The sequence below is a fragment of the Medicago sativa genome, chromosome 2 (assembly GCF_051527215.1).
Source record: "Medicago sativa cultivar Bolivia chromosome 2, Bolivia_mono, whole genome shotgun sequence".
In the NCBI taxonomy this organism is placed as follows: Eukaryota; Viridiplantae; Streptophyta; class Magnoliopsida; order Fabales; family Fabaceae; genus Medicago; species Medicago sativa.
The window spans coordinates 7773437-7895239 of NC_140750.1; the positions used below are offsets into that span (position 1 = coordinate 7773437).

The 121803-nt window shown below is 32.7% G+C and overlaps 9 protein-coding genes, 1 long non-coding RNA gene, 3 other non-coding genes and 3 pseudogenes across 34 annotated transcripts; 7 read left to right on the forward strand and 9 right to left on the reverse strand.

The window, feature by feature from the left end:
* Positions 1 to 1742: 1742 nt before the first annotated feature.
* On the reverse strand, positions 1743 to 4787 carry LOC146944142 (WAT1-related protein At3g30340-like). Its single transcript, XM_085742514.1, has 6 exons — positions 4539 to 4787; positions 4072 to 4134; positions 3833 to 3949; positions 3283 to 3676; positions 2811 to 2962; positions 1743 to 2122 (listed from the first exon to the last, which is right to left on the reverse strand). The coding sequence occupies exons 1-6, from the start codon at positions 4778 to 4780 to the stop codon at positions 1939 to 1941; spliced, it is 1152 nt and encodes a 383-aa protein (XP_085598640.1). The 5' UTR covers positions 4781 to 4787; the 3' UTR covers positions 1743 to 1938.
* A 5806-nt stretch (positions 4788 to 10593) lies between these two features.
* LOC146944143 (uncharacterized) lies at positions 10594 to 12822 on the reverse strand. Its single transcript, XM_085747914.1, has 2 exons — positions 11404 to 12822; positions 10594 to 11301 (listed from the first exon to the last, which is right to left on the reverse strand). Exons 1-2 carry the CDS (start codon positions 12820 to 12822, stop codon positions 10594 to 10596), a joined length of 2127 nt encoding a protein of 708 aa, XP_085604040.1.
* Positions 12823 to 21475: 8653 nt separating this feature from the next.
* LOC146944144 (uncharacterized) lies at positions 21476 to 23056 on the reverse strand. The gene has a single exon (XM_085742515.1). The coding sequence runs from the start codon at positions 22675 to 22677 to the stop codon at positions 21667 to 21669; it is 1011 nt and encodes a 336-aa protein (XP_085598641.1). The 5' UTR covers positions 22678 to 23056; the 3' UTR covers positions 21476 to 21666.
* A 5204-nt stretch (positions 23057 to 28260) lies between these two features.
* LOC146944145 (uncharacterized) lies at positions 28261 to 33402 on the forward strand. 18 transcript variants are annotated; one of them, XM_085742535.1, is made up of 17 exons: positions 28308 to 28688; positions 29357 to 29536; positions 29630 to 29758; positions 29847 to 29937; positions 30033 to 30195; positions 30533 to 30663; positions 30777 to 30817; positions 31056 to 31226; positions 31323 to 31347; positions 31445 to 31501; positions 31597 to 31681; positions 31881 to 31958; positions 32052 to 32142; positions 32269 to 32359; positions 32455 to 32617; positions 32955 to 33085; positions 33199 to 33402. In XM_085742535.1, the coding sequence occupies exons 2-8, from the start codon at positions 29527 to 29529 to the stop codon at positions 31103 to 31105; spliced, it is 615 nt and encodes a 204-aa protein (XP_085598661.1). In that variant the 5' UTR covers positions 28308 to 28688; positions 29357 to 29526; the 3' UTR covers positions 31106 to 31226; positions 31323 to 31347; positions 31445 to 31501; positions 31597 to 31681; positions 31881 to 31958; positions 32052 to 32142; positions 32269 to 32359; positions 32455 to 32617; positions 32955 to 33085; positions 33199 to 33402. The 18 variants fall into 18 exon arrangements, with proteins under 18 accessions (XP_085598653.1, XP_085598647.1, XP_085598645.1 ...); XM_085742527.1 differs by having other exon boundaries at positions 28261 to 28688; positions 31597 to 31958; positions 32052 to 32180; XM_085742521.1 differs by having other exon boundaries at positions 28261 to 28688; positions 29370 to 29536; positions 30533 to 30690; ... (1 more) ...; positions 31597 to 31958; positions 32052 to 32180.
* An 8859-nt stretch (positions 33403 to 42261) lies between these two features.
* Positions 42262 to 44413, forward strand: LOC146944146 (pentatricopeptide repeat-containing protein At3g62470, mitochondrial-like). Its single transcript, XM_085742536.1, has one exon. The coding sequence runs from the start codon at positions 42288 to 42290 to the stop codon at positions 44175 to 44177; it is 1890 nt and encodes a 629-aa protein (XP_085598662.1). The 5' UTR covers positions 42262 to 42287; the 3' UTR covers positions 44178 to 44413.
* A 68-nt stretch (positions 44414 to 44481) lies between these two features.
* Positions 44482 to 46168, reverse strand: LOC146944147 (fasciclin-like arabinogalactan protein 12). Its single transcript, XM_085747916.1, has 2 exons — positions 46163 to 46168; positions 44482 to 45018 (listed from the first exon to the last, which is right to left on the reverse strand). The coding sequence occupies exons 1-2, from the start codon at positions 46166 to 46168 to the stop codon at positions 44482 to 44484; spliced, it is 543 nt and encodes a 180-aa protein (XP_085604042.1).
* On the forward strand, positions 44834 to 47409 carry LOC146944148 (fasciclin-like arabinogalactan protein 11 pseudogene; annotated as a pseudogene).
* A 1797-nt stretch (positions 47410 to 49206) lies between these two features.
* On the reverse strand, positions 49207 to 50283 carry LOC146944149 (uncharacterized). Its single transcript, XM_085742537.1, has one exon. The coding sequence runs from the start codon at positions 50102 to 50104 to the stop codon at positions 49409 to 49411; it is 696 nt and encodes a 231-aa protein (XP_085598663.1). The 5' UTR covers positions 50105 to 50283; the 3' UTR covers positions 49207 to 49408.
* An 8870-nt stretch (positions 50284 to 59153) lies between these two features.
* LOC146944150 (putative WRKY transcription factor 65) lies at positions 59154 to 60942 on the forward strand. The gene is made up of 3 exons (XM_085742560.1): positions 59154 to 59486; positions 59704 to 59832; positions 60140 to 60942. The coding sequence occupies exons 1-3, from the start codon at positions 59452 to 59454 to the stop codon at positions 60633 to 60635; spliced, it is 660 nt and encodes a 219-aa protein (XP_085598686.1). The 5' UTR covers positions 59154 to 59451; the 3' UTR covers positions 60636 to 60942.
* Positions 60943 to 64618: 3676 nt separating this feature from the next.
* Positions 64619 to 68655, reverse strand: LOC146944151 (pentatricopeptide repeat-containing protein At5g59600 pseudogene; annotated as a pseudogene). Of its 3 annotated transcripts, XR_015025863.1 has the most exons (3): positions 66849 to 68607; positions 65670 to 65821; positions 64619 to 65124 (listed from the first exon to the last, which is right to left on the reverse strand). The product of XR_015025863.1 is annotated as a pentatricopeptide repeat-containing protein At5g59600 pseudogene, transcript variant X3 (transcript). The 3 variants fall into 3 exon arrangements; XR_015025862.1 differs by lacking the exon at positions 65670 to 65821 and having other exon boundaries at positions 66849 to 68655; XR_015025861.1 differs by lacking the exon at positions 64619 to 65124 and having other exon boundaries at positions 66849 to 68616.
* A 60-nt stretch (positions 68656 to 68715) lies between these two features.
* TRNAG-UCC (transfer RNA glycine (anticodon UCC)) lies at positions 68716 to 68787 on the reverse strand. Its single transcript has one exon. It is a non-coding gene; the product is annotated as a tRNA-Gly (tRNA).
* A 9264-nt stretch (positions 68788 to 78051) lies between these two features.
* LOC146944153 (uncharacterized) lies at positions 78052 to 79461 on the reverse strand (annotated as a pseudogene). The gene is made up of 5 exons (XR_015025853.1): positions 79250 to 79461; positions 78675 to 78974; positions 78382 to 78454; positions 78225 to 78271; positions 78052 to 78193 (listed from the first exon to the last, which is right to left on the reverse strand). The product of XR_015025853.1 is annotated as an uncharacterized LOC146944153 (transcript).
* Positions 79462 to 83081: 3620 nt separating this feature from the next.
* Positions 83082 to 83900, forward strand: LOC146944154 (precursor of CEP14-like). Its single transcript, XM_085742561.1, has one exon. The coding sequence runs from the start codon at positions 83246 to 83248 to the stop codon at positions 83552 to 83554; it is 309 nt and encodes a 102-aa protein (XP_085598687.1). The 5' UTR covers positions 83082 to 83245; the 3' UTR covers positions 83555 to 83900.
* Positions 83901 to 103190: 19290 nt separating this feature from the next.
* LOC146944155 (uncharacterized) lies at positions 103191 to 105236 on the reverse strand. Its single transcript, XR_015028126.1, has 3 exons — positions 104947 to 105236; positions 103568 to 103713; positions 103191 to 103259 (listed from the first exon to the last, which is right to left on the reverse strand). It is a non-coding gene; the product is annotated as an uncharacterized LOC146944155 (long non-coding RNA).
* A 6971-nt stretch (positions 105237 to 112207) lies between these two features.
* On the forward strand, positions 112208 to 112281 carry TRNAI-AAU (transfer RNA isoleucine (anticodon AAU)). The gene has a single exon. It is a non-coding gene; the product is annotated as a tRNA-Ile (tRNA).
* Positions 112282 to 112370: 89 nt separating this feature from the next.
* Positions 112371 to 112476, forward strand: TRNAK-CUU (transfer RNA lysine (anticodon CUU)). The gene is made up of 2 exons: positions 112371 to 112407; positions 112441 to 112476. It is a non-coding gene; the product is annotated as a tRNA-Lys (tRNA).
* The last annotated feature ends 9327 nt before the right edge of the window (positions 112477 to 121803 follow it).

Here is a 121803-nt window from a genome sequence, read left to right on the forward strand (position 1 = left end):
TTTTGAGAATAGGGTATGGGGATGGGGAAGGTGATACCCGTCCCCACCCGTACCCATTGCCATGCCTAGTGAAGACCCTCTTGCAAAATATGTAGAGTCAAATTAGTCCTCCATAAATAAAAAGATTATATTTAATCCTTTACAAAATTAAATTGAGACAATTTAATCCATGAGTTTGTTTCGATTATTGTATCTATCTATAAAGTGTTACATATTTAGTGTAATGTTAAATATTTAGTCTTATCCTAACATGATTATCATATCTCAAACCAAAAAGTGATCAAGTGACCAAAACACAATGTTTTTAGACAAATGGTATTTGTATAATCACTTTATTATAACTTTTTGACAATTTTATCTTTCATATTTGTTAGATTATGTGGCTTTAATTCTTCACTTTTACCTATTATGTTTGACTTATTTATGAGGTAGGTTACTTTTGGATTTAATGTGCCTACAATCTTTGATTAAGAGAAATCAGAATTTCCTTCTAATATGTGCCTACAATCTTTGACCAAGAGAAATCATGATTTTCTTCCAAGCTCCTGCTCTAGGTGGATGTTCCAACTTTGATTCCTTCACTCTTAAGTATGAGATTAAGGCATATATATATATATATATGGAAGCAACGTGAAAGGCTTGAGACAATGAGTTATCACAAAACAATTGGAACACACTTTGTATACACTTGAGTGTATTTTTGGTGAGAATTCTTGTTCCATTTTAGAGAGTATTTTAGGAGATATTGAGAGAAAATATTGTCTTTTGTCCTCATCACTATAAGAGGATTTGTTGTACTCTTTTCTTTTACATAGTGGAACTTTGTTCGTGATCGCCCGTGGTTTTTTACTTCTCATATTGAGGAGTTTTCCACGTAAATCTTGTGTGTTATTTATTTCTCTTGTTATTTTACTTAATTCTCTTTAATTCCCAATTGCATCGATCCTGTGCTTCCGCATTGCGCTGATATCCCTAACAAGTGGTATCAGAGTACAATCACTAACCAATGCGTATGAAAATATAAATTTGTTGAGAGATGTCAATCTCTTAAATAAATCTCAGCTATCTTGAGATGGTTATTCTCAGTAGTTGCGCACAGAAGATAACTTGGTTAACAACAAAAATAAAAAATTGAAGAAGGGGTGATATTTATCGCACTATGACTAAATTGAAGGAACTTCACTTTGGTCCTGTGGGAATCTTCTTGATGATGACCCTTTCTTACTACTTTAAATTGGAAAATAGTATCTTTAGCAAACGACATTGGGCTTGATACTGACCTAATAAGATCAGGATTATGAAATCTACTTTATATCATGATTCATGAACTCAGTATTATTTTTTTAAAATCATTATGAAAGTCTGGAGATATATTTAAGAATGATATCATGCTTTTTCTACGTATCATTCTTATAATTAACATCCCACACTTTTTTATTTTCGTCCTTTTCTCTTCTTTTTTCCCCTCATTCCTAACCACTCTGATGGGAATGGAATGTGGGAGAATTATTTATTCATCTTTATCTTAATTTAACTACATAAAAGTAGGGTGTACGAGTGATAATGATGGTTTGCCAATTATTTTAAAATTATTTCTCATTCAAAAAAAAATTATTTTAAAATTCAATAAAAAAAAAATTATAATGAATCAATTCATTGTTTCACTTTTACGTATGCCACCATCTTCTGGCTTCATAATTCTTCCATTTTTTTCCATTACATTTAACATAGAAAATACAACATTTTATTTGGACAATACTTATAGTACTAACTTATTTCACTTATTCTCTTTGATTTGTTTAAAAATACAAAAAAGTATACCAGCTTTTTTCTGGTGTATCCTTAAGTAAACACAAACTCAATTGAGATTTTCACGAGAATAAAGTTACGTTGTTTAGCAACTCCTTAATTAACAGTTAACATAAACAAATACATATGCTACTTGATGTCAATGTTATGAAACCGTGATTCACAAGACACTGTTAAGTGTTGTATTTGAGGTTCTTGTTCCTTTGTTTCTTCAGCTTTCTCCGCTAACTTAATCAAACGATTCTTCATCTCCTTGCTCTTACCCCATAGAAGAATGTATAATCCAAGCATCACCAATATTGACCCCAACACACTAAACATTGAGAAATACTTACATTAACATATGTATAATACATCACAACATGGTTTTTTTTAGGCAATATCATAACATTGTTAAAACTTAGCTATATTTTCTTGTACATAATTATAACTATATCATTCTTCAATTTTCCTTTATATTGACACATATTTTCTAATACAACTCAAATGGCTAGATCAAACTTCAAAATTTAGAGAGAAACTTAGAACTAAAAGAGATAAAATTGGTTATATTTTTCCATTGATTCTAATGAGACACTACAATGCTTGTATAAGTTGGTGCATACTCGTAGTAAAATAACAACAATTACATAATGACACATAACTAACTAATATATTATGTCTAAGATTCTAGAATAAACTAGTTTGAGTCATTATTCTTTTATCTTTGAGATCTTATCACTTTCCATTATTTTTCTCCTCTTACATTACTCCCCAAAAATTATTGCAATAATATTTTCAATACACTTTTCTTTATCATATATTTATTTTTATTTTTTAAATTAAGACACTTGATTTGAAAATCTATAAAAAATGTGTGGAAGAGTTTAAAAGAGTGATTAGCATCATTCCAATAACTCTGTCTCTAACACACTTTATATAGAATCCTAGAATTATATAATTTATATTAAATATCATATCTAAAAGGGTGGAAGAGTAACAAGAAAATAAATGGAACTCACCTTCCAAGATATAACTGCTCATGTAGGACAGGGATATCAATCAAGGCTGCCATTATTTGAACAAAGGGGCTAAATGCTGCTGTAAAGACTGGACCCCTCTTCTTAACACACCATGACATTCCCACAAAACACAAACCTGATCCAATTATTCCCTGTAAATACAATGTTTCAATTATTGTTCTAATTATATTCACCCTTCCATGATCAATTTTCATTATTATATGCTTTTCTCTTCCATGATCAATTTTCATTATTAGATACTCATGTCGTCAATTTTCATTATTCCTTGCAAATACAATAACTCAAATCATAAAAAAATTATTATTAGACACATATGTCTATCGAGTTCGGTCGAACACATATCGAGGCCTAACAGAAACCCTGGCTTGAAACCTTTTCTTAACCTAATAATAATATTTTAATAAAATTATTATATTTTTATTTTAATGAGTGAAATAAAAAGTGAACTTACAGCATACAAAATAGCGATTATTTGTATCTTTCCTCTGAGAACCCATATAGACAAGTTATGGTCAATGCACAAGCAAATGACAGCTGATTGAATAGCTCCAAAGAAGCTCATGATTGCTGTGCTAGAATACTGGCATGGATATCTTTTGCTTATTTTAGATTGTAAAATGAACCAAGAAGACCAAAAGAGAGTTCCCAAAATCAATGCTATCACACCAATAGTCCATTTCTCTGGTGTCCTTGTAGCTGCTAGCTTCACTGATGACTCATGATGAGAAAAATTAAATAGACCCTTTCCTTTGTAAAGTGTCAACATCAATGCACCAACTATACACACCAATGTACCAAAAATCTTGGCTCTACCACTGTTGCATTTGATGTTCACAGTCTCTATTCTGTAGTAGAAACAAGAGCATACATCAATCCATGGTGACTTGGTACATGTGAATCACTGATACAGACACAAACACTGGACACGATACTGACACTGGTAATAATAGTAATGATAATATATAGGAGTACATGAATAGCACAGCTTTGATGATTCTTACCCAAATGGCAATGCCAATAGGAAAGTGACCACAGGCACCATGTTGACAAAAGCACAAGCAAATGTAGCAGAAGTGTATTGAATCCCCAGGAGGAAGAAGTATTGTGTGACTGAAGCTCTATAAAGAAAGTATTCAATAAGTCTTGACTACAAATAAGACAAATAATTGGGAAGTAAATAGGATGAAAAAGTGGCTAGGGAGAAAGATGGAACATAATGAAATGTGTTTTTCTGACTAACCCAACAATTGCACTGAAGAAGAGGTAGCATAAAATTCGGAATGTTAACGGCGGTCTGCTATTTCTGCAATAAAAATATGATCAAAAAGAAAATATCTATGATTTTCTTCAAGTATATAGTATACAAACAGGATCATAAGTGCTATTTGAGTAAAAATATTTGTTAAGTTTCATGTGAAGTTGATATTGTTTTCAAACTTCAGTTTGACTATAAGTGGAAAAAAGTAGCATTTTATTTGAGTTGAACATTTTTACACTAAATTCAACATCAAATTTGCTTTTCTATTTTCATAATAAGAACATCCTAACATAAATCACTAACATCAAACGTTTACTTATTCTAGCATACATCTTCAAGATCAAAAGTAGCTGATTATTATCTGCATGCTAACAAGATCATGATTTGTAAAATAAAAAAGGAAGAAGAAGAAGAAGAATACTATTCAATGATGGACTGAAGGTACATACCTTTCCCTAAAGTATCCAATTGAGCCTACAAAAATGGTAGCAATAGAGAGACGGTATGTGATAAAAACCAAATGGTTCATTCCTTCATCAAGGACTTTCTTGAGAAGAATATTCACAACAGCAAAAGAAATATCAATTGCTATCATTATCATAAAAGGTTTCCATTCTTCACAACTCTTCATTTCACCAATGCAATTGTATTCAACAAGGCAACAACAATGCAAATTCAATTCTACTTGCATATGTATGCAATTTAGATTAGACCTTACTGTTGATTTATATAAAATAATATTCCAGAATAAGTGGTAACAAAGCAAGATTAAATTCTGAAGTCACATCAAATACTTTACTCTACTATTTATGCTCTAAGCTCTTCCTTTTGCTTTATTTTGACTGATCCTCTTCTATAAAAATATATTTATTCCAGAATCATTTTAATGGCTAGTACAAAATATTATAGGTTGATTCAAAATCTATGGCTATGGTATTGTTAGCCTAATATAGGCCATGAGTTTTTCATTTACATATTTCATTTAGGCCATGTTTGGATACCAAGCTTAATTTGCAGCATATAGTATAAGCGCTTATACTATATGTACTTATTATAAGCAACTTTCATAGCAAAAGATAAAATGAAGTTGTTTTCACAAGTTGAACATGGCTTATATAGATGTCACAAGTTGTTTTCTTAAGTTCTTCCAAACAGTCTCACAAGTGCTTACGTCAGTTGATAAACTCAAATAAGTCAATCAAAACATGCCCTTAAGTAAGAAGTAGCTTATGTTCTTTATGTTTTATCCTTCTTTTATTTCTCTTGGTGGACAATTGAACCTTCAATTCTATGAACATTGAAAGGCATCTTTTTGGTGGGAATGTAGTAGAAGAAATGGTGCCTCTCCCTCTCATATGTACATGGCATCTAATACTTTTTATCTTTTTGAAATTGAATTAGCAACAAAGCCACCTTAAAAAATGGAAAGTAAGAACAAGTTGTCAAATCTTAAAGCAATTAAATCACTTTAAAAAAACAAAGGAAAATAGTGGTGCACAAAGCAGGGGAAATTTGTAAGACATGGACATTATGGATCAATGAAAATGAAGTTTCAAGTGGTTGTGGCATACCTTAGGATTAAGAATTAGATAATTTGATTTATATTTTATAGATGAAATCTCAAATATTGAATTATTTTGAAAATAGTTTCAGTTTAAACTTTTCTATAAGAAATAACGGCTTTCAAAATTTGTTGTGAGGTCTTTAGTATATAAAAAAACAAAATGATTTTCGGATCATGGCATCATGCTAGTGTTCTAAGAGCATAGTTTAAGGAATTTAAAAGAAAATTTTGTCTTAAAAATACAAACACTAATTAAAATAATGAATACATCATTTTTTATGCAAAAATTCAGTCTATTAATTCAAGAATGAAGAGAAAAGTTACTTCACTATGTAACACCCCTATCATCTATGAATACCAAAACTTCGTATCATAATATAGTTTCATAATCTATTCAAAATTAGTTGGGACACATGTTATAGCTATCAGATCAGGTCATTTTACTGACTCTCTAAATGTTCGATTCTAAGCATGAAGCATTTAATGAGATGTGACTTAAAAATATGTTTATAAATATTCTTCATCATACAAACATTTTTTATAATGATTGAGTTAGACTCTACTCAAATTCTAAGAAAATTCTTGTATAAGAAAATTTAAATAATTTAAAAAACTGAATCAAAATACATTGAACTATTTTTTGAACTGAACCAGATTTTAAAAACAATTTAAAAAACAAACCAAATGGTGAGAGAGGGAATGGGAGATGGGGTAAGGAGAGGGAGAAAGAAAGAGGCAGCGAGAGAGAGATAGAGAGAAGAAGGGGAGAGAGGGAGATAATATTAAACCAATTTCAAAATAGATCGATTAAAAATTGGATCATAGCATAAACCAGTTTACAAAATTGAATTGGTTCTAAATTAAGTATAAAGTGAATTAAAAGCAGTTAAAGAGTTGACTGATTTTTACTAAAGTGACTTTTAGGAATCGAAACAATTCATTAATGTCGTCCAATTCAACTTAGTTTAAGATCCATGAAGACAACCAATTATACATTATGATATATGGTATGATATGAATTAGGCAAAACTTAATCCATTTTTACCAAATTAATATTAAGGTTAAATATGTTTTTGTTTCTTTTTTTTTTTAACAAACTAAAATGATATGTATTACGAACTGAATTGATTCACCTTGCACAAGGCATGCAAAGAGAGAACCAACCACAAATATGTACAATCTTTACAGAGATTTGGTGGAATAAAAGACACCCACCAGAGTTCAATACCACTTACATGTGGACACCCATACAATGAAGAGGATGTCGCCACCAATCATGATAGCTAAAGCAAAAATTAGCCTTATTAGATTTCATCCATAGGAAAGATGTCAATTTAACCTTTTCAGCTAAAACAGAAGGATCAGACACCGTATGTTGAAATGCACGATTATTCCTTTCCTTCCAGATAGCCCAAACAGTAGCGAACCAAATAATTCTGAAATATAAATAAGTCCCTCTAGGCAAACCCGACATGCTTATAAACTGATTAAAATGATGTCGAAGATCACCTGAGCACACTGTAGAAATTCCTAGCCATTGCCAAATGTGGTACCAAAGAGAACCAAGAATGTGACATCCTAAGAACAGATGAGAAGCTGTTTCTGTTACCCCACACCCGGACACACAAGCCGATTCAGAAATTTGAAGAACTCGCCGACGAACTAAGTTATCTTTTGTAGGAAGTCTGCTTCTAAGTAAGCGCCACACAAAAAGAGATACCTTTGATGGAATGAGCTTATGCCATACATCATCTACCGTACTCCTATCGACGTGAACACCATTACTTGTAATGTAGCGGTAAGCCTCTCGCACCGTGTATCCATGGACTGGATCCAGCAACCACCTCCAAGTATCAGAAACATTTTCCTGCAAAACAACATTGTGAACCAGCAAAGAACACTCCATCACAGTATCCTCCTCCCATGCCAACAGACGACGACGCCACACCCAACCTCTCCCATTCTCCATCCATCCTAACCTAGACATTTCCGCTACTGAACAATCCTTATTCACTGCCAAATCAAAAAGGCGGGGAAATTTTAACCTCAACGGTATTCCCCCAACCCAATTATCATACCAAAATAAAGTATTCGTTCCATCTCCCAGCACCCTACGACTGTTCTCATCAAACCACCTCCCAACACCCTCACCCACCCCTTCACGCAACCTCCCTACCACACGCCACCAAGAAGAACAATGGCTACCCCCTTCCTGTAACCGCCCCCCCACCTCACCGTAGCGAGCTTTCAAAACTCGGTACTACAACCCCTCCTTGTCAATCAACAACCTCCAACACCATTTTCCTAACAACGAAAGATTAAAAGCTCCCACCTTCCTAACCCCCAGCCCTCCATCCACCTTTGGAGTACAAATCGGCTCCCAATCTATCCATGAAATTTTCCTAAACTCCTCACCCCCGCCCCAAATTTTTTTTTTTAAAAATAGATTCGATAGAAGAAATTATACCTGCAGGGGCTTTGAAAAAGGAAAGAAAGTAAACTGGAATGGAGGACAGAACGGACTTCAGAAGAACCAAACGGCCGCCGAAAGATAGAAACTTATTGTTCCACAACGACAGACGAGAGACAATGCGATCCGCCACAGGTTTCCAAAAACAAAGTTTCCGAGGATCACCCCCAATAGGCAGCCCCAAATAGACAAAAGGGATTGTTCCCCTACGACAGTTCATCACCAGAGCAGCTTCCGATAACCAAGATTCTGATATATTTACACCAGTCAACATACTTTTATTAAAATTAACCTTTAGGCCTGAAATTTCCTCAAACAAAAGCAGGACCGCTCGCATAGTACGGACATTCAACCAACTCTTTTCGCCCAAAATTAGAGTGTCGTCCGCAAACTGAAGATGAGTCAACCTAACCTCACTCATGCGTCCTACTCCATACCCATGATACAAGTTTGCATCTACAACTGCATTCATTAAAACATTTAGCCCTTCTGCTGCCAACAAGAATAAAAAAGGTGACAAAGGATCTCCTTGACGAAGACCTCTCTCAATGGGAAACTCTTCAGTTGGACACCCGTTCATTAACACTGATGCCGTTGCCGTTCCAACACATTCAAAGATCCACTTCCGCCATAATCTGGGAAAATTCATAGCTGCCATCACCGAATCCAAATACTTTAAATCAATGGAATCATATGCCTTTTCGAAGTCTACTTTGAACATAAGTAACTCCATCTTTAACCGTTTTGCTTCATCAACTGCTTCTTTTGCTATCAAGATACCATCTAATATCTGCTTGCCTTTAACAAATGTCGTTTGGGACTCTGACACCACACTCCCCACCACCTCCCGAAGCCGATTAGCAAGAACTTTGGCAAGGACCTTATACAAACACCCAACCAAAGATATTGGCCTGAAATCATTAAGGCCTTGCGGACTATCCAGCTTTGGAATTAAAGCTATAAAAGTTGAATTTAAACCTTTTGTGAGTTTCCCATTTCGATGAAATTCCACAAAGAATCTCATAAAATCTTCATGAACTGAATCCCAAAAATCTTTAATGAAGCCTAAATTGATTCCATCAGGTCCGGGGCTTTTAAAACTATCGCAATCCCAGACTGCCTGCTTCACCTCCGCAAGAGAAAACGGTTTTGATAAGTTACCTGCCTGAACACTGGATAATTTGCGAAACTGAAGGTTTTCCACTCCCGGTCGATCAGCCCCCAAGGCTTTAAAATGATTAGCAAAATGATTAAAGACAGCAGCCTGAATGTTATGCACCCCAGTCACACTAACTCCATTGACAGAAAGCGAATGTTATGCACCCCAGTCACTTAGAGTTTGCATCGCCTTCCTGGAGCCAATTCATGCGAGATTTTTGCCAATTAACACTATTCTGAACACGAGCCATGGAATGTAATTTAACTGATAACTCATGCAGCTCGTGCACTTCTTCTTCTGAAAATGCAGTCAACTCCGCTTTTGAGTCTAAAATAGAAATATTATTTTTAACCTCCAACATTTTACCATCAAGATTTTGGCAATGTTGAAAATGCCACTCTTTAAGACTTGATTTCATCATTTTCAACTTTTGTTGTAAAACAAAACCACCCCAGCCATGGCACACAAAAGACCCCCATTTTTCACGAACAAAATCTTTGTAACCAGTATAATCCGACCAACATTTGAGCATTCTCAAAGGACGAGGTCCCCAATTAGCATCATCGACATGTAACATGACAGGAACGTGATCTGATAGACCCCGCTGATAAGCTACCTGAATACTGTTTGGCCACTTTTCACACCATTTGTTTGACAACAAAAATCTATCCAACCTACTCATTGATACACCATCACCTTTAAACCAAGTAAACAAACGTCCGCAAATAGGCAGATAAATTAGAAAACTATCATGAATAAATTTATTGAACGAATCCGCGTCACCTTGCCTAAACAAAGCGCCCCTGCCTTTCCTCTCTACAGCGCTACGGACCGAATTAAAGTCCCCACACACACACACAGACAAGTAGCAAGATTATTAAGAACAAGTAAGTTCAATTGATCCCATAAATCCTTCTTAGCCGCCAAATCACAGGGTGCATAAACATTAACGATAATAAATTCTTCGGCAGAATGAATGACCGTACCTTTAATAACCAAAACATTACCAAAGCCCATTGATGACCAAACATTGACTTGAGAAGCATCCCAAACTGATAATAAACCACCAGAAGCCCCCTCAGACTTTTGAAATGAATAACCGCACGGAGTGTCACCCCACACTGATTTAATCACCATATCATTCACCACCTGTAACTTTGACTCCTGAATACATAACACCATTGGATTCTTCTCGCGAACTAACCTTCGAACCTCCACCCTCTTCTCACCACCACCTAACCCCCTCACATTATAAGATAACACCTTCATATCTACCACCCTCCCGCCCTACACCCACCCGCACAACCACCCTCAACGCTCCCCACCCTCACCATCACACCCCTTAACTCCGCTCCCCACCAACTCACTACCCACCGCCACCCTCAATTCTCTCCTCCCCTCCCTCGTTAACAAATCAAAACTATTCATTGTTTCACATTGATACTTCACTCCTACCACCTTACCTATATTCCTAACATCCGCTGCTAACCCATCCTTATTACCATGTAGCACCACCCAACTCTCACAGTCCTTATTAACGGAAAATGATGAATTTTTTGACGAATCCGATGATGTAGTAACTGCTGCCTGCACCTTATGTTTCGCCCCACCAATCGTACGTTTCTGTTTTTGTTTCTTCAATATGTGTAAAATTTGTTTTCTGTCTTTAGCCGGCATACGTGCAATTCTTTTCATGAAACCCATTGTATGTTTTTGAGTACCACTTTTCATGCATTTGGGCTGCACAATATGTTGAGATGAATTACTGTGTGCTGTGTCTAACTTGCCATCCTTATTTGTCTCTACTTCGCAAGTAGCAGAAAAAACATCTCCACCTTCTTGAATAGTCCGCCGCTTTGAAAGATAATCAAAACTCCACGGTCCATGTGAATTATTTTCCTTCGGTGCAACTGAAGATGATAAAATATTAAGCTTAGGCAGCCCATTAACTTCATCCCTTGGTGACTTCAGCAAAGGCTTAACTACCGGTGATAAATTGACCTCAAAGAAATTAGTTTTCTGCTCATTTACATCAATAATGGGTGAACCAAGAATAGGGGATGAACATCTACCACTCTTGTTCTCATCATGCTGACTTCATTCCTTTTGCAAATCATCAACCAAGGCATCCAATTCCCACTCCCCTTGCACTTCATCTAAACCATCAACGTCATTTGAATGCATTAACTCTTCCGCTCTCGTATCAGAGTCAACCTCCGTCAAAAAAGCATCCTCCCCCAAATTACAACCCCATTCCTCCACCAACTTAATATCAATCTTGGTCCCATCAATAATGAAATCCTCCAATTTATTCACAATTTCAATATGCGGTGTCGAAACTAGAATACGTGCAAAATCCAACCTGGCTTTATCGACTGTGCATTCATCAGCATGAATGAATTTCCCAACTCCCGATACACACAGTCTGAAAAAAGACTCATTCCATGCGTGAGCCGGAATACCGTACACACGTAACCAAGCACCACGTTCGTATCGAACCTCCTTCGACGACCACTTCTGAAAGTTAGAAAAAAGCATTCGAAAAAAATCACTTGCCCCGTTGAGCACTTGCCAAATATCATCGCCTCCGTTACAATTAATGAAAGCTCTATCACCCCCCATAGGAGTAACAACCACATTTTGAAAACCGGCATCCTCGACCTTTTGTTGAATAGACAACACCGAATCCCCCCCAATCACAGAAGCTACCATACCGGAGTTAGCCCACTTTCTATCCGCAGCCTTTGATAGATACACAGGAGCACAATGAAAAATATCATTTTCTTTTGTAACAGATGCCTTGACCACCGCTGTTATCTTCTTTCCTCCCTCCTCACTCACGTTGCAATTACCTCCTTCAACTCCCTCAGACCTCCTCTTCTCCTCATCCTTCCCTCCTCCCTCCACCATCGTGACTTTCTCCTTCCCACTCACACCCTGCGTCACCGTCCGTACCTTCTTATTCTTCATGAAGCCCCCCACCGAACCACCATTAACCTTCCTGAAACCCACTCTCCGTTCCTGAATAGCTCCCTCACCCATATTCAACTCCACCTTATCCATGACCCTCTTCTCTCTCTCACAAACCTTCAACTTCCCCAACTTAACATCCCCACCATCCTTCCTCACACCAGACACCACAACAGCAGGTGCAATGTCATTGTGCGCAAACCGGTCATATCTAGCCTCTCGAGCTAAAACACGACAATTCCCAATCCAAACATTGTTTAAAGCCTGTAATAGTTTATCAGAATTTTTCACGTTCGCATACCTGACAAAGCCGTATTCCAGACCTCGAGCATTCTTGTTACGTGCAATATAGACATCTGTTAGAATACCACACACCTCAAAAGCTTGACGCAATTTGAACAGAGGCATGTTGTCGGGAAAGTTGGAGACATAAAATGACACCTTATAGCCAGAGAAACCTGACGCAGCTACACCAGACCCATGCCACTCAGCTGAAGCCACTTTGCCTCCCATCTTGTTGGAACTGTAAACCCTAGTCTCATGCAACTGCCTGTCTCGAATGTGATCCATGGAAACCCTATTGAAAACCTGAAGCCGATTCTGTCTAAACCCTGCCGCCGCTCCTCTTTGTCCGTCTGATCCTCTTGAAAAGTCATGTCCTCGTTGATCCGATTCCGTCGCTTTCCTCTTTCTCGACCTCACCACAGACCAATTCCCCCTATCCCCCCCAATTTCTGCCACCCAGGCTGGACCCCGATCCCCCCTTGATATCTCTCTGCCGGAGAAAGATTCCGACGCGGTTGCCCTCGGAGTGGCCTTGGGTCACCGCCGCTCATTCTACCTCTCGCGCTCATCTCACTTTGATCCAATTAACTTTTATTTTTTTAATCCCTTTTTTGTTTCTTATGAATATCTCAATTTTTCTTTTAGTCTCTTTAAAAAAATTCATCAAGTTTCGGACCCTAAAATAATTTCCGACGCGACTTTTAGTCTTTGCTTAAGTAAACTACAGTTCAAATTTTTTAAATTATTTTCTACAGTCTTGTTTAGTACATTATTGAAATATCTTTTGCAAAAGTTTTAAAAAATTTATGATGGATGAATTAAATATGAATTTTTAAGTTTTTAACGTTTAAAAAATTACATTTAATTCATATTTTGTTAAAATATTCTAAATTTATGTGGCGAGGTTGTTATTATATTCCTAAGCATCTTTGTTAAAATTCAATTAAAAATATGAATGGCACACATAAATTGACATAAGAACATGAACCAAAATTCATGACAGAAAATATTTTGGGAACAAAAAATTGCTGAAATTTTTTATAGAGATTAAAAATAAAATTGGTGATACTTATTAGGTTCAATAACTTATTTAACCTTTAATATTATCTCTTCTACATATTGTATGGATAATATGAAGGAAGTCCATGATTCAACTCATGGTACCAACAAATCTTTGTTCGTTGCTAACAAACTAACGACTAACATTTGCTTTAAAAAAAATAGAATCATGCATGTATGCGACAATCTCTTAAAATTTCTAGAAGGTTTTTCACCCTTTAACTAAAAGTGGTTTATCTATATTAAAGAAAAGAAATCTCAATATTTATTTAAAGGGTATTTCGCATCCACAAACTTCTAAAGAACCAATTCGAAAATGCCTTATGAATTACTTCATGTAATATTTTAGTTGAATTATCTGTAAAAAGTAGTTCCAACTAGATTGTCTTCAAGACAATATCTTTAAAGTTTTCATTAACAAATATAAAACATTCAATTTATAGAACATCACATTGTCCCAATTAATTCTTTGCCTATGATTTAAGTCTTCAGATGGAATTTTTAAATTTGAAGGATAAAAGATGTTGGAGATGTAACCTTTTTGCCTAACATGTTTACAATAAGTGATGATATATTCTTTGACTCTGCAAATATTTTTAAATGTAATGTTGTGAACTTGCCATTGCCATGAATATTGTGCCTTTGGTTGCTTGGATGCAACATATTATGGATTGACAGGTAACTAATTAATGGCACAAATTCTATTATGTAGCATATTATATTTTAGAACTGAAGCATAGGATAACATGAATAATATGTCAACTCTCTAGGTCCTTGGCTTTTTTTAGTAAAGTTCCTTCCTCAAGCTTTTTTGCAGCTCTATATTAATGTATATACATTTGATAACGAGGACCGTTCTTTTTCAAGATCAAAGCATTTACACTTGCTCTTCTTTTATGATAGGGTCAGGGTGCATGGAATTTGGACTCTCGTGACAAAAAAGATTAATAAAAACAGGAATGTTCGCACGTGAAAACCCTCTTGTTTCATTTGCCATAGGTTGTGCCTGTAATAGAGAATTTGTTTTCTTAATGTTAAATAATAGTAGTAGAATAGAATTTCCAAAAGAGGAGCTGGTGGAATCAAATAATTGTTGGACTAGAAAAATTTACTATATTTGGGATGTACTACTGCATTGGAATTTTGATATCATACTTATTATAAAAGCCAGTTAGGTCAAGCAAATGCTTAACCCTAATTGCTTTTGTGTTTTCCCTCCCAAACACATCTCCTAGGTGTGTTATGCAAGCTTTGGTACCATCATTTAATGATGCATTTAATGTTGATTTCAAGTTTTCAAATTTGAATTTCCCTCCCAAGTGTGGACATGTCATCATTAATGTCTCCTTGGTGTGTTATGCAAGCGTTGGTACCATCATTTAATGTTGATTTCAAGTAAATATTTTTTCGTAAAAAAGTTTCGGTAAAATATTTTTTTACTTTAAAAAAAAATATTCCCGGTAAAAAAAAATTTCATATTTTTTTCAAAAAAATCCCGGTAATTTTTTCCCATATTTTTTTCCAATAATTTTTTTTTAAAAAATAGTTTTTTTTCGGTAAAAAAATTTATTTATAGAAATTTTCGGGCTTAGGGCCTTTTAGATTGATTCACATATGAAGGTCATATGCTAATGCTCTCCATTAGTTTCTGTGGTGTTTTTTTTTATTGATGCACTTCCTTTACATTGCTCTTTTTTGCCGTTGTTTAGAAAAGTTTAATTGACGTGTTTTTTTTAAGTAATAAATTTATTTAGATCGATTCACAAACTAAGGTCATAAGATATTGTTGTTAGTTTCTGTGCTTTTATTGTTTATTGATGCACTTTGTTTACAATGCTCTTTTTGCCGCTATTTAGAGAAGTTTAATTGACATTGCATTTTTTTGTTATGCAATATGTGTCGCATGATTATATGTTTTTGGGTACACACCATACAAAAGACATTGGTTATGAGTTGTACCGTTATGTAACTTTGGTGGATCCAAAATGAAATCATGCATAAAACGAAGAGTTGTTATTGTATTCAGATACACAAAGCACGTATATATCAGCAAGCATGAACTGGTTTTTTCCATATTTTTTTCCAATATTTTTTTTTAAAAAAAATAGTTTTTTTTTGGTAAAAAAATTTATTTGTAGAAATTTTGGGGCTTAGGGCCTTTTAGATTGATTCACATATGAAGGTCATATGCTAATGCTCTCCATTAGTTTATGTGGTGTTTTTGTTTATTGATGCACTTCCTTTACATTGCTCTTTTTTGCCGTTGTTTAGAAAAGTTTAATTGACGTGTTTTTTTTAAGTAATAAATTTATTTAGATCGATTCACAAACTAAGGTCATAAGATATTGTTGTTAGTTTCTGTGCTTTTATTGTTTATTGATGCACTTTGTTTACAATGCTCTTTTTGCCGCTATTTAGAGAAGTTTAATTGACATTGATTTTTTTGTTATGCAATATGTGTCGCATGATTATATGTTTTTGGGTACACACCATACAAAAGACATTGGTTATGAGTTGTACCGTTATGTAACTTTGGTGGATCCAAAATGCAATCATGCATAAAACGAAGAGTTGTTATTGTATTAAGATACACAAAGCACGTATATATCAGCAAGCATGAACTGGTTTTTTCCATATTTTTTTCCAATATTTTTTTTTAAAAAAATAGTTTTTTTTCGGTAAAAAAAATTATTTGTAGAAATTTTGGGGCTTAGGGCCTTTTAGATTGATTCACATATGAAGGTCATATGCTAATGCTCTCCATTAGTTTCTGTGGTGTTTTTGTTTATTGATGCACTTCCTTTACATTGCTCTTTTTTGCCGTTGTTTAGAAAAGTTTAATTGACGTGTTTTTTTTAAGTAATAAATTTATTTAGATCGATTCACAAACTAAGGTCATAAGATATTGTTGTTAGTTTCTGTGCTTTTATTGTTTATTGATGCACTTTGTTTACAATGCTCTTTTTGCCGCTATTTAGAGAAGTTTAATTGACATTGCATTTTTTTTGTTATGCAATATGTGTCGCATGATTATATGTTTTTGGGTACACACCATACAAAAGACATTGGTTATGAGTTGTACCGTTATGTAACTTTGGTGGATCCAAAATGCAATCATGCATAAAACGAAGAGTTGTTATTGTATTGAGATACACAAAGCACGTATATATCAGCAAGCATGCACTGGTTTTACATCTATAATTGTGCAGTACTTATGATATGAGCCGCATGTGTATGGGAGGACTCCACACGTGTGTGTGTGTGTGTATACCTAACTGATGGACAACTAATCGGCATTGCAAAAAATGAACCATTGACTTTGTTATCTAAAGCATAGAAGGAAAAAAAAAAAACCAAACTGAGCATGAAATGGGCAACAAGTTTCACAAGAATCCTCTAAAGAGAATCATTGTATTCATATGAGGTAAAAAAGTCGTAATATAAGTTCGCGCACTCCTTTTGCCGATATCACTAATGGAAAGCAATAATAATACTATAAGTTATAATGAACACAAAGAATTCTATTGCGACTATTGTCAAGATCACCTATCCAAATATATTAGATAGCATGACTGATATAGCTTATTTTCAAGACAAGTCCATATTAACTCCAAAGCATTCAATTGTCAAACAAATAAACGATTATATATTGGATTTGATTCCAGGCGAAGCACAAATGTATCTGAGTTAAGATTCGCCGTTAGCAACAAACCCGAATGGCGATGCAATTGATGTTGTCCACACTCCTGAATTTCTCAACACAATTAATACACCTGGTCTTCCAAATCACAAACTCAAGTTAAAGGTTGGTGTTCCAGTGATGTTGTTAAGGAATACAGATCAAAGATCAGGATTATGCAATGGCACAAGACTAATCATAACTAGAATGGGTAAATTTGTGCCTGAAGGAAAGGTCATATTTCGAAGCAATATATGCAAGAAAATTTTTTATACCAAGATTATCTCTTACTCCTTCTGATGTCATGATACCTTTCAAATTTCAACGGAGACAGTTTCCGATAGTTGTTTCTTTCGCAATGACTATTAACAAAAGTCAAGAACAATCTCTGAAGAAAGTTGAGATATATTTGCCAAGTCATGTGTTTTCACATGGTCAGTTATATGTTGCAATATCAAGAGTTACCTCCAGAGATGGATTGAAGATGCTTACAATGGATGAAAATGTTCAAGATGCCAATGTGACTTCAAATGTAGTATATCCAAAAGTATTTCGTAATGTAAGATAAGTTGTGCTAAAAATCAATGATTTTTGTACGATATTTTGATTTATTGCATTCCAATGGTAGCAACAAATTATATTACTAAAGTCACCATTATGCGACTAATATTTATCGTAATTGGAATTTTATAAAATATTAATTACATATTGATTCAGTTATAACCAATTAATATAGGAAGAGACTAATAATCGTAACTTCAAACGCGCATGTGTAAGCTGGTAGGACCCGTGCGGAGCACGGGTCGATGGTCTAGTAAATAGTAATGCATGGCATCATGGCATCTGCTGCAGGACACACAATGTGACCTCCATTAATTTAAATGATATGATTTGAAACCTAACATTAAAATTCTAAAAGCATGAGAATTTTATGATAATTAGGACAGTTGATTCCCTGTGTGGTAGTATTGTTTCTAAAAAAAACTATACATTATGATGTATAATCACGCACTTAATATTGTTATAAACATTTTGTCAAAAAAAAAATATTGTTATGAACATTAACTTTGTTCTTAACAATTTTTTGGAGAAGTACATACATAAGAAGTTTAGCTTCACCACAAGAGAATAATTCAACGTTTGATCAAATTCTTTTTAGCTTCATCCAAAATAAATAAATAATACTCCACAAGAGTATGTTTTATTCATTTTTAGGATACTAAAAATATTACTACCATTTAACGAGTAAATAGGCAATTTCCCCCCCCCCCCCCCCCCCCCCCCCCCCCCCCCCCCCCGAAATTGCAAGGTTTGTCAAATACCCCCTGTAGTTAACGAAACATCAATTACCCCCCTGAAATTGCATAACGTTAATCAATTTACCCCCTCCGTCAATTTTTCTGTTAACTGTTTACGGTTACGATCAATTACCCCCCTGAAATTTTACACTTATGTGCAAAATGCCCCATGAACTTGAAAAATTAAAAAAAATTCTGGAAACATATTAAAAAAAAATTAAAAAATTCTGGAAAAATGAAAAATCAATAAAAAAAATTGGAAAAAAATATTAAAAAATTCTGGAAAATTGAAAAATTAATAAAAATCTGGAAAAATTAATAAAAATAAAAAAATCTGAAAAAATTTAAAAATTTTAGAAAAATTAAAAAAAAAATCTGAAAAAATTTAAAAATTCTGAAAAAATTAATAAAAATAAAAAATGATTAAAAAAATAAAATAATCTAATAAAATGAAAAATAATGAAAAAATTCTGGAAAATAAAAAATATTCTGATTAGTATATATGTCGAAATTTCGAAATTCTGGAAAAAATGTATTTTTCGAAATTCCAAAATTTTGATTAGTATATATGTCGAGCTTAGGTTTTTTCAGTGTATTTTTTCCCTTATTCTCGGTTTATAAATACACAAAAATTCCCGGAAAAAATACTAATGAAAATTTCGAAATTTCGAAAAATACATAAAAAACCTAAGCTCGGTTTATAAATACACATATTTTTTCCCTTATTCTCGGTTTATAAATACACAAAAATTCCCGGAAATTTTTTGAGAAATACTAATGAAAATTTCAAAAAATTTCAAAAATTTCGAAAATTTTTCATTAAAATTTATTTTCCAGAATTTTTATTTTCGAGAATTTTCAGAATTTCATTAAAATTTCGAAAATTTCATTTTTCCAGAATTCTAATTTTTTTAGAAATTTAGAAATTTTATTTTTTTCCAGAATTTTTTAATCTTTTTTATTTTTTTCAGAATTTTTTCATTATTTTTCATTTTATTAGATTATTTTATTTTTATTAATTTTTTCAGATTTTTTTATTTTTATTAATTTTTCCAGATTTTTTTCATTTTTATTAATTTTTCAATTTTCCAGAATTTTTTAATTTTTTTTTCAATTTTTTTTATTGATTTTCATTTTCCCAGAATTTTTTAATTTTTTTTTAATATTTTTCAATTTTTTTTAATTTTTCAAGTTCAGGGGGCATTTTGCACATAAGTGTAAAATTTCAGGGGGGTAATTGATCATAACTGTAAACAGTTAACAGAAAAATTGACGGAGGGGGTAAATTGATTAACGTTATGCAATTTCAGGGGGGTAATTGATGTTTCGTTAACTACAGGGGGGTATTTGACAAACCTTGCAATTTCGGGGGGGAAATTGCCTATTTACTCACTATTTAACCAAGCTCAAGTCGGAAAACATCACGCAGGTGGTAATCAATTTTGTGTGGGGGGCCTAAGGACACATCCTTAAAGTCTCAATTATACTACTAATTGGTAATAATTTTTTAATGGAAAATGCTAACTTGTGCCCTTATGACACATGTTAAGAATTTCACTAATAGAAATTATGTATTGAAAATTGTGTTAATTTATTGCTCAAAATGTTTGATATTAACGTTTTTTCAATAAATTCTTACCATTAATATAATGACCTTAATGCTTAACATGTATCCTAAAGACACAAGTTAACATGACCATTTTTTAATACAGAACTTCCACTATTTTTCAATTTACAGACGCCAAAGTCTTAAAACTTGGTGTATACCCTTAAATTTCCCACCAAATCCAGCTAAGGTTCCAACATAAACAGCATGAAGTTTGAAACCTATCATTAAAATTGTAAAATCATGATAACTTTATAATAATTAGGACAATTGAGGGTCTTGTGTGGTAGTATTGTTTATAAAAAAATATATATATAATCACTCACTTAATCTTGTTATGAACATTAGCTTTGTTCTTAACATGTGAAAAGGACCCTATTGTCTCTCTTTGTCACCATTTTTATTCTTATTCTTATATCTACCGAAAATTGGTGATTTATGGTTAACTTTCATATGAAATCATTCATTGTTTTTTTTCTCTCTCTCTCTCTTTGTCAAGGGTCATGTTAACTAAGGTCAATGAGGCACTTGTTAAGAAAAAAAAAAGTAAATTTTATATTGAAAATAACATTTTTTATGCATTTAAGATGTTGACTTCATATGTTCCAAAATAATTTTACTATGTATGGTTTCTTAATATTTTTAGTCATTGTGGTTGTTAGCAATTTTAGTTTTCTTTCATATGTTTTTGTGATTTCGTCATCTTAACACGACATTGTTTGTTTTGATTACCCGTCTTTGTGGGGTGTGTTTTTTATTTTTCGTTTTATTATGGTGTTTATTTTATCAAGGTTCAAAATTAGCTTTGATCAAATGCAAATTCATTCAGACTTTGGCGTCATCAATGTTACAAATCCGGATGCATGAAAATTATGGACACTTGAATATTGTCATAAATATAGACTTATGTACATTGTTTTTTTTTATGTCATTAACATGGATGTTTTGAGATTGCTCGTAAACTCATCCTTTTTATTTTAGTGACTTTGAATTTGTATTGTATCGATATACCTTATCAACTTGAATAAATTAATATCATTTTTTTCAAAAGAAAAAAAAAACATTAACTTTGTTCTTGACAATTTTTTGGAGAAGTACCTTAACAAGCTTAGCTTCACCCCAAAAGAATAATTCAAACTTTGATCAAATTCTTTTCCCCAGTAAACTGATGAATGAAATTATTAGAGACTCAAAGATGAGCATTGTTCTCTAGCATACTTGCAATTCATTATAGATAAATAAAATAATACTTTACATGTTATAAACCGATGAAAATTATTGTTACATGTTATAAGGTAAAGAACAAACACAACATTCTTCTAGTTTAATACCCTCATAGAAGAAATTCAGTCAATCTTTATGCATGCTAAGATTTCTTTGAAGATTAAAATTGACAAGGTAAAAGAATGATTTGTAGATAGATCTAGATTAAAATTGACAAATTAAGATTTCTTTCGTTGACATTACATATTATTAACCTAATCAAGCTAGCCTAGCTCAGATGGCACATAAAGAAGAGGATCCCATGATCCACCACCAGAACCAAACCAACTATTATTATTCTCACATTGCACAAACTGTTGCTGCTGATCCAATGTCCAAAACCCATCACTACTTCCTCCACCAATTAGAGGTGGTAACTGCATGTTCATCATATTCATTTGATCACTTCTGTTACTATTTAGTATCCCTTGGTCCATACATGTCATGTCAATATTGGACTCTATTAGTGGCCATGCAAAATTTGATGTACTTCCAGATGCAAGCATACTAGTACTATTTTCATGATTCTCATGAACATCATGACTCATCTGAATAGGCCAAGGAAATTCATTTTCCATTTCATTGGACCATAACATGTTTGTCATAGATGGTGTTTGACCAATTTCATGATCATGATTTGGGATAGCCACACTCTTAGCAAAAGTGTTTGACGAAATACTCAAAGAACTAGGTAAAATATTTGCATGAGCTTCATTCATTTGAGAGAGGCAATAAGTAGCTGATAATGATGAGTCTTTCTTTCCAGAACAATTTTGAGTTGATTTTGAAACCATGCTACCAGAAGGAAATGAAAATGAAAATTTCCCTTCTTTTCCGTCGAAGAGTTTGGCCTTGAGTGCACCAAGAAGACCTTGTTCTGAACCTGAACCTGAGTCACTGACATCTTCAAAAGAAAAAGGTTCTGTATTCTCTGGCATGAATTTGGAACCAGCACCGCGCTTCGAACCTCCACCACCATTTGTTTCAGATTCTGGAAATTCAAAGTTGGTTCTAGCATTAGCACCTCTCAAAGCTCTAGCAGCAGTGTCATAAGCACGAGCTGCCTCTTCGGCTGTGTCGAATGTTCCAAGCCAAAGCCTAACTTTCTGTAGTGAGTCTTTGATCTCTGCTACCCATCTTCCGGATGGCCTTTGACGAACTCCTACAAACCTGTGGTGACCTCTTGATGATTTCTTTCGGCTACGGATTCCATTATCAGTTGCATGTGCTACCATATTTGTAAATTTCGGGTTTTTTAGCTCGATTTCTAATGATAAAAATAGATTTGATGTCTCAAGTTGTGTCACTAAATTTGGATGACGAACCTTTTGAACTTCAATTGTAGATCATTTATAAACTTAAATTTGAAAGCGGCATTTTTAGCTATAGGATAATGACAAGTAACAACATGTCAAAAGCCTATGCACATAATTATTTTTTGTTGTTAATCGGATATCCTTCATGTGAACCTATATAGACTAATCCCTTGAGTTAGATAGAGTCACGAGGGTGGCACAACTCTCCCTTAAGAGTTTTAACGTTGTTACATTCTCAGGACTGGATTGAACCCTAGGACCACTGTTATGTTGTAAGAGACCTGAGTCATTTCATTCACGCATTTTTGGAGTGTATGCACATAATTTATTTTTGTGTGTATGTATATATATATATATATATGTTGTGAATTCGGACTCAAAATCACACCAATACAAACTATGATGTGTGGAGCAAGTATCAATGGCAACCAATAACCAAAATTAACCACAAGCAACAACAACAATATAAACCTAGTCTATAAACCAAGTGCATAGCAAAATCACAATCCAACCAAGGAATAAACAAGATAAAGAGAGTAAAGAAAAATAACAACACCAAGAAATGTTCACCCAGTTCGGTCCAACTTGACCTACTCTGGGGGAGAGATTGATCTCTCCAATCCACTATCAATGAGTTCTTACAAAGAGATACAAATGGGTTACAAGAAATTAGCTTCAACAAGCTCACAAAGAACAACCCTAATTTCTACCCATTTTCCCAATCTCACCAATGAACAAGACACTCATGAATTTTCACTCTCCCAAGGTGTTTACAATTGTTTCCCAACACTAAAATCTAACCCCCAAAAGAGAACCAACCCTTAGCCTTTGATTTCACTAAGGATCTTCTCTTTTGGTTTCACAAGACTCACCCATGTTGCTTACAAAAGACTCTTCACTCATGTGTTTCCCAACCCCATGAATCTTCCCCAAAAGGCACCAACCCTTTTCCCAAGAGCCCCCTCTTTTGGTTCTCCAAGATTCACATCTTGAAGCTTTGAACCTCACCCAAAGACCCTCAACCTTTAGTATCTAAAACCCTAAAAGTTCCATCCTTTGGTTTCCATGAGATTCACCAAGCTTACCCAACAAAATGGGTCAAAGAATGCTTATAACGTGTTTCAGATCTGTCAAAATCGTGTCACGTTTGTCCAAATCGTGCCACGATTGATACGTACGACCCAAGGTACGACCAACCTTATCCTGAAAACGTGCCCAGCAAGCCGAAAATCGTGTCACGTTTTCCCAAAATCGTGTCACGTTTTTCCTCCAAGACAAACATGCATTCGGCCCTCAGAAATCGTGACACGGTTGCCAAATCGTGTCACGTTTTTTCACTTTTCCAAATCTTCAATTTTTGAGTCATAACACAACAATATATATATATATATATATATATATATATATAGATATATATATATATATATATGTCACTATTGCAGGCCGTATAGTTGATATCGACACAAAGTTAAAGGTTTTACAAAGGAGACAAGCTGTATCGTTATGAAATTAATTCATGTTGTGTAGTGTTTTGGACAACTAATTATGTTATATTATCATCGCATAGCAGTTATGAAAAGGTGACAAACTGATAATCTTATGCAAAAGTTGTCCTGTTTTGATTGTTTGTTACATTAAAATATGGTTATAGTCCCCAATTTAGAACTTTAATTATAAAATAAATGAATGCAAATAATGACATATGAATAAGTCTACAATAATTCTTGGCTCTCACGTTACCACCTTTAAGAACGAGGATGCAGATCCTAGGATAATTTATGTTTTAATGTAACCATGAGACAACTACGTAGGTATTAGTAACAGTTGTAGTTTTTGTCATATTTGATACTTGTCATTTTCAACCCCTTTCCCTTCCTATATACTATATAGGTCTTTTTAGTTTGGAAGGGATGGAAAAGACAAAAGAATCTTTACACATGTATATGTAAATACATCAAAATGCAATAAAAAAAATAAGAATTATGCATAAGTGTACAATAATATTAAGATATGTTGCTGTTAATAATTGGAGCAAGTTATGTAATACCATAGGGCTACCCACCGGGAAAAATATCTGGAGCAAGTAGACAATAATACACTCTTAAACAAAATGATGAAATCTCAAATTTCTTCCACATATAACAAGTAGTACATTGGTATTTTTGTAATGGCCAAATATATATATGTAAAATGAACATTTATCTAACTCATGTTGCGTATGAGAAAAAACACTTGTATCATTAGTACAGTCTCAATTCCAATATTCTCTGGTTTCTCAGAATCTTTGTTTCTTATGTTAAAAAACACAATCATAATCTGCATGAATCCGGCAGAGCAGGCCAACTCCACCACTTTTACTTAAAGATTTTTAGGAGTGATAGTGTGTTTTGATGGTAGGATAAACATAGGAGTTGAAAATATCTACTTAAATCCCTCCCCTTGTCTAATTGTTTTATTCATTTTAACTAAACATTACCTTAGCAACACAGTAATCATCACTATTATTGACAATAAAAATGGCAATAATAATGAGTTAAAAACAAAAGGATAATTGATGTAGTCACTAGCAATTAGTAAATTACAAGTCCAAGCAAAATAATGACCTTAGACAGATTAAAATTTCCATTTGGGTTAGATCCAAAACAAATAGATTATAAATCCAAGGCTAATCATCAACATTATCAACATGGTAATCCAAAAACACGCTGATATCATATCATATCATATCATCTTCATTTTGCTGATCCATCCAATTTTAATACTCTCTCCGTTTCAAAATGAGTGTCGCTTTAGGCTTTGGCACACATATTAAGAAATGAAATGAAATAATCATTGGATATAACGCTTTTACTAAACTGCCCTTACTTTATAAGAAAAAAACAAAATTAAAGTTGCATTGAAAATTGTGTGAGAGAAAAGTTGGAGAGGGTAAAGTTGGAAGAAAAAAATTAAAGTTGTATTGGAAATGTAAAGTGACATTCATTTTGAAACAAATTTTTTTGCCTAAAGTGACACTCATTTTGAAACGGATAGATTACTAGTTTTTATCTTTTTCAACATGGTTCTTTAAATTTGGCTGTTTGTGATGTAACTACTACTACACTTTTAACATAGATCTCACTTACAATCCATGTCAATAATAATCTAATTTATGTGCTTACCTGTTGCGTTGCTGACAAGTAACAAGAGATCAATAGCTTCAGCTGATGCAATCAACAATAAATTTTGTGAAACTCATTTTGATACAATCAAATTTCTTTGGGTTTAGATTGCGTAAGAAATCTGTAATTTTTCTGTGAAATGCGAACCAACCCAAACTAGCAATGCGTTGATTGGTTCGGATCAGGTCATAATGCAACTTCTGAAACATACTCCTATATGCAACTTCTGAAACACCTTTTTCATCATCATTCATCTTATAATTTCAACCGAGGCATGTGTGTGAACCATGTGTATTCGGATTATATAATTTGAAATATAAGAGGAATGTATTCGAATTATATAATTTACATCATCTTAGGATGTGGATTGTGGTGTTACATTTAGGTTTAGACGGTTTTTGATGTGTGAATTGAGTTTTAAACATTAAACTTGTTTTATGGATTTAAATAGTCTTGCGTTATTCAAAAATTTATTCATTCTTCACTTTTCTTTCTTAGTTTTTAGCCGATAGTGGTTCAAGGTATCATGGTCACCATTAACCATTAATACCATCATTTTTTTTGAAACAGCAATTATTATTTTTTTGTCAATGAAACATCAAATTTTATTACGCATAACTTGCACAAGATACGCAAAGGTCAGAAAAACAACAATACAAAAATAAACTGGGTGTCGTACATAGGCGGAACACCCCAACCACAAAACCACCAAAAACCAGAAAAATAGGGGGGGACAAACAAAAGACCATAAAAAACTAACAGGCCTCACAAAAACAGCAAAGAATTATGCTCTTTACCCAAAAGTTTTTGCTCATTCCCAAATGAAATGACCAAAATGCCCCTGCGTGAGTTAACTCCCGCAACATGAGTTAACTCACGCTAGTGCAAATCTCAGCATGAGTTAACTCACGTTAGTGTAAATCTCAGCGTGAGTTAACATGCGTAGGGGTATTTTGGCCAATTCAGTTGAGAATGAGCAAAAACTTTTGGGTAAAGAGCAGAATTCAACAGCAAAGACTACCCCTCCCAGGCCAGATAGCAGAAAAGGCCCAGGCAGAAAAATACTCTCAGCACCCCTTAAGACAGCAGCACCACTAAGAAGTAGAACAGCCGCCTATAGGACAAAATAGCACAACTGCTGTGAAACCAGAGAGCACAACACAGTTCAAAACAGTCCCTCCCCCCTTTAAACTACGTCCTTAAGCAAATCTCCAAGATCCCACTTCCACTCGTAAAATAGGCAAAGGCGAAACATTCAATCTTGTCAACACTCATCTCCAAGACAACACCTTAATCTCTTCGACCATCTCCTCCACATCTTTTATATGGTTTTCAAAAATCCTCGCATTTCTAGCTTTCCATATTACCCGGATAATTCCGTGCCAAACTAACCAAAACCCTTTCCGCATCTTTTTTCCCATCGCTTCCCCACTCCAACATTCTAGGTGAACAAACAAATTATAAGGGATTAAAAAGTTAAGCCGAAGCCAGTCCATGATTTTCCTCCAAATCCTAGAAATTACACTACAATGCAAGAAAATGCGCGTTGAAGATTCTACCGAAGCATTACAAAAGACACAATTGGTCGAACTTTCCAGATCCAATAAATTCCGAATGGCAAGATTCCTCCTAGTAGGAATCCGATCACGAAGAAGTTTCCAAGAAAAAGCAAGCAACAACCTTTGACGGGGCCGGACATTTCCAAAGGTAGCCAAACACTTTTTCCTCCATCGGATTCAAACCATCTTCTAAAATAAGCAACCCCTCCAACACCTTGTACATTGAGCTTACCGAAAAAACTCTATCATCATCCAATCTCCACTTCCACCCATCCTTCTCATGAGACACTCTTCAATCCCCAATCATAACCATAAGGTTGGTAACTAACTCCTCCTCCCAAAACGAAAAGGTTTCAACAAGTAAGGTTCCAATTCCAATTCAAACACACACTCACCCCATTCCCATTAATACGATCCATGAAATTATTTTATAGTTTTTGTTCGTATCAATATGAATTATGAAGTGTAAAATATTTTAGATTGTATAATCCAAAATTCTCTATAAAATAATTTGGATTATATAATTTAGACAAATAATATCATTTTAGAGAGAAAAAAATAGTATGCGAGAAACATATCGTGTGAAAAAAATTAAAAGACTAAAAAAACTTATTTAACTCTCTTCTTTTTCTTCTGTCAAAAAAAAAAAACTCTCTTCTTTTTCAAGAAGAGAAATGATATTTTGACAACCACTTTTGACAACTTTTGGACAATTTTCTCTCTCATACTCACATGATGTTGTTATCCTCTCTCTTCCTTTTTCTCTCTCCATTGTTTTTGACCAATCTCTTATAATATAAGAAAGGAGTGCACGCTGCACCACAGGCCGACATTTGGCAGCTGCTTTGTGTGACAAGTGGTGTAATTCGTGTGCTGACAAGTGGCAAAACTTTTTTCTTTTCAAAAGCTTTTCCCACACTTTCTTCCCTCTTCTAAATTTGAATTTCAAACCTACAATCAAAGTTTTGTTTAATATTATTGTTTCACTCTTCCCAACTATGTTAAATCAGTAGAAACATCTTTCTCTCATTTCATTTTCCCATTGCAAGCTTCTATCTCTTCTATACTCAAATAAGCTTCATTATTCTTTCATTCTTCCATTTTTTTTATTTATTCCTCTACATTTTTGCTGATTCTTATCCAATTAATCTTTGGTTTTGTTTGATTTTTTTTTTCTGTTGCAGGTTACTATTATCAACTCATCTTCGTGGTATGTTTTTAGAGCTTTTTTTCGGTTTTTGTTAAATGGGTTGGTGCTGGCTTTGTTTTCCAGTTTTGTTTTTTATCTTCTTTGCTTGCATAAATAGATTTTACATCAAAGATCATATTTTATAACATGGGTTAGTGCTGATTTTGTTTTTCAGTTTTGATTTTAATCATCTATACTTTAATGAATAGATTTATCTTCAAAGTTCATGTTTTTATAATGTGTTTTAGTGTTGGGTTCTTTTTGATTTTTCCTTCTCATTGGTTATGCTTCCATGAATATATTTATCATCAAAGTTCATATTTTTATAACGTGAAAAAAAAATAATGTGTTTTAGTGTTGGGTTATGTTGATTTTTCGTTTTCATTATTTTTGCTTCCATAAATATATTTATCATCAAAGTTCATAATTTTATAATGTGTCTTAGTGTTGGGTTATGTTTGATTTTTCATTTTTATTATTTTTGCTTCAATGAATATATTTATCATCAAAGTTCATAATTTTATAATGGAGTTTATTGTTTGGGTTCTTTAGCATCAATAATCATGTTTAAAGTGTTGGGTTGTTTTATGAATCACTTTCTTAATAATGGAAAAATTCAAATTTGTAATTGGTTATTTTTTGTATTTTGTTTGTCTTCAATATCATCTTCATAATATGTTTCTGATTAGTTATTTGAAGCAGAGAAAAATGAGATGACCATCAAAGCCACTGATCATAAGTTTAGGTTAGTGTTTATTGGTGGAACAATCATCATAATGTTAACAAACATGAAATACCAAAACCATCCTTCAATTTCAAAGACTTTGATGAGATCAAACAGAGAGGTGTAAGGCCAGATATGCTTATAGGTTAGTTTAAATAATTTATGTGATATGTTTTTGTTGATGTGTTAATCAATTAATTTATTGTTATGTCATTAACAATTTTCATGTGTTGCATAGATGTCATTGGAGCTTTTCATGAGTTAGGTTACACTGAAACTGTGCCTGGGAGTAGGAAAATTCAGATTAACTTCTGGATGAAAGATCTGAAGTACAATTTCATACTCTATTTCAATTTAATGCTAAAATGTCAGTATTTACAAAATCTTATTCATTTTATATTCATTCACTATTTTTTTATATATTTAATCTGCTTTATTATAAATGCATTTTATAGATAAGCATGAACTTGGTGTCTCTAATGCATGGAATGCTACAAAACTCTTCATAAATCCTGAAATTCCAGAAGTGCTTGAATTCTCAAAAGGGTACTTACTACTTACTATGTCAAAACCAATATAGCAATTCTATATGTCATTAACTCCAGATGAGTTATGGTAGTTATTGCGTTGAATGTGTTCAGGTTACCTTTAGACAATGCAACTTTGTCACAGAGTCAACAGTTGAGTTTTCAATCACAACTCTTAACTCAATCTTCATCATCTCTGTCTCAATCAACCTCTACTGAAAGATTCATTGGCATTGCTGTTGTTCAACCACTAAGTGACATTTTGCAACTTCGGGAGGTATGATTAAGAAATATTGCTCTATACTATATCCATTGAAATGATTAATCTCAACTTTATATATTCATCGACACTATATGTGATACGATGTTTAGCATTATATTATATGGTAGTAACTGGTAGTAGTGGATGATATTATATTACTTTAAATCCATGGAATGTATTGACTATTTGTATTTATCATAGACAACTTTGTGTGTAACTGTTGTGAAAATCAATCAAGTGAAACCCTCCAAGAATGGTTGGCATTATATTATACGGTAGTAACTGATAGTAGTGGATGATATTATATTACTTTAAATCCATGGAATGTATTGACTATTTTTATTTATCATAGACAAATGTGTGTGTAACTGTTGTGAAAATCAATCAAGTGAAACCCTCCAAGAATGGTTGGTACTACAAAGCATGCAGTAAATGTTCAAGGGCTGCCAAGGGTGATACTTTACCTCTTTTGTGTTCTAAAAGGTATGAGACAAATGCTATCAATCTGAGGTATGCCTTTAAAAATACAAAATATAGATTGACGTATTCCTTTTAAACAAGATTTTGTTTATCCATATAGTATTAAATTTTTTCAGGTTTAAGTTGGAGGTGGAATTTGAATATAATGATGTCGCAAGTAAGCTTTTTTTTCTTCTTGGCTCGTGAGTGCAATGAATTGCTTGAAACTATGGTTGCTGACCTCAGAGGGTCATGACTGATGTATTTCTATATTCCTTAGTATTCATCATCATCTTCTTAATTTTGAAATCACCTAATTAATACAATATTGACAGCTATCAAAACACTTAATATGAAACATATTTTATCAGTTTATTCTTATATATTATCTGTTATAACTTCATTATTTCATTTAGGCTGGCGTCACGAATCCTTTGGAATATCCAATACTGCTGGACCAACTTGAAAAGAGAGTAGTTGTTTGTAAAGTTAAGTGGCAGCCAACATGGGATAATTGTTCGGTTCAAGCAGTCAAGGAGGATGATGGGGTGATTGAAAAGATCAAAAATTTATTTCCAAAAGATCATGTACGATGTTAATATGAATATAAATCATGAGCTTTTAAATAAACGTACATATCAATTAGTATTCTAATAAGAACATACTTATATCATATTATGTAGGTGGAAGAACTTTTGCAGATTTAAGGTGTTGGAACTGAAGAGCTATTGTTTCCGCCCACTTAATATTTCTGTCACTTGCTATTTTATAATACATAATACATAGCGTGTTCTTTCCATGCCAGATTAATCACATACCCAATGACTCTGAAAGTATTGATGGTCTTGAAACTCTCCCAACTGTGAGTTTATTCACTTTCATTCCTAATATATTAGATACATCTCATAATCATCATATTGTCATATATAATAATATCATAACTTATTGTTGTTGCAGCCAACACTATTTGGATTCTGTGAGAACGAGCTTGATGGCCAGTCTTCCCGTACACCAGGGAAAAGAAGTGCATATTCTCATCTTGGTAAAGACGTCGAAAGCCAAGATACATGCTCAACCAAACAATCTTCAACAAAGTTTAGGAGAAACATCAAGAGTGAAAAGAAAGATTAATATCTGCTCAGTAGTTGATCTTTTGATATATAACATATTTTTAAACACTCAATTGCCATATGTGGCGTTACCTCATATGCTAATTTTGGTTCAGTTAATATCATATGTAGCAATACCAAAACCATCCTTCAATTTCAAAGACTTTGATGAGATCAAACAGAGAGGTGTAAGGCCAGATATGCTTATAGGTTAGTTTAAATAATTTATGTGATATCCTTTTGTTGATGTGTTCATCAATTAATTTATAGTTATGTCATTAACAATTTTCATGTGTTGCATAGATGTCATTGGAGCTTTTCATGAGTTAGGTTACACTGAAACTGTGCCTGGGAGTAGGAAAATTTAGATTAACTTCTGGATGAAAGATCTGAAGTACAATTTCATATTCTATTTCAATTTAATGCTAAAATGTCAGTATTTACAAAATCTTATTCATTTTATATTCATGCACTATTTCTTTATATATTTAATCTGCTTTATTATAAATGCATTTTATAGATAAGCATGAACTTGGTGTCTCTAATGCATGGAATGCTACAAAACTCTTCATAAATACTGAAATTACAGAAGTGCTTGAATTCTCAAAAGGGTACTTACTACTTACTATGTCAAAACCAATATAACAATTCTATATGTCATTAACTCCAGATGAGTTATGGTAGTTATTGCGTTGAATGTGTTCAGGTTACCTTTAGACGATGCAACTTTGTCACAGAGTCAACAGTTGAGTTTTCAATCACAACTCTTAACTCAATCTTCATCATCTCTGTCTCAATCATCCTTTATTGAAAGATTCATTGGCATTGGTGTTGTTCTGCCACTAAGTGACATTTTGCAACTTCGGGAGGTATGATTAAGAAATATTGCTCTATACTATATCCATTGAAATGATTAATCTCAACTTTATATATTCATCGACACTATATGTGATACGATGTTTAGCATTATATTATATGGTAGTAACTGGTAGTAGTGGATGATATTATATTACTTTAAATCCATGGAATGTATTGACTATTTTTATTTATCATAGACAACTTTGTGTGTAACTGTTGTGAAAATCAATCAAGTGAAACCCTCCAAGAATGGTTGGCATTATATTATATGGTAGTAACTGATAGTAGTGGATGATATTATATTACTTTAAATCCATGGAATGTATTGACTATTTTTATTTATCATAGACAAATGTGTGTGTAACTGTTGTGAAAATCAATCAAGTGAAACCCTCCAAGAATGGTTGGTAGTACAAAGCATCCAGTAAATGTTCGAGGGCTGCCAAGGGTGATACTTTACCTCTTTTGTGTTCTAAAAGGTATGAGACAAATGTTATCAATCTGAGGTATGCCTTTAAAAATACAAAATATAGATTGACGTATTCCTTTTAAACAAGATTTTGTTTATCCATATAGTATTAAATTTTTCCAGGTTTAAGTTGGAGGTGGAAGTTGAATATAATGATGTCGCAAGTAACCTGATTAGAGATTAATATCTGCTTAGTAGTTGATCTTTTGCTATGTAACATATGTTTAAACACTCAATTGCCATATGTGGCGTTACCTCATATGCTAATTTTGGTTCAGTTAATATCATATGTAGCAATTCTAAACAATGTTGCTATTTTTGTTAAAATTACTCCCAGCAACTTATATATAACTTCTATGTTAATATTTTTATATCTACCTTTTATATCATTTATTGCTTCTTCTATTAACGATTTTACAACATTGATACTTATCAGGATATATATATGATTTATCATGAATTACTTCCATATATTCAAGTTCAAATAATAAATTATTACAAATGTCTTACTTCCAACTTGCCACACATTTGTATACATATATTTCAGAAAATTCTCTATATATATGTACATTATCACAAAACAATAACTGATGGTTTTTAAAGCATTGATTTATATGTTGATCACATAAATCATATCAAATAAAAAGTTATACTATAACTATGAAATTTATTTTCAGATTGATTAATTCAAATTGTTCTTTTAATTGTTTTTGTATAATATCGAAATACAGTCGATAAACATAAATATTCTTAATATCATATCCATAGTTCACATAATCATAGACCATTAACATATATATATATATATATATATATATATATATATATATATTTCAATTTCCATTTCGAATTAACCAACTGTGTATATATTTTCGATTTCAATAACGGGAGAATAATACATAACTTAATCTTTGTCCCAACCAATCCAATTATGTCAATTGTTAATTAACAATACTTAACAGAGGTCACCATCTCTTTTAGATGTGCAATGACATTGGAAAGAGTAATGAGACACACTTCCAACATATCAAATCAGCCTATAATGTTTATTTTTATATACAAGAAATAGCTCATAGGCTGATCACACTACAAACTTTAATAGTTGTGTCTAATCCAATTTTCTCCTATACGACCTAATCTTATTATAGCAATGAGTACTTTTCCTAATAGTATATTTTAATCAATAATTATAGTACAATTTTATGGGGGAAATATCAAACTATATACTGTCAATTTTGAAATTTCAAAATTGGAAAAGTCAATTTTATGTGGGAAAGATTCATATGTGCAAGTAGCCAAGTACAACACACCTATTGGTTAGAAAATACAAACACTCCACTTTATTTCATTATCTCTTCAACACACATATGGATTAACAAATTCCACATTAGCGATGATCTTAAATTAAGTCAAGACCAAAATGGTACAACATCAAGGGAAATAAGGAAACAAGTGTTAGAAGGGAAAAAATATGCTCATCATTTAATATTACTAGAGATACTTCAACCAAGAATAGAAGATCCAAAATACGTTGTAGAAGGTGTCACATATAGAATCTTTGAAATAACTCAAATGCACGGGATAAGTTCTCACAAATTATATTAACTCCAATAAAAAAGACAAGCTGTCATTGATAAAATAATTTTTGTTAAGTGGTCATTCATAAAATAATATTTTTCATCGATACGTTATATAATATTCAATGAAGAGTATCTTATTTTATATATATGTAAAAAACATAATATAACTATAACGAATTCCTATTATTTATATCATGACTTTTATTATATAAGGATATTAAACTTTCTTTGACTAAAATGCATTAAAAAAAGTGATAAGTTGTCATTAAAAAAGTTAAATGTCATACATAAGACAAGTTTTTTCAGGTGCAAATATGCTAAACAAGTTGTCACTTATAAAATCTTAAAAATAAATCAAATGCACGAGATAAATTCTCACAAATGAAATTAACTCTGATAAAAGAGACAAGCTGTCACGGATAAAATAATTTTGAAAACCAATTTCAAAATAAAAGTTAATATTTACATATACTCCAAAGCAGAGAAATTTCTAGCATTATATATTTAAATAAAAGAGACAAGCTGTCACAAATGAAAAATAATTTTTATTGAGTGGTCATTGATATATTAATATTTTTCATCGATACATTAAATAGGATTCAACGTAGAGTATTTTTTTCACTAATATATAAAAAACATGATATCACTATCACCATGTTCTTATTATTTAGACCATAACTTTTATATACAATGATGTAAAACTCTCTTTATAATTTATGCATGAAAAAAGTGTTATATATGTTGTCACTAATACAAGTTATCACTTATAAAATCTTAGAAATAACTCAAATGCACGGGATAAGTTGTCACAAATAGAATTAATTCCGATAAAAGACACAAGATGTCGCGGATAAAATCTTTTTGTTGAGTGGTCATTGATATAATAATATTTTTCATCGATATATTATATAATATTCAATGGAAAGTATCTTCTTTTATTGATATATAAAAAAATATGATATCACTATAATGAAGTTCCAATTATTTATACCATAACTTTTATTATACAACGATAATAAACTGTCATTAACTAAAATTCATTAAAAAAGTGATAAATTGTCACTAACAAAGTTAAATTTCATACATAAGACAAGTTTTTTTTATGAGCAAATACGCTCGCGAATCTTTGAAATAACTCAAATACACGGGATAAGTTCTCACGAATTAAGTCAACTCCAATAAAAGAGACAAGCTGGCATTGATAAAATAATTTAAGTGGTCATTCATAAAATAATATTTTTCATCGATACTTTATATAATATTCAATGTAGAGTGTCTTATTTTAAATAAATGTAAAAAAATGATATCACTATAATAAAGTTCCTATTATTTATACCATAACTTTTATTATATAACGATATTAAACTATCTTTAACTAAAATTCATTAAAAAAAGTGATAAGTTGTCACTAATAAAATTAAATGTCATACATAAGACAAGTTTTTTTCCAAGAGCAAATACGCTATAGAAGTTGTCACTAATAAAATCTAAGAAAGAACTCAAATGCACGTGATAAGTTGTCACAAATGAAACTAAGTATGACAAAAGAGAAAAGTTGTCATGGATAAAATAATATTTGTTGAATGGTCATTGATAAATTAATATTTTTCATCGATATATTATATATATTCAATATTGAGTATCTTCTTTTATATATATAAAAAAATACGATATCACTATAATGAATTTCCTATTATTTATACCACTTTTATTATACAACGATATTAAACTCTCTTTAATTAAAATTCATTAAAAAGGTTATAAGTTGTCACTAATAATGTTACATTTCATACAATAGACAAGTTTTTTTAGGAGCAAATACGCTCGATAAGTTGTCACTTATAAAATTTTAGAAATAACTCAAATGCACATGACAAGTTGTCATAAATAAAATTAACTATTATAAAAGAGACATGTTGTCACTTGAAAAATAATTTTTATTGAGTGGTCATTGATATATTAATATTTTTCATCGATACATTAAATAGGATTCAATGTAGATTATTTTTTTCACTGATATATAAAGAAACATGATATCACTATAACAATGTTCTTATTATTTAGACCATAACTTTATATACAATGATATAAAACTTTCTTTATAATTTCTGCATGAAAAAAGTGTTATGTTGTCACTAATACAAGTTATCACTTATAAAATTTTAGAAATAACTCAAATGCACGGGATAAGTTGTCACAAATAGAATTAATTCCGATAAAAGACACAAGATGTCGCGGATAAAATCTTTTTTGTTGAGTGGTCATTGATATAATAATATTTTTCATCGATATATTATATAATATTCAATGGAAAGTATCTTCTTTTATTGATATATAAAAAAATATGATATCACTAGAATGAAGTTCCAATTATTTATACCATAACTTTTATTATATAACGATAATAAACTGTCATTAACTAAAATTCATTAAAAAAGTGATAAATTGTCACTAACAAAGTTAAATTTCATACATAAGACAAGTTTTTTTTATGAGCAAATACGCTCGCGAATCTTTGAATTAACTCAAATGCACGGGATAAGTTCTCACAAATTAAGTCAACTCCAATAAAAGAGACAAGCTGACATTGATAAAATAATTTAAGTGGTCATTCAGAAAATAATATTTTTCATCGATGCGTTATATAATATTCAATGTAGAGTGTCTTATTTTAAATATATGTAAAAAAATGATATCACTGTAATAAAGTTCCTATTATTTATTCCATAACTTTTATTATTTAACGATATTAAACTATCTTTAACTAAAATGCATTAAAAAAAGTGATAAGTTGTCACTAATAAAATTAAATGTCATACATAAGACAAGTTTTTTTCAAGAGCAAATACGCTATAGAAGTTGTCACTAATAAAATCTAAGAAATAACTCAAATGCACGGGATAAGTTGTCACAAATGAAACTAAGTATGATAAAAGAGAAAAGCTGTCATGGATAAAATAATATTTGTTGAGTGGTTATTGATAAATTAATATTTTTCATCGATATATTATATAATATTCAATATTAAGTATGTTCTTTTATTGATATATAAAAAAAAATATGATATCAATATAACAAATTTCCTATTATTTATACCACTTTTAATATATAAGTTGTCATTGATAAAATAATTTTTGTTGAGAAGTCATTAATAAAGTATAATTTGTCATCAATATATTAAATAATAATGATATTACTATAACCATGTTTAATATTAGACAAATATTAAATCCACTTTAACTAAAATGCATTTAGAGTATCTTCTTTCGTTATATATATAAAAAATACGATATTCACTTTAAAATTTTCAACAATGGATATTGCTATGATCCATGCTTTTAAGAGGTTCCATGTCCTAAATCAATTTCCAAAAAGTTCATCTTCTATATTCTTAATCTATAATAAAAATTAAACAGATAGTCCAAAGTCCCTCTTTTTTAAGGTGATAGTCCAAAGCCCTTATACATTCTTAGAAATAACTCAAATCCATGGGATAAGTTGTCACAAATGAAACTAAGTATGATAAAAGAGACAAGCTGTCATGGATAAAATAATATTTGTTGAGTGGTCATTGATAAATTAATATTTTTAATCGATATATTATATAATATTCAATATTGAGTATCTTCTTTTATTGATATATAAAAAAAAATATGATATCAATATAACGAATTTTCTATTCTATATACCACTTTTATTATACAACTATATTAAACTCTCTTTAACTAAAATGCATAAAAAAAGAGATAAGTTGTCACTAATAAAGTTAAATTTCATATATAAGACAAGTTTATTTGATGAGCAAACACACTAGACAAGTTGTCACTTATAAGATCATAGAAATAACTCAAATGCGAGGGATAAGTTTTCACAAATGAAATTAACTCTGTTAAAAGAGAAGCTGTCACTGATAAAATAATTTTTGTTGAGTGGTCATTGTTAAAATAATATTTCTCATCGATATATTATATAATATTTAATGTAGAGTATATTCTTTCATTGATATATAAAAAAAACATGATATCACTATAACGAAGTTCTTATCATTTATCCAATTACTTTTATTATACAACGATATTAAACTCTCTTTAATTAAAATTCATTAAAACGGTGATAAGTTGTCACTAATAATGTTACATTTCATACAGTAGACAAGTTTTTTTAGGAGCAAATACGCTCGATAAGTTATCACTTATAAAATTTTAGAAATAACTTAAATGCACATGATAAGTTGTCACAAATAAAATTAACTATTATAAAAGAGACATGTTGTCACTCGAAAAATAATTTTTATTGAGTGGTCATTGATAAAATAATATTTTTCATCGATACATTAATTAAGATTCAATGTAGAGTATTTTTTCACTGATATATAAAAAACATGATATCACTATCACGATGTTCTTATTATTTAGACCATAACTTTTATATACAATGATGTAAAACTCTCTTTATAATTTATGCATGAAAAAAGTGTTATATATGTTGTCACTAATACAAGTTATCACTTATAAAATCTTAGAAATAACTCAAATGCACGGGATAAGTTGTCACAAATAGAATTAATTCCGATAAAAGAGACAAGATGTCGCGGATAAAATATTTTTTGTTGAGTGGTTATTGATATAATAATATTTTTCATCGATATATAATATAATATTCAATGTAAAGTATCTTCTTTTATTGATATATAAAAAATATGATATCACTATAATGAAATTCCTATTATTTATACCATAACTTTTATTATACAACGATAATAAACTGTCATTAACTAAAATTCATTAAAAAAAGTGATAAGTTGTCACTAATAAAGTTAAATTCCATACATAAGACAAGTTTTTTTTATGAGGAAATACGCTCGAGAATCCTTGAAATAACTAAAATGCACGGGATAAGTTCTCACAAATTAAGTTAACTCTAATAAAAGAGACAAGCTGACATTGATAAAATAATTTAAGTGGTCATTCAGAAAATAATATTTTTCATCGATGCGTTATATAATATTCCACGTAGAGTGTCTTATTTTAAAAATATGTAAAAAAAATGACATCAATGTAATGAAGTTCCAATTATTTATACCATATCTTTTATTATACAACGATAATAAACTATCTTTAACTAAAATGCATTAAAAAAAGTGATAAGTTGTCAATAATAAAGTTAAATGTCATACATAAGACAAGTTTTTTTAAGAGAAAATACGCTAGACAAGTTGTCACATATAAAATTTTAGAAATAACTCAAATGAAAGGGATAAGTTGTCACAAATAAAATTAATTCTGTTAAAAGAGACAAGCTGTCATAGATAAAATAATTTTTGTTGAGTGGTCATTGATAAAATAATATTTTTCATTGATATATTATTTAATATTCAATGCAAAGTATCTTCTATTATTGATATATCAAAAAATATGATATCACAATAACGAAATTCTCATTATTTATACCATAACTTTTATTATAGAACAATATAAAACTCTTTTTTTTTATCTAAAATGCATGAATTTATTATACAACGATATAAAACTCTTCTTTATCTAAAATGCATTAAAAAAGTGATAAGTTGTCACTAATAAAGTTAAATTTCATACGGTAGACAAGTTTTTATTTAGGAGTAAACACACTAAATGAGTTGTCATTTATAAAATCTTATAAATAACTCAAATGTATAATATAAGTTGTCACAAATGAAAAAAACTTTGATAAAAAATACAAGTTGTCACTTATAAAATCTTAGAAATAGCTCAAATGTACGGAATAAGTTGTCACAAATGAAATTTGCTCTGATAAACTTTTACTATACAAACGATATTAAACTCCCTTTAACTAAAAAGCATGAAAAATGTGATAAGTTATCAGTACTAAAATTAAATTTCATAAGATTAGAACTTTTTTTTAAGAGCGATTACGCTAAACAAGTTGTCACTTATAAAATCTTAGAAATAACTCAAATGTATATGATAAGTTGTCACAAATGGAATTAACTCTAATAAAAGAGACAAGTTGTCACTGATAAAATAATTTTTGTTGAGTGGTCATTAATAAAATACTCTTTGTTATCGATATATTAAATAAGATTCAATGTAGAGTATCTTCTTTCACTAATTATTTATACCATAACTTTTATTATACAACGATATTAAACTCTCTTTAACTAAAATGCATGAAAAAAGTGATAAGTTTTTTTTTTGACAAAGAAAAAAGTGATAAGTTGTCACTAATAAAGTTAAATTTCATACATAAGACAAGTTTATTTTAGGAATACGCTAAACAAGTTGTCACCTATAAAATCTTAGAAATAACTCAAGTATACGCGATAAGTTGTCACAAATGGAGTTAAATTTGATAAAAGAGACAAGTTGTCGCTGATAAAATAATTTTTGTTGAGTGGTCATTGATAAAATAATTTTCCACAAAAGAGTCATTGCTCTTAAGCCCTCTTTTGCTACAAAGCACAAAAGAAGTTGACATTGACTACAATTTGAAAAAAAATTAAAATACCCGGGAGAAGTTGTTACTGATTTTAAATTAAATCTATTACAAAAATAAGATATTCACTTTAAAATTTTCAACAATGGATATTGCTAGGATCCATGCTTTTTAGAGAATCCATGTCCTAAATTTATATACTCAATTTACAAAAAGTTAATCTTCTATATTCTTAATCTATAATAAAATCTAAACAGATAGTCCAAAGTCCTTATACATTCTTATTATTCCATTAATCTAATTTATACAATGATGAAAAAAAATTCGCCAACCGTACAACCCGTGCGTCCGCAAGTGGTGTAATCCACATTCGAATATGTTCATTAATGAAGTTGCATTTTGCTTTGTGTTACCATAAATCTACCTATTTAAAATCATCTATCCAATACTACTAATCTTGCTTAATGCTAAGTACCATGTTGACTCGGGAATATATTTTATAATACCTTCCATTTACTTTGTCAAAACTTACGATGGGAACATTGCTTCCTATTACTTCCTCACCAAGCTACCATTTATATGAATTTATGATAATTATAAGTTAGCCAAATCTTACTTATTCCAAAACAAAATAGAATTACTGCCAAAGAAAATTATTTTTAAAAAAATTAGCATTTTTAAAAAACTCTAGAATTAAAATATAAACATTGGCAAAAAAAAATGCGCCAACGGCGCAACCCGTGCGTATGCACGGGTACAGCACTAGTAAGAAATGAGAAAAATAAGGTTGTCAACAAAGTTGTCATCAAATGGATGTCAAAATATCATTACTCTTTCAAGAAAAACAACTATTTATTTTGTGTTTAGAGGTTGAGGAGAAAAACCGATAACTCACTCCAACTTCACCGTCTCACACATCGCAGGTTTTGTCTGATCCATTTTCACACATATGTTCGTTCGGTAGTCTGCACGACGTGATTTTGGATTGGATAGTCGACGGACGGTATTGCGCACACTGCAGCAAGGAGGAGCGGTAACTTTCCAGAGAGACAAAGACTTAAAATTTGTAACATTAGATGTATCCAATGGCTGAAAATGAATTGACTTTGTGAATGTGTAATTTTAATGACTGCAGGGAATCATCCATTCTAAACCCAACTTCACTTTCACTTCCTCTGTTCTGTTCCTTCCCGTAAACAAATGATTCTCTCTTTAGTACACAGAACCAAAACCAAAACCAAAACCAAAACCTCAATCTCCAACATTCTATCAACAACGTTGTTGTTAGATTCAACACATCAACATGGCCCCAACACCACCCAGTTTCACTCTCTCCATCACAGAAGAAGAACAAGAACAAAAGCAGGACAGCAAATGTGGCGGTTACCTAGTGGTAGCTCTCTGTCCTTGTCTCGTATGTTTCATTCTTCTCTTAATTATTCTTTCCATCGTTCTTATTGTCAAATTCCACTTTTTTTGTCACACCCCTCTTCATTCCTTGTTCTACAAAAAAAACTGCTGAATCCCCATTTGGGTTGTTGTTTTTATGGATTGCCCTTTTCTAGTTTTCAACGAAAGTTTATGTTTTTAGATAATATTAAGTCATTTAGTACTGTTAGTGATGTTGAATCTGATTCTGATGGTGTTGGGTCATGTTCAGATCCAAATGAGGTTGATAGGGTATGTAAGTTGATTCATGAATTGTTTGATTTGGATAGGAATATGGAAGCTGTTCTTGATGAATGCGGTGTTGTGTTATCACATGATTTGGTTGTTGATGTGTTGCATAGGTTTAAACATGCTAGGAAACCGGCGTTTAGGTTCTTTTGTTGGGCGGGGAAAAGACTTGATTTTGAACATGATTCTAGGACTTATAATACTATGATGGATATTTTAGGGAAGACTAGACAATTTGAGACTATGGTAGCATTGCTTGAGGAAATGGGTGACAAGGGTTTTTTGACAATGGACACTTTTTCTATTGCTATTAAGGCTTTTGCTTCGGCCAAGGAAAGGAAAAAAGCTGTTGGGGTGTTTGATTTGATGAAGAAGTATAAGTTTAAAGTTGGTGTTGATTCTGTTAATTTCTTGCTTGATAGTCTTGGTGCGGCGAAGCTTGTTAAGGAAGCAGAAGTTGTTTATGAGAAACTTAGAGATAGATTTGTTCCTAATTTACAAACTTACACCATACTTCTTAATGGTTGGTGTAGGGTTAGAAATTTGTTGGAGGCAGGGAGGGTGTGGAATGAGATGATTGATAAGGGATTTAATCCGGATATTGTTGCACATAACATTATGCTTGAAGGGTTGTTGAGGTGTCAGAAGAAGTCCGACGGGATTAAGTTATTTGAAGTCATGAAAGCAAAAGGTCCATTGCCTAATGTTCGAAGTTATACGATTCTGATTCAGGACTTGTGCAAACAAAAGATGATGAGAGAAGCTGTGGAGTATTTTAACGAAATGGTGGATCGCGGCTGTCAATCTGATGTTGCACTTTACACTTGTTTGATCACTGGGTTTGGGAGGCAGAAGAAAATGGATGTGGTATATGATCTGCTGAAGGAAATGCGTGAAAGAGGTTGTCCACCTGACGGAAGGACATACAATGCTTTGATAAAACTGATGACTAGTCAACATATGCCAGATGATGCGGTGAGAGTATACAAGAAAATGATTCAAAGTGGCGTCGAACCAACAATTCACACATACACCATGATAATGAAATCCTATTTTGTCACAAAAAATTACGAAATGGGCCGAGCTGTTTGGGACGAGATGCGTCACAAGGGTTGCTGTCCTGATGATAACTCCTACACTGTATTCATTGGTGGGCTTATACGACAAGGCAGGCCAGACGAGGCATGTAAATATATAGATGAAATGATGCAGAAGGGGATGAAAGCTCCTCAGCTTGATTATAACAAGTTTGGTGCTGATTTTTCAAAGTATGGGAATCCTGCCATACTTGAAGAGTTAGCTCGAAAGATGAATATTGCTGGTAAGTTTGAAGTCTCTAATGTATTAGCCAGTTGGGTTGATATGATGAAGAAAAATTCCAAGAGAAGAGAGGCTACAGAATCCTGTAGGTAGTTTTCATGATTACTTAATTCATTTGACTTGAAGGTTGTATGCGAGAAAAACACTTCCTTTGATCTACCAATGATCATTTTTGGATTCTAGTTTTTAAGTTAAACTGTTTTATGTAACGCCCTGAAAAAAAAAAATTAAGCTCTTTATTTTTGTACATAGTTCTTGGTTGAAATTTTATAAACCAGTGTTGTATAATGGCTTGTAACAGTTTGAATGAAGAACTTGGCTGATTTGAAGTTTTTTTCTGGCTATTCGTTGTAGTTTACGTTGCAACAATGTAAAATCTATACTTCTTACAAAGCATTTAGTCACTTTTTGCTGTTCGACAACTGTTTCCATAAGCAGTCACATTCATTTGATAACCAGAAGGACCATCACTAGCCAGTGTCAGCAAAGGGTTGCTAAGTGAATCAAAATTTGAGCTTGAGACGTAAACAGGAAGAACATGAAACTGTATGAGTTCTTTCTGTTGGCGTTCGCCAAGGGAGTTGAAGTATCCGGCTTTGAGTTGGGAAAAGGCACCATCATCTGGTGCAAGGATGATTAAACCACCGTTTTTTGTTGTTACTAGTTGAGCGTTGATTTGGTTGATGATTTGTGTGGTTTTGAGCAAGCGGATTAGAGTGTTGTATGATTTAGCTTTTCTTAGGATTTTGATGATGTCTTGACCGGACGAAGAATCCGATGAGGGTGATTGAGGTAATGAAGGGACTAATGGTTTTATTGGTGCTGTTTCAGGAGCTGGTGTGGCAGGGGCAGGTTTTTCTGGGGCTTTAGGTGCTGCAGCAGGTGATTGAGCTGAAGTAGTGGTAAAAAAAACATGTCTTCCATTATGTTTTGACTAAGAGAGAACACTAAGAGGGAAATACTTTTCTAGAAAGACTGAAAAACAATGTTTTGACATTTTGCAAAGTTTTTAGAAATATTGAATCAATTTTTAAAATGCATTATCAAAATCATCCATTATGTCTTCTCTAATGTTTATTCTCATAGTCAAGCGCTTCGAGTTAGTGAAGCGTTGAAGCTCTATGTGCAACAATGTTGAGCCAAGGATGCTCAGCCTTATCTATATAAGCAGACTGACTTATGAACAAATTAGCTCCTTGGTAATGGATCAATTGATAGATAGAAAGCTCTATGATGGGAAACTATCACGTTAGGTTTGGAGAGAGATCAAACCTATTAGATTAACCAACATGGAGAGCAGATGCAAGCAGTCTACTGAATGCACACTTCCATAAACATTGATAATTTATTGGCAGTGAAAGCGAGTGAAAGTATGTCCCAAAATTAAATAGAGTTTACCGTTGATTGCGTAATTTGACTCTATGGAACAATGTGACCTTTAGAGCATCTCCAATGCATGAATAACTAAATACTACCATATTTATGTGCTAAAGTTACTTTTTGAGGACTCACAATTGCCTCATAAGATTTAAGAACATTCACATATTTTACAAGGTACCGCAATCGAAGTATTTCTTTGGCCTAAGAATCGATCCGCAAAGGAAACTCTTCCGACATACTGTTGTAATTTCACTCAACTCCAATGCAGAAAAAAATTTAGAATCCTTCATGGGAGTTGCTCTTATACAATATAGATTTAATATTTGACATTTCTTGCTTCTCTTCAATACTACTTTCTTTAGTCTTTAGTACTTACAGCTCAGGTTTAATGAACATAGAGTCTGTAATTAACATCTAATCTTAGAATATGCTATTGGTAAGTCTAATGTTTGCTTCATAGTTCCTCAGTCTTGATTACCAAATCTTTGTCAGACAATGTCACTTAGGGATATAAATTATAATTTGATTATTTCCTTTTCTTTCTGGTCGATGGAAAATCTCAACCTCTATACAGATCAATAGCCCCTTTTCCAATCATATTTTCATATCACACACATCAAATAATTGATTGTCTAACTCTTAAGATGTGATGAAAGCAAAATTAATAGTTCATGCATACACATTTTAATAATATATACCTGCATAATCTTTTAATAATTATATAACAAAACCACTGTCAAATATCCACTCTCACAACTAATTAATCAAACATATGATATGTTATGTTATGTGAAAAAGTTGTAACTTCCCCTTTTCTTTCTAACTAAACTAAACCTTGCATCAAACACTCATAGCAGTAAAATCTTACTTATCTTTTGTATCTTTCCAAATACAGATAAACTATCTAGTAAGATGAAGCAAATTATCTTCTTCACACACCTAGTATTACCTGTTCATATTTTTTTTACCACTACTTCAGCTCAATCACCTGCTGCAGCACCTAAAGCCCAGGAAAAACCTGCCCCTGCCACACCAGCTCCTGCAACAGCACCAGCAAAACCCTTAGTCCCTTCATTACCTCAATCACCCTCATCGGATTCTTCGTCCGGTCAAGACATCATCAAAATTCTACGTAAAGCGAAATAATTCAACACGCTAATCCGTTTGCTCAAAACCACACAAATCATCAACCAAATTAACTCACAGCTGGTGACAACAAAAAACGGTGGTTTAACCATCCTTGCACCTGATGACGGTGCCTTTTCCCAACTCAAAGCCGGATACCTCAACTCCCTTGGCGAACGCCAACAGAAAGAACTGATACAGTTTCATGTTCTTACTGTTTACGTCTCGAGCTCAAATTTTGATTCGCTTAGCAACCCTGTGCTGACACTGGCTAGTGATAGCCCTTCTGGTTATCAAATAAATGTGACTGCTTATGGTAACAGTGTGAATATTTCAACTGTTTCGGTTAATGCTACACTCACAGGGATTGTGTATTCTGATAAGACACTTGCTATATATCATGTTGATAAGGTGCTTATTCCTTTGGACTTCTCTAAGCCTAAGGCTCTAGCTCCTGCTCCTGCTACGGCGAAGGCACCTAAAGCTGATAAGGATAGTTCATCTGAAGATGGTGATCAAGGAGAGTCAACTAAAGCTACTTCTGGTGCAAACAATTTGATTAGCCTTCAAGGAACAATATTTGTGTCCATTTTTGTTGCTGCATTAACCATGTTCAGTTGATGAAGACCAACACATTTGAAGGCTGTTATGTTTTTTGAAGTTCTATTGTGTTCTTTACTCGGTTTTATTTTGTATTGTCATGGGATGGGATGGGAAGAGTGTAGTTTGAGAGCTTGTGAAGTGTGAACACTTTCCTGATTTTGTTCATGTACAAACAAAAAAACATATTGTTTTGGTGAAAGAAAGTTTACTTTACAAACTATAATCTTCTTAATGAACTTCTATAATGATTATAATCAATTTAAAAAAGACATTATAGTGAAACACTCTCTCTTTGGAGGTAAAGTTCACAATCAATAGTTGATCCTCAAGCTGGCAGGAATTTTCTGAAATGCAACACTTTCTCGTCCTTCTCTATAACTATTTTGTGCTTAAATGCGACATACTTGATGAAACTAAGGGCCTGTTTACTTTCTAACAAGATTTTCAATTTTCATTTCAGATTTCACTTTGTATATGAATGGCTAGAATGACATTTGGTTATGATTTTTTCCTTTTTATTGTCTTAGGGAGAAGACGTAACATGAGAGAATACTTTTCTCGAAACACTGAAAAACAGTGTTGACATTTTTAAAAGTTTTTAGAAATATTGGATCTGTTTTGAAATGCATTTTCAAAATCATCCATTATGTCTTCTCTAATGTTTATTCTCATAGTCAAGCGCTTCGACTTAGTGATGTGTTGTAGCAGCGTTGAAGCTCTATGTGCTATAATGCTGAGCCAAGATGCTCCGCCTTATCTATGTATGCAGTCTACTGAACTGAGTTATGAACGAATTAGTTCCTTGGTATTGGATCAATCTATAGATAGAAAGCTCTATGATTGGAAACTAGGTTAGGTTCGGAGAGAGATTAAACCTATTATATTAACCAACATGGAGAGTAGATGCAATTTTTCGGCAAAATGACTACAGGATCATCAATCTACTCTACCTCAACTCATCATTTTATCAGTGAAAATGAAAACAGGAAACTCCAAAAGTGAGCAAATGCTAAATTTTAACAAACTCTTTCTTATATTTTCAGTGTTAAGTTAATTTGTGCAAATTTTTGATGTTTTATTACTTATTTTTGTTCTAAAGTTTTCTGATAAATGTAAAATGGTTGGCTTTAAATATTTCCAATCTACATTCTCATTTTTTCACAATGGGCTTGAGACCTTATAGCAGAGGAATGAAGTCCTGATTGTTGTTTGGATGTATTATTCTGAACAATTTATGCAGTCTGAAATCTGAATGCACACTTCCATAAACACTGAGAACTTTTTAGCGGTGACAGCAGGTGAAAGTATGTCCCAAAATTAAATGGAGTTTAATTTGGCCGAAGGATCGATCCGCAAAGGAAACTCTTCCAACATATTGTTGTAAAGTCACTCAACTCCAATGCTTTTCTGATTGCATTGGATAGTCCCTCCCTCTTATAACGTTCAATCTGATTGCAATTGTAACCTGAAATGTTTTTCTGCTTTTATTTTTCAATTTCCATCTCTTTGCAGAAACCCTTTTGTCTTCCATCATCACATGTTCTTTGACACCCTTCCCACGTACTATGATTCTTTGACAGTGAGACGTAATTGCAGCTGCAATGTTTCCAATTTGATAGTGTCCTTCCTGTTGATTGTAGAAGTTAGGTCAATAACCGCCACCGTGCATTCAAGAGCAATGTAGCGTGAAAATACACAACATGCAAAACGTAGCTTCTGCATAAACGCACATCCACTTTTCATACACCGCCAAAACAAACAGCTACTACATCTTTAGCTCGTACAACCTTTCCTACATATACAATTTGTTTGTCAAGGACTTCGATATATAGCGATTAGCGATCTTCAATTTTGCTCGGATGTCAAGTCCATGACGTGATACATCACCTCGAAGGCCAAGTAGAGTTGTAAGGTTACAGCAGCCCTCTCCCTGAACGATTTGTAATCCAATTTGTTCATGTTTTCTGGTTTGCTATTTCTCATACAAAAGTTGTCTGACACCTACAAACTGAACTAACAGATCCAATAACCGGAGCGACATTCCCATACTTTTAGTCTAAGATTACAATATACAAATTTATGTAATGTGATTACCAACAAATTTCAGAAAATAATGGAACAACTAAAACAAAGTACGTAATGAAAAGAGGGAGCCAAAATTCAAATACAACCTCAATGATACAAGCAAACCAGAAAACCTTGAATCATGAACTTCATCATCTAACAGTAGAAGCAACAGTTTGAGCCCAACATTTGAGACTATATTTCATGTCAACTTCATTAGTAGGAGCAGGAATTTTCCATTTCATTAAAGGTTTATCTTTCTTTCTTCTTTTCTGATCCTCCCATGCTTCAGAAAGGTAAGGTCTTTGAATTGCAGACACATCAGAAGCATTCTCTTCTTCACCATTTTTCCCTAACCTTTGCAAACCAGGAATGATTGAAACCAAGCTTGTATCTTTATCTTCCTCTGAGAAAACAAAACCAAGATCCATGAACCCTTTTACCTCCTCAAACTCAAGGTCTGATAAACTCTTGCTTCCACTTTTCCTTCTTCCATTTCTTGTGATATTCTTGTTAGGCACGTCTTGAAGTTGCAACTGTGTTTGCTTTTCAGCTTCTGTGTTGAAGTCTGTGACATCTTTTCCTGAGAGGATTGTTTGAAGCTGTGGTTGGAAAAGGACAGAGTTTGGAGACATAGAATCATGTTTCAAATTTGTCATGGTGTTTAACTGGTCACTCACGGACCTTGCATGTTTGGTTTTGATACGAGAAAGCATTGGTTTTTCTTGAATTTGATGATGTTGGTTTTCATGAGAAATTATTGATATTGAAGAACTTGGATGTTCCTTCAAATTTTGAAAGCCAAACCAACAAGTATCAAAGAGCTTCAAGATTTCATCTGCCTCCATGAATGGATTTTTGCTTTGGAAAAATCAGCTAATCTTTTTGAATTGTATATAACACACATTAATTGACAAGTCATGGTAGATAAACATATGATGATATTTATACCAATGTTTTGAATATTGGACCGGTTCAGTGAACCGAGAACTGACCAGTTCGATGGTTGATTTGATCGTGATTGTATTTTAGTTTGATTGAACTTAAATTCTGTTTCTTGTTTTTTTGAATTTTCATTTGATCATTTGTCATGTTTTAATCGATTGAACCAATCAAACAACGACAAGTGGTATCTCTAGTTTGACCTTTAATTTGGTTTTAAAATCATTGATTAATATACTTTTTGCATGACTATATTGCCCTCTATGAAAGTGAAATTACAAGAATAATTCAACCAATCATTTACATGTTTTGGATTTTAGGTCATTTCTTTTTTAGTATTCCATTTTGTTGTGTGGTGTTTGTATTTTTCAATTAATTTAGAAACATGACTTTTCCAAGGTGGCTTTAAGAAGAAGCAAAAGTAAAAAGATTATGTGTGGTAAAACAAAGAATTAGGATGTTACTAGAAAAAGCTAGATATGAGGTTGGAGAGTAGTTGATGTCAACAATCTTTATATGTTCTCTTAGATGTTGACCTTTCTTTGTTACATCTCTTTCTTTGTTGGTTTGGTGATTAAACCAAAGCTTTCATATTGAAACTAATTTCCCTAATAGTAACAAAAGCAATTATTGATAGTTGCTTCCAAACTACACAAAATTGAAAGTCTATAAACTACTGTGGTCGGCAATAGCTGCAATTTTCATGCTTATAATTTCTTTAGGTGTTTGAGATTTTAAAGTTAATATAGACACAACTTTTTTGTCAAATGGATCATCTACCGTTTCTTTTACGGCTTGTTTGGAACAAGAGAAACAAGCAAGAGAGAAAAAGAGATGAGAGAAATAAGAGAGAGAGAGAGAGAGAGAGAGAGAGAGAGACAATTTCTCTCGTTTGGCACATCAGAGAAACTGTGAAGAAAGACCAAATTCGTGTGGGTCCCACGTATTTTGCAGTTCTCTCCAAAGTGGGAAGAAATGAGCTAGACAATGCATGTTTCCACATTTGCCCTTGAAATTGACCGTGAGTTAACAAAAAAGCACATCACTCCAGTTGAATACAAAGATCCATGGAGATTTTACAAGCCACAAAACATGCAATTAAGGTAGAACATAATAATATTAACGAGAGAAATAAGTAATTTCTGAAATTTTGTTGGGGTGAAACTTGTGGGTATGAATCAATTTATTGTTAGATGGATGAAATGCAAGGTTTTTTTGGAAATAATATTCAAGGTTTTTTTATTGTATGGAGTGATGTTGCAGGTTGAACGAGATCTAAGAGAAGGCAAAGGTATTGAGTGGACGGTGAATGATGATAATAATGGATGAAGGTAGGTTTATTTTTGTATAATGAAAAAAGAGAAGGGTTATTTTTTGTATACAAAAAAACCACGTTTTTTATATTAAAATAAATTCAGTAATATGAACAAGTTAGTATTTTAATAATTAAAATTATTATTTGAAATCATTTAAATTAGTACAAGTGAAATTAATCCACTGAGTTAAATTAAGTAATTTAATAAATTAATTATTTGATTTAAGCTAAAAGATAAAATTAATTTTATGTTTTTTTCAATAAATGAAATTGAGGGTATTTTCGTACTTTTAAAAATAATCAACACTTCTCTCTCTTCTATTTCTCTTGTATCTCTCTTCATTCAAACAATACTAAAAATCTACTATATTTCTCATCTTTTTCTCTCTTCCCATACTCTCTCTCACCTTTTTCTCTCTTCTCATTCTCTCTTCACTACCAAACAGACCCTTATATATTTATAAAGTTTTGACATTATATTTAGAATTCAATAACTACTATTGCACATACAGTGACATCCAACCAGTTATATTTTATTGGGAGTGCAAGGTTCTAATGTCATTTTTTTAAGGCTTAAATATGTGTCCAGTCCCTGCAAATAGACCGCAGTTGAATTTTAGTCCATGTACTTGCTAATCCTTCCAATTTGTCACTGCAAATATTAATCACTTAAAATTTAGTCATAATTACGTTTTTTTGGTGAGGTGGAAGATGATTAGCAATGTGACGCTTATGTGGCATGTGGTGACTGGGTAGGACTCAGGACACGTCAGCAAAACACAGGTCAAATGACTTTTTTGCCCTTAATGACCCAAGACACATGTGAAATGTCCAAAATACCCTTGGATTTCTTCTTCCCTCTCTTCTTCCCTCGTGAGAACTCAGAACCCTCTTCTTCTTTCTTCAAAACAATCCTCTTCTTTTTCACTTTCACCTTCTTCTTTTTCTCCTCATTGTTCAACAACACACCACTATTACAGTACTTTCCCGTAACATAACAGCAACAACAACAATTTTCACCAGAAAATCTCAAACTCAAATTCAATATACACGTAAAAAGCACTAAAATCCCAGAAAAACAACAACAACGATTTTAATCTGTGTACAGAAAATCGATTCTCACACCCAAAACGAAATCGATGTGGCCAAGGCAATCTATGAGATTAACAGATCTGCACCTCAAAAATGCAACCTCCATAAACGAAGCTCAAGAAGAAATTGCTCTCAGATCTGCACCTTTACATCCTGATTCACCGCTAAAGCCTCCATAAACGGCCTAAAAAACGCAACGATAAACACCAATCGAGTAATCCAAAACGACATATCTGCCAATACGTCAACACAAGCAGATTTTATAACCATATCCAAGTTCGTCGGTGGTTTCGAGTTCGACGGTGGCGCCGGCGAGTGTGTCGCGTCGGAGAGCAATTTCCTCTTACTGTTGTAGTTTACTTTTGGATGGAAATGGGTTTGGGTTATTTCTCCTCTTACTGTTGCCATTGTTGCAATTTACTTTCTTCCAAAAATTTTAAATTTTTTTTAGATGCAGTGATGAAGGTTTATTCATGGCATCAAACTCAAGCATCATAGCATGTGGACCAAAGATGACAATGGTGGCAATGGGACTTAATTTTCTTGTTGGGCCTGCGCTAATGGTTGTTGCCTCCATTGTGATTGGATTAACAAAGTGGAGTTTTTTCGATGCATGTATCCTCCGAACGCGCAACTATGGAAAATGATCTCTCAAGCCTTGTGAAGCTCAAATAGCACGGCAAACTTTTAACGTTACCGCATGTCTAAGATTAGATTCGAACCCAAATACCTTGGTTAAATTAAAAATAGACTTATTATGAGTAAAATAAATATAAACTCTATAATTGATAAATGCATATCTCATGGCATGACTTGAATTAATTAACATCGCTAATCTTTTTTAGCGAGGGAAATACAATTTCTTTCATAGAAGTGCCATTGATTTCGAAGCTTTGAACTTAAACAAATCTCCTCACTCTGAATTTATATGTTGTCTCATGTTCTCTTTTATTCTTTTTATTTTGATATGTGAGTCTTTTGTTACTGAAAAAAAGAGACATACATAACTGCATGGTGGTTAGGATAGTTCTGTTGTTCTGTTAGTCTAGAACACAATTGACTCAATTTTAAAAAAAAAAAAATTGTGAATTTCTTTAAAGAAATAGCTCCACGTGATTAATGAAAGCACATGGTTATAATATTCTCATGTGCACCAACCAAATTTATTTATAATAATCCCATATGCTGCTACTTTACTTTCTTTTTTTGTTTGGCTATTGAGGAGGGGCCAAAAGCCCTGTACAGCTAAGCTACTTTTGAAATTATATTATCGCTTTTAGTTACATAAAGTGCGCTGCTAAGTGCTACCTAATTTTCTCTCTCAAAAAAAATGCTACCTAATTTTTTAAGTTTTTTTTTTTTACATGAGAGAAAAAGAACAAAAACAAAAACGAAGTCCTAATAAAGGACACTCTTCGAATGTTCGCTATAAGCGCCGAAGACGGGTTAGGAAAAGATTCGTTAACTAGGATCAAAGAATCTACACAATTAGCTTTCATTTTTGCAAGGATATATGAACAAGCATTCTCTTCACTCAGTGTATGTTTCAAAATAACATTTCTATCTTTCTTCATGTAATCTCTTATAATCTCCACCACATTAACATAATGGTGATATTGATGTGTTCTCATAGTCACCAACTTGACCACATGAAGGGAATCAAAATAACAAATGACTTTTCTTAAACCCGCTTGCCAACACAACTTGATGACAATTAAGAGAGCTTGAATTTCTGTATGTAACACGTTCGACCAACCAACACTCTCATAAAAACGAAAATGGAAATTTCACTCATGATTTCTCACTAAGCCCATCCACATTTAAAACCATGGCATCTTGGTCACCATTTTGCCAACAAACTTTACAAATAAGTCGAGAAGTATGAAGGGAATTGTTCAGGTCTACGAATATTATTGTTTATGTTCAATCTTAATCTTATGTTGAATTACCTTACTGTTCGACGAAAAAATAATAATAAAATTTAGTTACGGATTGTTGATGATTTTATTAAAATAACAATATAATAAAAATGCATTTTCTTTTGTTTATTCTAATCTTTGGATTCCAACTAGGGACATGACCTAGCCTATGACAGATCAGGTATGGCCAAACTTTTTTCTTAAATAGAGTAAGCTTAGACTTTTTTAGAAGTCTATTTAGCTAAAGAGGTCAGGCCACAAGCCATAAAAAAAATCTCTTAGGCCTATCTGACCAATCTACTTAAGTAAATATGAATAATATTATTTTATTTTGCTGACAAATGAATAATATTATTTATTACTAATATTATTCAATTAAATATAAATTTGTTAATCTTTCAGTAATTTAAGTTTATTAGTATACATTAACTTTTTCACATATTTAAACATAAGTTTATTAGTATACCATGTTAAATATCAAAACAAAGTTTAACCACGTTGACTTATTAGTTTGTTACTCTATTTAAAATTAGATCACATTACTTATTTAAATATGTTTATATGAAATAAGCCTTTAAACATTCTAGCAGGTCACATCAGGCTTTCAAAAGGCCAGACTTAGGCCTTCAATTTTTTGACAGGCCAGACTCAAGTCTTGCAAAGCGTAACTCGACATATCTTATTCCCACCCCTAAATTCACGCCCATGACTGGATATCTGTAGCGTGACCCAAGTGACCTGATAACAATAATTATACAGTAGATGACCTAAATAATATAGGATAGATTCTAGTATCATCATAGAATTTATGGTTGAGCATAACACAACGCCACAAAACCAGTTTGTAAAATGATGACCGCCCCGACTTACAAATACTTATTCAAGCCATATCGAATGTGGGACGATGAAAATGTTCTCCCTCACTAATTTTTTTTTTTTATATAATTAAATTATAAGTAACAATGATTAAAAGGTATATAGTTTTTGTTTTGGTGAGAGAAGGAAATTATAAAAGCCTGGGATGATAGGAAAAAGGTCAAATGGAAAGCTCCCCCATTGGGTAAATTTAAACTCAATGTGGACGGAAGTTCTGATCAAAGTGGTGTCATCGGTTCAGGAGGATTGATTCGAGACGCTGCAGGAAATTGGGTGGCAGGATTCTCATCTAATGATGGTTGCGGTGATGCACTTATTGCTGAGTTGTTTGGAATTTATAACGGTTTGGTTTTGTTGATAAACAATTCGGTGTTGCATGTTGAGTGTGAGACAGACTCCACTGAGATCATAAACCTACTTATGGACAGACAATCTCACTCCTTCCATGCTTATGCTTCTTTACTAGCTAAAATCACAAGTTTATTGGATCAACTCCCAGGTTTGGTGTTCAAACATGTGCTCCGTGAAGGCAATGTATGTGCAGATTTTTTGGCTAAGTTGGGAAGGAACTCTACTCTTGGAGTAACAACTTGGGTGACACCTCCTGATGAGCTGCTCTCGTTGCTCAACTTTGATGCTTTCGATTTCTAGTTAGCTTTTGTGTTTTTTTTTGTTTTTTTGTATGACCTTCACCAAAAAAAAAAAGAACTAATCCAGGGATTAGCAGCTATATCTCATTATATCACAAGGAGATAGTAGAATCGTCAAGAAACCGTGTGATCCAAGTTGACAAAAAAAATCAACAGTAGAGATAAATTAATAGAATATTGAGTTCTTACTATGTTCTAGCAATACGACAATGTTGTTTCAAAAATTATGTTTAGAGCAAATAACATTAGTACTATATATATATATATATATTTAAGAAAGTACTATATTAACATTATTACTATATAAATAAATCAATAATCACTATTATTAGAGCTTGTTTGCCAAAACCAACTTTCGAGCTTATAACAAATAATTTATAACTTATAAGTTATATGACCAAAGTAGATCATTTAGTAACTTTTTTTTTTCTCACGAGCTTTTAGCGTTTTTTTTTTATATATAAATCACTTCAATTTTCCCCTTATCATCATAATTACAAAAATTTACTTAAAAATATCTTTTTATGTCATTTCATATTTATCAGTTAGTTCAACGACTAATTTTTACCAAACGCTACAAATTCAATAAGTTAATCCCCTTATCAACTAATTAGCTCTTGTGCTTTATTCGTTTTAAACTCATTACTATCACCTAACTTCTCAATTATTCATTAGTTTGTATCAAGCAAAGTCTATGTTTATATTTTGGATTGTGATCGATGTTATAAGTAAATATAATAAATTAAGGATATGTTCGTATAATATCTTTTGATTATCTTATTTTACATTACGTCCAGTTTAGAGCAGCCAAATCTGAAGCATGGTGTAGTAGATAAAACCAATGGTTACGTTTGATGGAATGCAATTGATAATATTTGTTATTGATAAATTCAACTATGTTAATAATAGTTAGTTAGATCGGTGACTTATAGTGAAAGTTACCATACATAGCCTATAAATATTTAGTTTTGTAACTAGTTGAATGAATATCTTTCTTCAACCTCTATTCAATCTCAATTCATAATTTTATAGTTCATCAATTTAAACTTTTTTCATTGTCATCACAAAAGAAAACATTATGATCTATACGAGAACTTTATGAACTCTCTTTTTTCTCTCAAGATTGAGTGTAAGTATCAAGTTTGCACCAACAATATTCATTAGAAAAATGCTCTTCTTATAAACATTTTTCTCCAAAAATAAGGAAAATAGAAAAATACCTCCAACGACAATTAATTGACGTTGGAGGTATTTTGTATTTTCCTAGTGTTTTGGAGCAAAAATGATGGTGATAAGAGTAATTTTCTATTCATAAATCAAATATTATATCTACCATGTCTAAGATTCTTAGTGGGCTGCATACAAATAATTCTCAGTGGGCCGGGCTTTTTGAAATCCAAGAAGTAGCTTCTATCTAAATTACTCTTCTCGCTTATGAAATTGCTCATTCACTTACCTCAGCGGCAGTTAACTGCAACTTGGCATTTTTCAGCGACAGTTAACTGCCGCTGACACTTTTAAGATCGGTTCACCGATTTAAAAGTAATTGTCGTTGAGGTAAGTGAATGAGCAATTTCATACGTGAAAAGAGTAATTTTCAGCTTATATTGTAACGAGAACAATGTCTACTCTTCCTGGCTTTCGAACAAAAACAAAAAAACAACAACACTCTTCCTGAATTTACTTTCCTTTTGATCTAAATAAATCGTCATTTTCTTTGTGTAATGTTTTGGTTATCTTCCTTTTTAGCCTAAGCACAAGAAAACATGTTTTCTCTTTTTAGTTTTACAATGTTAATTTATAACTAGTAGCTCAAAATCATTTACTTAAAAGTGATCAAGTGGATCAACATAGTTTGACACAGCTAATTAGAGCTGTCAAAACGGGCGGCCCGGCCCGTTTAGGCCCGGCCTGGTCGGGCAACGGGCTTTTTAGGGCCGGGCTAAAAAGCCCGGTTAGAATATGGGCTAGAAAATTGGGGCCCGAGCCCGGCCCTGCACGGGCTCCCGGGCTAACGGGCCGGCCCTGGCCCGTATCTTTTTTTTTTTCCTTTCAAAAATCAAAAAATAATTTTATTAAAATAAGTTGAAAATGAAATATCGAGGCAATCACTTTGATGTAATTAACATGGGTGTGATGTTGAACAGTTGAAGTTTATAAGTGTTGCACTTTTGCACATCTAATGTCACCAAAAAAAAAAAAACTAACATTAATACGAAAAAAAAAGGTTCTCAATTGACTGGATATTATTTTATATTAATTCTGAGACGTGAGTGAGCTTGCGAAGATGGTATTGTCTGGCGCCTGTGTGAGAACTAAGAACTGAATTTCATATACACACAAAGACAAAAAAAAAATTGTATTTTTTGGCGGGCTTGCGGGCCGCCCGCGGCCCGACCGGGCTCCGAGCTTTTTCGGGCCGGGCCAAAAAGCCCTGAATCGATTCGGGCTCCAAATTTTCGGCCCAGGCCCTGCATTTAATTCGGGCTTTCAGGCCGGCCCGTAAGGCCCGGCCCGTTTTGACAGCTCTACAGCTAATAGATGTTTGAACCTCATAACTACACGTTATGCATGTGAAAAAACATATATTGCAAGAGATCAATCATTTAAATAAATCTTAGTTATTTCGAAGAATTAGTTTACATACTCGTGCTCAAAGGATACTTTGGTATTCCCACACAAAAATGATCAACCGTAAAGGTAGGGCACGTGAGTAAGAAAGGTGAGATTTATACTCCAAACGAAAAGAAAGAATCTCTTCATGATGATGCACGATATGTTATTTATATAGTTGTATCACTCACTCTTCTAGATGGCCGTTTGATTATTATAAAGTGCCCAAGAAAAATCAAATGCAAGAAACATAAAATAAAGAGACAATCAAACGAAGGAAAAAACTAAACTAATAGTAATTGATTGGAAGAATGCCCAAGAAATGACAAAAAGAGAGTAGACTTTAATAAGTGGCCTTATCCTTACAGATATTTTCATATAAAATAATCACTTATTAAACCTTAAGGTTGCTTTCAAATGACATGTACTTTAAATTAAATAATTAGTCATAAGCTTCCATAAGATGCGGTACTCAACGGGACGTTCCCCTAATAAACAAATGATAATGATGCAGTGATAATTGCTCCACCAATAAGTCTCCACAAAGCTCCTAGTTTTAGAGGGCACTCTCCAATCTTTATAATCTTCTTCAATTCACTTTCTTATTTATTTTGAGCATACCTCTTTCTATGCTTAATTAGGTAGCCACTTTATAAATATCATATCACCGACACCTTTTAAGAGTGATTAAGGGTCAAGATTAACTATAGCTCGAAATTGACAGTGGATTTACAAGCTTATGTGAGTGTGAGAGTGAATAAAACATTGTTGATTCAATTCCCTCTAACATGGAAAGATCATCACTCTCTTCTTCTGCTAAAAGGTAAATATAATTTTCCATCAATATTAATATAGTTTGAGACAAATTAAGTTTGTTACTTGATGCAAAATTCATAGTAAGCTTTTGTAGAAATTCCTTTTAAGCAAAATTTGAGTGTACTACATGCATCATTATGAATTATATCAACATCTCAACTATTGATCTATAGATAATAGTTTTGCATGTTAATTAACTATTAAAATGTAAATATGTATAATAGGCGAGGTATAAAGAAAAGGGTAGTAGAAATTCCAATGAAGAATGTGGAAGGGACTAACACTCCACCGTCTGATTCATGGGCTTGGAGAAAGTATGGTCAAAAACCCATCAAAGGTTCCCCTTATCCAAGGTATTCATTCTCATCCCCTTACATTCATGTCACAAAAAAATTAGAATTTAGAAACATAAAAATCAATTTTTGAAAAATAAAAAGCCTTTGAATTTTGCATAAAAGCCAAATTATTGAAACATTGTCCTTTCAATTTAAAGCCCTAATATATTAGAGATCGAGGTTGCATGCGATGAAATATGTATGCTGCGGTTGAAACTGCATGCAGTTCTGCTATCAAAGTTGATTTTTGACGGCAGAACTGCACGTAGTTTTGACCGTATGCAATTCTTATAAGATTTACTCATATGGGGAAATTTTGGAACAGAGGATACTATAGATGTAGCAGTTCAAAGAATTGTCCAGCAAGAAAACAAGTAGAAAGAAACCACATGGACCCCACCGTTCTCCTTGTAACATACACCTCCGATCACAACCACGCCGTGCCACCACCAAGAAACTACCGCAACACCAGCAACAACACCGCATCAAACAAAGACTCAGAATCAGAACCTGAACCAGAACAAGAACAAGAACCCGATGAAACGTTTACGAATATCGAAGAAAATTCAATGATTGCCGGTGATGAGTTAGGCGGATGGTTTGGAGATGTGGAGGCGATCGGATCGCCGGCAGTGTTGGAGTGTCCGATGTTTTCGGAGAAGGAAGTGTCTATGTTGGGAGAAGAGGAGATGTCGTTGTTTGCCGATCTCGGAGAGTTGCCGGAGTGTTCGACGGTGTTTTGGAGAGGTAGGAGGAGTGGTGCCGGCGCCGGTGGTGATGTTAGTGTGGGACCACTAGTTGAAGCTAATTGCTCGTTGTGACACGTGTATTTTTTATTTTTTAATTTTCCGGGTTTGTTGGGTTTAGTTTGGAAGAAAACAAAAATGAAATACTACAACAAGTGGATATATGCAGTTGGGAGATTCTGTCTCCACGTGCTTGTAATTATTATCAACAACTACATGATCATGATTATCCTATTAAGTATCGTCAAAAAAAAAAAAAAAGATTATCCTATTAAGTTCTTAATTTCATGCTTGATTCATAGCTGGCATGCCATAGTTATCCTTTTTTTTTTGCAGATAACATTTTCCTAAAATGATAAATGAAAGACTTCCTAAATTGTAACCGTAGTGTTTTTTTTTTAACAAATTGTGAATACTTTTAACATGGTCCATTGGTTAAAGATTATGACATAGCACAATATCCAAATATGTCAAATTGTATGTTGGATTGCATATTAATGTGAACTTGTTAAAGAATTATTTACCTATGAATTTAAAATTGGAGTTGAGATCTTCTATATTTTTCAAAAGAAATGGAAGTGTTCATTGCTATAGTTTTAGAATAAATGATTCTCTGACAAGTTCACATTAATATGTAATCAACCTGCAATTTGACTAAGTATCAAAGGTAATTTGGTCTCTTACTTATGACATTGGTGGTGGAATCTAAATGAGTGAGGGAATTTGGCTCAATTGTGGTGATGAGAAAGTGAGATGTTGTCCGTGGTGATGAAAAGGTGAGGTGATGTTAGGGGTTTTCTGGAGGTGTGATGGTTTTTTGGAGTGGCATTGGTGTGAGTAGTGGGTGATAGGTGTTTGAGTGAGGTGATGTCTGCAACTCCCGCAATGATGTTATCTTTGATGAAGGGACTCCGATTGTCGAGTCGATTGTGGATCGGGTGAAGTTCTCCTCTTGAAAATGGTTCCCGGCTAAGAGTTTTTGTGTGCCTCTAGTCCTTTTACGAGTGGGAGGTGCAACCTATCATGTGCTGGTATCGGTAGTTTATGTGGTATTGTGGGTGCAGTGCGGTGGTTGTGTGGGGGGTTTGGTTGGTCGCCCTTGCTCGGTTTTGCCTGGAAGCTTGCTGTTTTTCCTAGGGTGTTTGGTGTTTGTTTTTGGGGGCAGGTTTTGGGTGACTTTTTTGGTGTTATCGGTGTAGTTTTTTTTTAGTTTTTTATCGCACGGTGTTTTCTTTTGCCTTTTTCTTGTTTCCATTGAATTGCTGGTGCAGAAGTTTGTTTGCTTTGCTGCTTGTGTACTTTTGGGTTATTCTATTGTTTTATCTATATAATATATTTTGCCATTAAAAAAAAAGGTGTTTGGATTTTGTTTTTTTGGTCATTCACGGCGGACGTGTGAGATTTTGACTTAACTTTTGGTTTATGTTGGTTTGTGTGAGTTTAACTTGGTTTTTGCGTTGATTTGATGTTGGAGGTTTTTTTTTTTGTGGTGGTAGGTTTGTTTTTTATTGGTGTTTAAGATGTTCGGTATATGCATTTTTTTTAGTGTTCTATCTATATACGACGTCCTTTACATTGTAGTTTTTATCTTATCGATCCATGTTTATCTTGTGCAGGGACTTGATATTTCTATGTGGTGTAATAAGTCTACTCAGTAAAAATTGTCATATTTGTGAGAAAAAAAATTGTCCTAATGATTGTCAATTTTAATTTATTTCCATAAATAAAAGAGTTTAATAAAGATGAACTAGCAGTATAAAATAGTTTTAAATAGGTGAAAACTTATAACATTACTTTGTAAAAATAATTGCAAAATAGTGGATTCTTATTAGACTTTAGTAGAAGAAATTTATGTTGGTGATGCATGTCCCTTTTTCTATTAATATAATGTGCATCATTCTTAAGTTAATATTTTCCATTTATATTTAGGGTTAATATAATGTGCATCATTCTTAAGTTAATATTTTCCATTTATATTTAGGGTTAAATATGTTTTTGGTCCCTATAAATATGTCCATTTTTCGTTTTAGTTCCTCTAAAATTTTCTTCAACTTTTAGTCCCTTAAATATTTTCCATCTTCACTTTTGGTCCCTCCTTTAAAGTAAACTCATATGTTGAATTCATATTTTTGAATGAAATTTTGCAGAAAAATTCATAATTTTATAAGAATCTCTCCCAAAAAAAAATTAGAATTTTTTAACAAAACATGAATTTTAATATGAATTTTTATATATTTGAAGGTTAAAAATTCATATTTAATTTGTGATTTGTGTTTTGTTAAAAAATTCTAATTTTTTTTTACAATATTCTACACATTTATGCATAATTTCATTTAAAAATACAAAAATTAGCTTAAAAATAGGGATCAAAAGTAGCGATTGAAAATTTTATAGGGACTAAAAGTTGAAGAAAAAATTTAGAGGGACTAAAATGAAAAATTGGTATATTTATAGGGTCCAAAAACATATTTAACCCTTATATTTATGATGGTGAGAATTAATCAATGATTAATAAAGATGATTTGATAAAGTTGTTGTTATCTTATGTTGGGAAATACAAACATATTTTTAATGTAAATTATCACTTTAGTTCTTGACTATGCACCTTAGTGTTATAATGGTTCCTGACTTTAAAAAAATACAAAACAATCACCGAATAAAAAATTTATTAGTCACCTTAGACTCTGACGTTAAATTTGACCGTTCAAAAGAGTTGGGTGGCATTTTTTTTGTGAAGGTTCATGAAAGGAGTTCGGGTATGCTCCATTTAGGCTAAGATCCATTTACTCCATTTAGGGTTTGGATGCAAGACATGTGGCAAAAAAATATCTAACGGTTGAGATTTTAAATTAAAAAACAATAAAAGGTTGTTGTGATATGAGAGAAGAAGGGAACATGATTTTGTTTGTTATTATTTTGTATTTTTATTAAACAAATATTTGTTTTTTAATTTAAAATCTCAACCGTTAGATTTTTTTTGCCACATGTCTTGCATCCAAACCCTAAATGGAGTAAATGGAGCTTAGCCTAAATGGAGCATACCCGAACTCGAAAGGAAAAATGTTGTTGAAGATGATGACGAAGATGAAAATGTTTAAAATATGTTCTTTCAATATTGACTAACAAATTTTTGAGTCAAGGATTGTTTTGTATTTTTTTTCTTGAGTCAAGGATCATTATAATAGCAAGGTGTGGAGTCAGCGATCAAAATGACCATTTATCCTAATTTTTATCCTCTGTGAACTTAAAATTAACACTTAGTGGAAATGAGAAAAAAGATAGTAGAGAAAACACATCAAGAATTTTTAAGTTGAAAATTCTCTTGATATGAAAATTAGAATTACAATAGATATATTGATACAAGATGATATCTTTCAACCTCATCCAACTCACTTGGTATCTAATATTTTTCAATTGGCACCACCAATAAAATATTTTTCACTACCACTTTTGGATTGCTTCTCTTAGATGAGACAATGAATCTCTTCAAAGATCCTCATTTATATGAGAAGAATGTGATTTAGAACATTAAGTTTCTATTTGGGAGTTTAGGAGGGAAGTAGAAGACTTTGAAAAAGAAAAAAAAAATGAGGTAAGAGAAGAGAGGGCTTTTGAGGAGTTTATTTGTTTCATAATCCAAAATCCTCCCCATAATAGGGGAACTCAAAAATTGTATTAGATGATGATCTTTTAGGGCTTAAATAAAATTTTCAAATCCAAATCATGTTGTTATAAAATTCTTAAATTTAAAGTATATTAATCATAAACATTCATTTATCATTCTCTACAAAAACATTTTTAAAAAATGTGAAAGACTTGTCTAAAATATAAAAAAAAAAAAATGCTACATAATTTACCAATATTAAAATTATTTCAAATCAATAATGTATCCAGCAAGTGTCAAATATGTCATTATATATACACAATCTCTGGATCTTTGCTTTCCTTTTCTTTTTTTTGACACAAGGATCGTTGCTCTCTTGATAAGCACGTTATAGTTCCAAATTGTCCAAATAGGAGAATTTCGGAAAACAGTGTATATAAAGAGAATGAGTAAATACTGTAAAGAGAGCTTTCTTTCTGCAAAATTTAAAAATTGTGACATAAAAATTCTAATGCAAACATCAATGGTGGAAATCAAAACATAATTGCATTGCAGACTTGCTAGATTTTGAGACATTTGGGCTGTGGTCTATGGATAAACAACTTCACAGGTAATATTGCACATAAACTTGTCTCACTGGGATGCTTCAAATACTTGATATGTCCTCCAATAAGCTCACTGGTGAGACAAAGAAGAGAGCAAAGGACCTAAATTTTTTAGCAGTCAAAATCCTTCTGCAGCTCGGAATTGCGGAAAACATCCTGAGTGATAGGAATATTTGTACATCTGAAAGCTTCTATGACGAGAATGAGCTTCCTTACAGTGTCGACACATTCTACACCGAAAGACTCTCCTCATTAGATCAAAGATCAGGATAATCATCTCATTAACCAGAGCTGCTATTCATTAGAGTCTAATCCAATCTCTATTCCTTTCATTTGGTAAAAGATTCAGCCCCACCTACAAAATCCATTACTCAGTAACTGCAGAATAAATTCAAGAGCCCTTTACAAAAATTTAATTAATAAATGAAGTTCCCTTACAAGATAGAATGAAAAACAAACCAAATCTTCACCTTGCAGATTACTCAAATATTTGGAAAAAAAAATTTACTCAAAGGATCACAATGAGTTCAAACTGAACAACATCATCAAGAATCACACTAATAAAATGCAAAAAAATAAAATAAATTATCATAAAATTGCAAGAAAATGAAGAGAAAAAAAAGTCAAAACTTTATCAGAACCCGTAAAAGTAAACTTTAAAAAATAGTCTTTACCCTCCCACGCTTAATTTGAGAGAGTTAAAGAACAACGACTTGTCAGTTGCTTTGTCAGCGAATGCTGATAGTTCCTCGTAGCCTGTTACTAGTGGAAACCAATTTTTTGGGTCCACTCCCAGGTTCTTTTGGAGGACTAAATCAAGTGCTTAAGCTTGACCTTGCCAGAAACTCATTATACAGAAAAATTCTACCTGAAATTGGATACTGTGTGTGTCCATCTTACCTACTTTGACATGAGCCAGAACAATCTCTCTGGCTCCATCCCACCATTGATTTCTAACATAAAAAAATCCTATTGTGACATCTAGAAGCTGACCATTGCAAATCCAATCCAAGTTAAGCTTCCAAAATCTAAGGGGTAATCCAAGTTAAAAGCTGTTCAGGAAGAAACAGGGTAAAGAGAAAGAAAAGAAACCATCAAATTAAATTCAACTTAGTATTTGACACATCTAACAAACATCAAAGAACAATGAATCTTCACAATTGTGGCATGAAAACATATTCTTTAGAAGGCTAGTGGTAAAATTACTGATAACTTGTCATCAACTAAGAATATTTTATCACTACTTTAGATTTTAACCTTGCTAAGAATATACAAAAATAATGACACTTGCTTGAATCCCATTTGGTATGTTAACAAATTATACTTAACCAGACCAAAATAGAATCATTAATCCAAGGCAAAACATGAAAGAAGCAATTATAAGATATAACATCAGGTATATAACTTTCTATTGAAACTATTACAAATTTGAAAGCTGCCACATAATATAAATTTATCCCAAAGTCAATTGTGCAGCAAATTATTCATATCTTCAACCACTTAACCCATCAATTTCTACAAACACAACTTTATGTCTATCATTTAAGCAAGAGCTTTTTCCAGCATCATGGAAGCAAAAGTATTATATATATATATATATATATATATATATATATATATATATATATATATCAGTCAACAACTACTGCAATGCTGTGGTAGAATTTCCCTTCTAATGACATCTATTGATCAAAGCAAAAGTTGTATATCATCTTATATGTCGGTGCCTCTTTTTCCCATTCCCTTGTCAAAATGAAAAGAGTGTCCTATTTAGATCCAGAACAGGCTTACATATTTAAGACAACAAAGATAGCAAACAGAAGTTAAGATTAGTCGCTGATATATACATAAATTAAATTCTTGGAGAACATATTCAATAGATGAACCAAGAAGTTAATCCAATCAAAACCGGTAAAATACAAAAGTTAGTTACTCCAGTATCCAGAAATTAGTCAAGAATTAGTAGTTGAACAAAACTGAGTTCAGCAGATTTTGCTATAGAAATACATAAACTCGAAACTACCATCAGACTTAAATGATATATTTGCAGCTAGATGTTGAAGAATAAAACACACTCACATTATATAGTGTCAAGTGTCATATATCCAAGCCAACAGCCACCTCTTTCTCTTCCTTCCCTTCAAGAATCTCACATGGCTTTTCAAGCCAACTAGAACCAGGCAACTTATTGACATTTCTCTCCTTCATCACCTTCCTTACATTCCCAACCTCTTCCCAATCACCTTCAGCTGCATAAATATTTGATAATGTAACAAAGCCGCCAGATCCTTTTGACTGCATTTTCATTATTTCTTTTTCCATCAGTTTAGCCATATCTCTTCTGCCATGGATTTTGCACCCATTTAGAAAAGCTCCAGCAATTGACTCTGTGACTTGTATTGGCATGGCCTTTATAAACTCATACGCTTCTACTATCTTTCCTGACCGACATAAGAGATCAACGATACAAGCATAATGCTCCTTACGTATCTCAACCCCATAACATTCTTTCATTAATGTGAAGATCTCTAAACCTTTTTCCACTGAACCGCTATGGCTGCATGCTGAAAGAATACATGTAAAAGTAACTTCATTTGGCTGCAGTCCTTTTACCTGCATTTTTTTAAACAACTCGATGGAGGAATCAATCATACCACACTTCCCATAGCAATCAATCATTGCATTCCATGAAGCAACGTTCTTACGTTGAATCTTGTTGAATACATTTCGAGCATCTTTTAAACTCCCACACTTGGAATACATGTCAATAAGAGCACTTGCAATGAAAACATTCGCATCAAACCCCTTCCGGCAAATAAATCCATGGACTTCTCTTCCCCGTTGAATAGAACCTATTGATCCACATGCAGGTAGCAGTGCTGCAATAGTTACTTGATTAGGACAAATCCCCAAAACTAGCATCTCCCGAAACACCGTAAATGTTTCGCTGATTTGATGATTTTGTGCAAATCCAGAAATCAACGCATTCCATGCAACCACGTCAGGAATAAAACCCTCTTTTTTCGTTCTCTCCATAAAACCAAAAGCTTTCCTGCTATCTCCCAAACGAGCATATGTAGCCATGATAACATTCCACGTAAAATCGTTCGGCTCATATCCTTCCATTTTCATCCTCTCAAACAACACCAACGCTTCCTCAATCCTCCCCACATTACAAAACCCACAAATCATCGACGTCCACGACGCAACATCTCTCACAGACATTCCATCAAACACCCTACAAGCATAATCAACACTTCCACATTTCCCATACATATCTATCAAACCATTCCCAGTCAAAACATCATTCATCAAACCCATTTCACAAATCATCCCATGAACCTGTCTCCCTTTCTTCACATCCATTAAACCAACACATGTCTTAATCACAATCCCAAATGTAAACTTATTACCAACAAGACCTTTATTGCGCATTAATCGAAAATAAAACAATGCATTATCAAAGTAACCATTATACACCAAACCTAAAATCATCCAATTAAATGCAAAAACATTTGGTTTGTGAATGTTATGAAACAAAAGGGTTGCTGATTTTAGGTCTGTGCAACTAGAATACATTCCAACAAGTTTGGAACTTAAGGATAAGATGTTTGTGTTTGTTCCAGTTGTGAGTAACATTGCATGGATTTGTTTGCCTGGTTTTAAGGCTTTTGATTTTAAACATTTTTGTAGGTATAATGCAAAGTCATTAGGGGTCCATTTTAATTGAGATGAAAATGTTGGAATTTTCATCTTGTTATAACATAGTATTGTAGATGAAACAAGTTGTGTTTGTTGTTAAGAGGTTGTTACATTCATCATATCATTTATGTAACATGTTTTTTGACAGAGTTTTGTAATCATATAGTATATATGAACTCAAAACGACATCGTTTCGTTGTGTTGGTTCCTTTGTTTTGTGTGAAAAAACAGAAAGGAAAAGATTTGCGTTTGCCGGGAGTCGAACCCGGGTCTATTGCTTGGAAGGCAATTATCCTAACCGTTGGACTACAAACGCTTGTGGGTTTATTTCGAAACATAAAATTTAATACTATATGTGGATCATATAAGAAAAATATGCTATATAATTCTATTTTGCAAAAGATTATGAAATAGATGAATATAATTTGAAGAAGAACCTAATTTTGGAGAAGGAGATTTAGTTTTCAGCTAATCAAAATTTCATCTGTGCATAAGTCAACGTTTTTTTCTTTCTTCGGAAAACTAATGGAAAAGACCAACTTAAAATTATGTAAAGCTAAGGGACTAAAATGGAACAAAAATAGTTATGAGACTTAAATGAAATCATATAAGAAATTAAGGAACCAAATGTGTAATTAAGTCTATTTTTTTAATATTTTATCATCTTTTCTTTTCTAAATTTTGAAAAACACCAATTTTTAAATAAAGCTATATAATGTTTTTGTTTGTATAGTTAAAAGCATATAATGCACATCCCGTAGATGCAGTTCAAATGGTAAAAAGTTCTTAGATAATTGATATCTTAAAGTGAGGATTCAAAAACACAATTTTTTGGAGATAGGATGAATCTGTCTTAATACCGATGGCGTGTCTAAATGGGGATATATAGCTGGTTGTGGAGGAATGTGCGGGTGAAAATGGGGAGTAAATTTGTGATTTCTGAAAAAGGATTAGGGAGTTGTGATGCGTATGCAGCTGAGCTTTCATGTGTGTGTGAAGGTTTGAAGTTGGCTAGAGCCCGTGGTTTTAATAGAGTGGAGCTTCATGTTGATTCTTGCGTAGTGGCCACTACTCTCTTCCTCGAAAATGGGAACGGCAATAGGTTGGAGTTTATTGCAACAAATTAGATGATTGTTGAATATGAATTGGGAGGTCCAGATTTGTCATTCGTACAAAGAAGTTAATGCTTGTGCTAATGTTCTTGCAAATATAGCTTGTGGCGGAGGTTTCACTTTGATGTTATATGAGCATTGCCCCGCTCAGATTAGTATGTTATTTGTAACTGATTTAGTTGGTGATTGTACTTTGCGTCTTGTTAGAAGGTAATTTTTCTTTCTTTGTTGGGTTTAGGCCCTCTTTTTATTTAAAAAAAAAAAAAAACATAATTTTTCGATTCTCAATACTTAATGTGTGTGAATCTCACTACTCCCTCCGTCCCGGAATAACTGACCTATTTTCTAAAAAAAAATGTCCCAAAATAACTGACTCATTTCAATTTTCAATACAACTTTCATCATTTCCAATACAATATAACACTAAATAATACTACTTTTATCATTCCCAATACAATATATTCTACTTTCCCCTTTATTTATACACTTTTCTTAATCTGTGTGAAAAACCAAAGCAGGTCAATTAAACCGGGACGGAGGGAGTAGTATTTAAATGATGATTGTAGTTATTTTTTTTCTTTTATTTGAAGAATTTGCTATAACATGGAAAATTAATTTTGACATAAGTGGAACAAATGCACTATTGCAAAATGGGCCTAATAGAAGATTTTGCGCGTTTCAGAACCGACCCCCTGAAAAGGATAATCTTTTGTGAATTATTGAAATCTTAAAATGGTGATCTAACTAAAAGAATGTTTTAATATTTGTAACTTATGGTCATAAGACTCATAACTCATAATGTGGACATAATAGTATGTGGTAGTGTGGGGCAAGTGTCTCTATAGTTTGAAATTTTGGCCAAGATTATGAGATGATTACGTAGATGTCTGGTGAAATACACCTGCAGTGTAGACATGGATCAATGTTGTATGGCCCTTCTGTATACATTTTTCCATGCAGATCTGTCTACTTTTTGACATTTTCTACTTTTTATTTTAATATTCTGGCCTCCGCTGTAATCCTTTTTAAGAACACACTGCGTGGTTTTTCTACCTTTTTGTTCCTATTCAACATATCTTGTTTCCATTCTGAAAGTCAATATATGAATCCAACTTCGTGCTACCTATTTCTTTCGTTGAAATTGTGTCGAAGATATAGGACATATGCATGTAACAATGGCAGTAGATATCAGATCCATCTTGTACTCGCAAAACATACATACCTTCAAATAGATTTGATCTACAAATATTGTGGATGAGCTCTTAGGTGGACTATCATCATAAGTGGCACACTGTGGATTGATGCTTCAAATTATCAGAAATTTTAACAACTATCGACAATAATTTTCAAGAAAAAAATTTCCAACCTTTCTCGTGTTTATGGTTAAGACAAATTTATTTAATGTCAGTTCAATACGGGTTACATATTTATTTTATGTTGTTTTAATCAAACCAATATCAACTATATATTTATATCATTATTTCATTCTTCAAAATGAGAATGACCATTTAACTCTACTACCAAGAGATGACGTCTATCATCGCCGAAGTTTTAAACATTTTTAAGTACTAATCCACGATAGACCACTTATAAAGGTGGTCTATATTATAATTTATCTATTATGGATAAGTATAAGCAGAATTATTATCTATGTTGACCCAGATAAGCCGCCCCTAAAACAAGGATTTTATGTCCGTAAATTTTTAGACCTCATATTAGACCCCGAATCTTTTTAACTTTGAATATATTTTCGTGAGTCATGCTTTGCATGTTCACATTTGTTGCGAGTTTGATCCCAATGGTAACTAATTTATTGGTTATATTTACCTTAAATTTAAGACATGTAGTGTGTGATTAAAGTGTGCAAAAATAAACAGTAATTTATATTTGTGTCATAATTCAATATTCTTTTGCTATTTTAAGTATTTTTTTGCCAAAACTATTTTAAGGCTAATAATTAATAAATAATTTATATATTAAATATTATTTTCTTTTTTTTGAAAGAATATTAATTATTATTTTCAACATGTAGTAGTTCCCAAAAAACATATATTAGTAATTGATTTTTTTTAAATGTTCTTGCATAATGGAGCCGAGTCTAGTGAAAAAGAATATACTTTCACATCGTAACGAACCAATTTTTGAATTCCAAACAAAAATATCAATATTTTATATTTAACACGCATCAAATATAATTACTTTGATCGATAGAACCTACAAAGAAAAGTTCTTAATTTTTGTTTTGTTCTCTCTCAACACACTTAAAAACACTTGTTTATAATTTGATTTAGGCCTTCAAATACTTTATTTATTTTTGCTAATAATAGGCCTTCAAATACTTAGGGTTATGGACAACATTGTTATACATACATTTTTTTTAAAGAAGAAAATCAGTGCTTCTCATTATCAATCAAAGAAGAAATACATGACGGTACATTATCAAAAACATGGGAGCTAGCATGGAATGGGGTTACTCTAGCTAATTCATGAGCGACCCCATTGGCTTGCCTCCTATTGAACTCGACATGAGAGTTCTGAAAACTATTCTCAAACAATTGTTTACAAGCATGCATAATACATCCAAATTCATTGTCATCATCTAAAGAAGACCAAAAATGATCAACCACTATCTTAGAGTCTAAAGCAAAGTCGATATTATCATAGTGTAGATCCGCCATCCACTTCAACGCCGTGTGAAAACCTACGGCCTCACCCACATCAACATCACAAGGGGGGGGGGGGGGGGGGGGGGGGGGGGGGGGAAACAATATGCTTTAGCACTAACAATCTGTTATACATACATGTGTGGATGCAAGAGAATTGGATCATCTCCTGCCTTTTTTGTCCAACCATCCCTCCTTTTCTTAATTTAATGGTTGATTGACGGAAAATACTTTGGTGACATTAAATTTTAGTGACCTTGACAACATTACTGTATTTTGATAAAAGACAATGATTGATAAATGATTAAAATAAATTAATTTTGATGAAAAAGAATGATTAATTAGGAGAAATATAGTGACAAAATCACCAATATCATCAAAATCCAATATCACCCAGATAAAATCCGCACCAATAATATTAAAGAAATGGTAGGAGATAATCCAAATCCTAGTGCAAGACATTAATTTCCAACCGCTCTGCACTTAGGTATGACATAAGGTAAATGGGAGAGGGGTTTGCCTCCGACACCGCCTCTCCAACTTCCCACAAAAACACCCAGCATATCAATATATCATGTCCCACCATATATATTAAATAAAAAAATATTTAAGTTTAATTTGGAAAAAATAATTAAATATGATAATAAAATAAAATAAAAAGAGTGGAGGATAAAATAAATTTTGAATTTTTATTTTTTTTTAAATTACATTATTATGATATCACATGGTGTGCGTTAAATTATAATTTGTTCATCTACTATTCAATAACATCACATTAAATGGAATTGGAATATGATGTCATATAACGTCTCATTTATAAAAAAAAAATATTATGTTTTTTGAAGGCTGAAATGTTAAATATCATAAAAGAATTTAATATACCAATTAATCATATAGTAAAATTTTAAAGATGGCAGACTCGTATATAAAGAATAAACTTACAACTTGAGCCTTCATATTTTTATATATAGGCTTTGCAAAGCTCAATTCATCTATTCTCATGCCTGCCTACCAACTAAGAAAATTTCGAGTGCTAATAAAACTTGAAATGTTTGTACGTGCCTTGATAACAAGTTCTGATAATGTAATAGAAATGTTGCATGTGCCCGTTCAGCGTGCGGTAGTCCACCATTTCAAAGTATAATTTGAATTCAAATGCAAAAATTAATGAAAATCTGAATGCAAAATTCAATGTGGAAATTGAAAAGTGTGTTTTTCAAAAGTGTTTTCAATGCACACCCAAAAATGCACAAGACGACGAAGGAAGAATTAATACCAGATTCCATATAAATCATGTGGAAATTTTGCACACAGAAGAAGAAAAACATACTATAAAAATAAAAAGAATTAAAATAGGGCAAATGATAACTTGTGCCCTCAAGGACACATGTTAAGGAACTAATTATAGAAATGTATGTATCAAAAGTCGTGCATTCAACTTGTTAAAAACTAAAATATAATGTTTTCCAATGCAAAATTGCTCTTTTTGGATTCCTTAACATGTGTCTTTAGGGCACAAGTTAACATGACCCTTAAAATAGAAAGAAAGAAATGCGGGCAGAAGACTTATGTGGTTCAACCAATGTGACCTACATTTATTCCGGAGAAATAAGTTCACTATGAATAAAAAATGAATCAGTCACAAATAAGTTCTCCTTTGGACGTTTGATCCAAGTAGAATGACAACAAGACCCAAGAAATTTCACTTTCTATTCTCACAATAATAATGCTAATAACACTTATTTTAGTAATTTTTTCCTAACTCTTAATCTTTTATTTGGTGAAATACACTTGAGTCATACCACTTTATATGAGATTTATTCTCAAAACGATGCAAGTTATGCATTTTATCTAATAAGAGAGCGATTATTAAAAAAATGTGTTAAAATTGTTAATGTTATTCACTCTTACCAACTTTTATCCCCAAAATCTAGTTTTTTTTTTTTAAAAAAAAATATAGTTTAGTCCATACAATTATAAAGTTTTTTTGTTTTAATTTCCATAGGCTTGATTGAATTCAATCCTTGCAAATTCAAAAACATATGCTTTAGTCTTTGTCGTTAGTTAATTGGACCACAAGACGTGATTTTATTGGATAATGTATGTTGTTGTGGACTAATAGCAACAACTTTTAAATCAGTTATTATTGAATTAAACAACAACAAAAAATTTACTCTTAAAGAATCTCACATCAGATAAAATATAGCATGGACATATATGTTTATAAATGGAGGTAATCTTCACTCACAAACCACTTTTGTAGGGTGTGTAAGACACAACCACGATTTCTAAGATGCTACCAAAGCCTCCTTCAAGATTTATTGGGTCATTCATCATTCATATTCACACTTTAGATGTGATGTTAAGTCATGTTGTGAGGGAGTGTGTTAAAGAGTCTCAAATCGGATGAAAGATAGCATGAATACATTTATAAGTTGGGACAATTCTCATATCGGCGACCAGTTTTGTGGGGTTATATAAAAAGAGCTAACCATGATTTCTAAGACATTCAAGAATAAAACTAGAAATCGGTATAATTTCAAGAAATAAAATCATATTTAAACTTTTTTTCTTTTTTTTTATATACTTTTTTTGGTAATAAAAAACTTTATTTTTTTGGTTTCTTTTTTGGTGATCATAAACTTTTTTTCTTTCTATATTCGCTCAACAGAGAGATACAATGTGAAATGACGAGACTATATTTATGATTCGGTCTCTCATTTCCACAAAACCCAAATACATATATGTGAAACATGAGAAAAACCAAAATACACAAATCACAATTTATTTATTTTTTGCCCACGAGTTTTTTTCCTCTCAGATAAGTATTGTATAGTCTTAGTTAATTCGTTAGGGAGAGAGAGAACTTGTTAGTTAGAAGCAACGATTGAACTCTGCACATGATCGGTTCGTTCGACTAATGAATCTTTTCACACAAAACACTACATTTCCTCTAAATCAAGAGTGCATGAATCTATTGTAAAAATTAAATCATCAATATCGAGTTATTATATGAAATTAGAACACACTTACTTGGAAACCATGGTGACCGGATTAACCGAGATTGAAGACAAAGTCTTCCTTTGCCTTTCACATGCTCCAAACTTAGGGTTTTCAATGGGGCAAACCACTAATGAGCAGAATAGTCAGAGTGATGGCAAAGGGGACCTAGCCTCTCTATTTATAACCGTGCAACCCTAGGCATCACCCATCATGGGCCTAGTGTTTGGGCCTACACTATGTTTCTACACAAATCAGATTAAGTGTCCAAAAACCCATTATTTATTGATCACTTTTATTAGGGCTTAAGCATCATCAAATGGATCACAACATCAGTCCGTTTTTATTAAAACCAAAATCAACAATTGATTGTAGCCCACTAAATATTAGAAGAAATTCTAACATCTATTGATAATTGAAAAATAAAATTAAATGTGTTGCTATGAAGTTTTCTGCATACTTTGATTTTGAGCAAAATGTCAACACCAAATATCTTTTATTAAGTAGTACATTTTATGAATAGAAGCTGACTATGCATCTTGTTAATTGTCTAACATTATCTGTTTATATATATAAGAGACTAATAGTCTAATAATTGACAAGTGCTATCATAAAAAATTGATAAATATGCTACTTAACTATTACGGTTCACATTATTATAATTATTTGGTTGAAAAGCCAAACAATATATTGATAACGTATTAATTCTAAGGATAAGATGTAGCTAAAATAAAACAAAATGCATAAACTAGTCATGCTAACAAGCAACAATTTTGTATTGAAAACAACGATTTTTAAATTTTAAAAAAATTTATACACATTTTTCTAATACTAACAGTTCTATACTTGAGTAAAAAAAAAAAACAGTTCTATACTTTTTTTCTTCAATCAATACCTTAAGAGCAATCATTATCATTTTCCTACACAAAAGGGTAACATTAAATTACAAGACTCGCAACTAATACAAACACAATAAAGCTTGTCTAAACAAACCACAACCACATGTCTCCTTACGACTCAACAACAACGATATTAGATCTGATTGTTACATGATAATGGTGATCACACGATATATGTTGATGTGCACCAACAATTGTGTAAATATATGTTGATAAAAAAAAAGTATCTGCTTGTGGGGGGAGCATACCCATATGAATGGATGAACTCACCTTTGAGGGATAAATTGTTGATATGTCAAGTTTTAGTATAAGAGTCTCACATTGGATGGAAAAATAGATGGTGAGTAACATATAATTAGTGAGATTACTCATGTATAAATAATGTTTTAAGATTTTTTGGTTAAAATATGTTGTCTAATTTCACTTGTGTCATTAGTTAAAATCCATTATTATGATCTCATCATATCACCATTTATGTGGTTATGAGTTCAATACGTTACCTATAATATGGCTATAAAATATAAATATTAGAATTTGGATTGAGTTTAACTCAACCTTACAAAATTGGATTGTAAAATATTGATACCCAATTTATAATTTAAATTTTAGGTCTTATCTCATCCAATGTGCACTCTTAACATACTTTCCTCACGCTCAAGATTGCATATTTGAAGTGTGGCTTGAGTAGTCTAATAGCTAGTGGTCTAATGAATTTTAGATAAAATTTGATATTCTCTTGGGGAGATAGGTAGTTTTGTTTGAGTTAAGGGATTTATAATGAGTTAACAAATTAAATGTTCATGATTTGAATCATGAAGAAAAAGTAACATAACAATTAGGCCCCGTTTGGATTGGCTTATTTTGAGCTTATGTGGGCTTATCTACTCCCATAAGCCTTTTTAAAGGTGTTTGGGTAAATAAATAAAAATAGCTTTTCGTAGTTTCATAAGCTGCTTATGCCATATTTTAATAAGCCTAAATTTTCAGCTTACCCTCCGGCTTAACAAGGAGCTTATGAATTTATGTAACCTCCTTCGATTCTCTCTGGAACCACTTTTTCAAAACATATATTTTAATTATAATGTTATTATCTTTGGCAGTGCATGGGTAACAAAATTGCTATATACTTATCTTACTAAAGTAACACACGTAACTTTTGGTCAAAAAAAAAAAGTAACACACGTAACTAAGTTTTTTTTTAAGGAAGATTTTTATTATTTTTTTGTTACGTAACAAAATGAAACTGAATAAAAAAAAAACAAACTTAACTTATCTTTTTTGGTAACAAACTGTATTTTAATATCTATATATTTTTTTAAGGAGGAATATTGATTATACTATATATATATATATATATATATATATATATATATATAATATATTATATTAATTCACTACAAAAAACTTGACATTTAGTGACAGCCAAAAACCGTAGGTAAATATCCTTTCGCCGTAGGTATATGTCAAAATACCTATACCTACGGCCATTTTTTTCGTGGTGGATACTGGTGTTATACCTACGGATTTGAGCCGTCACTACATCCTATAGTTACGGAATCAATAGCCGTTGGACTAGACAATAATGCTTTACCTACGGATTTTGGGCGTAGGTATAGAACCTAATCTGAATTAGGAATGCTTTTTACCTATAGATTTGGACGTAGGTATAGAACTGCAAATTGTTTTTACCTACGACCATTTCCGTCACTAAAAACTTGCCGAGCCGAGACCTATCATTTGTTTGTATAAATTCGTTATCGTACGCATTTCATTGCAATTAATGTACACACCACGTTCTTGATGCTATATTATTTGAAAATTTTATTTTATGAAATTAATCAAATTACAAACTAGGCAATTAAATGGATATATTTAGAAACCAAAACAAGATTCCATACCATATATATTGAAGATTAACACCAATTCTTCCAAACATAGAAATTAACAAAAGCTAAATCATGTCAATCCTATTGTACTTTAGAGCATTAACCAAAACAAGACATAACCATATTCGGCATACAAAGCCTTATAACTATGCCAATAAAGAAAAGAACCAAAACAAAGTCTAGCCTAGTTTCCAATTTCAAATTTCCATCTTCAAGTCTCCATATTAGCCTCATCTTCACCTACACGAAATAAAAAGAAAAGATGAATAATAACACAATTCATCATTGAGAATATCACTCCTAAAAAACAAATAAAATATTAACAACTTCAGTGATATTTAATTGAATACCATTTTCATTATCTTCATTATTGCTTGGACTAGGGGAATTCAAAGGGTTAGGAACACTAGAAGCATCAGTAACCTATATCACAAAAAGTCAAAAATTGCAGATAAAGATTAGTAATAAATCAAGAGTATTGCTAAATGGTGTGAACCACCACGTGCAAAATTCAGCGAATTGTGTGACTCAAACACAAAACTAGCATTGTTTTCATAAACATGTAATTATATAAATTCCATGTTCTCTTAAATCAATGAAGCAACTTGTATTTTTATACGAAGATTAGTAAATTCAGAAGTACCTGTCTAGCAGCTTGTATTATCTCATTCACATCTTCTGCAGAAAATCGACTTTGAATCAAAGTCATGACATCTGCTAACAAGCCCTCCATAGTCTTAACTCTATCACGCAACTCTTCATTTTCAGACAAATCAACCTTTGATTTTTTAGATTTAGGTAACTTTCCCATACATCGCACGCGCCCCTTCTTTGCATCTCCTTGTACTTTAGAAAATATGTCATCCTTCCAAGACATAGAACCCTGCTTGTTTTGAGTTGATTGAGATGTTCCAGCCTCATTACTATGTTTTTTTAGTTCTTCCTAAAACCCAAAACAGAATTAAAAACAGTTGGCAATCAGGCATGAAAAGGCATTAGAGTTTCTTGGCGCTGCTGTTAATACAAAAGCAGTTGGCAAAACATAGTGACAAAAATATTTACTCAAGCATTTACTACAAGAAATCAAACAGCAGCAAGAAATCAAACAGTAGCAAACAGCAACAAGATATCATACTTTCAAATGGTATAACAGGCATTCCATTCAAAAATCAGGAAAACAGAGAATCATTCTGCGTTCCAAAAATGTTAGATGCTTACAATCATTCTTGCAGCTTTTTCATTGACAATTGTTAGATATTTTGACGTCCAGGCATCACTCCTTTTCCCTTTTTCATTCTTGCAGCTTACAGTCAAGATATTTACATTGAAACTCGCACATAATGATAGATATTTACATTCTGCGTTCCATAATTATACACATTTTAGTGTATTACGTTAATATGTATGACTTGGACTTACTTTTGCTTCATCGGAGAACCAATATTCAACCAACCCACGATATTGAGCTTCGTCAATCCTAGCATCACGTAACTCAATTCCAGATACAATTTCATCTACTGTTTTACTTGAGTCAAATCCAGCTGCCTTTAAATCACCCTTCCATTGTCTCCATTTTTCATTCAAATTAGATTTTATAATTTCTCGCAATTCATCAGTTATTGGAGGAACAAACTCAAATCGTTTCTACACATTGAGAGATGTTAAATAAAAAATGTAAGTTATATTACAAATTCTGATACACAAATAATTAAAAAACTTGCAAACTTAATACCTCTATTTGTTCCAGCATCGCTTTTTTATTATCTGATGTCTTTTATTTTCTGAAAATTATTGAAGTGCACATTTTGATTGAGCATGGCATATTCTACAACACAATTTTTTTTTTTTGAAATAGCATTATATTGAAAAAGCCCCTTGCACCAGAAGTGCATAAAAAGGGCGAAGAAACAGAACAGAAGGAACAACAGGCCAAGCACCAAAACAACAAGCTAGGACTAAGAAGCCAAGCATAAACCGCCAAAGCTTATAGCCTAGAACATGAATAAAGCAAAAAAACCAGAACCCAGGCCACTAGAGCTAAACTCCACCGAGATTAATAAAAAATGAATATGATCAATAATTCATATTCTACAACACAAACTAATATGTTAAAATCGAATATGTACTAAGCTAGCTAGCTAAAAACTCTCCCCTGTCCTGTAAAATAAAAAAAACGTCTCCATACATATACTATACCAGTATAATGGTATATTCTTGTTCACATGTATCCACCTTAAATAGCCATTCCCTACAGTCCCAAACTAAAGAGCTTAACATTAAAAATTCAAACTAACACAACACAACTCATATGATCAATAATTCAAATTAACACAACACAACTCATAGATTTAAATTAACACAACAATTAAAATGAAACAATAACAAAAATCTGAATCAAAATCAAATAAAACAAGAATGAGAAAGCAAAATATACCAGCAATTCGTAGATGAAGAGCAGAGCGAGGAGACAACTGGAACACGAGTCACAAACAGGAACAAACAAGTCACGAATTGGAACTGAAATGAACAAATCATTAACAAGCTCACTTAGCAAAATAGATATATGACATTTACGGAAAATGCTAAATATACCAAATAAAAATTCATGAAAATATGTGAATGAGTTACAACCGTTGATTTGGCCATAATTGCTTCAGTCTCGCTACTTCGCTACTTATCTTTTTAACCTTTTTTTTTTTACATATGTCTTTAGTTCATCATTCACAGAAGCTCTCTTTATATTTTCTTAAATGAGAAAACCAAGTTAAATCAATATCTTCAATGACTTATGAGGATAAGATAAAAACAGCTTATGAACATGTCATAAGTTGTTTTCATAAGTTTTTGCCAAACAACAGTCTTACAAAACTATTAGTTCTTGCCAAAATCAAGTTATGTTGCTTTTTCATAAACTATTAGCTATTTTAATAGCCTATCTTCGATGACTTATGAGAATAAGCTGAAAACAGCTTATGAACATGTCATAAGCTGTTTTGATAAGTTCTTGCCAAATAACAGTCTCACAACACTTATGCCAGTATATAAGAGCAAATACATCAACCCAAACACTCCCCAAACCTACTAAATCTCCTTGACAGATACCCTAAAACTAAAATAATTTTTCATTAAAATAATTGTTACTACTTATTATCACAGTGTGCCCAATTATCACAGTGTGCCCAGTAAGTAAAAATACTATCATACTAAAAAATGTAATCAAAACAAATCAAAAATCAACAAATATTATAGTAAAAATAAATCAAAAAATAAGTGAATCTAGTGAAAACCTAATAACAAAATTTTGTCCTTTCATGACTTACAGCAAGTAAAAACAGAAGAAACGTGAAAATTGATGGCTTACAGGATCTCGTGTTCTTTGAGACAGAGGGATTTGACTTCAGATTCTTTCAGTTGATCTTCAAGGATTTCGATTTGGGTGTGAATATTTTTGCAATTTGGGAATGGGGAAGAACAAGAAAGGCTGAGGTTTCAATCAGGGAAGAAAAGGTGAGGTTTTGATTTAGCCATTTCAGGATTAGGAAGAGTGAGATTTGGATTTGGATTCTGGAACCGGTGAAGAATGAAACCGTGTTCTGGAAAGTGAAATGTTTTTCTGGAACGTGTAGAATGGAATTGGGGTTTTTTTTTTATTAGTTTTTTATATATATTTTAAATTTAGATGTGGGAAAAATTGGAAAAAGCGGGATCTTTCCCGGTCTATAGTTTCATTGGGCGCACTCTCTTGTATTATTATTTTTTTAGATATCTATACCTACGGCCACATTTGTAGGTAAAACTTACCAATACCTACGGATTTTCGTCCGTCACTATAAACCTCCGTAGGTATATGGCAATTTTCTTGTAGTGATTATATTATATATATATAATTAATATATTATATTAATTATATTATTCCCTCAAAAAAAATTAATATATTATAGTAATGTTTTTTACAACTTGATTAATTTTACCAAATTTTTTTTTATAATTGTCGTTCGATTCTTTGATTTTTTTGTTAAATTAAAAATATTTAAAATTTCAATAATTGCTTATGTAATGTCACATCCAAACACTTCAATTTATGTAAGTACTTTTTAGTGTACATATCCAAACGTAAATAGCTTATTGAGTATAAGAGCTTATGATGTAAGCTCTAGTGCCATAAGCTCTAATGCTATAAGCATCAATATAAGTTGTTTATCCAAATGGGGCCTTAATATATTATGTTTCTTATTAAAAAAAAAAAAGTAGTGATATATGTACAACCATTTGTGACAATTTTTATGACAACTTTCTTTTTCCCTCTTTTTATTGGTCTAAAATTAGAGAGAGAGAGAGAGAGAGAGAGAGAGAGAGAGGAAAAAACATGAAGAGAAAATAAGAATATAATACGAATATGAGAGAGAAAATTATTAAAAAGTTGTAATAAAGTAGTTGTATAAATATTATTTCTCCAAAAGAAAATGTAAGATGACGACACTTAACTAATTTTCATGTCTTATCTCATGTTGGACTTTTGATATTAAAAAATGTCAATTAACATTAGGGTTTGAAATAAATGAATCGTGTAGAGCACATATTCCCTTCCTTCCTAGTAAATCATATATAGAAAACATGCCGACAATATTGAATGTTTCCCCAAGTAGAAAGCCAAAGCTTAATTTTTGTTGAATGAGTACTAGAGGAGCCAACCAAAGCCAAGCCAAGCAGCTAGGTTACAATAACTTTAGGACACATTAATTAGTGTGACATATTGATTGACGGTAGCTATGTAGTAGTAGAGAAAATAAAAGTGAAAACAAAATTACCAAAATAAAATGGGCGGCGTCTTAGCTTAGGTCAGCATCACCTAACTCGGAAATTCCACGCGGCATATATGGAAAATATGACATTATTTAACTTTACAACACATTTGACTAATTAGACTCTTTCTGTTGAATATGGAGTACAAATCAAATGCACCTTTCCCACTCATCTATTTTCTCTAAATCCTTTGATTATTATTTTCCAAATCTATAAAAAATCTTAATCTTGACTTAGCCACTGCCCACACTTCAAACCCGAAACTTGGTCTCCAAGTTCTCTCTCTCTTCACCTATAAATAAACATATCTTTCCCTTCAAGAAACTCAACTCCTCTCATAACCTCTCCTATATTATTCCCAAACACAAACACACACAAAACTACTACTTCAAACACTCCAATTCTCTTTCAATGGGTCGTATTGGAAATATGCAACTAGTTATATTCTTTATTCTCTTTGTTTCCCTTTGTTCATGTCTAGAAGGAAGAAAGCTTCATATTGGTTCAAGCCAAGAAACCAAGAAAATTGACCCATCTTCAAGGGACAATTTGTTCTTGACTTCACTCCCTAAAGGCAAAGTTCCATATTCTGCACCAAGCAAGAGAGGTAACTCTGTTGAAGTTGATGAGAAGCTTGTTGCACGTCACCTCATAAGCACCGAACCTGCTGAAGTACGGATTCTTCTTCGATCTGTTCCTAGTCCTGGTGCTGGACATTGAATGATTAATATTATAGCTTCAAGCTACATAATTTATTTGTTAGTTCATACCATGACACACATTATTTGATTTGTTCAGTTTTGTGATATTTTTCTAGCTAGATTATTTATATTGGAGAAGGAATTGGTGATTTTAATGTATGGTTATATACAGGGATAGTTGAATTGTATAAAGATAGTGAAATGTCTCTATTTCTCATTATTGAGAGATAATTTAATTTATGTAGTGATGACAAAGTTTGTATTTCCGCGTAACGTGACCAACTTCTGTTTTGGTCTGTATAATGTTACAAGGATTTGGATCCAATGTTACGAAAATGTCTTAATTGAAAAACTGTCTTTGCGAACATGTATGGTTTTTTCCCATTAGGAGAAATTGTTGGTTCGGAAATTCAGAGGCTTCATCACTAGTTGATCCGAATTCAGATTAAACTATATACATACAAGATAAAAATATACGACATGGCCTTAAGAAGAGAAATATTGTCCATAAATTATTTGTGGGCATCTCCTTTACCTTGTTTATCATTAAATGATGTAGTACTAGTGTGTGTGTGTCTATATATATATATATATATATATATATATATATATATATATATATATATATATATATATATATATATATATAGGGGTTTGCTAGAACACACCCACTAGTTTTTATGTGGGAGTGTTTTAGCAAAGCTACACCTTAGGGTGTAATTAACCATTTTTTAGTTATTTACTTGCTAAAACACTCCCACATAAAAACTAGTGGGTGCGTTCTAGCAAATGCCTATAGGATTTGCTAGAACACACCCACTTGTTTTTGTTAGAAGGTGTGTTATAGCAACATACACCTTAGGGTGTATTTAACCACTTTTTAGTTATTTACTTGCTAAAAACACTCCCACATGAAAACTAGTGGGTGTGTTCTAGCAAACCTCATATATATATATATATATATATATATATATATATATATATATATATATATATATACACACACATACATACACTCTTCCATGAGTTTCCTTTTATGGAAGATAATCTTTATCTTGAGGTGAGTGAGACACTAAATATAGATCTTCTCTTAAGTCGAGATTCAAACTTTAGGCTTAAATGCAATTTTGCCCCCCGTATTTTGGCTGAATCGGAATTTTAACCCCCCCCCCCCCCCCCCCCCCCCCCCCCCCCCCCCCCCCCTATTTTAAAACTCGGAATTTTACCCCCTCAATTTAATGTTTTTCGGAATTTTACCCCCCCTATTTTGAAACTCAGAATTTTAACCCCCCAATTTAATGTTTTTCAGAATTTTACCCCCCACCACATTTGATGTTATTATCCACCTAATTAATTATTTAAATTAAATAATTTTTAGTTACAAAAAATAAATAACTTTTTTAAAAAAATAGAAAAAACTTTATAAAATACCTTAAAATGCAATAAAATTCTAAAAAAAAAATTCTAGAAAATAAAGATAAAATGTAGGAATTACAATAAATGAATAATTTATAAAAAACATCAAAAAAACTTTAAAAAACACCTTAAAATGCATAAAAATACTAGAAATAAAGATAAAATGTAGGAAATAAACCAGAATAAAGAAAAAAATTCCATTAAAAATACATGGAAAATTCCATTAAAAAAATGTAGAAAAAATTCTAAAAAAAATGTAGGAAAATTCCATGTATTTTTTTTCTGTTTATACTGTTTTTCCATGTATTTTTAATGGAATTTTTTTCGTTTATTCTGGTTTATTTCCTACATTTTATCTTTATTTTCTAGTATTTTTTTTCTGCATTTTAAGGTATTTTTTAAAGTTTTTTCCATTTTTTTAAAAAATTATTTATTTATTGTAATTCCTACATTTTATCTTTATTTTCTAGTATTTTTTTTAGAATTTTTTCTACATTTTAAGGTATTTTTTAAAGTTTTTTCTATTTTTTTAAAAAGTTATTTATTTTTTGTAATTAAAAATTATTTAATTTAAATAATTAATTAGGTGGATAATAACATCAAATGTGGTGGGGGTAAAATTCCGAAAAACATTAAATTGCGGGGGTAAAATTCCGAGTTTCAAAATAGGGGGGGGGGGGGGGGGGGGGGGGGGGTAAAATTCCGAAAAACATTAAAGTGGGGAGTGAAATTCCGAGTTTTAAAATAGGGAGGTAAAATTCCGATTCAGCCAAAATAGGGGGGCAAAATTGCACTTAAGCCCAAACTTTAATTTATGGTGTGGATCTAACATTTTTCATTAAACCAACTCATTTGTCTACTCGTATACCGTCAGGCCACAAAATATGAGATTAAAAATTATTTAGTACATCTGTTGGAGTTAAAAAGAATATTGGTACATGAGTGGAGTTATTATCTACTACTCAAAGAGAATGTTTAACTATAATTAAGCTTCTCCCGTCTCAAATCAAGTTTAACATATAAAAATTATATCAAAATAAGTATCATTTGCTTTTCCACGTAAGAATAACTTCTTCTTTTTTAAATTCGGCTTCTATATCAATATTATCTACACCACTTATAATTCAAAAATAATACAAATTCGTGGACAATAACACAAATTCCATTAATTAAAAACCAAAGAGATCAACTCTAATTAAGGTCTAAAGCCTACTTTTCAACTACTCCCTCTGTCTCACAATAATTGTCTCTTTACCATTTTTTTCTTTTTCTCAAAATAATTGTCACTTTAGAATACCAATGCAACATTTATTATTTTTTTCCATTATAATACCCTTATTTATTGAATTTCATCCAACTTAACTACTCCACTAACTACAATTAATAAGGGTGTTTTAGTAAATGATACTAATTTTACCATCAAAATCAACACAATTAATCATTTCCTTAATAATCGTGCATAAACCTTAAATGACTATTATTTATAGACGGAGGCGGAGGCAGTAAACAAAGTTTCTCACCCAAAGTCAGACATAAGAGGTGGTGTACGTTTTCACTGATTTTGTCACTAGCATGAATGGATCCTCCTCATTTTTTTTTATAACATTGTTTTGACTAATACAACATTGACATATTCATTCATTTTAAGACACTAATTATCGAACAAGTGGGGTTAAGTTATGGAATCAAAATTAAACAATTCCATATTTCACAATACTCCATATTAGTATATAGTTAGTTTGGTAGTGTGGGGTTTCAAGAATAATTTGTTCCATAAGGAATATTTTCCATTGTATAATAACTTTTTTGAACAAAAAGTCCAAAATCTATATCCTTTACACATATTTAGAAGTGAGGTAGGTAAGATCTTAAATTATAAAGTATGAAGGAGGAAAAAATGGCGTTGGATATGGTTCTTGTAAGCTGTAGTATAAACTTAGTGAGTTGGCATTTTGGTGAAACAAAAAATGCCAGTAAGATGGAAAACGCGTCAACACATAAAAATTACACAAATTCTATTTTGTTACTTTTCATGAAGATTCATTCATGGCTTTCTTGGAAGATAACCACCGTCTCATTCCATTGCCCATTGGGTCTCTAAATATTTGTAACTTGTGACATTATTATTAGAAATTAGAATAAACAACATAAGTATATATGTAAATATGTAATGTGAACTTGGTGTTACGATTTCAATGATCCACGTGAGGTGGTATTAATTGACTTGTTGAGTTTTCTATTTTACTATTCTTTTTCCATTTCTACAAAGTGTCTTTTTTTTTCCATTTGAGGTTACGTGTTTGAATAAAATATTTGAGCTCACTAAAAAGTCATCAAGGACGTACTCCTTATATTTCTTCAAGTACACACAATGTGCATGCTTTGTAATCAAGAATTTTAATTCGAATGTGTAAACTCATCAGTCATCATGGATAATTGTCAACTCATCATGTTTCAAATGTGTTAACTAAAATTTGCACAAGTCTAGGCTTAATTAGATACTAAGTTGCTTGTATGATTTTTCATTCCATTATTAGATAAATTTAAGCTCTATTTTGTAATCTTAAAACACTTGTTATGACAATTTTTTTACATATAGTGTTAGTGCATTTTGTTTGCTGCAGGATTGTGTTATGTTCTAGTCATTTATTACATTCATTGTTTTCATTTTCAATTATGATTTAGAGTTTTGGTCGTTTATCTCTTTTGCAGAGATTGTGCTTTTTTGTATCTTCATTTTTTTCAATATAAAAGTATTTTTGCTTATCGAATAAAAAGGCATACATATAATAGGTGAGTAACATATATTTTTTTGACAGATGGTGAGTAACATATACCACAAATGAAAAACAAATACCATAGAAACATTTTAAATTTTAGTAATGGGACCTCCATGTGTTAACCCAATTTTATCCAATCAATTAAAAAATCTAAAATAGTAAAAGCATAGCAAAAAAACTTTTGCCATATTTTTTAATGAGGATATGGATCTAACCACCATTTGGGACGACAATGTTCAAGGAAGTACTTGTTGGAATGATTCAAACATTTGCTAAAAAAAAAAAATTAAATGATTAAAACATAGATAGCCAAATGCGGAAAAAAATAACCTGTTGAGGAGAGCATAAACATCCATCAAGTTAACCTATTTATGACTAAATAGAGCACAAGAAGCTGGAAAACATCGTCACTTGCCTCGCATGTGAGTAGAGGAGTCCTAGTGGATCATGTAAACTTTACATCTTATTTTGATTGGTGAATTAATCCTTAAGTAAGATTTCAAAGTTTTTAAATATTACTTCTCCGTTTCATTTTAATCGTCGTTTTAGATTTGTGTGCATTTTTTTTTTTTGAAAATTGCTGTTGACACATTGCATAAGGCTGGGACACACATGATAGGCCCCACAAAGCTTAAAAATTAATTCTCAATCATATCACTTGTGAATTCCATTTCAACACAAACAAGAATTTAGATATATATATAATAATAAGCTTACACCACAACAAAATCGTTACTTCTACGGTTGAATTTGTTTTAATTTTTTTTTTTTACTTTTATAAAAAAACATGATATGAAGATTCATTTTCTTAATGGCAGTTGTTAATCGAAGCAAGCATGGTGAAATTAACACAACAAACGTGAACGTGGATCTAAAATTGATAAACTTCATCATCATCCATTTGCGTCGAAGACATTAATAACTTGAAGATAGCAGAAACAACACAATACTTGACCAAGGCTAAGATGAGTTAGTCTCCTACAAAAGCAAGCTTATAATATAAACCAGTTTTTGTGGTTGTGAAAGAAAAAAAACAAAAAAAGGGATTGAAGTGGAAGACGAAGAAGAAGAAGAAGAAAGAGAAGGGTCTGTTTTCCTCGGTAGTTAACTACCGAGGTTTTTATAATATTGTTTTCCTCGGCAGTTAACTACCGAGGAATTCCTCGGCAGTTAACTGCAGCCGGATTTTTAAATCCTCGGTACTTAACTGTCGAGGGGGCAAAACCGTTTTTTACATGTGTGTCCCAGCCTTCTCAAATGTGTGAACAACAAATTTTTTTTTTTTTTGCGTTAACCCTTCGGTTCTCAAGAGAAAGGGGTCTTAGTAATCCGGAGTTCGGTTGTAATATAACGATAACCTGACCAAAAATTATTCTACTTAGGAATCGAACTCGGGTTCTCCCGAATGATTCATCATTGATGAAGTTCATTAATCACTAGAGCGCGATTGCTTGTTGAATTCCACAGTTACTTGTTGACGGTTCTAACTACCAAAATGGCTAAGGAGAAATTTATTTCTTCATAGATGCATAACCTCTTATTATACCTCCTTTTCATTCTTCATCAACACATTTGTATTCCTACAACTCTTTTTCTCTATCCAGTTCCAATTACATGTCGATACTACTGCTGAATTGTATAAATCTTGTTGAAGCGGGTATTATGTTAGATGTTTTGGATAAAAAATTTGAGGTTTGATGAGCTTTCTTGATACCTGATAAGAAAAATTTATACAAATACATTATAAAATGTTATGTGTCTCTAATCTAAGTCATTGGCACTAACAAATGGAGTAACGTCGTCAAGTGGTTTTTGCCCATATGTTTGATTACTGATAGATATCTGGCAAGTGTACCAAAAACTATCGAAGTAGTAAAAATATCGATCCACAAGGACTGTGTTAATTTCAATTGTAGCAAGCGCGTTATATGTTAGGATGTGTAAAGTTTGTATTTGGTTGCCCTCGGCAGTAAAGTTTGGTTTTAATCAGAGTTGATTAAAGTAGAAAGAGTTTGAAAGAAAATTATATTGAGATGAATGGTTAAGCCGGTGAATCCACTATTGCTTTATATGAAAAAGTCTCCCTCTCTCTACTCTCAATTACTACTCAGTTTTTACGATAAATTAACTAAGTGACTTTGATCAATCTCTCGCATCAAAGCCCTTTCCTAAGTCATAACCGTATTAATCTCTTAACGTGATTGAATAACCGCGGAAGCAATATTGGAACGTTAATTCATGTATCATAACCCTCAATTTCCTATCTCTAGGCTCCTAGTGTTGAGTTAAACAAAATTACTATTTCAGGATTAAAAGCTAGGGCTAGTAGTCATTCAATTCCTAAGATCGATTCATGTGATTGCAAGAAGCTAGGGCTAGTAGTCATACAAAACAATAATCATGAAAAGCAATAAACACAAGTAATTCTGAATAAAAACTGAATAGCATTGATTATAGAGAGAGTTCAACTACAAAATCATATATTACAAAAGTTTCATCATGGCTTAACCAAACTAAAGGTTTAGCTACTCATAGCTAAACAATCATAAGGAATAACAAGAGAAAACATACATAAATCTAACCAACGGGGTGTTGGTATGAGATTCAGGGCTCGTTCCTTGGTCTCCTGTCGTCCTTAGTGCTCAAAATCGCAATAATAATCAGTACCAAAACCCTTGCTAGCAGCTGGATATTTATAGAAAGAAATTAGGGTTTCAGAAAAGCCCATCATCGTGCCACGTTACGGGTTGGTCGTGGCACGATGCTTCATTAATCCTACGTGGCAGCAGACAAAATCAACCATCGTGGCACGTTGCATGTTGCTTCGTGCCATGAAATTTCCAGAGATGAATCTTTGTCCCACGCTTCCTTCAACGTGCCACGAACATAACCAAACGTGGCACGATGCTTTGAGTTTTAGGCAATTTTCCTTGGTTTCTTGAAGTTTCTTCTCTTGAGCTCTTGTTCCTGTTTTGGCTTGATTTCACCATGAATTCATTGCAGTTGACTCTATAAATGCTATAATAAAGACCTAAATATGACTAAATAACTAGTGTTGATGCACTGTCATCACAACCCCAAACTTAAATCATTCCTTGTCCTCAAGGAATCAATTTGCAAATGGAAAAATCGCAGTGAGATAACAACTTACCAACCAATGATATGCTTAAAAAGTTCACTCCCTTCCGGTGTAATGATGTACCGGATGCCAAGCTCTTTCCTCCAAATCCACAACTCCACGCAATTGTTTGAATAGGGTCACACAATCATCATGCAGGTCTGCTGTATTACCATAAGCTTGAAAAATTTCTAAACTGTCAATCAAAGTCAGAGTCAAGTACACACTTTAAGGTCTTTCAGGGTTATAACTGGGCTTAGGTGAAAGGTGGATATAATTTGGGAAGTAGTGTTATAAAACAATGAAGTTAAGCTCATACTACTTGGGTATCCTTGATAACACACAGAAAACCAATCCTTCCTTTCAAATTTAACACAAAGAGTACTAGAGAACTTATTATTTTTTCTGAGACATATAAACATTGTTGGTCTCATACACAAGATTCTTTTCTTTTCATTCATAATTTTTTTTCTGCACCATTTCAAGTGCTTTTTATTTTCAAGAGATAACATATAAAATTGAATCATTTCTCTTTTCTTAGTTCTCTAGTACCCCCACCCCAAACTTAGTAAGTTGCTAATTCCAAAAGCAACCCCAAACTTGAACATTTCACAACCTAAAGAGCTTTAAACAAATAATTGGGACATTCATTCCTAAGGTCTTCTAGGTTTGTAATGTGGCTAGTCACCGAACAAAAGTGATCTATACCTAATGGCTCAAATTGGCTTTACAAAGGATAAATAATTCATAAATCAAGGTAGGCTCAAAAAGGCTCAAGGTACCAAGCACTTTGCCTTAGTGTGTACAAAACAAGACCAATTAACAAATAGAGAAATATCGCAAGTTCTAGAAACAGCAGTTGCATGGAACACTCATATATGTAAAATTGGAAAAATAAAATTTTGGTTATGGACCTTACAAGTTTAGATATCTGGGAGTTGTGGCTACCTATTTCCTTTGCCGAACACTTCCCTCTGAAACAATTAGGCATCATCCTCCTTGAACTCTTTGGCATATCATTGGTATAGCACTGTTATGAGACTGATAAATTTCCACAAACATACAGATTCGTTAATAATAAACAAAGGAAAGCATTACAAACGGGGGGAAATTAAAGTTAAACAAAGTGCAAACCAACAAAATGTTCCAACGGAATGAAAATTACATCAAAATAAACGAAACAAAGATAGAAAGCTGGAAAAAAAAAAAAAATTGGACTCAAGTCCATCACTGCTCATCGTCATCAGTGGCCTCTGGATCACCCTGCAAGCCAGCATAAAATTCATTCACGCTCTGATCACTAGCTGCCTTCCCACGAGCAAAGTCGGATCGAAGGCGACCCTCTCTCTCTCCAGCACGTCTCCTCTGCTCCATGATGTAGTCCTCCATGTTGGCTTCAGTGCCAAACCTATCAAAAGCATTGCTCTGAAGGGACCTCTGACGGTGCTGATCAGCAGCAAGAGAAAGCTCCGCCCCAAAGTAAGGACCGTCCACATACATCTGTGATGATGTATCCTGGGCCCAGCAAGCCATACCTCCCAAGTAATCAAGCATCATCGGGTGTAGTGGTGGGTATTGAGGCGCATCCTCCTGCATAGGCTGTGCCTGAGATGGTCCTCCATGCTCTCGCTGAACCGGTGGTCCTTCACGACCTTTCTTCTTCTCAAACTTCACCATAGCAGTATCATCAATAGCTCCCTTTGACTTAAGCATGATGTCTCCAAGCTCCTCCGGGACACCTTCCTTCTTACACAAAGCATTAATCAAGCAAACGTGCCCCAAATGCACCGAAGTCCCGCAATTTGCCATTTCCTTAAGACTTAAATTGATCACTCGCCCAACATTTATCCCATAGCCAAAGATGATGGCCTCTAGAATATACAACCTCTCCATAGGCAACTCAGATGTAGCAGAAACACTTTCCAAGGTAGAATGAATGAATGAAGCCCAAGCTTTGTATTGTGGCTTGAGGTCCACCACATCCATCCTAGTAGGAAACCCAGTAGCTCTGGACCTAACATAATCAACACCCTCTTCGCCAATTTCCTGCAAAATCTGTTGAAGCACATCATCGGAAGGAAAATTATTCGAGCTCCTGGACCTCCTCATTTCTACATGACATTGTCTTGGAGGCTTTAGCCCTAGAAATGCATTGATGGCTCTAGGGCTATAATCTATCTGCTTTCCACGGACATAAACCACATTATCCTCATCTCCAAAGGCATTAGCAAAGAACTCAAGAGCAATGGTGCGATTGCTTTCTTTTTCAACCATGTCGTTCAATCTCTTCCACCCAAGCGTTCTTATAGTTGTTTCAAATTGAGGATACCTCTGAAGGTTGATGAAATCAAACCTCCTTTCACCAGAAAACTTAAACCCCTTGATCTTTTCAAACCTCTCGGCATGTTCGTCATCCTGAAATTTCTCATAGTCGGGTTGTTGTGGTGGTTGGGTTGATTGGGTGCTGCGGGTTGTTCTGGAGCGTTTGTTGGATGTTGAGGCCATTTGTGGAGTTAGGTTAGATTGTTTGGATGTTTTGGGATTGAGGAAGATGGAGATTGAGTGGTTAGGGTTTGTGAAATAAGGGTTATGTCGAATTTGTGGGAAAAAAATTGATGTGTTTGATGAAGTAACGGGTTGGAATGTTTGTGAGAATGATGAAGATGTATGAATGGTGGTTAGGTGTGAATTTGAGAGGTAGAGAATGGGTGAGACGAAATTTGGGCAGAGTTTTGGTAAGGGAGAATGTGAATGGTGAGAAATTTGTGAAGTATGTATATATAGAATAAGGACCATCGTGCCACGTTACAAGGAGATCGTGCCACGAAGCTATTTGTAACGGTCTAAAAAATTTAAAACTTCCCACTCACGTGCCACGATGCAGAAAAGCGTGGCACGATCATCGTTCTGGGTAGCTTCGTGCCACGATCATAGAGCCTTCGTGCCACGTTCTTAGTTCTTCCAGCAAACGTGCCACGTTCTGAGAGTGTTCGTGCCACGAAATTTCCAGTGGCGAACAATGTTGGAGCAACTCTCAAAACGTGCCACGATGAAGAACCATCGTGCCACGATTATCTAGGTTTTCACAAAAAAACTTCTTTTCAACTTTCTAAAAATATTTTTGCTGTTTTTGTTTTATGAAAATGCAATAAATAAATAAATAAAGACAATACCTGAGTGGATTTAAATCCGATGGGTTGCCTCCCATCCAGCGCTTCTTTACCGTCACTAGCTTGACTTATGATGACCCTTAAGGATCATTCAACACCACTCCCGCTCTATTCTTTGGGAGTTCACCTCCAAGGTATGGTTTCAGCCTTTGTGCGTTTACCTTGAAAGTTTCTTGCTCACCAGGCTTACTAAGCTCCACTGCTCCATAAGGAGACATATCTACAATCACGAATGGTCCGGACCACTTGGATTTTAACTTCCCGGGAAATAACTTCAACCTGGAATTAAACAGCAAAACAAGTTGTCCAATATAAAATTCTCTCCTCACCAACCCCTTGTCATGATACCTCTTAGTTCTCTCTTTGTAAATTACGGCGTTCTCATACGCACGCAATCTCATCTCCTCTAGCTCATTAAGTTTTAATAACTTTTTCTTTCCAGCTAAAGTTTGATCAAAATTTAGGGCTTTGATAGCCCAGTAAGCTTTATGTTCCAATTCAACCGGGAGATGACAAGCCTTTCCGTAAACCAACTGATAAGGGGACATCCCAAGGTGCGTTTTAAACGCAATTCTATATGCCCAAAGAGCGTCATCTAACTTCCTAGACCAATCTTTCCTAGAAGACGCTACAGTTTTCTCCAAAATTTGTTTCAACTGACGGTTTGAAACCTCCGCTTGACCACTAGTTTGAGGATGATAGGGAGTTGCAACTTTATGTTTGATATTAAACTTTTTAAGCACAGTTTCAAGAAGATTGTTGCAAAACTGCTTCCCCCCATCACTGATCATAACTCTAGGGGTTCCAAACCTAGTGAAAATATTTTTCTTCAAGAAATTAACCACAGTTTTAGCATCATTAGCAACACATGGTATCGCTTCAACCCACTTGGTAACATAGTCAACACACACAAGTATGTGGAGATAAGAGTAAGAGGAGGGAAATGGTCCCATAAAATCTATGCCCCAACAATCAAAAGGTTCAACTTCAATGATTCCAGTTAGGGGCATTTCATTCCTCTTTGAGATACTACCTGTTCTTTGGCATTCATCACACCTCTTTACGAACTCTTGGCAATCCTTGAAGAGAGTGGGCCACCAGAAGCCACTTTGCAAGATTTTCGCAGCGGTTCTTTCTCCACTATGGTGGCCCCCATAAGCTGAGCTATGGCAGTGCCACATGATACTATTAGCTTCCGTACCTGCAACACAACGTCTAATCAAACCGTCAGCACTTACCTTAAATAAATAAGGATCATCCCACAGATAGTGGTTTGCATCCTTGAAAAACTTTTTCCTCTGGTGCTGTTCCATGTCATCCGAAATTATATTACCGGCCTTAAAATTCGCCATGTCGGCAAACCAAGGCCTTTCTTCAATCGCCATCAGCTTTTCATCCGGGAATTCTGCTGTGATAGCCTTCTCTTTCTTCGTAACCTCCTCATTTTCCAACCTTGAAAGGTGATCAGCTACTACATTCTCCACTCCTTTCTTGTCACGAATCTCTAGATCAAATTCTTGTAATAATAGGATCCACCTCAACAGCCGAGGCTTTGAATCACCTTTTGTCAAGAGATATTTAAGAGCTGCATGATCTGAAAAAATAATGACTTTGGAGCCTATTAGATAAGAACGAAATTTCTCCAATGCAAATATTACTGCAAGCAACTCCTTTTCAGTAGTGGAATAGTTAACTTGATTTTCATTTAAAACCTTGCTTGCATAGTAAATTGCATGGAAAAATCTGTTCTTTCGTTGGCCTAAGACTGCACCAACAGCATAATCACTTGCATCGCACATAAGTTCAAAAGGTAAATCCCAATCGGGTGCAATGATTATTGGTGCAGTCACCAACTTGGTTTTAATCAAAGAAAAAGCATTTAAACACTCAGAATCAAAATCAAAATCATTTTCTTTGACCAAGAGGTTACAAAGGGGCTTAGAAATTTTTGAAAAATCTTTTATAAAACGCCGATAGAAACCGGCATGCCCCAAGAAACTCCTAACTCCCTTAACATTAACAGGTGGTGGAAGTTTCTCTATAACCTCTATCTTTGCTTGATCCACTTCTATGCCTTTAGCACTTATTTTATGTCCCAAAACTATACCTTCGGTAACCATAAAATGACATTTTTCCCAATTTAAAACAAGGTTAGTTTCGGTGCATCTTTTTAGTACTTCATTTAAGTGGAACAAGTATTGGTCGAAAGACTTACCAAACACAGAAAAGTCGTCCATGAATACCTCAATGTTCTTCTCTATCATGTCAGAGAAGATGGAGAGCATACACCTTTGGAAGGTCGCCGGCGCATTACACAGCCCAAAGGGCATTCTCCTATAAGCAAATATACCAAACGGACAGGTGAAAGCAGTCTTTTCTTGATCTTTCGGAGCCACTGCAATCTGATTATACCCTGAATACCCATCCAAGAAGCAGTAAAAGGCTTGACCAGCCAATCTCTCTAGCATTTGATCCATGAATGGTAATGGAAAGTGATCTTTCCTTGTTGCAGAATTCAGCCTCCGGTAGTCTATGCACATTCTCCAACCGGTGACGGTACGTGTGGGTATCAATTCATTCTTTTCATTAGCCACTACCGTCATTCCTCCCTTCTTAGGCACCACATGAACAGGACTTACCCAAGAGCTATCAGAAATAGGGTAAATCATACCTGCATCGAGCAATTTTAACATTTCTTTCTTGACAACTTCCTTCATTGTTGGGTTTAGTCTTCTTTGAGGTTGAACCACAGGTTTGTATTCAGCCTCCATATGTATTTTGTGCATGCAATAGGCTGGACTAATACCCTTTAGATCAGAAATGCTCCATCCCAATGCGCCTTGATTACTTTTCAACACCCTCATTAGTTTCTCTTCCTCTAAAGGTGTCAATGTATTACTGATGATTGCTGGTTTGGAAAAATCCTCACTAAGAAAGACATACTTCAAGTGTGGAGGGAGTTCTTTCAACTCTGGATTTTTTTCTTTTTCATTGTTCAATGTTTCCGATCCCCCATATTTTTCACCAAGTAGGTTTTCAAGTGGCAGGTGATGCATTTGTTGCTTGCTTGCCTCAAGTTGCTTGACACAATCCTTTACCTCAATATCTTCAGTATCTTCATCATTCTCTATAGAATTAACTAATGTTCTCTCTAAAGGTTGTGTTGGTTGAGGCTTACGAGAATCATCTTCAATTATCTCCTCCACAACATCAATTCGGTAGCACTTAGGATTTTCAGCTTGATGTTTCATGGCTTCAAAAATATTAAACACAACTTGCTCGTTGTGGAATCTCAACATAAGCTGGCCCATTTCAACATCAATCAAAGCTCGACCGGTTGCAAGGAAAGGTCTTCCAAGAATGAGTGGCATGTCTTCATCTTCAGCCATGTCTAGGATTACAAAATCAGCAGGAAATACTAGCTCATTTACCTTAACTAGTACATCTTCAAGTATACCAAAAGGGTAAGAGATTGACCGATCAGCTAGAGTAATGGTCATTCTTGTTGGCTTTGGCTCCCCACATCCAAGCTTCTTCATCATTGAAAGAGGCATCAAGTTGATACTTGCCCCTAAATCACACAACTCTCTACCAATGTCTACCGGTCCAATAGAACAAGGAATAGTGAAAGCACCTGGATCTTTTAATTTGGGTGGAAGTTTCTTTTGAAGAATTGCACTACAATTTTCTGAAAGTGCAATGTTTGCATCATCTTTTGGTTTCCTTCTTTGAGTCAGCAAGTCTTTCATGAACTTAGCATACATGGGCATTTGATCAAGAGCTTCACCAAAGGGAATGTTCACCTGAAGTTGTGAGAAAAGCTCCATGAACTTCTTGAATTGACCTTCCTCCTTCTTCTTCTTTTTGGCTAAGTGAGGGTATGGAAGCTTCACATATGATGGAACAACTTGTGGCTGATCTCCATCCTTCAATATTTGACTCTTAGACTTCCTCAAGATTGATTCTTCATCAATCAATTTCTCACTTTTTTCTCCCTCTATTTTTTTCTTCCTTTCATTTTCAACTACTCCTTGATCATTAACTTTTTCAACTACAACCTCATTATTCTTTTCAACTTCACCTTCTTCTTCTTCCCCCACTACTACTTCATCAGCTTTTTTTGGAACTTTTGGAACTGGAGGTGTCAAGACCTTCTTGCTCCTCAACTCAATAGCATTGCAAGACTCATTTTTAGGGTTGTCTTGTGTGTTACCTGAGAATCCGCCTTTGTTTTGTTCAGCCAATTGTTTAGCTAATTGCCCAAGTTGAGATTCAAGCATCTTCCTGGAGGCTTCATTGTTCTTTCTCTCAGCCTCTTGACTCTTCTTCATCTCTTCAAAGTTGCCTTGAGTCATCTTCATAAAGTTCATCATAGTTTCTTTAAGAGCTGAAGGCTTCCTTTGTTGTGGAGGATTAAGCATCTGAGAGTTCAAAGCGTTGTTATTTGAGTAACTGAGATTTGGATGCTTGTTGATACCTGAGTTGTAGTATTGATTTTGCCTTTGATAACCTCCCATGAAATTAGCTTCCTCACTTGATCCTTCTGGAACACATTCACCATTGGGATGTTCTTCACCGCATAAGTCACATTTGATTGCAGCCATCTGTTGTTGCTTATGAGCCAAAGTAAACCCTTGAAACTCCTTAGTAAGAGCCTCTATTTGTTTGTTCATGGCTGCTTGGTTAGCTAGGATTGCTGTTTGTTCACTTACCCCAAACACTCCTCTTTCTTTCTTCTTAGCTTCAGCACGATATTCATTACCCGCCATATTTTCAATTAAGGCTTGAACTTCATGATCAGTCTTGCTCTTAAGACTTCCTCCCGCGGAAGCATCTAAGAACATTCTTGTGTTTGGTGTCACCCCCTCAGTGAAGATTTGGAGGTATTGTTTCTCGGTGAACTCATGATTAGGGCATCTCTTCAGAAGCAAATTGAATCGCTCCCAAGCATCATATAATGACTCACCTTCTCCTTGCTTGAAGTTAGAGATCTCCATCTTCTTTTCCCAATATTTAGACATAGGGAAATATTTCTCCAAGAACTTCAGCTCTAACTCTTCCCATGTTTGGACAGTCCCATTTGGAATTGTTTGCAACCAATCTTTTGCTCTTCCCGTCAAGGTGAAAGGGAACAGCCTTAGTTTCTTCTGTGCTTCAGTCACGGTGGCTGGTTGCACACAAAACTCGCAAGTTTCAGCGAAGCGGCTCAAGTGTTCATGAGGACTCATGGCTTCAGTCCCATCAAATTGTTTATCCCTCAAACCGTTGAGGACAGTTGTCTTGATGTCGAAAGCAACGGGGTTAGCTGGTTGAAAAGTGTGGGTCAATTGACCGCGATGAGTGGCTAACCCATAGTCTCCCAGCTTAGGTCTCGGTGGTACAACTCCTTCTCCTTCCATAGTTGCAGATTTAGGAGAAGAGATCGTTTCAGATTCAGTTGAGAGTGGTTCCGGTATTTGTTCTCGAACACCCGGTGGAACGGACTGAGCTAACCTTTGCGACCGGACAGCTTTCCGAAGTGCTCTAGCAGTCCTTTCAATTTCCGGATCGTACTCTAAGTCGTCTGAGCTCTGTTTACCTCGCATAAACAGCAAAATACCTTAGTAGCACTGCACAACGCAAAGTAATCAAGTGAATATGAGAACAGAAAAATAAAAATTAAAAACAGAAAATTAAATTGCAAAAACCCTAAATTATAACGTAATTGCCTTGTTGAAATAATTCAACAGTCCCCGGCAACGGCGCCAAAAACTTGATAGATATCTGGCAAGTGTACCAAAAACTATCAAAGTAGTAAAAATATCGATCCACAAGGACTGTGTTAATTTCAATTGTAGCAAGCGCGTTATATGTTAGGATGTGTAAAGTTTGTATTTGGTTGCCCTCGGCAGTAAAGTTTGGTTTTAATCAGAGTTGATTAAAGTAGAAAGAGTTTGAAAGAAAATTATATTGAGATGAATGGTTAAGCCGGTGAATCCACTATTGCTTTATATGAAAAAGTCTCCCTCTCTCTACTCTCAATTACTACTCAGTTTTTACGATAAATTAACTAAGTGACTTTGATCAATCTCTCGCATCAAAGCCCTTTCCTAAGTCATAACCCTATTAATCTCTTAACGTGATTGAATAACCGCGGAAGCAATATTGGAACGTTAATTCATGTATCATGACCCTCAATTTCCTATCTCTAGGCTCCTAGTGTTGAGTTAAACAAAATTACTATTTCAGGATTAAAAGCTAGGGCTAGTAGTCATTCAATTCCTAAGATCGATTCATGTGATTGCAAGAAGCTAGGGCTAGTAGTCATACAAAACAATAATCATGAAAAGCAATAAACACAAGTAATTCTGAATAAAAACTGAATAGCATTGATTATAGAGAGAGTTCAACTACAAAATCATATATTACAAAAGTTTCATCATGGCTTAACCAAACTAAAGGTTTAGCTACTCATAGCTAAACAATCATAAGGAATAACAAGAGAAAACATACATAAATCTAACCAACGGGTGTTGGTATGAGATTCAGGGCTCGTTCCTTGGTCTCCTGTCGTCCTTAGTGCTCAAAATCGCAATAATAATTAGTACCAAAACCCTTGCTAGCAGCTGGATATTTATAGAAAGAAATTAGGGTTTCAGAAAAGCCCATCATCGTGCCACGTTACGGGTTGGTCGTGGCACGATGCTTCATTAATCCTACGTGGCAGCAGACAAAATCAACCATCGTGGCACGTTGCATGTTGCTTCGTGCCACGAAATTTCCAGAGATGAATCTTTGTCCCACGCTTCCTTCAACGTGCCACGAACATAACCAAACGTGGCACGATGCTTTGAGTTTTAGGCAATTTTCCTTGGTTTCTTGAAGTTTCTTCTCTTGAGCTCTTGTTCCTGTTTTGGCTTGATTTCACCATGAATTCATTACAGTTGACTCTCTAAATGCTATAATAAAGACCTAAATATGACTAAATAACTAGTGTTGATGCACTGTCATCAATTACTAGTGTGACCCGTGCTGATGCACGGATGACCATTAATTGCGATGAATACGCTATTAAAAAATGCGCAAACCATGTCGAAAACAAAGTAAAAAATTAGTTTTTTTTACGATTACACTATTCGATTTCCTTTTGCTTATGTAATCACAACAATTCAACTTCTGCCATCCCACAACGTCTCTAACGTATTCGATTTTGTCCATTACTAACACATACAACAATACAACCAAATATTGGGAGCGATGATGAGATATGCATGTGTTTTGCCCTTAATACTTGTCACAAACAAAATAAACGTAGTCCAATTTGTTGGCCTGAAACAAACAAATTTTGGATACATTGAAATACACCAATTAAATTTTATTTTCACCATAATATGATGAAACACTCGTTCACACTCGGGGAGTGACATCCAACAATCTCATTGATAAAACTCAAGAACCAAATATTAATTGATATAAGCATGACTAGTTATTTGAGAAACATTACAGATCGTTAATTTATTGTTTGGAATGAATGAGAACTCATCATCACAGGGTGCCAAATATGCAATGAGAGCCAAATTTGCTAAAGTTCTTGTCAGTCTTTAAATAGAAGCCAAATTCAAATTCAAGACAATAAAATAAACAAGATGAAAATTGTCCTGTGTTTGTCATCAAGTGGTTTTTGCCCCTATGTTTTATTATATTCTTTTGCTGAACTAGTTTATCACATGTTCATAAGTTGTTTTTTTGTTTTAATGTATTGATATACTAGTAATGAATAAATAATAATTAACTAGTTTATATGCTTTCTAATATTCCCTCAAAAAAAATTGCTTTCTAATATATATGTATGTCATATTATGTGTTATTGATTTCATCGTATACAAATGAGGAACCATTTTATGTTAGTTAAATAAACATATATGCAATTATTAATTGTATTGCAATATCACTAATATAATATATCTATTCTGAAATTTAACATTGAATCAAACTATTGTATACATCTAAATTTCAAATTTTATTGTCAATATGCTAGTTTCACAATGGACATTAATTCAAAAAAAAATATCACATCCTTCGTCAAAATCTAAGATCTCAAATTTTGAGGATTGTGATGGTTTATTAATGGAGTTATGGTGTTGATGCTAAATATTCGTGCACCAAGAAATTTATTAATGTAAACATATATTTTTGTTTCAATTACACTTTCATTAATGAAAAATCATACACTTCTGTATGAGCGTGCTCGTGTTCCCAATACACATTTTTCTCCTTTAAATTCATAAATTTTAAAGTAATGTTTTTTCTTATATGGGTAAATATTTTGATACATACTTAGTATTAAGTACTAGATTGGTTGATTTCATTGTTATGGAGTGTAAAAATATTTTAAGTGTTATGTGATTAGAGAATCCATTTTCAAATGACTATGGTATTATGGAAGATGTTTTAAATGAAGAATTTAAAGTTGAGCAGAGTGGTGTGAAAGTAGATATATATGATGTTAGCATGTAATATGGTAAGATGCGTGATTACATTACTTTATAAATATGTGATGTTAGCATGTAATTTAAAGTTGAATTGTATGAGTTCTTTTCAATAATGTTTTACAAGATTGTATGTGTTTGTCTCTAATTTATGTACAACTTAACCTTATTCAAAATTAAAGAAATGTGTCAATTCTTCTTCTTCTTCTTCTTCTTCTTCTTCTTCTTCTTCTTTAATATAAGAAAATTAGATTGGAGACTCGTGCGTCGCACGGGTCTTATTAGCCGAAATCTAGATGCTGATCTAAATATGAAATGAATACCGAAGCAAAATAGACTAGAAATTTAATATCAATGTATTGTCAATTGATAGTAATGTATCGTTAATGAAAATGCAACACCAGCAGATAATGAAGTTCTACAATCTCCTAAATTTGGGTTTTTTTACTAAACATTACGAAATACTTCCTCATAGACGACATTGGATGTCATTTCAGTGTCTTTACCGTCTTCGTCTGTGATTAATATCTTCAACTCTTCTCTAAAAGTAACTCTCGAAACAACAACATACAACTTGATAAAGTCACGTTGATGAGGCAACTGCTAAAAAAGCACATGGAAACGGTTCAAATACACATTTAACTTGAGCACTGTGGAAGAAAATTTACTCCACCATTCGATATAATGTTTTTTTCTCTAATAGTTGCCAGACCATACGGTGTTTTCGAAACAGCGGTGCCATTTGACTTATCTGCATCATCCTTGTTTCTTCCTGGTAATTGAAAAATGCATTATTACATTGGAATATAATGTAAATAACACATGCATCTCATGCAGATGCAAAGAGTGGAGTTTAACTCTTAATTACGGTAACATTCATAAGCACTATAGACTGATGTGTATCAAATTCTAAGTTGCGACATTAGCTCTAAATTGTGGTAACATTCTTCCTGATAATTGAAAAATGCATTAATATTGTTACAAACCTGATACGGTTACCTGATGAGTTTTCATTATTTGATTAAGAAATGTCAAAAAGAGTCGCACATGAATGCTTTGTAGGAATAAAGAGTTACTCACAGTTTGTAATATTTGTGGCCCACTTGACTTATAACTTGAATTCCCTTGCTTTAGATTTTCCATCGTTTCTCTTGGTCACCTATTGAGTCTTATATGCTTCCATCATTAAAAGCAGATGCCAAAGAAATGAAAGGCCAAAATTTTATCTGATGAAAAATTACTATCACATATCTGAACGGAAAAAAAAATTCCTTAAACTATAACAACTATTTTTTGACCTGAAAATGGATCTTACAACTTCCTTTGACCGATGAAAAATTTGAAAAACACAATAACAACGTATATTGGCTTCTGTTATTGTTTAGAATACATTACTCAAAGCTGATACTCCCTCCGTCCCATAATAGATGACCTAGTTGACAATGTACAATATTGACTTAACATACTTTGACCGTATTTTTCTACTAATATACAAAGATAAACAGTGTCATGTAAGATGTTGTTGGATTCGTCTCGATGAGTATTTTTAAAATATTAAATTTTTATAATTTTGTCTAATGGATAATTGAAGATATTAAAGATAAAAAATATGCATTGATACGTGTGTCAGAGTCAACTGGGTCAAGTAATATGGGACGGAGGGAGTATAAAGCAATTCATGCAGAATGTAAATATAATTACATTGGAATATAATCTTTTTTTAGAAAACAATGACAACATAACAATCTCACGTAGATGCCAAGAGTGAAGTTTAACTCTTAATTACGGTAACATTCATAAGCACTATAGACTGATGTCTGATATCAAATTCTAAGCTGCGACGTTAGCTCTTAATTAATATTAGACAGATGCCAACATTGGACAGCATTGCACAATTCAAAATTGTTCCATACATACTAAATAATAATCAAACTGATGAATTGTATAATACACTGCAAAAATGTTATTTTTACTTGATAATACACAAGTTTAAATAAGCCAAAACATTCACCAATGACATTCAAAATCCATTAGTAAAATTTATTTTTAAACCAAAATCACAGTAGATGTCATAGTTTAGATTTATATTTACATTTACATCGAATGGTAAGAGAGTTTAAAGAACTCAGTCACAAATGAATTGGCTGATTAGTTGGTTAATAGAATCATAATATACGGTAATTATAGATTATAACAGAAGGTTGAGGTGTTATGCATAAAACATGGTTTCTTCGATGAATATAATTAGCCAGATTCAAATACAACCACACCTATATAGATGCATAACAACCAAATAGCAAATTACTTCATTTGTCCTCAAAGGAAAGACATTAGAGCAACTAAACCGATATCAAAATTGACTGTGATCAGTCATAATCTCAGATACAAAACAGTACAGAACAACAATAATAAACATGGCATCATTGGCTAAACAAAAAGAAACATCAATAATATCCTACCAAATTCACTTGTCAACTGACTCCCTCTTCACACAGACGATCTTCTTTTGCTTTGTGGACGAAGCTGCATTACGTCCTGCCATGACAGGGAGTGAAAAGGGAGTGAAAAACAACCAGGATAATATGACATAATGGGGAGAAGAACAAATTATCAGGAAAGAGAATGATTTAGTACACTGATATGCATGGGTTATGTTTCAACAAATTCTGGCTTACACGTATGTATAGCATGAAGGGAGGGTGAAGATACAGATAAATGCATGCATTGGAAATAGCTAAGGTTTTAAAACTGATTGGTATGCATTGGAAATAGCTAAGCCTACCACTTTTTTCTTTGCATTTCACTTTCCAACTAACATTGCTATAACTAAGGCACAGTAAATGCTCACCAATAATAGGGAAAATAACAGATTTCAAAGCAAAATTTGAAATTCGAATTCTAACTTAAGGAGGGAAATATTTTTAGGGTTGATTAGCAATTAATGAGATGTGATTAGAGGGAAAAAAATTAGGGTTAGTGATTAGCTAGACCTAATAAGCTTTAAGAGTAAGTGATATGGTTATGATAAGTTTACGCATTTCAATACACATGTCACTTAAATCTTTTAATGAAACTGATATAAAATTCATGTTTTGGAATTAAACACCCAACCAAACTATTGTGGACATTCAAATTTTAAGTTTGATTGTCAATATGGTAGCTTGACTATGAACATGAATTCAAAAGAAAAAAATATCACATCCCTCATCAAAATCCAACTTAAATTTTGAGGATTGTGTTGGATTATTAATGGAGTTATGGTTTTGATGTTAAACATTCACATCCCAAGATATATGTGATGTTTCCTGAAATTTGGTAAGAGATGCAGTTACAATACATTTATAAAATGGTATTATGTGTCTCTCGTCTAAGACATTAGAAATAAGAGCTATAGTTTTATGTCTTGTTCATTGTTCAAAATGTATTGGTAAAATAGGAAAATGTGATTTGTTTGTCATTTCAATTCATGCTTAGAATCATTTCATTAACCACTTTTTTTGTTCCTTGTTTGTTGTTTGAAGTTCAAATATGAAGTGACTGTTCTCTTTCATGATCATGAATAGTCAATATTAACTTGAACACCTATAATCATCACCAGTGGGCTCTATGATGATTTTCATTTTTGAGGCGTCACACTTTGTCTCAATCAGATGCGTTACCTCCAAAACAATATCACTCCATTCGTCACTGATCTCTTTTTCAAGTTCAAACCTTCCTCCATCATTTTCAATTTTTTTTCGTTTCAGCACCTTTATCTCTTTTTTCCATAGCTTTCATTTTTTCTTCTCTCAAATTTTTCATTTCAAGTTGCAGAGTCTTCAAAGCTTTCGCGCGTTCATGCTCAATCATTTTCCCCTGATCAGTTTCTGTAAACTTCCCCTGTTTCATTTTCCTCTCATTCCACAAATCAACAAAATTGATTACATGTATGTTCGTGAATTGTTTATTGTCATCAGTCGCAATCTGCAGTGGTATTTCACGAGCTTTGCAACCACATGTTGAAGAAGTGGTTGAATCATGATTCCTCTTCCGCCCAGCTTGCGTTGTATTGCCACCATCTCCACCATCCCCCCGCAGGAGCAAGCTCCAAGGTGTCCATCTGAAACCGAAACAAAAAACGAACACAAGTGAAACTACATTCGCAACCTATCTGAAACTGAAACAAAAAACAAACACAATTAAAACTACATTCGCAACCTTTAGGATTCAAAACCTTAAATAGAAACTTACGTCAGTCTGTGGTTTGATTACGACGTCGGTCTGTGTTCACCACCGCCGTGTGAAGAAGAATAAGCAACAACATTATGACTCTTACTCGAAGTTGTTATTCCAATGATGTAAACTTCAAGAAAATCGCGATGAACAGAAATCGATTGAACAAAAATCCTAGGGATTGTCTATCTAGATAGGTATGTTTTTAGAAGTTGGTTATCCAGGAGTTTTTGTGTTGGTGTACAACTGTTTAGACGGTACAAACAACCGAAATGTGCGGCATGTAGTTCCCTTAGTTGGTTGGGTTTGTTGTTGGCTTTTTAGTCTGTTTGCTGTTGTGTTCCTGGTGTCTTTTTATGTCGTGCTTTTATGCTGGTTATGTGGCTAGGGAGTTTTTGTTTTTTTTTCTTTTTTCTGTTTTGCTTGCTCCCTGTATTGCTATTCGTTGGGGTTGTTTGTTATTTTCCTTTGGAGTTCTTTTTCCCCATCTTCTCTTCCTTAGAGATTGGGTGCCTAATAATATTTGGCCATAAAAAAAAGTATAAAATGAAATCGATTAAATTAATAGTTTAACAATCGCGATTAAAAATTGAAGTTTTATTGTTCCTTGTTTATTGTTTGATGTTCAAATATGAAGTGATTGTTCTCTTTTATGATCATGAATAGTCAATATTAACTTAAAGTAGCGTTCTTGATCAAAATTCATTAATCATCTTGTGTTCCTCATTCCTTGTGAGTCTTTGTGGGATGATAGAACTTTCATATTAGGGTGAAAAACGTCTAAGCTAAAGGTGTTTCCCCATGCAAATTTTGATTAGGCATTTGGTTAATGTCATAAGATATTTAGTATGATGTCTTAAAGCAGATGAAAAAGAACAATTTTATATAATCGTTTGAAATAAAACGTGAGGCTTTGATCGAAGAGGTAAAGTTTGGATTTTTATGAAGTTTTATATATGAGAAGAAAATTTTGATCCTTATCATGTTGTATATGGATTTCCTCTTGTGGTTGCCTAAGTGGATAATGATGTGCATTTCATAATTTTTTTCTTTATGGTTGCCTAAGTGGTGAATTGAACATCATGACATGACATGACATATGCATCTTTATGGATGCATTTGTGGCTCGGTTATTTTTTCTGACTCTTACTTGGAATTCACATTCCAATGCTGCAAAGTTTAAGAAAATTGAGATCAACAGAAATCGATTAAGCAAAGTATAAAATGAAATCGATCAAAGCAACAGTTTAATGATCGCGATTAAAAATTGAAGTTTTATTGTTCCTTGTTTATTGTTTGATGTTCAAATATGAATCGAGTGTTCTCTTTCATGATCATGAATAGTCAATATTAACTTGAAGACCTATAATCGATGTAGGATTAATCGATCTGAAAAGTAGCGTTCTTAATTAAAATTCATTAATCATCTTGTGTTCCTCATTCCTTGTGAGTCTTTGTGGGAAGATATAGCTTTCATATTATGGTGAAAAACGTCTAAGCTAAAGGTGTTTCCCATGCAAATTTTGATTAGGCATTTGGTTAATGTCATAAGATATTTAGTATGATGTCTTGGAGCAGATGAAAAAGAACAATTTTATATAATCATTTAAAACAAAACGTGAGACTTTGATCTAAGAGGTAAAGTTTGGATTTTTATGAAGTTTTATATATGAAAAGAAAGTTTTGGTCATTATCATGTTGTATATGGATTTCCTCTTGTGGTAGCCTAAGTGGATGAATGCATTTCATAATTTTTTTTCTTTATGGTTGCCTAAGTGGTGAATTGAACATCATAACATGACATGACATGACATATGCATCTTTATGGATGCATTTGTGGCTCGATTATTTTTTCACATTGGTATGACTAACTTATCTTTGTAAACGTCTTTGTGGTTGGTTATATCCGGATCATGTAGTACTTATGAGTATGCATAATTGCATATAATTTATCTAAATGTATTAAGTATATTCTTGTGATCTAACATTTGTTCAATTCTTTAACTGCAAAAAATATTTGTTAACTATTTATTACATTTAGATAAATGTACATAAAAAAGAGTGAATAAATTAAAAAAAAAAACTAAAATAGGTTTGGTCGGGCTGGCTCATAACCCACACAGGATGAACTCTAGAATCTATGGCCCAATTATAAATGAAAATTGCTTTTCTGACATTCAAAACGTCATATTGACACATGAAAATAACGTTTTTACCACCGGCGGTAGTTAACTACTGCTGGATTGATCCGACGGTAGTTAACTACTGCTGTACACCAACGCAGCTTAAAAAAAGACATTAAAAAAAACTCCAACTGTAGTTAACTACCGTGGAGTGGCTACAATGGTGCCCTCGTCTTCCACCTACCTCCTATTCATAAATCATGAGTTGTTTTTCTTTTTAGTTTCCTTTGTTTGATTTCTATAGACAAGTGAGTTTGTGATTTCTTTTTTATTTTTTTTGTCTATGTGTTTGTGTTTCAGAAATTACAAACTATTTTAAGAAATCTGTGATGGTTCAAAACTTGATTTCTATATAATAAATTGGAAGGAGGTAGTTTGAAGTTGAAGTAAGCATAGCCAAATTCATTTTCAGTCAAAGTCATGTATGGTTCAAAACTTGTTTCAAAGTTCTTGCTTTGAGTTGTTACCAATTATGGTGTTCAATTCATATCCTCTCTTTTTTTTTTCTCTCTCTCTCTTGGATACATAGTGTAAAGTCAGCAAATAACAGAACCAAATCAACTATCATGTGCTTCTATATGTAATAAGGAAAAGTTTGTTTTGTTTTCCTCATGTGTCACAAATGCGCAGTGTACTAGGAAGAGGATGTGAAATAATGAGAAGTGGATAAGCTTCAATTGGAACTGTGCAGGTGGCCCAAAAAAAATCATATACATGCTCCACGGTAGTTAACTACCATTGAAGCTTTTTTTTTTGTGTTGTATACTTGGAACGGTAGTTAACTACCGCCGGATCAATCCAGCGGTAGTTAACTACCGCCGGGGGTAAAAACATCATTTTCATGTGTCAATATGACGTTTTGAATGTCAGAAAAGCAATTTTCATTATAAATAGGTTGGGCCAAACTAGCCCATTTATATACTCGGGCCTCTCAGGTCGGGCCGGACCAACCCATTTACACCTCTATAAACATCCGTCAAGTTAACCTATTTATGACTAGAACACAAGAAGCTGGAAAACATAGTCCCTTGCCTCACAAGTGAATAGAGGAGTCCTAGTCGATCATATAAACTTTATATCTTAGTTTTGGTTTATTGATAGAATTTGTCGTCTTTCTTTTATGTTTATTTTGATTGGTAAATTAATCCTTTAGTAAGATTTCAAAGTTTTTAAATATTGTGCTGTAAGGATTAGAGCACTCCTTCTTAAAAATAATGTTGGAACACTCATTTCAAATTATATTATTATTAATCTTCCTAACTTGTGTCATAAGGGCAAATGTTAAGCAACCTAAAAGTAGTAATTTTACATTGATAAAAGTAATAATTTATGTTTTAAAAAAATTAAATGCACAATTTTTTTACACGAATATTTTTTTATTGATTTCATTAGCATGTGTCCTTATAACACATTAGCATTTGCTAAAATATTATTCCCTTCAGTCAGATTTATAAAAGATATTTGGGTCAATAAAAGTTAAAATATTTGATTCAAATTTTTAACTACATAGATCACCTTTTGTTCTTTTGTTGATTCAAATATTTCCGGTAAATATAACATGAGAAAATATCTAACTCAAAAATTTCCAATGCACTTTTCTTTCCGATAGAAACACGTGTTCAACACCATACATAAAATTATTATTTTAATCATCATTACTTTTCAAATCCTAAATTTAAAGACATTAAACAAAAACATTACAGAACCAAAAAGAAAAGCAAACATATGTAGACTATAGAGAAATAAATGTAATGAGGAAAAAGTTTACTCAATTTATATTCAAGAAAAAGAATTATAGCTTCAAAGTTCATGGAAATAACTCGAAAAAAAAAAAAACCTGCAAGACTAAACTATAAGTTAATCAAATTACAAGGGGTTGCATCAATTACTATCAGAATATGAAATATTTTTAGTCAACTTTTGTATTGAATAGCATTTAGTAATATAATAATTGTCTTGCCTCTTTCATATATGAAATGTGTATATATTTAGAAGTGTTGAATCAGATTGATTATACAAAATTAAAGCCTATTTAATTTACATTAACATATACTAAAGGCTATTCAATACAAAAGTTTAGTAAGAATATTTCCTATTCTAATAATTACAATCCAAATAGTCAAGGGCCTATGGCACATGCTGATCCTTTACTTAACATATTCGCAAAGCTAAAAGCCTAAAACCAATAAAAAATTAAAGGGTCATGTTAACTAGTGTCCTCGGGGCACTGGTTAAGGAAACTAAAAAAAGAAGTTTTAAAATGAAAGTAACATTTTTCATGCTTTTGAATAGTTGACAGCACAAGTTTCAATGTAAATCTTACTACAGTTGACTCCGTAACCGGTGCTCCTGGGGCACTGATTAACATTACCCAAAGTTAAATTGCTGTGGATTGAACTAATTTCCTCCCCTAATTAAGGTCTTTTAACTACAACATCGTGCTTCAAAATTTGTCAAGTTGTAACTTCTTCACTCAAACATACTAGTTTTTTTTTTTTTTTTGGGAGATGCCAAAGTTATTTCTCAAATCTCAATGTCAATCTAACCGAAAGTATACAAACATTTACATAGTCTTCCTTATATATAGCACATATCCTCATGATACTAATGATATTCATAAACCAAAACAATCTCATTTTTCCATCTTTACATTATGGGGTCCAAAATTCCATCTCTTAGTTGTGTCATAATCTTACTAATGTTACTGGCTCTTGGAATTTCTGCAACTAGATCGAATTTTCAGGCTATGGAGAAAGGAAATAATAGAAAAGAAGCTTCTACCATGCTAATGGTGGATAATATGTCTAAATTGGATTTAGGTAAAACTTCCCTTTTTCTTCTTGCAAAGAGCCAAGTACCACCTTCGGGACCAAGCCATAGAGGCAACAACGCACCACATTAGAGTTAAGCCATTGAAATCTATTGGGGAATATATTGTGTATCTAAGTTAATGTACTCATTCGACCAAAAAAAAAACGGGTTAATGTACTCTATGAATCAATATATTTAAGAATAAATGGAAGGAGAGGTCCTATATAATTTTTCATCATTATGTGATTTTATGAGAAATAGGAGTTGGAACTCAACATATATATGTCTTCCCTTTATGTAATTTTTTACTTTGTGTGTACCGATCAATCCACATATATAATTATGTGAACTATATGAACATTTTTTCTTTTTTATAAAATTATATTTTGCCGGCTTCATTAGTGGCACTTTTATTTTTACACGTTCATGAGTTTAGTCAGATTATTTAATCAAAACATTCTCAGAACAAAAGTTTATCGCTATAAATAACTTAAAACCTCGCAATATAACAAATGGCCCATTAGCTCAGTTGGTTAGAGCGTCGTGCTAATAACGCGAAGGTCGCAGGTTCGAAACCTGCATGGGCCACTTGTTTTGTTTCCATTTTTGTATCATAATGTAAAATAATTAATTATAGTTATACTATTTATATTTCTTAGTGCAAACTCTACCAACAAGCCCGTCTAGCTCAGTTGGTAGAGCGCAAGGCTCTTAATCTAGCTCAGTTGGTAGAGCGCAAGGCTCTTAACCTTGTGGTCGTGGGTTCGAGCCCCACGGTGGGCGTTCATTTTTATTGTTCATTTTATTTTATTTTATTTTAAATGTTCTGTTTTTGTTTTATTCTGCAATTAAAATGAAATCATTTTTTTACATGGGGTTTATTAGCAATAACATAGAAACACGAAACTACTTGGTGGCCCAATACTAAGGGGTTTATAATCATACCCCATATTTTCATAAAGAATGTTCTTTTGTGGTCGTGGGTTCGAGCCCCACGGTGGGCGTTCATTTTTATTTCATTTTATTTTATTTTATTTTAAATGTTCTGTTTTTGTTTTATTCTGCAATTAAAATGAAATCATTTTTTTACATGGGGTTTATTAGCAATAACATAGAAACACGAAACTACTTGGTGGCCCAATACTAAGGGGTTTATAATCATACCCCATATTTTCATAAAGAATGTTCTTTTTGAACAATAAAAATGTATCATATTTTGTCCTTGGGTGGTAATGTCGAGAGACAGAGTTTAGGCATTCCCAATCTTATCCTTGAGATACATGGTGTGGTGTGGGTGATAATTTGATGTTTAAACTTGGCTATTATCATTCTTTGTAACTCTTGTAATCAAGAGTACTGGATGGTGATACATGATTTGGAGTTGAGTCGCTTGTAATATCATTTGAGTTCATTGATAAACTAGGTTGAGGGGTTTATGTAAAGATGAGGTGTAACATCGTGTAAATCTTTGTGTGCCATTTACTTTATTTTCAGTGTGTTTTTTTGTATGTCAGAGTTTTCTCGAACAATAAGTGTCGGTTTGACAAAAACATGAGAGAAAGCAAAATACATATATTTTTTCTTTATATTTTGTAAAATTAACAGTGATATAATCACTCTCGCTGACATTATAATAAAAGGAACTCCGAACTTGTACATTTGTATACTTATGTTAGTCATTGTTAATTTTTTTAATATTTTCAAGTACTAATGTATTATTTGTCAATTTCTTATATGTGACTTTTTTATAACAATGAGAACATTTATTTATAAAGCACAAAGAAAAAGTGGTTTTAGTGTATTTTGTGGTAGCATGTACTACTAGTAGTCTCCGTAGTAGGTTTAGATTCCAATTCAATTAACCCTTCCCAACTCTCCGCCGCAAAGGTGGAAGAAGCGGTGCATGACATGAGTGCGAGCAACTCCCTTAATCTTAATCCTAAGTATGCAATTTAAACCAAGTTCGATGAGTTGCTTTTCTCAAGTACTAGAATTTTGAGAATGCATCAATCAAAAAAACCTTTTTAAATGTTGGTAATGTTTCTCCGGAACTAGACACGAAGGGAATTCCCCAATGAGTCAAAATGATTCTCTCCACCATCCTTTTAAATAATAATTAGGCTCCCTCGTATTCCCTTGAAAGAAAAAGGTTACTAGTAGTTAATCATCAATTAGACTAGTGAATTAGCTGCATTGAGAATTACTTTTCTTTTTTCATGTTGTTAATTACTATGTATGTGTAGCATACGACAATGTTAATTAACTGAAGAAGCTGGTTTAGACCTCATGTGTTTGTTTCTATAGGCCTTAATCATACCACACGTGGTACACCAATGTCATCTGGACCTTTTATGTTTGTTTCTATAAAATCTAATATGCAAGATGATGAATTATGGTCAGTGGTCACACATGGATTTGATTTTGATTTTTTTTTTTGAGGAAAATGGATTTGATTTGATTTTGATGGGGCCTCAATTTTATCAACTTATTGTCTACTACTTTTACAGCATCTTTATATGATTAGTCCCCTTCTTATAAAGTTTTCATTTAGCGTGCTAATTATCTTTTGTCGTTTCTACAACAGGAAAAGTGTAGTAATTTTTTATTTTGATATAAAGGAAAAATTTGCATTATATTATATGATGTGGGTTTAATTGTTGGGTTAATTATGTTTTTGGTCCCTACAAAATTGTGACCTTGTAAGTTTAGTCCTTACTTAATTTTAATAGCATTATTAATCCCTACAAAAAAAAATTTACTTATAATTTTAGTCCCTACTAAAATAAATTTTGTTTAATTATCCTTAAACTCTTAAATTTTTTAACGATTCTTTTTATACAAGTTTAGAACACTATGAAAGGTTCATTTACTAAAATCTATAATTTTTTAACATGAAAGATATTAAATATGAATTTTTTAAAACGACAAAAGTTTAAGATATAAGTAACAAAAATATGGACGTAGAAATCAAATTTTTGCGATATTTTTTTCGGAGGACCTTTTAATAACGTTCTTAACACGCCTGTAAAAAATTGTTGAAAAACTTAAGAGTTTAAGCATAAATTAAACAAATTTAGATTGAGTAAGGACTAATATTGAGTGCAGAAATTTTTTGTAGGGATTAAAAATGCTATTAAAATTAAGTAAGGACTAAACTTACAATGTCGCAATTTTGTAGGGACCAAAAACATAATTAACCCTTAATTGTTTAATCAAACAGTTCACTTCATAAAATTGTTTAGTAATCCATTGAAGTTTTCTTTGTAAAAGGAAATCCTTTCAATCATTCAATGGGTTAGTAAGAAGATTTGGTGACATAGACGTTTTTATAAAGTTAAAACAGTTAGTCAAATTGAGATTTGTTGCGATAAGTGGGTATACCAATGATTTCATCTTGTTGCATGAGAATTAATATTTGGGTGATGCTAATGGGCTACACGTACATGTTAAAAAACAATTTTTATACTTTAGAAAAAATTGAATGCATGATTTTTAAAATATAATTTCTATTTGCAGGTTTTTTAACATGTGTATTAATGTCACATGTTTATTGGTTAACCCTAAAAAGTCACAAGTTTACATTTCACTTAAATTAATTTTGTGTAATATTGAATGTATTTGGAGTAGGATGTTACACAAAATTAATTAAGAGAAATTTAAACATTGTGTAATATTGAATGTATTTGGAGTAGGATGTTACACAAAATTAATTAAGAGAAATTTAAACATGTGACTTTTTGGTGTTAACCATGTAAATTTGGATACGAGGACATGGACCATGATAATCAAATTGGGATACTCCAAATACATTCAATATATCATATAATTCGATAATGTTTCACAATTCATATAATTCGATAATGTTTCACAATTCAATGCATAACTCAGTGGTATATAGTCCTTTTACTTCATATAATTCGATAATGTTTCACAATTCAATGCATAACTCAGTGGTATATAGTCCTTTTACTAAAGGTGTGTCTAAAGTTAAAAACGGAGGCACTAAGAGTTTTTACTAAAGGTGTGTCTATGGTTCAACTCTTAGTGCCTCCGTTTTTAACTTTAGGATGAGATTCGAACCTGAGACATAGAGGTGAAATAAACATGTCTTAGCCATTTTGCTGTAGTGTTTTTTCTGTTTCATTTTCTCATTACTTATATATCATATTATAAATCAAATGTACGCTAAATAATTTTTTTTATAATTTTATCACACCAAACCATCATGTCTAAGTCCGCCCCTAGTAACATCGAATGTATTTGGATTATCCAAATTTGATTATCATGGTTCATGTTCTCTTAAAAATGAATCAAATTGAACTATAAGACAACTGAATTGTAACGATGCCCTCATTTGATTATGATGGTCCATGTTCTCATATACACATGTCACCATATGCATGTTTGGTTACAACTTCCACACAAACTTACTAGTGTAATTCCACTGGTAACGGTAACTTGTCCTTTTTCTTAAATTTCCACTATCTCATGTCATTATTTTTCCTTGTAGAGTGATTTTACTAACTGCAATGCCACTTTCCATTGGACCACCGATAATTATCAGTCTAATATAATACAGCATTCACCTTTTTTAGCAAAAGATTAATTAGAAAGGAACAGTACTTGAAGACAATATTCTGAACTCTTAGTAAACCTTTATTGTCTCTAAACATTGTATGGTAATACAGCTAACAGTATTTATTGAAAGTCATGTGGATTTTATAAGAAAAAACTTCAGGAATATGTGGTCCATGTAACAGAACATATATCAGTTGCAACAATTTGATTGTCCAGAGAGAACCATGTTTAGATCAAAACTCAGTCAAGTCCATTTCTTCATGCATAGAAAATTGGAGCATTTAAAATTTCTCATAAATCATATCGTACTACCTTCCATTTAAAATTAATCCATAAATGAAAAAGTCCTATGTGATTTTGATTTGTCCTTTTTTGTTCGGAAAATTGTAAATAATTATCTAACAAAAATCGGTTTGACTATTGCTATAAATATGTAATACACAATTTTTTCTTTTATATCATTAGTTCAAAGATTTTGACAAAATTTTAAAGAGAGTTTCAATAATATTGTAGTGACAAGATATTCGGGGCAGATTAAGACACTCACTTTAACATTCATTTTTCAATATGTCCGGATTAGATTTTTAAAATGGTAGGACTCATGAAGTTCATTAGAGTGAGTGCTACCAACACTATTTGCATTTAATTAACAATGAGTATCAACCAATTGTACACCAATTTTTTTTAAAAAGCCATAAATTTAAAGTGTGTCAATGTGTAATTAAATCACTAAAACTAAGAGCAACCATATAAGTGTGAGTATTTCGCTTATTTAACACGAACGTAAATAGATTGCACCCCTGTTTTGTAGTGCAAAATTTGTTATAGAGAACTGCTGTCATGAAAACATTATCTCTCTGTTTTTGTTGTAGATAATTTGTTGAAGTGTATTGATATATATTTACTGGCGGAACCTATTTAATAATTTTTTGAGGTATCGAGTTGAAAAGATTCGGTGTCTAAAATGAGAGTTGCATTGTTGATGCAAAGATGATATATGCAACTGTTCGTTATCATTATATTTATTTGTTAATTTAAGTATTTCATTTGCTTCAAACTATAAGTCGTTTTGAGAAAAATTATAAGTCGTTTTACACTATTAGAAAAACATTAAAGTTATTTTTTCTATGATACTCTTAATTATTTATTAGTACTCTTTTTTTCTTTTCGTACATTTAATGAAAGATAATTTTGTAAAATAACTAATAATTTATCTTTTCAGTACAAAATTAATTAGATCTCTTAATCTATGTAAAATGAACAAAACAACTTATAATCCGAGACAAAATAGATAAATCACAAACTACAAATCATAAAGAGAGAAAAACAATAGTGAAAAAGTTGTACTACCGGTTTATTGATTTTCTGTCGGGGAGTGTTTTGCTTATCTTTAAGAAGTGTGATTCTTGCAAGTTGTAGGGCACAAACAATTAGTACTGTGATTGTACATCAAAGGCATGTATGTCTGTGTAATCGACATGAAACTTTTGGAATAAAGACGAGTAATCCAAATGTATTTCTTGAAAATTGACTAATGAGCATTTGAGTGCATGAAAATGTTGGTTTTAATATCTTTTCCTAACAAATAAGTTAATTGAGTTGAATAGACTCATTCGTAGCGAATCAAAGTTTGAATTCTCAGTAATATTTACGTTAGGTGTCAAACAATGTCTTCAATAAAAAGTCTAATTATATAGTACAATACATGTACCCCTTTATACAACAATAATAATTGATTCACTAACTCTCTTTGTTTGTTAGCATAATGACAACCAGAATCATTCATGCTGATTCTTAAAAATCAGCAACAACCGTGAACAGTCCCTTGAATGACAAGAAATGGATGTGTGTTTCTCTTGGCCATTGAGATACTCTTTAATGGACCATTAGCTACCAAAAACTTCAGAACCTATCCTAGATCTCAAGAAGAATGATCAACTTTTTAAAAATCACTTAATTTTGTCATTTATATGTTTCATTGGTCGATCACTTGGTCTAATATTTTGGGAGAATGAAAGTATTACCACATTTTTCTAAAAATGTTTTTTAATGTTTGACTGAGGACTCATTTTAATTTGAAGATTCAATTAGGTCTCTGGATAAATAAAAGCAATTTTTAGTCATGATAAAAAATGAATTGGAACAATTTAGTTCTTGCCTAATCAACTATTAGAAAACTGATTAGGTCCCCTAACAATAATTTTAAAGAGACAATATGTTTTTGACAATAATTAAAAATGGAGAAATTGATCCCAACAAAAGAAAATATTCGTAAATAATTCTTTTTTAATGTTCATTTTCGAACCAACAAAAAATTGATCTTTTGAATGTAAAAGAACGAAAAGAACATAAATGAGCTATTGAATGAAGAAAAAATTGTTTATTTTTAATTATTTTGAGAGATTAAATTGTCCTTTTTAATTATTTATTGAGACTTCATTATCCGCAAGACTTCTTCGGTTTTATCATTCTTATAAAATCCTAGCACTTCAACTTCATCAATTCATACAAAAATTGCAATTGTCTTCATTGTCTGCAAATAATATCAACAAAAGGAAAAAAAGGTAATCACTCCGCCTACAAATATGAACACAGGTCACATATTCGTTTCACACGCCTTTGGTAAATGACAACTATTGAAAGTTCTAACTGAGTTTTTCATATATCGCATCATTTCTAACATCAACACTCTAGCATGCTACAATTGTTCCTAATGTCGTCCCAATTAACCATGGACTTTAGTGTTTTCTCTGAACTTCGTAAACTAAGAACCACCACTCATCGTCGTCCTAATACGTTATTCATTTTAGATGTTCATAAATCATTTCCCTTATTTTTTTCTATTTGGAAAACTCAAGGACAAGTTGACGGATTGGTACAAAGTGAAAGTCAATACAAAATTAATACTATACTGTGTATTTCACTTTAATATATTAACTGATCTAATTGTGAAAACTTGTGGGGTACGGTAAACTGCAAAATAAAAAATGTATATCCATGATTGATTCCATGTATATATTACTAGTGCATTATTTATAGAGAGTTGAAATGGGACAAAATGGCATGTGCAGAAAAAGCATCCGATGCATATAACGGTACAACAAGGAAATACTATCGAAAATGAACGGAATTCAAAACATTGATATTACAAACAAGAATGCAGCTACCTTTGTAATTTCGTCACAGGTAGAGATCAGAGTGTGACATTAATGCAAACCCGCAAAGTTGAGTAGCCAGTGCCACCTACCAATAATACCATGGAAATTAGCCAAGTAGATAAAAACAACTGTCTTTAGGGTATGCCATATTTTGTTATGTTGGATCTCTCTTTCCACATTATTTTGGTAGGCGGTAGTTCTAGGTAGTGTAGACATCAACTAGGGCCATTGAAAATGAATACTAAACTTTTAATACATTACTTACTTTCGGTCCAGATGCATAATCACCCTTTATGGTCACATTATAGAGAAGGAAATTCATGGTGGATGATTTATTATACGATGGAGAAGAAAGGTAGAATTTGTTAAAAAAAGAACGCAATTTTAAGCTTATAGTTTATAAACATCTACGAATAAAAATGACTCTTTTGATAATCATCATTTTCTTACGAGTTCATAACATTTTTTTATCAGCTTATAAAACTAATTCAAATAGCTTATAAGTTATCATTTTTCTTTCAATTTTTTCATGTTATTTGATTAAAAAATAAATATTAATTAAACATATATTTTTTAATCAAACAATTAGACTCAAATGATTGATGAGCTTTGCTAAATGATGAATCATTTAAAAGAACTTGAGTTTGATTTTTGTTGCAACAATTCTTAATCAGACTATATTTATCTCATGACTGAACTTCAAGTTATCATGACTCCCTTTCCATGAGAATCGAAAGATTAACAGTTTTTTTTACATCATTTCATATATAAGCTATTTCTATCACGAATTTTAACAAATACTATGAATCTAGTCCACTAATTTATCTATTGTCAACTATTAACTAACTTATCAATTATATCCTATTAACCAACCTATTAGATAACTACTACACCCTCCGTCCCTATATCTAAACACCCATTTGATTTTATTTTTGTCCCTAAATGTAAACCCCTTTTCAAATTACTAGATGCATTTATTTATTTTTCTAAACATACCCCTAATTAATACTACTATCTTGTCTTGGAATATGAAAAGTCAAATTTAATATGTATACAAACAAATGACAATTTCGTAATATTAACACACAAAACAGACACATTAATTACACTGACAACTTTTCTTAAGAAATGTGAAAAAGACAATGGGTAGCTACATTAAAGGACGGAGGGAGTATAAGTTTATCCGCTTTAACTAAGGTGACCACTAGTATATAACTAACTTCCACATATTTAGTGATATTCTTATGTGTATTGGCACTATCGTTTGTTTCAAATGAAATGATTTTCTTTTTTACAAAGGACATATTCTAATGAAATAACTTTTTTTGGTTACATATGATTTTAAATTTGACTTTTCATATTCCAAGACAAGATAGTAGTATTAATTAGGGGTATGTTTAGAAAAATAAATAAATGCATCTAGTAATTTTTGGTTACATATGATTTTCTTTTTTACAAAGGACATATTCTAATGAAATAACTTTTTTTGGTTACATTTTAATGAAATGACTTGATATCGCTTTTTTTTTTTTGTCCGTGGTTCGAACCCCGAACCTTGCATATATTATGTATTGTTCTTATTAACTGAGCTAACTCACGAGACTGACTTGATATCGCTTATTTAGAAAAATAGGACTAAGTATTTTTTTTTTCCTTATGTAAGAGTAAATATATTTTTTTTTTGTTTTTACTTTTTTTTACTTGATATCACTTTTTTTTATGGTGGCCGGGGTTTGAACCCTGGACTTTGCATATTACCATGCGTTGTCCCTATAAACTGAGCTAAACTTACAATGACTTGATATCGCTTACCATACCGTAAGTATGTACTTAGTTTTCTTTAATTTTTGTGCAAACTTTTAAATTAGAAAAATCACGTAAAAAAATTGTTTCCTTTTTCTACAAGAAACTTTTTCCTATCCTCTTTTTACTGAAACTTTTTTTTTGCTAAAACTTTGTTCTCCCATAACTTCATAATTAAAATGAGTATGATGCACACATAATGCGTATATACGTGGAAAGACCGTGACATAAGATTTCCTTTTTCCAATTCTAATCTATATCATTCATAGGGCAATATGGAAGGTATGTATATATCATGGGAAAATTTTGATGTGATGTCATGATTTTAATTGATCAAATATATGTTAGTCAATTAAAAACTTGATCAAATATTTGAACTTTTTCAAGCGGCATCAAGGCTTAGTTGTACTATAAAATACTCAAGCAATTCCAAATTGAAATAAAGTCTAGTCTAACTTAAAAAAGCATGAGAAAAAAAGTACAACTACAAAACAAACAACAACATAGAATTTCAACGGGACTGGTTTATTGGCCCCCCCTCCCAATTCAGAATCTACAAACACCCAATTAT

Excerpts from the sequence above, each read along its gene's own strand:
- LOC146944146 (XM_085742536.1), top strand. The coding sequence starts at position 42,288 with ATGATTCTCTCTTTAGTACACAGAACCAAAACCAAAACCAAAACCAAA.
- LOC146944143 (XM_085747914.1), bottom strand. The coding sequence starts at position 12,822 with ATGGATCACATTCGAGACAGGCAGTTGCATGAGACTAGGGTTTACAGT. Across the intron at positions 11,302-11,403 it reads AGTGGGAATTGGATGCCTTG|AAAACTAATTTCTTTGAGGT; the intron begins GTTGATGATTTG and ends GTAAATGAGCAG.
- LOC146944154 (XM_085742561.1), top strand. The coding sequence starts at position 83,246 with ATGGGTCGTATTGGAAATATGCAACTAGTTATATTCTTTATTCTCTTT.
- LOC146944149 (XM_085742537.1), bottom strand. The coding sequence starts at position 50,104 with ATGGAGGCAGATGAAATCTTGAAGCTCTTTGATACTTGTTGGTTTGGC.
- LOC146944145 (XM_085742521.1), top strand. Across the intron at positions 29,759-29,846 it reads TTTCAATTTAATGCTAAAAT|ATAAGCATGAACTTGGTGTC; the intron begins GTCAGTATTTAC and ends TGCATTTTATAG. Across the intron at positions 30,818-31,055 it reads TGAATATAATGATGTCGCAA|GCTGGCGTCACGAATCCTTT; the intron begins GTAAGCTTTTTT and ends TATTTCATTTAG.
- LOC146944142 (XM_085742514.1), bottom strand. The coding sequence starts at position 4,780 with ATGCAAGTAGAATTGAATTTGCATTGTTGTTGCCTTGTTGAATACAAT. Across the intron at positions 3,950-4,071 it reads TTCTTCAGTGCAATTGTTGG|AGCTTCAGTCACACAATACT; the intron begins GTTAGTCAGAAA and ends CTTTCTTTATAG. Across the intron at positions 3,677-3,832 it reads CTATTGGCATTGCCATTTGG|AATAGAGACTGTGAACATCA; the intron begins GTAAGAATCATC and ends TTTCTACTACAG.
- LOC146944150 (XM_085742560.1), top strand. The coding sequence starts at position 59,452 with ATGGAAAGATCATCACTCTCTTCTTCTGCTAAAAG. Across the intron at positions 59,487-59,703 it reads CTCTCTTCTTCTGCTAAAAG|GCGAGGTATAAAGAAAAGGG; the intron begins GTAAATATAATT and ends TATGTATAATAG. Across the intron at positions 59,833-60,139 it reads AAAGGTTCCCCTTATCCAAG|AGGATACTATAGATGTAGCA; the intron begins GTATTCATTCTC and ends ATTTTGGAACAG.
- LOC146944144 (XM_085742515.1), bottom strand. The coding sequence starts at position 22,677 with ATGGTAGCACATGCAACTGATAATGGAATCCGTAGCCGAAAGAAATCA.